General features: G+C 31.9%; 13 protein-coding genes and 1 long non-coding RNA gene across 19 annotated transcripts in view; 10 read left to right on the top strand and 4 right to left on the bottom strand.

The window, feature by feature from the left end:
- The window catches only part of LOC134253612 (glutaminase kidney isoform, mitochondrial-like), a 15,126-nt gene extending 7,185 nt beyond the window's left edge, over positions 1-7,941 (top strand). Inside the window, exons 4-15 of the mRNA XM_062736170.1 lie at positions 1,113-1,242; positions 1,709-1,788; positions 2,497-2,669; positions 2,967-3,058; positions 3,199-3,257; positions 3,764-3,830; positions 4,149-4,199; positions 4,322-4,498; positions 4,623-4,754; positions 5,473-5,627; positions 5,902-6,042; positions 6,785-7,941. Coding sequence (XP_062592154.1) covers positions 1,113-1,242; positions 1,709-1,788; positions 2,497-2,669; positions 2,967-3,058; positions 3,199-3,257; positions 3,764-3,830; positions 4,149-4,199; positions 4,322-4,498; positions 4,623-4,754; positions 5,473-5,627; positions 5,902-6,042; positions 6,785-6,890 — 1,363 coding nt within the window. The 3' untranslated portion in view covers positions 6,891-7,941. The remainder of the gene's footprint in view (positions 1-1,112; positions 1,243-1,708; positions 1,789-2,496; positions 2,670-2,966; positions 3,059-3,198; positions 3,258-3,763; positions 3,831-4,148; positions 4,200-4,321; positions 4,499-4,622; positions 4,755-5,472; positions 5,628-5,901; positions 6,043-6,784) is intronic.
- A 3,937-nt stretch (positions 7,942-11,878) lies between these two features.
- On the top strand, positions 11,879-20,572 carry LOC134253574 (uncharacterized). Of its 2 annotated transcripts, XM_062736103.1 has the most exons (4): positions 11,879-12,171; positions 13,505-14,960; positions 16,530-16,677; positions 19,316-20,572. In XM_062736103.1, exons 2-4 carry the CDS (start codon positions 13,986-13,988, stop codon positions 19,420-19,422), a joined length of 1,230 nt encoding a protein of 409 aa, XP_062592087.1. In that variant the 5' UTR covers positions 11,879-12,171; positions 13,505-13,985; the 3' UTR covers positions 19,423-20,572. The 2 variants fall into 2 exon arrangements, with proteins under 2 accessions (XP_062592087.1, XP_062592086.1); XM_062736102.1 differs by lacking the exon at positions 11,879-12,171 and having other exon boundaries at positions 13,233-14,960.
- Positions 16,689-16,966, top strand: LOC134253576 (uncharacterized). Its single transcript, XR_009989148.1, has 3 exons — positions 16,689-16,760; positions 16,808-16,892; positions 16,928-16,966. It is a non-coding gene; the product is annotated as an uncharacterized LOC134253576 (long non-coding RNA).
- LOC134253567 (proteasome inhibitor PI31 subunit-like) lies at positions 20,571-23,540 on the bottom strand (the record flags this gene model as incomplete). Its single annotated transcript, XM_062736094.1, has 6 exons — positions 20,571-21,182; positions 21,514-21,573; positions 21,907-22,062; positions 22,321-22,512; positions 22,949-23,028; positions 23,373-23,540. Coding segments are annotated over 6 exons (708 nt in total), but the record flags the coding sequence as incomplete, so codon positions are not given.
- A 2,725-nt stretch (positions 23,541-26,265) lies between these two features.
- Positions 26,266-35,456, top strand: LOC134253573 (tRNA (guanine(10)-N2)-methyltransferase homolog). Its single transcript, XM_062736101.1, has 14 exons — positions 26,266-26,359; positions 26,501-26,572; positions 27,201-27,274; positions 27,419-27,497; positions 27,601-27,693; positions 28,356-28,499; positions 31,084-31,144; positions 31,311-31,406; positions 31,606-31,686; positions 32,121-32,288; positions 33,386-33,458; positions 33,934-34,065; positions 34,564-34,684; positions 34,934-35,456. The coding sequence occupies exons 1-14, from the start codon at positions 26,270-26,272 to the stop codon at positions 35,072-35,074; spliced, it is 1,425 nt and encodes a 474-aa protein (XP_062592085.1). The 5' UTR covers positions 26,266-26,269; the 3' UTR covers positions 35,075-35,456.
- LOC134253575 (ER membrane protein complex subunit 2-like) lies at positions 35,443-41,223 on the bottom strand. Its single transcript, XM_062736104.1, has 10 exons — positions 41,132-41,223; positions 39,641-39,754; positions 39,034-39,098; positions 38,743-38,828; positions 38,384-38,441; positions 38,198-38,283; positions 37,712-37,853; positions 37,143-37,253; positions 36,763-36,861; positions 35,443-36,364 (listed from the first exon to the last, which is right to left on the bottom strand). Exons 1-10 carry the CDS (start codon positions 41,154-41,156, stop codon positions 36,272-36,274), a joined length of 879 nt encoding a protein of 292 aa, XP_062592088.1. The 5' UTR covers positions 41,157-41,223; the 3' UTR covers positions 35,443-36,271.
- A 531-nt stretch (positions 41,224-41,754) lies between these two features.
- On the top strand, positions 41,755-45,009 carry LOC134253609 (33 kDa inner dynein arm light chain, axonemal). The gene is made up of 6 exons (XM_062736166.1): positions 41,755-41,937; positions 42,277-42,419; positions 42,810-42,979; positions 43,210-43,388; positions 43,654-43,818; positions 44,926-45,009. The coding sequence occupies exons 1-6, from the start codon at positions 41,857-41,859 to the stop codon at positions 44,959-44,961; spliced, it is 774 nt and encodes a 257-aa protein (XP_062592150.1). The 5' UTR covers positions 41,755-41,856; the 3' UTR covers positions 44,962-45,009.
- A 4,140-nt stretch (positions 45,010-49,149) lies between these two features.
- Positions 49,150-57,696, top strand: LOC134253598 (calumenin-like). 4 transcript variants are annotated; one of them, XM_062736150.1, is made up of 8 exons: positions 49,150-49,246; positions 50,966-51,088; positions 51,898-52,028; positions 52,499-52,689; positions 53,099-53,268; positions 53,640-53,700; positions 54,128-54,363; positions 55,642-57,696. In XM_062736150.1, exons 2-8 carry the CDS (start codon positions 50,966-50,968, stop codon positions 55,744-55,746), a joined length of 1,017 nt encoding a protein of 338 aa, XP_062592134.1. In that variant the 5' UTR covers positions 49,150-49,246; the 3' UTR covers positions 55,747-57,696. The 4 variants fall into 4 exon arrangements, with proteins under 4 accessions (XP_062592134.1, XP_062592137.1, XP_062592136.1 ...); XM_062736153.1 differs by lacking the exon at positions 54,128-54,363 and adding an exon at positions 54,418-54,614 and having other exon boundaries at positions 49,151-49,246; XM_062736152.1 differs by having other exon boundaries at positions 49,237-49,312.
- Positions 57,697-64,480: 6,784 nt separating this feature from the next.
- On the top strand, positions 64,481-82,377 carry LOC134253557 (CD81 antigen-like). Its single transcript, XM_062736085.1, has 9 exons — positions 64,481-64,900; positions 75,568-75,645; positions 76,025-76,234; positions 78,600-78,674; positions 78,834-78,926; positions 79,217-79,291; positions 80,631-80,732; positions 81,074-81,157; positions 81,548-82,377. Exons 2-9 carry the CDS (start codon positions 75,580-75,582, stop codon positions 81,611-81,613), a joined length of 771 nt encoding a protein of 256 aa, XP_062592069.1. The 5' UTR covers positions 64,481-64,900; positions 75,568-75,579; the 3' UTR covers positions 81,614-82,377.
- Positions 82,378-93,632: 11,255 nt separating this feature from the next.
- Positions 93,633-103,957, top strand: LOC134253586 (mucin-2-like). Its single transcript, XM_062736122.1, has 8 exons — positions 93,633-93,666; positions 94,604-94,711; positions 95,069-95,116; positions 96,068-98,656; positions 100,647-100,970; positions 101,472-101,627; positions 101,688-102,263; positions 103,263-103,957. The coding sequence occupies exons 2-8, from the start codon at positions 94,627-94,629 to the stop codon at positions 103,325-103,327; spliced, it is 3,843 nt and encodes a 1,280-aa protein (XP_062592106.1). The 5' UTR covers positions 93,633-93,666; positions 94,604-94,626; the 3' UTR covers positions 103,328-103,957.
- Positions 103,958-111,918: 7,961 nt separating this feature from the next.
- Positions 111,919-127,002, top strand: LOC134253596 (soluble guanylate cyclase 88E-like). The gene is made up of 14 exons (XM_062736147.1): positions 111,919-112,279; positions 113,410-114,102; positions 114,566-114,721; positions 116,094-116,281; positions 117,278-117,407; positions 118,335-118,481; positions 119,015-119,161; positions 119,453-119,612; positions 119,949-120,058; positions 120,183-120,272; positions 123,332-123,447; positions 124,068-124,112; positions 125,390-125,496; positions 126,756-127,002. The coding sequence occupies exons 2-14, from the start codon at positions 113,458-113,460 to the stop codon at positions 126,860-126,862; spliced, it is 2,148 nt and encodes a 715-aa protein (XP_062592131.1). The 5' UTR covers positions 111,919-112,279; positions 113,410-113,457; the 3' UTR covers positions 126,863-127,002.
- On the bottom strand, positions 119,793-122,592 carry LOC134253594 (microfibril-associated glycoprotein 4-like). Its single transcript, XM_062736144.1, has 4 exons — positions 122,291-122,592; positions 121,736-121,980; positions 121,264-121,382; positions 119,793-121,139 (listed from the first exon to the last, which is right to left on the bottom strand). Exons 2-4 carry the CDS (start codon positions 121,978-121,980, stop codon positions 120,400-120,402), a joined length of 1,104 nt encoding a protein of 367 aa, XP_062592128.1. The 5' UTR covers positions 122,291-122,592; the 3' UTR covers positions 119,793-120,399.
- A 207-nt stretch (positions 127,003-127,209) lies between the features above and the next one.
- On the bottom strand, positions 127,210-133,806 carry LOC134253595 (DNA repair protein XRCC4-like). 2 transcript variants are annotated; one of them, XM_062736146.1, is made up of 11 exons: positions 133,738-133,806; positions 133,417-133,592; positions 132,921-133,099; positions 132,394-132,558; positions 132,026-132,082; positions 131,527-131,581; positions 130,524-130,632; positions 129,893-129,920; positions 129,519-129,634; positions 128,178-128,258; positions 127,210-127,638 (listed from the first exon to the last, which is right to left on the bottom strand). In XM_062736146.1, the coding sequence occupies exons 2-11, from the start codon at positions 133,547-133,549 to the stop codon at positions 127,542-127,544; spliced, it is 1,020 nt and encodes a 339-aa protein (XP_062592130.1). In that variant the 5' UTR covers positions 133,550-133,592; positions 133,738-133,806; the 3' UTR covers positions 127,210-127,541. The 2 variants fall into 2 exon arrangements, with proteins under 2 accessions (XP_062592130.1, XP_062592129.1); XM_062736145.1 differs by lacking the exon at positions 133,738-133,806 and having other exon boundaries at positions 133,417-133,629.
- A 5,428-nt stretch (positions 133,807-139,234) lies between these two features.
- LOC134253571 (uncharacterized) lies at positions 139,235-143,748 on the top strand. Its single transcript, XM_062736098.1, has 2 exons — positions 139,235-141,375; positions 141,709-143,748. Exons 1-2 carry the CDS (start codon positions 139,315-139,317, stop codon positions 143,392-143,394), a joined length of 3,747 nt encoding a protein of 1,248 aa, XP_062592082.1. The 5' UTR covers positions 139,235-139,314; the 3' UTR covers positions 143,395-143,748.
- The last annotated feature ends 431 nt before the right edge of the window (positions 143,749-144,179 follow it).

The following is a 144,179-nucleotide window of genomic DNA, read 5'->3' as shown; positions in this document are numbered from 1 at the left end:
ATTTTTCATGTGTTGATTCATTTAACCACACTGTCATTTGGCCAAAATTATGTCAAGATTCAGCTAGTTAACAAAACATGGAATAAATGTATACATGTATGGCCCTATAAATGGTAATTCAGTCAGTGTGAAAAGTAGTCTGAATAGAATTTAATTTTACTTTTTAGCTCACCTGGACGGAAAGCTCAAGTGAGCTTTTCTGATCACGACACCTATTGTCCGTCTTCCATCTGCCCGTCTGTCTGTCGTCCGTCTGTAAACTTTTCACATTTCCAACTTCTTCTCAAGAATCAAAGGGCCAATTTTGACCAAACTTGTAACAAAGCATCTTTGGGTGAAGGGAAGTTTAAATTGCTAAAATAAAGGGCCAAGTCCCCTTACAAGGGGAGATCATGAAGAAAAGTCAAAAATAGGGTGGGGTCATTAAAAAATCTTTCTCTGAAGAACCACTGGGTCAAAAAAGCTGAAACTTATGTGAAAGCATCCTGGGCTAGAGTACATTATAATTTTTATCAATTCAGGACCCAAAGGGGTAGGGCAGGGCCACAATAGAGAATCCAAGTTATATATTGAAATATATAGGAAAAAATCTTGGAGAATCTTTTTCTCAACCACTCATCCCGAAAAACTGAAACTTATGTGGAAGCATCCTGGGGTATTGTAGATTCTGAATTGTTCAAATCATTACCCCCAGGGGTAGGGTGGAGTCACAAGAGGTATTACAAAGTAAACGTAGAAAAAACATAAATGAAAATTTAGGCTGACTGGTAGATACTGTAAATCACGTTTTATTCGCGAGAACTTAATTACGCAAGACAAAGAGCTCGTGAAAATTTCATTCTCGCGTTTAAAAGTATTCCTTACGATTAAATAGAAAAAAAACAACAATTCGTGAAAATTATGTCTCGCTAATAAAGAGTCAATAACTATCTCGCGAAAATAAGGTGTCGCGAAAATTTAGTGATCTACAGTACTTTAAATTCTAACAAAATTATGAAATTGAGAACTGCATTTTTAAATTTGGTATATATTTTACAGAATTAATTATAAGAAACTAGTTTAAATTTATACATTCTTGGATTATGATTACATCTTCATATGATTCTTTCTAGATGCATCCAGGATAATATCATTCTCATCAGTAAGGCCATGAAGAATGACTTCATCATTCCAGAATGGCAGGGCTTCAAACAGGAGATAGACAAAATATACAGAAACTGTCGAAACAACACAAATGGAACGGTACAGTACAAACACTTTGTCTGCCTGTCTGTTAGTCTGTCAGCCATCAATGCATTACAGTGTACATGTACATGTAAATCTTATGTTTGTTATAGACTGTTCTGTATAGTGTATATAAAGGGTGCTCTTATTTGCATAGAAAAACAGTTGAAGAGGGCTACATTTTTGAAGCTAGAAGTCAATACTGAATAGATATACAGTGGACCCTCAGATATCCGGATGCTTCAGTATCCGGACGACTTTTCCTCGGAACAGAATTTTTTTATGTTATTTGTTCTTGTTTAACTGGTAATTCAGATATCCGGACGCTTCACATATCCGGACAAATTGACAAGGACCAAAGCGTCCGGATAAATGAGGCTCCACTGTATTTATAATGGAGGTAGTTGCATGTGAACAGGAAACTTGAAACACTTCTTTTTCACTTGCTTGGGGCTACCTGACAACCATATTTTATTATTTATAGGTGGCCTCTTATATTCCACAACTGGCGAGATACAGTCCAGATTTCTGGGGAGTGTCCATTTGTACTGTGGATGGCCAAAGGTAAAGATTTAAAGAAGTTCAAAATCCTCATAAAAAGTTTAATGTTGAATATTAGGCTTAATAATTACTCTTGTAGCCCTTGTTTGGCAGTGAATCTCATCCATTTTATGACCAATTTATAGGCATACATGATCTTGTCAAATTTTTCAGCAAAATTTATTCATATTTTTAATGCCCAGAAACTTTGTGTTTAGGATGAAGTGTCAAAGGATAGTTTTATTTGTTGAACAGGAAAATTTATGGGATGTATAACTGATGACTGGCTGACTTGGTACTATTTACATTGCTGATAAATACCTGTTTCCTTAAAATGGGAATTTACAGGGATTTGATTTATCACAAAAAATGATTTATTACATGTATATGAATTTTCATAAATGCAGTTGCTTGTAAATACTGAATTATACCCCCGGTACTTAAAATAGATTCATTGTCTTTAGGCATTTATCTCATAAAAAAGATTCAGAATCAACATCAGAAATACTTATTGCCTTCCAACTTTCAAATAGAGTGCATTGATAAGGAATCTCCTCAATTATTTTATAGCATGAATAGAACAGATCTTCTTTTCAAACTATTCCATGTGATTCAGAAATTATAACAATATTTTCAGCATTCTTAAAAAAGTTATTAACTAATCTCCTTTACATTTCTGTGGCCATGAAAATTATTATTTTATAATTTATAATTAATTAAAAATTTTTTTAGGTATTCCAATGGGGACACAAGTATCCCCTTTTCTATCCAGTCCTGCAGCAAGCCTCTAACTTACTGTATGGTACAGAGTACTGGTTCTGATGACAACATTGAACGGATTCACAATTACGTGGGTCACGAACCCAGTGGGAGGAGCTTCAATGAAATCTCACTTGATTATCAAAGTATGAACGTCTTAAGAACATGAATATACCAGTATTAAATACTGTACATGTACATAAAATTGATGTATTAAAAATTTACCGTAATAACTGGGCATTGAGTGGTTGGCATAATCACGAATTAACGTTGCACATCTCAGTGCAGTATATTCTTGTATAATTTATCCATTTGTAGTACAGTACACATATTGTCTTTATTTTCTTTGCAAATTAGACCTCAAATTCAAACAAAGTTTTATAGTTTATGTTATTGAGTCGAGCTTAATACACTTTAAAATGCTCTTCATTGCTTTATTTCAGATAAACCACATAATCCTATGATCAACTCTGGGGCCATCATTGTCAGTTCTCTTTTGAAGCCAGAGTTATCTCTCCCTGACAGATTTGATTGGGTATTGTATCTATAAATTTACATGTATTTCGCATAAATTGGAACACATGAACTTGCATATTTTCTTCTCTGCATTTGTAGATTCTCCAACACATTATACAATTTTAGACTGTGTATTCAGTATAGCTCATTTCCTTGTAGATATCAAAGATGATGTCCAGAATGACAGGGGGAGAATATCTATCTTTTAACAATGCAGTGTAAGTTTACCTATAAATATATAAGTTAACATAGTAAAGTGATTGTTAAATGCCAGGGTATTTTTAAAAAATTCTTTTGGAACAGTAGTGCGAAAAATGACTACCTTTTTATCTGACAAGCATAATTATTAAGTTTATAAAGTCAATTTTGTGTAAGGTGTGCAAGGGAGATTGAGGGTAAAAGGGGCAACAGGGTTCAAAGATTTGAATAAGTATACATGAGTATGAACTTTATTAGAGTATTAACACTACAAGAATCACGAGGGGAATTGTGTAAGGTGCAGGGTATACCGGTATGTAAAAAGTACATGTATATATAGTTCTATATAACCAGTATGCAATCATTGTAATATCAGTACTTTAAGGATGTGATTGATAATTAAATGAACAAATTTCCCACAGTTTGTTAATATTTTAAATCAGGAAATTTTTTTTATTGATCAGAAGTTTATGGGATAATATCAAAATATAGTAATATTATATTTATTTTATCTTTTCTTTTACAGATTTTTATCAGAACGAGAAACTGCTGACAGAAATTTTGCCCTTGCTTACTATATGAGAGAAAAAAAGGTACTTTTGATAATGAACAACAAAATATATGTATGCATACTTGTACCTATACAATCATGTAAAATACAAGTATAAATTTTTACTACAGAAACAATATAATCATTTGGTTGAGATAATTCAAGCCATTTTATCTTTAGACTTGATTTGGAAGACATTTTAATATCAAGGTTTTCAGTTATTTGCACACACACACCCCTTCTTGAGTAGAGAGTGTTCTGAGTTTTAAAATAAAGTTACCATTCAGGTTCTGTTTTTCCTTGTGCAGAGTCTGAGACTTTTTTACATACTGGTACAATATTTTGTTCTTGATTTTGGCAGTGCTTTCCAGAGGGGACAAAACTACATGAAGTGATGGATTTCTATTTCCAAGTAAGGATTTAAAGTAGGAGAGGCAAAGAATGTCATGAATTATTGTCATAACTGCATATCAACTTTCCTAAACATTTTTTTTGGTAAAAAGTAAAAACATTACTTAATTATTGTTTTTGAAGCTGTGTTCTATAGAAGTGACCTGTGAGTCCGCCTCTGTCATTGCGTCCACTCTGGCCAATGGTGGCATCTGTCCTATGACAGGGGAGAGAGTGTTCAGCTCGGCCGCGGTCAGGAACACTCTGTCACTCATGCACTCCTGTGGGATGTACGATTACTCTGGGGAGTTTGCCTTCAGGGTAGGTCAAGTCCAAGTGCTACTTTTCTCTTCCTTTCTTATGAGTACCCACCAGTAGAGCAACAGTCTTGACAGAGACTTCTTGACCAAGTTCTGGTTTAATAATCTGTTTATTTTCTCTACAGGTTGGTCTACCTGCCAAATCTGGTGTATCTGGGGCTGTTCTGCTAGTTGTGCCAAATGTAATGGGGATCTGTTTATGGTCACCACCTCTTGACATGTGGGGAAATAGCTGCAGGGGCATCCAGTTCTGTCAGGTATGGCATGGGGTGTGTCATAGGGAGGGGGGATTTGCTGTGAACCAACTACAGTAAAACTGGTTTAGAACGAACACAGATATTACAAATTCATGGATATAGCAAAGTTATCTTGGATCCCCAGCTATATGACTTTAACGAATTTCTTCTTATAATACGGCTGTAGCAAAGTAATTTCATAGGTCCTAGTGATTCATTATAACTGAGTTTTGCTGTATTATTCGCATGTGAGAAATATCCGAAAGTTCTTCAACCTGCTTTAACTCGGGAATATTAATTTACATGAACCAATCATTTTGCATAGTAATTATAGAGCAACTTTCCTCAGTCCTGTTAATTAATCGTCATGGATTGATTTCAAAATTACATTTCACAATAAAAGATGATGCAGTTAATAAATGGTTTACAGTATCTGGTATTCAACAGAGGTTGGAACATTGGAAAAGATACAATGTACTGTATAAATTACATTACAGCATTTTTCTTCCTTTTGGATGATTGTCTGAAATATATTGATATTTAACTGTATTTAAAGTTTTACATATTATTGATTTTATTTTTAACAATGTCGAGCTTTATAAAATGGTTTGGATATTCATTGTTCATAGCAATGAACAAGTGTATTTACCTGATTTGAAAGTCAAAGTGAATTATTGGAAAAACTTGTCAGATTTTGAATCAAAATATGTGTTTTTGTTACCATATGACTTTATTTCAGGAGCTTGTAAATGTGTACAACTTTCATAACTATGACAATCTGAAACACACAGAGAAGAAGATGGATCCGACCCGCCACAGAATGGATTCAATTTCACAGGATGTTGTAAATATCTTGTTCGGGGCTTTCAATGGGGATGTATCAGCATTAAGGAGGTACAAACTGATGTTTTAGCCAGGAAAATGTTTTTAAGTGCTTTAGAGAAAGCTTCTTTCTCTTAATATTGAAAGCTATTTTCAGAAAGTATCGGTTAGTTACAAAAATTAAAGCTTCAAAGTTCCCATTTTTTATGCATATAAAGCTCAGTTCTACAGGACCTATTGAGTCACATGTGTCAGAACCGTCACATTCATTTTCTGTGTAATATTCTTTGTATGTGTTCTGTGTTCTAAGATAATAACAATGAGATTTTTATAACTTTTCTCCTAGATACTACCTACTGGGGTTAGACATGAATACCTCTGATTACGACGGTAGGACGGCGATACACGTAGCAGCAGCTGAGGGGCAGGAAGCCGCCGTCCGCTTCCTGTTAGAGAAATGTGGAGTCATGGTGAATGTCAAAGACAGGTATGAACCAAAACAAACTAGAGGTTCTGTGAGCAATGAACTCACTAAATGATACCCCCTGCCTCCCATATGATTATAATGGAAAAGTCCATGTTTTGCTGTGGCCGGGAAACCAAAAATATGCGTCGGATCAAAATGTAAAATAAGAGGTGCGCAATGGTAATATGTAATCAAGATTCAGTTAAAGTTTCATTAAATTTCACTCAGTGGTATAAGAGGAGTTGCGTATATTGAGAGATGGGCACCCCAAAGTGTAACAGACGGACGGACATACCGATTACAGTATACCCTCCCACTTTTCAAGCAGGGGTATAAATATAGAGTGTGCTTATCTTGACTCAAGGTCATTCAAGGTCAAAGTCACTTGCAGAAAAAGTGTAATATTCTTGTCAGCAGTTCATGATTTACCCTATACTGATGGTGAAAATTGCATGTCCATATATTACTTAACAAGTACGTACTAATCCTAGTGGGTATATCATTTTTTACACAATGGTATAATGCAAGTTCAAGGTCACAGAAAACAGTATATGGGCAATTGAAACAATTGAAATTGGGAGAATAGTACATGTAATGTGATCCTGCTCAAAGTACCTCTAGTGAATATATACGGTAACAATAAATAATTTTGTTATTAATCATGAGGATTACATTTTCATTAAGAGACAATTCTGCAGAATGAAATTCTTGTAAATAATTTTTTTTAAATATCAAAATAAAAGTTATTATTTTTCTTTGACAGATGGGGTTTCACACCATTGGATGAGGCTGTTAGATTTGAACATCCCAACATTGCTAAGCTGCTCACTAGCTACATGGAAAGGGTTGCCCATCCGGAGTCAGATTAAGCTGGATCAGCTCTAATAAAATCAAAGAGATATCCAGCATTGTATGATCCATGTGTTATAGGAATCTACCTAGACTACTACTGACAAATGGAATTCCAGTTCATAAAATGAAAGTAGAACTCCAGATGGTGAAATGAAACTAGAATCCAAGATCTCTCACAGATTCAGAATTACATCAGGCGATTACTGTAGTCCACACTCTTGCCAAGAGAGGTGTGCTTGTGATTATACTGAAGGTGGAGAATACTCAACTGCAATTTATAGATATATACTGGTACCCCCAAAAGGTGAAGCAAATTAAACGGCTGATTAAACTTCTTTTGTTAATTATTATTAACCCTGATAATTAACCCTCTAACTCATCAGATAGACATTTAATATGATAAACTAAGTGGAGCCTCATTTATCTGGACGCTTTGGTTCCCAGTCAATTTGTATGGATATATGAAGCGTCCAGATAACTGAATTACCAGTTGAACAAGACAAAATTACGTTTAAAAATTCTGTTCCATTCCAGTTAATGCCCCTTCCTCAAAAAAATTATTCTGGCTATTGGTTATAAAGTTCATATTGTTACAGTATTATGTTCAAGGAAATGCAATAGATATGTACATGTACCTGTTGATTTATAGCAGCTATCTTAAATATATTTATAGGACTGCATGTATTAAAAATATTTTTTGTAAGGCCAAAAAAAATTAATCAATAGTTTCTCAGGCACCGCCGCATCAGTTCAAAAATGGCCGCATTGATCAATTTTATTGACATATTGGAAAGGGAAATAACTCAATTTTCTTTTTTTTCCAAGTTGAAAAAGAAAATTGAACTATTCCCCTTTTCATAAATGCTAAAATAGACGTTTTTATGAGAAAAACAATATATTTCTTCTAAATTTACAATATTTTTTTAATTAACTTTTAAATAAATGTTTGGAATAACATTATTTAAAGTTGAATACATATTATAACTAATTTCAAAGGAAAAAAAATTAAGAATTAGTAGATATTATCATTTCATTGAAAAAATGGCTTGAAAGAGTTGTAAAACCTGCTTCGGAGAAAAAAAAAAAGCCTGCCTGCCGCATTGAATTTTGAATTTTTTGGCCTGAGAAACAATTAATTTTTTTGGGCCTAATGAAGCTGTTTTTATACATTATCTATTACTGAATCTCACGTTTAGTTTTCGGTATGATATTTTTTGTGACAGAGGAGGATTAAAAACAGGAATACTCATTTTACTATGTACATGTGTTTGAAAAGTATTGCTTGGAAATTCATTATTTCTTCATTGATTAAGTGACATAATTTTATATTTTTTATCTACCAAAGTTTACCGGTATTCTCAAAGGATTTTTAATGTACTTACTGTAGGAAAGTCTCCGATGTTATGCAGAACATTTTTTGTGAATTTGTTTTATTACCTTTTATTTGTTGGGCTTAAATTATGATTGTTTGCCTTTTTTCACCTAATGTGTTTTTGTCTGCTTCGTTAGTAAATAAAAAATAACAAAATGAAAAATGTAAAAAAAAAAATAATAATAATAATAATGAAAATAAAAAGTGTAAGCAATTGACCATGAATATTTTTTTCAGAGAATAACATACCGTAAATTACATATTTTCGAGGGGTCAAATTTTTGTGGTTTGAGGAAAAAATATGGGTTCTAGGGGATTTAATTTCGTAGAGGAGATAAATTCATGGGTCTATTCCTTCCACAAAAATAAAACCACGGAGTGACCATGAAAATTTGTGATTTCACAGTAGTTGTGTAAATTGTGCTAATACCCACTTTTTTGTTTTCCTTTTTTTCACCCATATTTATTTTTACTAAAAGCATAATTACATATTATTCCGTCTGTACCATCCTTGTTGTTTTTTTTTTTTAAGTTTTTTAAATCTTCCCTGTTAAAATTTGACTTGTATTGCACAGTTCTTAAGCCTGTATGTTAAATACAATCAGTTTATGATGAAAAAAAAAACTCCAAATGAGAAAAAAAGATAACTTCTTATACATTCTAAATTTAACCGGTATTCATGTGATTAGAGAAAAATGTTTATATTTTCTTAATGTCATAATGCATTCTGTATTATTATTGAGTATTTCGATAAAGAATCAAAAATGCCCCACCCCCCCTTTTTTTCTCTTTAGAAAAAGGAGTAGTAGATAATTTATCAAAAGTGTTGCTCACTATGAGGATGTGGAAGTTGTTGTTGACCAGAGCTTTACATTTTACTGTAGAATTGCAAATTATGAATATTTTGAGATTTTTTTTACCCTTTTTTTCATTGTATTTTGAGTGCTTTTTGTTCTGACATGCACTTCAGTTATTTACTTACATGTAATATTGCATTATACATGGACTAGTATTTTGAATTTTAATAAAAAAGAGTAAACCTTTTTAAAATGACTTTCACATGTATTTGATTCATGGTTTCTGTCTTCTGAACTGAATTATAATTGCCAGAAACAGAAAAAGATCACTTTCTGTACCCTTGATAACGAAGGTTAGAGGCATATTGATTTAGTCCTGTGTGATATTTTTTCACAAATTTAATCTTCCTAATATTTTTATGAGAAGAAGTTCGAGACGTTATTCGGAGAAATCAAGAAATTTATGACATTGAATTTCTTTTTGAAGAAAAAAACGACTTTATTTTGATTTTTTTTTTTTTTTTTTTTTTATGCACAATATAAAAGCAGAGTAAATTCCACGAGGCTTACACTTATGGAAGCTATGGATTTTTATTGATACGTTTGGAAGGCATTTTTTTTATGAAAGAATGATGGTCATTTGGTAGAAAAGAACTTATCTATCAATATATTTCAAATAATCATTGTCAAAAAAATTTGGCAGTTTAAGGATATCCTATCATTAGCTAGGAAGTATAACTCTTCAAGTAATCATTTTATTAAAAAAGTCTCAAAATGAAACTTGAACTTGAAATTTTTTCATACTACAATTTTCATTTTATGCATCTTAATATGACTCTTAGGTTTTTTTTAAGTCTTTAGAAAGGGTATTGTAAAAAGTTCGATTTTGTACCCCGTATGTATGCGATGCTTTGCAATGAGAGCACAAGCTTTACACTACGCAGTATAATTGTGAAGACTTCGAATACCGAAATTATGACAATTTCTCTTAATGCCTAGATATATTTGTTCATCATGCAATTTTCAATTAGAAAATGCATAGCCGATATTTTCCTGAATATATTTGTATACTTGAGATTTTATAATTTTCTCTAAATAATATGGTTATATAATTAACCATGAAGAAATGACGACGGTACATAACCTTGATTTCAGATTTATTTTTGAAGTTCAAATAATAAGAACAAGGCCCCTGCTTATACAAAATAAAACTATATGTATTTATAACATTTGTTAAATAGCAGTTTTGGTATTATTATTAACATATTACTGACAATAAAATTTTACAAAATTTGGACTTTGCTATTTAATAAGTCATGAAATTTGATAACTCTCTTGGATTTCTTTCTTTATTCTTCATGATTGATGCAGTCTATCTACAGTTAGTCGAAATGTTTTCGCTTTCAATTCATTGAATGCTCCATCTGTTTTCCCCCTATGGTATTGAGTTTTTTTTTTTTTTGGCACAATACATGTACATATTTTTAACATAGCAATTTCTGAGCAAGTGTGTGTGTGTGTGTGTATGGGGGGGGGGGGGGGGGGGGGGGGGTTAAATCGATCGTTTCAGAAATAAGAGGAATACGTATACTTAGGTTTGTCCAATTCCCTATTTTTAGAAAATTATTCTGTACATTCATACTTATTCACTTTTCAAATTCTCTAATATCAGCTAGGAAACCGATGTGGTTGTTGGAAAAAAGTACTTTCATCTGTCCAATTATCATAATACCTAATACATTGAACTGTATATCGCTGCTATTGTATTTTAGAGTACTTGCAGGATATGTCTATTTATGTCTACTTGCCATGCACCAGATCATGTTTTAAACGACTTGATTAAAGTTGCATTAGTTTCTTTATGCACCAGATTACAAATGTATGTGATATTTAGCACATCTGATGTTCAGACACCAATTAACTGGTCTATTTACATCATTTCCTGACTCTGTCTACATCTGCTGCCGATACAGATGCTTTAAAACCAACACATTCCCGATTAGTATGATCATTATTGGTAATCCTACTGGAATTCTTCATCTCTGGTACATGTAGTGGGATGAGCAGATGTCTTAGAGAAAGTATAATTACCGCACCTTGCGCTAAATGAAAATGAGATATTTTAATTACTTGTTGAAAATGTCTTCACTTTTTTATAAGCAAGACAGTTATAAGAATTCAAAAAAAAAAAACTTTTTTCATTGAATACTGTGTAGAAGATTATTAGAGAGGAATATTTCGCCCACTTTTTGAAATAACACGAAGTGTTCGGATTTTTTACGTTCTTGGCATTTCGGCAACATATTTATGAATGGAAAGATGGGTACAAAAGAAATCCTCAATCAAAATATTTCAAGTAATCATTGTCAAAAAAATCGCCAGTTTGAATGGGATTAGCGGATGAAACCATTTAAAAAAGTATTGTCCGTCAAAGAAAAGAATTGCAATTGTTTTTATAACGCCTACGGACTGTTTGTATACAAATTAGATATATTTCTATGGCCTCCCCTGGCTGCGTGGGCAGTTATAGACACTGGGTATGATTAGAACAAATTTTAATTAAAATTGGCAGGTATACTCTGTAGAATATTTGCTAGATTGAATTGACCCAAGCCGTCAAGTCTCAGGGTGAATGTCAAAAACTTCAAGCCTTTTGTCCAACTTCAAAACTGAACTGACGCTTCATCGCAGATGGACTGATTAAAATTTTTGTTTGACACATATTTATCCACCCGCTAAACATCAGATATATTTTATCTATTACCTTTAAATAGGTAATGTTTATTTTGCAAAGGGCCACTCTAGAGCTGACACTTTTGGGATTTTCCGTTTACATGTAGTAGTTTTTAAAAACATGTCGAGCGAGGATTTCGTCTTATTACAATAAAGACTCGTCCGGTTTAATTGTTATTCTAAATCCCGTATCCGATTATCACGAGCGAAAAATATTTGTGTGAGATTTTGTTTTTCACCAGAAAATCTGGTGTGATCTTGAAAGGAATGTGTATATTGTTATGACAGTCCATCCGCAGATTCACCGTGACTGGAAATACGGCTTATATTGATCGGAAATCTGAGAAAAAAGAGAAAACAGGTTGTGTGGATTGTTGTAACCTTATCAGTAAAACGGTGAGTAGAAAATAACATATTTTTTCGTTTTTCGTTTTATCTGATTCTCTCTTATTCAGAACAAATAATGCGAATTATCAAAGATGTGTATCACCATAATAACGCTGAACAAATAATAATACCCAGGATTCTTCCTGATTGCTAACGTGTTCTGAGCAGAAGGGAACATGATCGAGATAAATCATATGTTGGTCCTGTAAATCAATACAATAACATTGTGTACTTAATTTAACTTAATTAACGAAAATAAATTTATGTAATTAATGTTAAGAATATGTTATATTCAAAGATTTGACATGTTATTATTTTTTATTTATTTTTAAATTTATTATTATTTTTTTTGGGGGGGGGGGGGGCTGTACATTGGACATTGTTAATACAGTAGAGAATATATATATACTGACCAATAAACAGAATGGTGTTTATATAAATAAACCTTTTGTTTACACCTGGTAGAAATAATCTAAACGCTCTGTGTGTTAAGAAGTTTTCCACCCAGAAGTAGGTCATTTATTTAAAGTTTTTCTTTCATTTTACAAATTGTCCTACCTATTTTAAAACCCAGTTCAATGCACATCGTAAGTTGTAATTAAGCTATGCACTGCAGGTAACTGGGTAAGTATAATGCGGTTCAATTAAATAAATTTTTAAAAATATTTTTTAAGAATTAAAGATTTTAATTTCATTTTCTCGTTTTCTCAATAATTAAGAATTAACCAGAATACGAGTAATGAAATTTTGAGATAAGTTTCACTTTCACACCAATTAAAGAATTCCAGAAATCGCATATAGTTTCTGACCCTTCAAAATAAAGCCCTACTGAGAAAAACTTAACCACAGAAAGACCATCACAGTGTGTGGTTATTTCTATTGCTAAAACAGATACTTCCCCGTGGTTACATGCCAGCTATTAACCTTTGTTCGTTTTATTACGTCCAGTATATAAGGGATGACCATGATCTTTTGTGAGCGATTATCTAAGGAATCGGAAAATTACGTAATATTCCGTAAGCCGTCGCCGGGTAGAGCCGATGTTGACATTTCGCTCGTATGCTCGGCTACCCATTGGAAATTAACAGATACTTAAACCAGAAAAAATGTAATAATGAAGCGTGGCGGGGCATGATTAATCTCCTGTCTTGGTGCTGCACATTCAAAGAAAATTTTTAACTCGACCAATTTCGGATTGTGTTTTTTCAAAACTGTTGCATCTCTGAGAGATAGCAGAAGAAATCAATATGGAAACTGATTAGATTTGCCAGCTATATAATCAAACATTAAAAACGGGGACGATTATATGTCAATAATCCATGCTGCAATTTCTGTGTTTCAGATATTTAGTTACTTCTGTGACATTCGGCAAGCACCAGAGGCGACCAGAACCAATTACGTTAATTGAGTTTTGTGTGGAAATAACAACATATGATGGCAACTGTTGGATGGCAGAGAACGGAAGAACCTTGACGGTTTTCCAGAAAAAAAGTAGGAGAGGGTTCGTTGTCAGATGAGGGAGTGATTAGCTGTATAGTGTGTGTGTTGCTTATCATTAACATAATGTAAAAGAGAAGAGAGATGCTCCGCTGTCTGCTCGCCTGCATTGTTGTGTTGTCAGAGAATGTAACCTTCCTCCTCTGAATATAGACCGATTTCTCTTGTGTAATATTTGGTGCAAAATTCGAGTACTTATTCACTTGGAGAATTATTTTTCGTGAGTGGAAATAAGCAGTTGCAAACCCGGATACAAGTTTGATATTTGATCTGAAGGGATAGTTACAGAAAGTACATGAAGTTTTGATATAAATACAATTCTCAGGATGAGTGATTTCGATGATTTTGATGATAAGGATATATTTTCGGACACGTTCGATTTACTGGAGGACATCAAAGCCGCAGGATATGATCTGAAGAAATCGAAATTCTTTAACACTCCGATCGAGAAGATATTCGAGTCTCCGTTTTTCACAAGAAACCGAAATCGAACTCGAGGAGATTCCTCAACACCAAGATATCCGACGTTTTCGTCGAAGTCGTCGAAAAAGTCATCGTCGACGACAGAGTCTTCTGAGACTGATTCTGGCGACGAAATTTTCCATACCAAGTCCTTTAAAAGGTCGGACTCGACTTATTCTACTTCTAGTCATGATACGACAAGTTCCGGGGAGACGATGTCTGATGCCTCGTCCACTCGGAGTAATCCCAGAAAAGTGTCTATCACACGACAAATTCCCGTGCAACATTTTGTCACGTCTAATAAAAACTTTCGACCTGGACAAACTAAGAAAGACTCTGAGAAAAATGTGAAACGTTCGATGTCTCAAGAAGTTCCAGTACAACACTTTGTTACGCCAAATAAAAACTTATCAAATGGGGTATCTAGAAAAATAGAAGAAGAATCTAAGAAAAGTGAGAGGCATTCCATGCCACCCGAACATCATTCCCGATTTGAAAACGAAACAAATGATAGAAGACACCAATCGATGTCTCCAAAACCAGTATCAGTTTCACAAACAAACGATAGTTCCCAGTGTTTTCGAAGTAAATCCATAGATTTATTGAACAAATCTGAAGTTAATTCTAGTCATAGAGACAGGAGCAAATCGAACACACCTGAATTATGTAATATTAGTAGATACGGACAGTCTAAAAGTCTTCCGGATGTATTAAAAAATGATAGAATGTCACTGCCCCCAAATGTTCCGAAGGTGGGTTGCGAGAAAGGGGAGCAACCTACTTGGGACGAAAGACAGGGGAGAATAGAAGGTGCCTTAAAATGGCTGAGGTCGGAATTGGTAGGTATCTACCCGGTAATTAATTATTTAAAAAAAAATCATTATGCACGTGAAAGAACAATGTATTTTACTTATGGTACTTCAGCAAAAAAAAATCTTATAATAAGTACGATGCAAAACCTTTGATTTTAATTTTTCTTCATAGAAAACAAATTATATACGATTTATGGACGAATTTATGAATATAATGTTGTTTTGAAATATTTGTTGAAAGGTGTCAATCCTTCTTAACCTATATATCGTATGTGTAATATAATTTGTCAAATTTACAGTGGTTTGGAATAAGCATAGCACAATCTGGTAGCAGGTACATATTCAATTTCGGTTGCGTTTTCGCCTGCAAAGTGTCGTAATACCATTCTAGTCTCTCCTGTCAATGACGTGACAATTTGATAAACATTCTTAAAAAATGCTATTTCATAATAAACAGATGAACATTTATGTATTGTTAAATGTAGTGAAAGGTGGAAGAAAAACGACCCGCTTACGGGGGTTTATTATAACAAGTCGTTAAGAATTTGAGAAAGTATTAAATCATTTAATATCGTTTAACGTGGGCAGGTGCGTCCTAGTTGAAGAACCCCATATCAAGCCATCACTCATAGATACTTTCGCCCTATTCATTCAAATTGTTGATAGTAAGCGAAAAATAGATAAACTATCATTCAATTTCTTCATTTTATTACATGACTTTTATCTATGTCAGAAGAATTTATATAAAACTAAAAATGGGTTTTTATGACTTGCGAGTCGGCGAAGTCGTCCTCAGTTCGCAGTACGTCGCCAGTTTAGGGGTGTGTATCTCTCTCAAAGAGATAGGAAGTTGAACTCTTGCCAATCTGATTGTGTCCAAGATTCACACACATTGTAAGGAAAGATGTTCCCCGCCACTCTTCTTCTGACATTCTGAAAAAAAAATTCCAACGTCTCTTGCTTTGCATTTAAATTAACTCTATTTCTCTCCCCCATTGTTCGAAAAAAAAGTTTAAAATGATGCAGGACAATAAACAAAGGGTAATAGAAAAATACTTGCGTGCTGTTATAGAGCGATATCGTTATTATAAGAGAATTTGGCACCAAGACCCATTTCACAGATGGATGGGCAAAGAGGTAGTTAACTTGCAAGATTGTATTTTCTAAAGAGGAGACATAAAAATCACCTCCTCAAATAATAAAAGTTTGGTAAAAACGATGTTATATAGGGCAGATGTTGCACATAGGCTGTGAGATAGCTCCGTTTTTGTTATCCAAAACTGTGTAATATGAATTTTTCATGACATAATTTTCAAATAATTTTCTTGTCGTTTAAAACGAATTGCACAAAAAATGTGTTCTGAAAACCTAAATTTTAAATCCGACTAAAATTAGACCGTACCCCTATTAGAATTGCGCTTAAGACTTCTATCATAAATTGCACTGCTACTTGAATGATATTTCCGACTCTTTTTTTTAAAGAATAATTTGTATTCTTTATGTATCAATCTCTTTCTTCTAAATCAAAGCTGACAAATACTTTGCCTATATACCTATGAACTTTACTCTCAATATAAATTTTCAATGTTCCTGTAGGGTTTGTTGAGGGCCCAGGACAAGGTGCTCCTGTCTCAGTTAAAGAGGTGCCAGGACACGATAGAGGTGATAAAGAAACAGAGATCCGAGGAGATGGAGGAGGGCGAGGAGGAGGAGGAGGGGCATTGGGAGGACTGGGAAATAGCAGGTAATTATATAGAATCAAAGTACTGGGAGGACTGGGAAATAGCAGGTAATTATAAAGGATCATAAAGTACTGGGAAATAGCAGGTAACTATATAGAATCAAAGTACTGGGAGGACTGGGAAATATAGCAGGTAATTATAAAGGATCATAAAGTACTGGGAAATAGCAGGTAACTATATAGAATCAAAGTACTGGGAGGACTGGGAAATATAGCAGGTAATTATAAAGGATCATAAAGTACTAAATAGCAGGTATATATAGAATCAAAGTACTGGGAGGACTGGGAAATATAGCAGGTAATTATAAAGGATCATGAAGTACTGGGAAATAGCAGGTAATTATATAGAATCAAAGTACTGGGAGGACTGGGAAATAGCAGGTAATTATAAAGGACTGGGTAGTTATATTGACTGGGAAATAGCAGGTAATTATATAGAATCAAAGTACTGGGAGGACTGGGAAATATAGCAGGTAATTATAAAGGATCATAAAGAACTGGGAACAGGTAATTATATAGAATCAAAGTACTGGGAGGACTGGGAAATAGCAGGTAATTATAAAGGATCATAAAGAACTGGGAAATAGCAGGTAATTATGTAGGATCAGAAAGTATGGGAGTACTGGGAAATAGCAGGTAATATTCTATAGGATCATAAAGTACTGGGGAATTCTATATATACCAATACGATCATAAAGTACTGGGAAGACTGAGAAATAGCAGGGAATCATAAAGTACTGGGTAATTACATAGGATCATAAAGTACTGAGGGACTGGAGAATAGCAGGTAATAACAGGTAATTATGTAGGACAATAAAGTACTATAGGTGATTAAATAGGAAAGTAAAGTACTAAAATAGCAGGTAATTATATCATAAAGTTCTGGGAATAAGATAGGACAAAAAGGACTGGGTAATTCTACAGGATCACAAAGTACTGGGAGGACTGGGAAATAACAAGTAATTATTCAAGACCACAAAGTACTGGGGAATTATATAGGACCATAAAGTACTGTGTAATTCTTTTGGGTAAAAAAAAGACTGAGTAATTATTTATAGGATCATGAACTACCCAAATAGCAGATAATTATGTAGGATCAAAAAGTATTGAGCAATTACATAGGACCAAAATCATACAGGGAAATTTTATAGGTTGATAAAGTACTGGACAATTAAATAGAATTGTAAACTATTAAAATAGCAAGTATTAATATAGGATATTGAAGTGTTGGGTAATTATATAAGTCAATGAAGTACTGGGTAATTTAAAAGAATCACAAAGTATTGGGTATTTATATGTAGGATCAGAAAATCCTGGGTAAATACATAAGATCATAAGTAGAGGGTAATTATATAGGATCATTGTTTTCAGTAATGTTATAAGATCACAAAGCACTGGATAATTTTAAAGAATCACAAAGTACTGAGTAATTACATAGGATAATATAAAATTTTAAGTAAAGATATACAATCCTTGTTAATAATATAGGATCATAAAGTATTTGGTAATAATATAGGGTACTCATAAAGTTTTAGATTACTGTAAAGAATCTTTAATTCCTGGATAACTATATAGAATCATAAAGTACTGGACAATTGTAGGACTACAAAAGACTGGGTAATGAAAGTATAATGTTTTTGAGTAATTAAAGGACTACAAAAAAACCCAATTGGTAAATGTAGGATAATTCAGTCCTAAGTAAAACTATTACAATAGGAATTTATACACATGCAAAGGAACAGGTGGTTATCATAGTTTACCAGCTGGCACAATTTATAACTTTCAGCAGCTTAATGCTGGATATAAGAGAGTAGGAGAATTCCTTGTCATTTTTTTAAAAATAAAAATCTTCTTTGAGGGAAATGAAGTTAATCAAAAACACTTGTATATGCATATCTAATCAATAAAATAAACAAGTCAAAGCCAGTTTCCTGTTATATTCTTTCCACTAAACATATTGCCATGGATATTGAAATCATTGCAATATACCATGAAGTTAACAGAATATTAATCCTTCGTTTGAAGTCATGACAGAGATTTCTCGTAAAGCATACAACCTTGATGTCTTAATATGATATCTGATACACTGCCAGAAAATACCTGTGATATAGAGAATAATGGTGTATGTTACCATTTTCCTGGCACAGTGTGTAATGAAGTATGGCAGTGCACTCCCATTATTCCGCTACTAAGTGGCTTACGAGCTCAGATACTCCAGCAGATAATAAGCCATATGTTATGTCATTTTGCGCACTTCATACAATGTAAATTTCCATAAACCCATAATTCAGAAGCTAATTTTGCACTGCCGGAATTGAAAATTGGAGTGCTTCTGACATGATGGAATGCCGTTTTAATTTTTTAAATTTCCTTTTTGCACTCAATCATTTTATTTAGGCCTACTCTACAACTGAGTGTGAATAAAATATTCCATAGCATTGAATATTTTTAAAGACACTTTAATGTAAAAACATTTGTATGTCCAATGTGCCCAAAATAGAAAATAGACTTTTCAATTTCGAATTGAGAATGAAATTTTAAAGAGATTTATAAGTAAATCTTTTAATTCTCTCTAACTTAAGCAAAATACACAATACTAATATGAATACACATTAGTATATCTTTTTTCTTTACATTCCAGAATTTGACAGAAGATGTAAAGAAGGGGAGATCATAGATGATATTTCTCCATCATTCACCAGAAAGGCAATGGACATTCCCCCTAAAGTGGCTGAGGTCACATCATGATGTCAGCTTGCTTTGTAATCCTTACAGACAGGGCTGATGTCAGTGTGTTTCGTACAGCAAGACAAGTCTCTGCTATGCTGCTACAGCAAAAATATTGTGTTCATCTAGATGTGGCAGAAAATTTCGATTAGCCTCATGTATCTGAAGAATTCAATTGATGCAGCAAAAGCTCTTCAAGTGCATAACAAACATTCATGTTTTAGCTTTTGGACGCAGAATCACTCTGCAATGAGTGAAGCAGCTAGAGGAGTCCTCATCCATCATATCACACTTCAAAGAAACGATGGTGAAAAAATGTGAGATTTGTTCAATGGTAATTCAATGAGAGAAGCATTTGATGCATGTCTTTCCAGTCAAAAAGCCTGGAAATCCATAATCTACTATCAATGTTTCATATGAAGTGATGTGTTCTTGGAATACAAGTGAAGATGGTGCAAAGTGTTTTTCCATTATCAGATGAGAGGAGACTTTCACACAAATTGAATAAGACACCATTCTGCTGGTGAGAGTAATACACTCCTTCACTGCAACATTTTAATATCATGAGCAAGTTGAAGAGACAATTTCAACATACAAAAGCTTCAAATATGGAGCTTGCAATTTTTCGTGGTATCACATGCCATTGTAACTTTCAGTGCCAAAATTGTAAAAAAAAGTTTGTTTTTTTTAAAAGGAAAAGAAACATGGCAATGCTCAAAAATATTTCTTTAACCTCAAATCTTACACGAGTCACTTCTGTAAAAGCATATCATAGGTTATTCAGCATTCTTCTCATGTAAAATCAAAAATATAACTTCATAGGTATGTATAGAAGTCATTTAAACAAAAAATCAAAAATCTAATTTTCAGAATATGCCAAAGAAATCTATATACTCAGGACTTCATCTGAAGTACACAATCTGATGATATTTGTCATATTTTTATACATTTTCAATCCACGATGAAATTAAAAAAATGTATGTTTTTAAAAATAGCTTTTGCATTGTTTTCATCAATTGCTATATCAAGTTGCAGCATTTACTCAGTTTATTTCTTCCTTGAAGAATGTTAATGTTAGTAACAGGTGTTTTGTTGTTGAAAATGGAATGTTTTCATCCTTTTTTTTGTAAAAACATTAAAATACTGAAAAAATAAAACAATTCTCACGATTTTTGCTTTCATGCGCTTTAATAATCAATATTCTGCCCATTTATTATGAGAATATTGAAATTTATTGCTTTTTATGTCAATACAGATTCACCCTAGGAAGAAATTGATTTTTTCCTGTTCATTTATATAAAGCCTTAATTTTTTTTAATTGGTAATTGTACATAGTGACAATAAAACAGTATTTCATAATTCATAGGGCAGACATAAATGTTCATTATAATTCAGCTCAGTATTGATTTTACTCCAGCAACAAAAAGCAAAGAAACAACATATAAAAAAAATATCAACTTGAGGCTATTAAGGTGTCAATGCATTTTTATGGACTCTAGATCTTCAATACACTAGTCTACTGCTCAGTGCTTAGTGATGAGTTTTCTATAAACAGAAATTTGTAAACATGCACTGCATTTATATTTTACATCCTCCTAAAAATTACTGCAGGTACTTCCTTCCAGTGGCAACCATTTAATTTTAAGGCAACACAAAATGTTTGCCATGCAGAAAAATTCCATTTAAGTTGATAAACATGTTAAAATTAGATCTAATTCTGTGCTGTCTCCTACATGAACATGTCGTCATATCCTGGGGGTGGCATGTGGTCAGGGTCTGGACTGAAAGACAAATAAAGAAATGCATGAATATATGGGGAAATCAATAACATATACATGTATTACATAGAAAAGAACTGCACTTTTACCTAGAATACATTTGTAACAGTAATATTGCAAAAAAATAATAAGTATGAATTGAAGTTTGAAAGGCACAGTGAAGGAGACCCCATAACATTACCTAGTATCAATATACAAGCTTCAAAATCAAAAACATTAACTCAAAATCTAGTATCAATGACCCTTGCTTTCTTTATTGGTCTGTCTTGGTGTCACATAATTGATAAATTTTTCTCAATTCTTTTTTATAAGAACAATAAATCAATATCCTTACCCTGGTCCGGTTCCTGGTGGTCCAAAGGGATCAAATCGTGCACCAGGTGGAACAGCACCTCTGATCAATAAAAGAAATGTCAACTCACTTCAGATTCACCTAAAACTGTTTTTTCACAAGAAAGTTATGATTCTCTTTTATCTAGCTAAATTTAAAAGTTGTTCATGAAGATAACATAACAATATCCATCCCATCAATCAATTTTGTTTAGGATTTTCAAGTTGAGTTTCATATGTGAAGGTAATAACTTCCCTTACAGATCTAAAGATGTCCTTCAAACTTTACATGTAACCAATATTATTCAAGAATAATAACAAAGACACTTTCTTTCAAAAGCATGTAGCTAATAGATATTTTGAGTGTTTTTAGGGGGTGAAATTTGTGACCACTCACGGAGGAAGTCTCCGGGGTAATCCAGCACTGGGGTCAGGTCGCATCCCTGGTATGGCCCCCGACCTCATGGGGTCAAAGACCATGCCTCCACCTCTTCCTGCAGCAAAGGGGTCAAGATCACCTCTTCCAATTGAGAAAGGGTCATCTGGTTCATTCCTTTTAAAACACCAAGAAAGTCACACCTTTATCTTTTTATGCAGCACAATTTCTTTTAATGGATACATTTATCAATATACATATTTATAATTTATCACAAAATAAACCACTAGCAAAACTTAGATGCATGAATGTATTTATTATTTATCTAAGCATTTAAAGCCAGTTGTGAAAACACCTAGAAAGGGTAAATTTCAACTTATTAGGAGATTTTACTTTCTCTTACAAAGAAAGACAACTCTGCATGAATTCACATACCAACCACCAGTTGCCCTCTGTGGGGGTCTTCTGGGAGGAACTCTGAGGGGGTCATCATCTTCTAACCTTGACCTTTGAGGCCTTGACCTTTCTTGACTTGTGGAGGGTTGACTTCTACTTGGAGGCTTTAGTACTGCTTCCACAACAGTAGATTTAAATAGGGAACAGAGTTCATCCAGCTGCTTGTATGCTCTGAAGAATGGAAAAAAAAGTATTTGATGAAATAAATTGTTTTATATGGGTAAATGTCTATGCTCTGTAAGTATTATTTGACATAAACTGTCATCTTTGAAAAATTCCTCCATTCGACATTTTATACTAATGCATATACCGGGGTAGCTACCAGCAAGAAAACATGCCAAACAAATTAAAAATTGTAATAAAAGATCAAGACATTTTATACTAATGCATATTTCTTTTACAGTTTTATCTACTTTTACTGGAAAATATCAAACATATCAAGAAACAATAATGACAAGGCTATGCCTGATGGATGTGACAATAATTGATATTTCTAAATCATGCCTAGTCAATCCATTAAAAACTAGTACCTCTCAAAAATTATTAACCCATCCTCCATTTTCTTTTTAATATAGAAATTTACTGATTTACATTATTCAATATTTACCCATCATAAGTTTCCACACTTCCTGTTGTGTACTCTGATGTCCTCACATTTAAACTTTCTACAACATCTGTCCCAGCTTTCTGCAAACATCAACCATACAAAAGACATCCAATAAATTTTTCTTTGTGAATTATAGATAAAATCGAAGAATTCCATTTTGGTGTATTTAGTTTGTTTACAAGAAAAATTGCAATACCATTTTCTGGGCCAATTATTAATAGTATTTCGTAGAAAAATCCCTAGACTTGCAATTTCTTAAATAAAATATAAAGGTACTAATTAATAACCACCAGAATTGGTTTTATATAATTTTTCAATCTTCATTTCTATTCCTAACAATGTTCTTTGGAAAACTTTCCAGGAATTTAAGGTTTTAAATCGTTATTTTCTACAGTAAAATACTTCTCTACATTGATTTATTTACCATGAAATGGACCAAAAAGTCTTCATCAATACGAATAACTTTCAGGATGAAAACTGCATCCTTCTCATTTTTTGATGTGTAACGCATGGCATAAAAGTCTGGGGTGGCATTCCATCCTGCAGGCAGACTCTCTGATGCTTTCTCTGTGGCATTACTTGGTTTCTGTAATCAAGATGTACAGATGATCAATATCTAAAACAATTCCAAAATGAAACCACATTGTACAGTATTTTACTGCTGTATTATAAACTTAGTTTGAACAGGGACCTATATACTATAATACACTGGTTTAAATTTGTTGCTACCTGTTATATTTTGTAAAGATAGGCAAACTAGCATTGGGTCTCTATAATTAAATGTAGTTCTGTAGAATTAAAAAAAAAGAATCAAGTAAAATAGACATTGATGACAGTTAGTTAATCTAAGTAATCTAAGTCAGGGGCGGCGCAACATGGTGAATACTTTTTTGTGGACGCACTGAACAACAAAATTTTGGGGGCCGAAAAATGATTACCCCCTAATCAGCAATTTTACATTAGTTTCTAGGCAAAATTGATAATATAGGTGAATTTTTTGACAATTTTGATGTGCATATTTGACCATTCTGATAGCATTTTTCTTACACTTTTTCAGTTTGTTACGCAGTCATATTTGATGTCTGTTCTTTCCTTGTACAAAATGTGGACAGTCACTCAATAAAGAGAAAGGATATGTCCAATAGCTTTGTTTGACGAAACCAACTAAAACAATTTTAGACTTTGACAGTTAATTTAAAATCCGCAAAGGTTAACATACGGCAGTTGGTATATACAGTGTGTTATACATGGTCAATGAAATACCTGATTTTATTCTAATAATGCGAAAGTGAAAGTAGACCATTACAACGATTTTAGTCATCTTACATTAATATTGAAAATACACCTCTAAAGATTAAAAATTTGATATAAAGAAATACAGCTATCAAATTCTTTGACTTCAGTTGACTTTTTTCTTGCACATTACCTATGTACATTGTATACATTTTAAAATGAATGTTCGTAAATATTCACAAATCTGCTATCTTTAACTTTTTGCAACAATAAAAAAAATTGTAAAATATATACTAATGGTTTTTGCTTTAAAAATGGCAGTTAAATGGCGTGAAATGGCAATATCATAAAAATAATGTGGCATTAAAAAAAATTTTTAAGGTTAATAGGAATTTTACCAATTTTTCGATTTTTGATGTTCATATATAAATCTGAATTATGATTTTTGACGTCTCGCACGAATCCGACATTACAAATGTAGGTTATTATTATTTTTTTTTTTTGGAACGGTTATCGTTACAGAAGTTTTAACTAAATTTTTCGGTTGAAAACATGAAAAGACAGTGTAATAAATATAAATTTTAAAATAAAAAAAAAATTAAGGGGTTGTATATTAGTGTGTGGCACTGTACCTGGGGTTTTATATTGTGAAATCTGCAGCTATTATACAAATTGTGCTACATGTTTGTAATTTTTTGTTATATAAACTTACATATGAACGGTTTCGCTTTAAGACTATTAATGAAGTCAAAATGTTTTGATTTCAGTGAGGTGTATACTTTCCTTTTAAAAAGTAAAAGAGTTATTTTTTCATTAATTTTTTAAATATTTTGTCAAATTGTTTCTAATTATTATTTTTTAAAATTTATTTTTTTTTGATAAATATAATATACAACGCTTTACAGTTTTAACCTTTCTTATATCGTAAAGTAAAAAAAAAATCCCCATATTTCAATGTTATTATTATGGCTGCAGCATTTTTTTTTCATTTATTAAGAGAAATGTTTAAAACGTCAATTGACTTAGATTAGAAACGTAATACACTTTTGTTTATCAGCAGAACTGAATTATTAGTGTTTATAAATGTTTTACTGGTTTGTCATATTTTGATATATACATTTGTGTTAAACATTCCCCCGGGTGATCAATGGCCCGCCCCAAGGTACAGAATCGGCCGAAGTTGGCCAGAGAGATCGGAGGATGCTGTCGCGGGAAAATGAGATAGCGCAAAAATGGAGGAAGGGATGGATGTAGGCGACACATTCGATACTTATGAAGATTTTGAAAAAGCTTTAGAAGCCTACTGCGAAAGAGAAAATGTTCAATACACCACACAGACAGCAAATCAACAAAAATTTGGCCAAAAAAGTGAAAACTTATGTATATTATCAATTTTGCAAGAATATAATGTGAAATTGCCGATTCAAGAAGAAAAAATTTTTTGAAAATTTTGTCGTATTCATCAGTAGTGTGACCGTATAAAAAATGTCATTGAATTAATGTTTAGGACATATGCAACTTTTGATGCAATAATGCAGAAATTATATATTTTACAAAACATTTGAAACAATTACATACTTTTATTTTAAAGAAAAAGGTAGCTATTAATCTCTACGTAGGTGAAATAGTCTTTGGTATATAACCTGGTCAATGAAATACCTGATTTTATTCTAATAATGCGAAAGTGAAAATTGTTGCTTTAATTACGAAGTTTTAATTTTTTGCCAAGTTTTGTTGATTTTATCATTTGTTTTAACACATTGCAAATACCATTTTAGATATTATCTCTCTTTTTATTGTGAAATACAGCTATCAAAGCATCCTGACTTGACTTCAGCTGACTTTTTATGCTATTGAACAGAAGTTCGAGGCCCGGAGAGGCCATTGTGAAAGTAGTCTCTAAACCAAAGTTATTTCATGTAAACTTTTAAAAGCCTTTTATGATCTACAATCAAATTATTTTAAAAACTTGAATTGATATTTCAAGAAAATCCCATTTAATTAAAATAAACAATTTAGATCGTTTGTATAATCAATTTTTTTTCAAGTTTGAATTTACCTTAGAGATTAAAGAGAACCAGAAAAATCATGGCGGCCCCCATGAAACACAACGCGAGTGCACTGTGTAGAACATATTTGCTCTATTTTGCCAATCATCATGTTGATTTTAGGATTTCTGTACGTAGAATTGATATGCTCTTCTACTCTTATTTTTTTCAAAAGAGATTTATATGGTACTTTGGTTCAAATTCAACTAAAAAGAAATGTTTTATACAGTTATATTTTTACATCTTATTTGTTTCTTCAACATTGATACAGGAGTTGGTGGCCCTGGCTGAGATGTTTGGAATTGACTTGCCAACGGAGAGTTTGAAAACACATGATAAGGAGGTATTTAATTTGTACTGTCTGAGTTAAGTTAATTCAACACACATTAACTTTAGCCACTTGAGGCCTTCGGCTTGTTATGAAATAGTTACACATGAAACTTGGTTCATCATCATTTAACTAAGGAGGGAGAAAATGTGATGAACCAGACTAGGATTTGAAACGGGGCCCCTGGAGTCTCTTTTCAGGCAATCTACTAAGTGTGCTTTCTTGCTACTAGTGATCAAAACTGCCTGACTACAACATCCCCCCCTCTTTTAAGGTTTCGGGCCCCAACCTGTGCTCTTAACATATTATTTCCAGAGCATGCTGTTGGCACCAGATATGACAGAAAATTTAACAGCCCAGCTCAGAGTGCTTCTTTGATTCCATGATGTGATTTTTTTTTATTATTCAGAGAACACTTTAAATTAAACATTTCCATGTCTCTTACAATTGATATAGATATTTCTTAGTTTTCTTGTGAAAGAAACTTCAGTTCAAACCACCATTATTCATATTAGAATGTTTATTGCCATCAGAAATTAGAGCTGCATTTCTTTCTCAGTCAAAGCATGTAGAACAACTCTTATTTTTCTAATGAAAACCTCCTATTCAATTTTCTTCCATGCTTTTTTTTTTTCATTTTCAGTGTCCTTTTCTCAACCTCACCTTGACATCAGAAGTCCAGGCAAAACAGCTAGCAAGTAGAAGTGTGCTTATCAAGTAAGGTCACCTTTTTTGAAACATTTAAAAAAAAAGTAAATCATGCTGAAGAAATAAATTTTATTTAAATTCATTGTGTTGACAACTGCTGTAAATTCAGGTACCTTTAGATGAAATTTTCAGAAACAGTAATGCTTGTTTCAGATCAGTTATAGAGTTATGGGGCCATGGAAACACACAAGAAGATTTGTTTCAAGATTTAAAGAAGTCCACAGATTTAATGGTAATTATTTTCAACAAAGCCTTATCAAAATTACTTGTTTTTGTTATCAAATCCAATTATTGATACTATACATTTTTAATAGTTGATTGATTTTATTTTTCAGGTGCCATATTTCTCTGAAAGTTCCTCGTTGAAAGTTATTGTTGATGGTTTCAATAGGTCTTTACCACAAAAATACAAAATACAGATCATAGAGGTAATAAGCTTTTAGGGATAAATATCTTTTTTACAAATACTGTAAAATCACATATTTTCACGGGGTCAAATTTTCGAGGTTTGAGGGAAAAATATTTGTTTGTGGGATTTGATTTCATGGTTTGGAAAATTTTTGTTAGTAATGCAATTGAAATTTTACATTTTGTGCCTAAATGTGGTGGTATCATAAATTTGTGGGTCTCTCCACAGCTCGAAAACAATAAAAATTACCCCACGAAAATTTGTGATTTCACAGTACACTCTGGTAAATACTGTTGACTATTCATACATGTACGCCAATGTGAAAGGTAGGCACATATGCTTGAGCACTGGATATTTGAATAAATATCATTGACGTTGCTACTTAATGTTACTAAATGATTGATTAAAAGTTGAAGAACTGCACATGTAAAACATACGAAATTCAACTTCATGTACTCCTTATGTTAATCATAAGTTGTCATATAGTTGCTACATGTTCACGTTCTGTTATGTAGTGGCTCTCACTTTGGAGGAAATAAAATATTACATAGATAAATGTGGATCTTTTGATATGCTTACTTACAATTCCCACACAAAGAATTATCGTTTATATAGTTATTATAAGTGAGAGGATCAAAATATTTCATTTTAAGTAAATTGATTTTATTTTTTTCTCCCCAGAAATTATTAACAGATGATGTTCTACCGTTTAAAGGGAGAATCGATCTTAAAAACCCGGAACAAATCTATTATTACTTAGAAGACTTTGGGAGGCAGTCGAAAAATGCCAAAGGAGACCCTCAGCATATCTACTTTGGTAGGTGGGTAAGTATTCTCTTCATAGCACATTGTAAGTACCTGTAAAACTGCAAAATTTAAATAGGGTGAATTCACCATGCATCGGATACCCTTGTACTTCAACAAGTTCTAGCGATATCGCTACCGACGGAAAATTATCAAAATGGAGTTTAACATTTAGTTTGTGATTGAAATATCAATTTGGGACACAATTATATGCCCTTTATTTAGAAAATATCCTCAAAAATCGAGTTTTTAGGAATAACTCAAAATTCACCATGGATCGGACATTGTTTACCATGCATCGGACAGACGGTATTTTGACTGGATAAATATCATTGCAAGTAGAAGTGTACCTTTATTAAAGTGCTTTAAAATCCTTGATATGGATATATTTTTATCTTTTATCTAAGAATTAACCCTCAATTATATCTAATTGACGATATCGTTGCACAAATGTAGAACGATTCAAGAGACCTCACTCTGCCTTAAAAATGCTTTAAAATGCTTATAATGCGGTAATTCGCGCCTTTTTTCATGGTTTATCACACATGGTTTGTAGAGATAAATTGAGTCAAATTCCAGACGTCATACATCAATAACCTGTATTTTGACTGAAAATATAGAGTTTTTATTTTCCTTTTTCGCAAAAAACAGCTATCAGCTGGGTTCTGTATGAAAATGGTAGTGCTTACCTTTGCATCGGAAAGTGTCCGATGCATGGTTAATTTGTGTCCGATGTACGGAGAAATGAACATACTAGTGAAAACCAGCTTTTAAAAGAATTATACGAACATTGAAGTGAAATTTCTTTAAAATTTATGTAAAATTATCAATCTTTGACTTTATTCACCAAAGTCTGCCTCGTTCCGTTGAAGTTAACCATATTTATCAGGTTAATAAAAATAATCAGGTCAATTGAAATTTATCAGGTCAACGTTTTCAGCGAATATTTCATAAAATTGCATCAAAAATTTATATGATTTGATATAAAACACTTATAGTAAAACTATGCAGTTAACTTATATATGGTCAATTATAACATAAATTTAACCATATCTATCAGGTTAATGAAATTATCAGGTCATTCAAAAATTATCAGGTCAATAAAAATTTATCAGGTCAACGTTTTCTGCGAATATTTCATAAAATTGTATCAAATATTTATATGATTTAATATAAAACACTTATATTAGAGTAAAACTATGCAGTTGGACTATATATATGGTTAATTATAACATAAATTTAACCATATTTATCAGGTTAATAAAAATAATCAGGTCCTTCAAAATATGTCAGGTCGACGTTTTCAGTGAATATTTCATAAAACTGCACCAAATATTTATATGATTTGAAATAAAACACTTATATCATAGTAAAACAATGTAATTAAAATATATATGGTCAATTATAACATAAATTCAAGCATATATGAAGTTAATACAAATTATCAGGTCATTCAAAAATTATCAGGTCAATTGAAAATTATCAGGTCAACGTTTCAGCGAATATTTCACAAAATTGCATCAATATTTTATATAATTTAAAATAAAACACTTATATTATAGTAAAACAATGTAATTAAAATAAATATGGTCAATTATAACATAAATTCAAGCATATTTATGAAGTTAATACAAATTATCAGGTCATTCAAAAATTATCAGGTCAATTGAAAATTATCAGGTCAACGTTTTCAGTGAATATTTCATAAAATTACATCAATATTTTATATAATTTGAAATAAAACACTTATATTAAAGTAAACCAATGTAATTAAAATATGTATAGCCAATTAAAACATAAATTCAAGCATATTTATGAAGTTAATACAAATTATCAGGTCATTCAAAAATTATCAGGTCAATTGAAAATTATCAGGTCAACGTTTCAGCGAATATTTCATAAAATTGCATCAATATTTTATATAATTTGAAATAAAACACTTATATTAAAGTAAAACAATGTAATTAAAATATGTATGGCCAACTAAAACATAAATTCAAGCATATTTATGAAGTTAATACAAATTATCAGGTCATTCAAAAATTATCAGGTCAATTGAAATTTATCAGGTCAACGTTTTCAGCGAATATTTCATAAAATTATGCATGTTTTATTAAATAAAGTATATTTTATCATTGAATTATGGTTAATAATCAATAATTAGTTTTGAAAAATCATAAACAACTCATAATTTTCTAATATTATTAAAAAAAAATTCCATCAGGTCAATATCAGGTCTTTAGTATATCAGGTCTTTAGTATGTCCCCGTTGAAGTCGAATTTTAAGAACGATAACTCTAAAAATCGCAAAATCTTAAATTTCTGGTTGTTCCCCTTTGATGATGTAAAATATGACGTAACTTCAAGGCCATTCTCGTGGTATTTTTATCACAACATGATAATAACAATCGGTATCATTAAAAAATTTAAGTCTTCAGCTTCAAGACAGAAACAAATAAATACACGGAACTTGAAAGAGAGTTTATTGTCTTAAGTTGTCCGATGCAAGGTATGTGTACGATGCATGGTGAATTCACCCTACAATAGTACATGTTTATATATACTGTATTTCACTCATCCTAAAAATTTGTTTTTCAACTTTTAGGTTGCAGATGGGAACCGAGATGAAATTCAGAATCAGCTTGTGACAAAAAGGTCCTTTATTGGTAACAATTCTATATTTTGTTGTTCTGTTCATAATTTGTGGGCTTCATAGAATAAAAAAAACAAACATCAAATGGTGTGTTTAAATCATTAACACAAAACACAGTATTTATTTCTTACTTTGTAAAATGGTTGTCAGGGAGTATATTAGATTGATTATTTTTGCAGGAAATACTAGCATGGAGGCAAGTCTTTCACTGCTCATGGCCAATTTGTCAAAAGTCCAGAAAAACATGCTTGTGATAGATCCATTTGTTGGAACAGGTTTGAAAACAATTATCAAGTAATAAAACTTGTTCAAATTCAAAATTAATCTCAATTTGGACAGGAAATTCAATTTTGCAAACATTTTATTCATGAAGATATAATTTCAAGACAGTAAAATTTTAACTCAGTTCACCGAAGACTTCAATCATTAAAAAATACAGGTACATGTATTAAAAAGTGTATTTACATTTTACAGGTAGCATTCTAGTGCCATGTGCATACCATAAAGCTTACGTCATGGGAACAGATATCAATTACTTACTTCTTCATGCTAAAGGTAGGTACTTAATCAAAATGATTTTAAAGAAAAATGTTAATTATTCTTTGATATTTAATAAAGCTTTTACAGTGAGTAACTTTGAAGAAAATTTAAGATTTGGTATTGTCAAAATATTTTCTTCGTATGTATTGAAAGAGGAACAAATATGAAATATGTGTTACATATATATATTTCATGCTCACCTGAGCTGACGTTAGCTATTTTGATCAAGAGTATCTAGCCTGTGTATATTGTGTGTTGTCTGTATACTTTTCACATTTTTTACCTTGCTCTGATAAAAAAACCACTGAGTTTTGCTTTTATCGAACCAGTGTTCAGCTGAGTGATGTGGCCCATGGGCCTGTTGATCTAATTATTGTTGAAATTATGTGTATAACAAAATATATACTTGAATTTGAAGCTCAATTTATACAATATTTGCCATACAACAGCTAAGCCGAGCAGATCTAACCAGAAGGAGAGATCGCCCAATGAGAGCATCAGGAATAACCTGGCAGAGTATGGCCTGGAATCTTATTACTGTGATATCTTAGTCGCTGATGCTTCCAAACACGCCATGTGGAGGCAGCCAGAGATATTCGATGCCATCATCACTGATCGTATGTCTGCAGTCACATTCTCGAATAATTCTAACAGAATGTTAAACATAGAATATCAGTATAAGTAGATGATTTCAACATGTATGATAATTAATCATTGTTTAAAAAGAAAAAAAAATGTTCGCCAGTTAAAGGAATAAATATTATGATATTGTAACGAAACCGAGGGTATCGTGTAATAAACTCGTGGGCCGCTATTGGTTTTTCTGGTCACTTGGTTGAGGTTTGATACTTCCGTTGGTCACAGTTTATATAATGGTTAATAACCAATTTTTGGTCACTTAATTGGTTAACAGAATGACCAACTTTTGGTCACTTATTAGGTTGACGTAATGACCAAATTTTGGTCACTTTAAACAATGTTTCTTAGGAATAACACTTGTTAAAAGTTGATAACATTTATTAAGACGATCAAATGGTTCACTTATAAACACACAAAATGGTACACTGTAACTTGGTTGGCACAACATTATTTGGTTAACAAAAAGGTGATCAACCGATGGTCAATCCAGGACGTTCCTAATAACTTGGTTCCCTTTAATGGTTTCGTATACATAGACTTGGTACCGTCTTATAACGAAGTATACAGAGTCGTTCCCCCAAGGTGACTTTGGTCACTTTTCCCTTACCAGGGAAGGCTGTGTGCTCCGAGTCGCTCCCCACAGCCAACTGAAGTCTAAACCCAAAACAGCTGGTTTATATAGACAAAAGTTGTTATGATGACGTAAGAGACAATCAGATACCTATTACGTCACAATCAATGCAATCAATAAGTTAGCGGGTTTTAACCATCAAAATTACCTACTTAATTAATATCGTTGTACCCATATAAAACATACAAAATACACCACTTTGTCATTAAATCACACATGTTAAATTAATAAAGTCATTAAATCAATTATAATTGGTCATTTCTTTCGTTAACTGTTCATTGACAATTATTTACGGAGTTTATAAACATCGGGTTCAAGTTCCATATATTACAAACTTGTAGACAAGAGTTAACCCGAATTTCACAGGTACACTTCGTGAAACGTAACAATATTTAGAATGATTAAATGGCATTCTCATGGAAGATGTTTTAATATGTGTTCTAGCTCCTTATGGGATCAGGGAAGGGGCAAAGAAAGTTGGGAGAGAAGACCCCCAAGGATCACTTACACCAGATCAGTAAGTATTATGTACATTTACTTGAGTCACATGTAAAGCATATTTACATGCAATCAAAGTTGAATTTTTTTGAGAAAGTACTAATATAAACCATTTGCCTATGACATATTTTGCCTTAATTGGAGTTATTCCCCTTAGCCGCCATCTTGAAGAGCAAAGTAGGGAATTTTCCTCTTTGAGCTACAAATTTTAAACATGAATGCAAGGAATATATGTGGAAAATATTTACAATATTAAAATCATGAATTAATAGAGGCTTTAACAAATATATATTCATAAGAAAAATTGTATTATCTTTACCTCAGTAACGAGAATAACAAATTGAACTTGGTTGAATAATGAAGAGATCTGGAATTTTTACCTACAATTTGACGGACATAGGAAATAACTGTTGCTTAAATCACCTCAATGGAAAACACTCTATACACTTGGATTTATTATCATATTTGTTTATCGATATTTTCTTGATTTTTAGAAAAGTGGATCACATTCCACAGAAAGTGGACTATGGTTTGTCCAACATCTTTAATGACCTTTTGAACTTTGGTTACAAATTCCTGCTGCTTGGTGGCCGACTGACGTACTGGTTCCCTGTCCACAGAGCCGAGTAAGTACCTGTAGTTTAAACCTAGCTATTCATTCGTTGAATGTTTGAATGACAGGATTTCACAAAGAAAGTATGTGTTCTTGTTCAGGATGCTGTGAAAGGAAGATGTTTATAAAGTTCTTGATTTTATGTTCATCTGTATTCTAATTATTTTTTTTTTAGTTCTGAAGATAACATTTCACAACATTTGTAAAAATTTGCCATAATAGCAAACATAATTTTTAGCAAAATTTTGGCATTATTAGCCTAACGAAAATTTAATATCACTAAATATTGAATGCATTTCATTTGTTACACCTTCTTTAGTGAACATTTCAAAATAGCTAAAATTACATCTCGCTAAAAATATAATACCACAAATGTTTTATTGATAATTGATAGAACTTTTGTTATTTTTTTAATTTAACTGAAGATTTTGCATTTTTGTAGAATTTGCTGCAGTTTTTCAGATGATGAAATTATATACAGTTATATATTATTTCTCTATTTCCTTTGTAGTTACAAAGAGGAAAACATTCCCCACCATCCCTGCATGAAGCTGATGTCAAATTGTGAACAGGTGTTGAACAAGAGGATATCAAGACGACTTATCACCATGGAAAAATGTCAGCCATATAGGGTCAGTACAACACTTACAGATTTTCACCTCTTGCGTAGAAAATTCAGTTAAGCAAGCTTACTTCCCCCTCTCCTACAAAAAAGTTCAGTTTCTTTTCATTTTAATAACAAGGGAAATAATTCAATTTCAAACTTCAAAATAGAAAATTGAGTTATTCCCCTTTCGATGTGCCACAAAACAGTTTTTGACATAATGAATCTAAACCCTTTAATTGTATTTTTCCTTATAGAATAAATGTTATATTTGCAGGAGGACCAGTATTTGGCTAGTCAGACCAATGTGGACCACTACCTCAATGCCTCTTTCAGAGACATGTATTTCAAAGTGGCAGAAAATGCACAGAAATCTTCCAAGTCTGAGGAGAATTTACAGACCAATAAACCACCATAAAATTTCTCCAAGACCATTAAACGATTTAAATTAATGAGACTATAGCTTTCTTCAAAAGCTTGCAGTACCATGGAATGGTGAATGATACCTGTGGATTGCATCAGGAAAATGCAGTCTTGCTCACACCTTAGAGATTCTCTGACAACTGAAAATTTAGGGTTTGATACTTTCTTTGAAAGAAAACCATTGTACCTTGACAGAAATATCAACTTCAGTAAATTGATGTGTGGACCGTTTCCTGTGAACATAAATGCTTTTATTTAATGAGATGCAGCAAGCTCACCATCATAAGAACTGGATTCTTTGCATGTAGGTTTCTGCTTTATCTGAAGAAAAACCAGTTTGACAAAAAAATATTCACACAATTCTTGTAAAATCATGTACTGTATGTCTTTCATAAAAGCAATAAATAAGAAACAGAACGTCTCCATTATTTCCATACATGATTATTTTGCAGATGCTGACATTATTATAAATTACCAAAAGAAAAATCTCCCATTATTCATGTACATGTATGTATCTTTTATAATACCAAAAATATAATAGAACAATAATCCAATTTTCAGTGATTATAGGAATAAACCAGCAATGGCAATAAACTTCTGAATAATGGTGGGAGAATAAAAATTACTTTAATATACATGTATGTATTTGCACAGCTACTTTCAGAATTTCTTTAGCATATACCAAGGTAAAAACATGTTATAGAAGAACACGCGAAATTAATAAGGTGAATTACTCATGGAATATTGTCCTTCTCATGGATTTGGAAACAACTGGTCTTGAATATCAGAGAGACATCAAACCCCAACCTACAGACACAAAAAACACATACAACTGTACATATTTATCCATGGATAAATATAATATATAATCAAAAAATACATCAACAAGTATTCCATAATACATGTACATGTATTAACATTCAACAATCTCTGCTCATTTCTTTCAGAATTGCACAACAAAATGTGTTACATGTACATATCAGAAAGTTTGTTCTTTGTTCCAGTTTTACTGAAACCCTGACTGCATGTAATACATGTCAACTGTTATCATAGTGTTTACTACATGCAGCTCACAAAATAATGATTTACTGTGCCATGATAGGTTAAAATTTCCAGATGAACACAGGTGTGTGTAAAAGTGTGTCGAGTGGTGCATCCAGATCACATTATGAGGAATTAGTGAAGTGTTTGTTCAGTTAGATGTTTTCTCTGTGAGGGATTCTAACACTCGCTCTATAGACTCTAACACCCTGGTCTGATTCGTGAGATCTTCTGGCTGGACAGTCTGTAATAATACAAATACCCATCAATTAATCACAGGTACAAATGGTACAAGATGGAAGTTTAGGTCTTGTAAAATTGCTTGAACCATGCCAAAAATACGTTTTGGTTCTGGGGACAAAGATGGGGGAGGCAAGGTTTTCAATTTAATGGATATCTTTTTTGGAAACAAATTTATAATGGGAAGGGAAATACAATGTAACTCATAATTCTCATTCACTTCAATCAAATGGAAAATTCCCTCTTTTCAATATCAACCAACATATCAATATGTTGGCATTCACCATATAGTACAACATTTTTTATAATTCAAAAGAACTTCATATCAATATATCCATTATTCTCTTTATCCCCTTTTAACTGTTCCTCAGAAGACCAGATAAGTTAAATAGCTCTACTTACAGTGTATTTTTCTTTCAGCTGTTGGGCTGCCCATGCTGCATACTTGATATTACTCTGTTTGTCTTTCCTTTGTGCACTGGCTGCTAAGTTACATGAGGCCTACAAAAGAGACAAGATTTACTCTCTCAGAAATGCTTACAGGTATAAATGTATCATTGGTTGTCTGTAAGGAACACCAATATTTAATAACTGCAGAACAGAAAGAGCAACTGCATATTCTAACAAAATTTAATATTTTGTGAATATTCTAAGGGGAAAAAATGCAAAATTTTCTCAAGAACAAAAAGGCACCTCCTGTTGAAATCTATACAAATATATGCATGAGGAGGAATTACATACCTGGTAACCTATACAATGTTTTAGTGACATCAGTAACTTACCAGGAAGCAGCCATACAGGGACCGTACACTGTTGGGGTTGAGTTTTATGGCCTGTGCAAAGTAGGTCCTGGCTACGGCCATACTGTCTGGGTCACCCATTGTGTATTTTATCTGTAAAATATATAAATTAAGAGGTCTAGAATTTAAGAAAAAAATTCTAAATAGAGTATTTAAGTATTTTTAGGCACATTTTTGGGCCCTACCATGCCCTATTGCCTTAAATGACACATATTCTTTTTGATGTTACCTGAATACAAGAAAATGTGTCTTTTTGTTGAAGAAAACAAATATGTCAGATGAACTTAAAAACAACAAGTTGAAAATGGACAGCATTTCATCAGAAGTTCTCAACTGAATCTAAGACTGAGAATAAATTGTCCCTATCTCTCCTTCTTAAACAACTCAAACTTAAATTTATAGGACTTTGAATGAATCTGCAGATCTACATGTACCGGTAGTTTGATTATTTCAATACATGTACTGATATATCAAACTTTGATTATTAACTAAAGAAACTGGGATGACAGCATGACATACTAAGATTTAATATAATCTGAGGAAATACAAACCTCTGCAAATTTTTGGTGATACAAATGATTATGGGGGTTAGACATGATCAGTTCCTCCATACAGAATGCCGCTTTGGTGTAGTCTTGAACAGCTAAATATAGATCACATAGCTCCATCCACGCCTCAAAGTCTGTCATAAATCTGAAATTATCAAAAATGGTTCCCATTATTTTGTGGGTATGTAAAACAGTCATTGTTCTTTTCTATACTAAAAAAATTGAATCTTTAATTTTCTCATAATTCTGAATTTATTTTTTAAACATGCAATAGGTATATGTATTTGTAATTATAACTAAGCCAGGAGAAAATTTACATCTAGTACATGTACTGTCATGTATATGTTCATCAGTAAAAACAAACTTGAGCAAATTTATGGTTTCTGAGTTTTCAAATTAAATTTGCATTAAGTATCTTTTATTCAAGAAAAGGCTTCTGTCCAGGAGACACATTCATATCTACACAGTTTATGTGTATGCTTCACTTACTGTTTGAGATATTTGTTTAATTCATCAATGGCCTCTGTCATTTTGTTTTGTGCTTTACATATAGCCACTTTCCTTTTCCTGGCAAACTGAATAAAAGAAATACACATTCTTTCAGGGTACTTCTTCAATACACATTTTGATTACTTCATACACAAGTCGTAATGTAACAAGAGACATGGTGTTTACCATATTTGTTGGGTCGTCTTTGATTATATCATCATACAACTCTCCGGCTTTAATGAACCTGAAATTTTCAAAGGAAAAAGTATCATCCATCTATTTACATTGTATATCTTTGAAATATTGAAATAAAAAAACAATAATCAAGCCCCGAGTCCAATGAAACAATACAAATTTAGAGCAGAACAAACATGGACCTTTATAATCATCATAAGTGGGATCAGGTGCCACATGAAAGTAAACATCCCCTGTCAATCAGTCACACCTGCTATGTCCTCCTTGTCATGACTGGGCAATGTGTTTTATCCTTAGATGAGATTCTGGACCCAAGAAAAAATTTTTACTTTAAAAAATTCATACTTTACCTTTCTTCAGCTTCATATTTCATTCCCAGCAATCTTTTCACCCTCATGGATTTGGGAAATTTAGCTTTAAGGAGTTCTATACAGGTCTGAAATTGAATAAAACATTAAACTATAAATGCAGCAATTGAGAAAGAAATTTCTATATCTATATGAGTAAATTCCAGAAAAAGTCTATCAGAAAATATTAAAATGAGGTTTGAAGTTTACCTACATTGTTAAATTTAATTAAAAGCATGTTAAATGCTATTCAGCATAGTTTTAAATATGCTTTATTCAAGATTTCATCTTTACCTCTGAGATGTCAATCCTTTGACAGTCCAGTGCAGCAATGCAGACTTGTTCATACACTGTCCACACTGAAAGCAGATAACAAAATGTAAATGTTTTAAATTCACTGACATTTTTCACCCAACTCATACATATAACATATTCTGTTTATTAATTCCTCAATTTTGTCGGCTTAAATTTTTTGGATTGGGGATGATTTAGAGTGATTGTTAAATATGTCATTTTGATCTTAATTTTGTATGGTATGGCACTGATAAATCATTTTTTATATACACCAAGGTTTATATTATTAAGCACTTGATTTAGATGATGATTTCCTTTTTACCAATACACTTTGTATATACATGTACATTATTTCTTTTAAAATGAATTTACAAATCAGGTCGACACTAATTTCAGTATCTGTAAATGTACAGCTGCAGTTCCTGATAACTGAACTATGCACTTTTGCAATTTAAATCACAAAAGTTCAGCACATGATGATTAACAGATTTGATTTGTTGCATGATGTTGCATATGATGATACACATTTCAAGTTTACACCTCTATATCTTGTTAAATACAAATGTATAAGTAATACAAGTGTTGTCAAATGGCTGGCTATACATACACTCATCTCCAAGTTTGTTCCTTTCTGCCATAAGGACATCTTCCCAAAGTGAAACAACTGTTTGTCCATCTCTAATCTGGTCCTCTCTCATCCTACGTAGATGATTTCTTGCCTCTGTAAAATTCATGTTTTCATGTATCAAAAAATTCAATTTTAATTCTACCAAATGAAATTCTAGAAAAACCTGTTAAATGATTGTTGTTGATAAATTAAACTTGAAGCTCTGTCTGTTTGATAAATTAGCTTATTTTGGCAAATTGTGGACAAGCTTTTTACACAGTTTTCGCAATGGCCTTAATACTATTAATAGAATAATAATAATAGAATTCCAATAGTTGTTATTAGCAATAATGAGCAGTAAAGCCTATTAGTATTAGCACAATGAACTAAGAACTCAGAATTTTAAGTAACACAGATTCATTTTCTTCTTCATAAAGGATGTCTAATGTCATAACAGTAAGCAGCATGAAGTACCAACCACCAAGAAATATGACAGCCAGAACTAATCTTCGCTAGCCAAGGGTTTCTGATACGCTACTCTCCTCATAATCCCTTGGCATACGGTGTTAATAGAAGTTGGGTTTTTTTCTCGAGTTCTGATTGGGGATTCGGTACATCCGGTCGACCAATCAGCAATTGTTTTTTTTGTCAATGACGATATCTGCGTTCGAGATATATCTTGACTCTTTAGTCTCGGGAATGAAAAAAGGAAGTAAATGATCCGTAAGATAACATGCAATTCTATGAATAGCTATGGTGTCATCCAATATCTTCTAAATATGTGATTAAGAATCCATACTGAAGCTTCAGATTTGTATAATAAATAAACATAACTTAATTATTGCTTCTTAATTATTTCTTTTAAAACTTTGATTTCATTTTGTTTAATGGGCGTCTTTATTTCTGTCGATGATGCAATCTGTGCGTATCTGGTGGATTCATGATCACATGATAAAAACAATCCCATCTTTTGACTACACCGTCACCGTATGCCAAGGGTTCATGAGGAGAGTAGCGTATCAGAAACCCATGGCTAGCAAAAATGGCCAAAACTCAGAACTCGACTTTCAGTATTTAAATTTTTAAGAATTTTTTTGAATTTTCATTACATAAAATACCTTCATCAAGGTATTGGTAATACCTTTATCAAGCTATATACCTTTATCAGGGCATTGTGCTGGACCTGCTATATAAGCAATCACATCACGATCAAAGCATTTGCAAATATCTTTATCTTAATTTTCAAAATTTTAATCTCCTTGTGTTACTGGGTCTGGTTGACTTTAACCGGAGCAAATCCATACACAATGTCAGTATGTGAAAAGATCGCATCTGTCTATCTGGATTGTTTAAGTAACACCAAGACATTAAGTGCTATTGCGGTTAAAATTGGTTGATGTTGTAGATAGTAGCATACATTAGCATGTTCTTGGGTTTGGACAAATATAATATCTGTAAACAACCAAAGAAAGAATAATTTAAGAGTTTCACCTTCCCAAGATACGTGACGCGCCATATTGGATTGCCTGGTTCCCTGCCTCTCATTCTATGAGAAGGCTAAATAGCGAAAACAACATCATAAAAAATGACATATTTCCTTATTCACATTTTTTTGAAAAGTTTATTTATTTCAAAATTACAAAATTAACATCACAATTATCAAACGATATTTATAAACATTTGAAACATTGAAATACGAAGAACTGAAGCACTAAAAAGTTTATTTAAACCGTAATTTATTTGTATTATTAATTAATTAATTAATTTATTTATTGAAAATTTTGTTCTCTCTCTCTCTCTACACACAAAGATGTTATGAGGAGAAATTTAAAAATATCTGATGACCTTTTTTCGAACCTGAATATTTTCAATAAAATATACCGTATTTGTGCTTAGGCCTAATCAAAAACATTTTAGGTTCCTCAATTTTTTTTTTCTAAATTCTCAGTTTTTTTAAAGAATAAATTCAGATGAGATAAATACACCGTTGGATTTTTAATTTAAAAAAATTATTAATTATTCTGTTAAATGCCCTTTATCACTTATGTCATGCGTAAATATATAAACCGGGGAATTTTTGTCTTAACAACTTTGGTTTTTCCATTTATAAACTTCCTGTTGTTCAGTCATGCGCATTGGTCTGTTGTCATAGAAGCAACGAAACTGAGCTCGTACCCAAAACACTGCTGTTGGAATATCGCACTAACCAGACAAAAATGATTCCTCCCAACGCATCATTGGTCAAATATGACAACCCAGTACTGGTCAGTCGAAATACAGATAAAAAGACACCAAGGGTAAGATTTTTTAATAATCGTATGACATTTAGAACAATGTCATTTATCGATAAGAAACTAACAAAAAGTTTTACAAGTGTTTTACCAAAGCAGTATGCACATTTGCTTGAACTGAACGCAGTTATTGAAAAATCATTGACATTTTAACAATATTTTGATATATTATAATGTTATTGATATTCACAATGTTAAATAGAAGGGGGTGGGGTAATATTATTGCTTTTTGTATAATCTAAATAAACAATCATGGTTTGAGTTAGTAATGTATTTAAGTTAAGTTATAGTTGAATGTGGGAAAGCTTGAACACAAAGCATAAACATTTACATCTACGATTGTAGGCAAGGGCTCTCAAAGTTAGCCCTGGACAGCCACAGGCAGGGGGCCCAGTGCCAAACCCCCCAGGGAAACAGAAGATGTCATCTGTGGACGCCAAAGCAGCCCAGCAGACAGATGAAATTCTAAACTCAATTCTTCCTCCCCGGTAAATACAAACATATATCTACACATTAATATTTATAGATAGCTATACTCTCTGTTGTTAAATTGATATATATGGTGGTGAGGACATACACATTAAAATTTGTCCTATATAATCCATACTCAAACAGTTCATAACACTAATATTGATATAATCACCGTCCCACAGACCCGGTTTAATGGTGATGAGGGCATATTACATGTTATTGAGCATTACAATATTGAATTATGTTTTATACAAAGCTACAAAGGTATATAATAAAACAATTATGGACTCTTTTGGTGTTGAATATGGTTTGTTATTCACCAGAAAAATAATTACCATATTATTGAGCATTACATACAAAGTTATTTTTAAAAAAAATTGTTTCATTTTAAAAAAATTTCTTGACAGGGAATGGCAAGAATCAGGCCAACTGTGGGTACAGCAAGTTTCCAGTACACCAGCTACTCGTTTAGATGTTGTCAATCTGCAGGAGGAACTTGACAGAAGGTTACAACAGAGACAAGCTAGAGAAACAGGAATCTGTCCTGTCAGGCGTGAACTCTATTCCCAGTGCTTTGGTAGGGAAAATTAAAAATATGAATACTTTTTAAATTGTGTGAAATACTTTATATGTTGAATAATTTTGTCAATAAATCAAAAATTTCCTGAGTATAGGACTTCAATAATAGCAATATATTTCTTTTGTTTAAGATAGGAAAAGAAAATTACCTATAAAAATTCATAACATTGACAGATATGTACAGATACATTATATCTACTGTAAGTTAGTATATCTACTCTTTTACAGATGAACTTATCCGTCAAGTCACCATCAACTGTGCAGAGAGGGGTCTATTGCTTCTCCGAGTCAGAGATGAAATCAGAATGACAATAGCAGCCTACCAAACCTTATATGAAAGCAGTGTGGCCTTTGGAATGAGGAAAGCCTTGTGGGCAGAACAGGGAAAAGCTGACATGGAGAAGAAGGTAATAATTGATCACAGTCAAATCTCATTATCTCAAACACAACGAGACTGAGAAAAAATTTTGTGATATCAGAGTATTGAGGTATTGCGGGTAAAATACCACTTAGATAAGTGGTTGGGGCATCCAATACACTTTGAGATATCCATATGTGTGGTATATGTGATATCAGTGTTCTAGATGCTCAGAAGTTTAGTTGTACTTATGAATTGCACTCATTCTCAGTCAAGGGTCAGTTTGTCATTTTAAAAAAAAATCCTTATTGCAGATTTCAGATCTCGAGCAGGAAAAGCGAGATTTAGAAAAGCAGGTCAATGAACTGAAGGGTAAATGTGAGCAAATCGAGAAACGTGCCCAGGAGCAGAGAATGGTGGAGGAAAAGAAACACACAGAAGAAATGCAGTTTTTGAAGCGAACAAACCAACAGCTCAAGGTATGAATGGGAACTTTGTTTTTCTTCTCCTCACCACCAAAAAGAAATGTGTTATTTTTTACCAACTATTTCTTAACTTCAAACTTTAAATTTAAAATGAAGGATTTTTTTAAAATTGTGTAAGAACTAAGATTGAATGAACATTTTGAATTTCAGAGTATATTTTACGCAATAGGAGTCCATGAATTACTTCTCTCTTTGTTGATTAAAATTATATAAATATTTTTTTTCATTGTGGCAATTAAATTCTAGACACAAATGAGTATGATAATGGGGGAGGAAAATGAGGAGGTATAGAGTTGTAAGTTAAAATTTGCACAAAACCATGTTGTGAATTGCATGGAAAATAAAAATAATGTCATAAGTTGATATGATATTGAAAAGCAGAGTAATATTTCCATCTGATGTACACAAAAAGGGGTAGACATTTTAAAATATCTTAAGCTAGACTTTGTGGTATTCACAAGATTGTTTATTAGGGACACCAGTAGAATTTTTCTGTAGCATCACAATATCTTTGTAAATTAAATCAATGCTTTTTATTTTTTGTACATAAATGAATGATATTTTTATTATACACCATTGCATGATCACACTTGCTGTTTTTCTAGATATTTAGTAATTAAGTTATTGGTGAATTATCACACTTTACTTTTTTATTGAGAGTACTCCAAGGTAGTATTGTAAAAAGTAAAAGAAGACTTTTGCAACACATTCCACCATCCAAAAAATAGACACATGTACTGAAAATACAATGAACTATGAATTTTAGGTAATTTTCTTTTCCTATCTTAAAGAAAAGAAATATATATTGCTTCAAAAACTGCATTTCCTCTGTGTGTTTCTAGACACCATTCAAATTATACAACTGTATGACAACCAGTTCAACTCTTTGTCAAAATCGATATAGAATTTTCAAAATATTTTAAAACCTTCTAAGTACATCTACCTTAAAGTAAATTTCTTACATAAAAATGTTTTTAAAAATCTTTTACTGCAGCTTTTGTCTTTTTGATAGGATTGCCATAACGGTTAATTTTGGACAACCTTATATTGAGTGTGCTTTGTATTCATTTTGAGTTAAAATCATAATATTTTCTTTTCCAGACTCAATTGGAAGGAATCATTGCTCCAAAGAAGTAATAGGATAAATAGAAAATTCAATGAAGTTTCTGTTCCACATAAAAATTGTATTTTTCTATCATTTCTCTTTTATTGACCAATGTTGATATAACACCTTAGTATGAAAGACATAATTGATTCCAACAATATTGAAAACTTTTGAAATCATATTGGATTATCATTGTTTACGATGTGAAAGCACATTAATAAAAACTTAAAGATTGTTTTGTGATAATGTATATGCTGTATATATTACTAAGACATTATTGTAAAATCATAAATCTTTGTGACATTCCATGATGTTACTGTTTACAAATATAAAATGTATTTAAGGTAAAAAGTTTCTTATTGTTTTTCCATCTTTAAATGAAAAGGAGAGAAAAAAAACTTATATGGAAGAAGCTGAAAAAAAAATTTTCAATATTTATATACTCTATAACATAAAATGTTGCCTTCCATGTTTTTTATCAATTTAAACATTTTATCATGAATTTATCCTGAATTTAAATTTAACACATTGGGTATAAAAATTGGAGATGATATGACAAGTATCAAATATATATGATTCTGTAACCACTCGTTTCAATCAATAAATTTCGGTCTTCATTCAGAATCAAAAAGGCCACATGTAACAATTTTTCATCTTCGTTAGCTAAATGATTCTTGCGAGGAGAGAAGCATATCAGAAACCATTGACAAGTTTTGACATTCAGTGTTCTCCAAATTTAACAAAAATTAAAAAAAAAAAACTTTTTTTGTTTCTTTTAATGTTCATGGCATGGTTTAATACTGAAAGATAATACTAGTAATAGGAGCTGGGTAACGAACGTAACTTACATACATGTTATATAAATTACACACAGACAGCTAGACAGATGGACGGACCAGGCAAAAACTATATACCCTCCGAATCTTTGATTATGGGGGACATGAAAAAAAACTTCAATATATAGCTTACTCTCTCTCTCTCTCAGTATGGTGATTTAGCCATCCTAGAAGAATTTAACATGGAGTAGTTATTTGCCTCATCATTACATTGTCTGAAAAAAAAATCACATTTCACCTGTTTTATTATATGATTAATGGATTGATAAAAATTATATGAAGCAAATTTACTTTTTTCTGAAATGTTTTCAATCCTTGAATTCCTTGCCAAAAATTTGTGGGTGGGGGTGGTTGGTTTGGTTCCCATGCGCGGATCTAGAAAGGGGATCGGGGGGAGGGGTCCCCCTGGAATTTGCAGTTAATAAATGTGTACACTAAATTAAGTAAAAGTTACCTTGGACCCCCTAGAAAACAGACTCCTCCCCCAAAACGCATAAAATCAACCGCCCCCCCCCCCCCCACCTTTTGCCTTCTCCAATTGTGAAAAAAAAATTCTCGGTTGGGATATTTTTTTTTTACTGAGATGACCTCCCTTAGATCGGCGCCTGGGTTCCAGCTTCTCTCAATACCAATTGTATTTATACACTACATGACCCTTATTTACCCTTGTACTTGAATATGCAGCAACAAAAATATGCATACCGGCCACAGGTGCTTGTGAACAGGACCCCTCCCCCCCCCCCTCTCAATATACAGTTTTTATCCAAAGAAGTTTTTCCTTTTAACATAAATTTATCTTCTAATGCACATTTACAATGTATACCATATGAAAAATCCCGGGACCCGGGGCTTATATTCGGGGGTGGGAGGGGGGGGGGAGCTGTCCACAAGCACCTGTGATACCGGCATTTCAATGAACATTTTCAATTGTAAACTTCTGTTCGAAAAAAAAAGTGGGGGTAGGGTTAGTCCATTTTATATACTGGTCAGAGACCAGAAGAGCTTATGCGATAGTAATGCGTCCGGCGTTCCGTCTGTCTGTCCGTCTGTGAAACAATTTTTCAAAATGCTACTCCTCCTACAGTTTTAGGTCTATTTGAATATAACTTGGCACACAAGTAGACTACACTAAGATACATAATTCTTTGCATCGGTTTTTGATTTCGATGAACGGTGTTGCCATGGTTACTAAAAATAGAAATTTCTTTGAAATTCTTTCAAAATGCTACTCCTCCTATAGATTTGGTCCAACTTCAATATAACTTGGCACACAAGTAGACTACACTAAGATACATAATTCTGTGCATCGGTTTTTGATTTCGATGAACGGTGTTGCCATGGTTACTAAAAATAGAAATTTCTTTGAAAATCTTACAAATTGCTACACCTCCTACAGATTTGGTCTGATTTCTGTGTAACTTGGCACACAAGTAGACTTCACTAAGATACATAATTCTGTGCATCGGTTTTTGATTTCGATGAACGGTGTTGCCATGTTTACTAAAAAAAGAAATTTCTGTGAAATTCTTTCAAAATGCTACTCCTTCTACAGTTTTGGTCTGATTTCAATATAACTTGGCACACAAGTAGACTACACTAAGATACATAATTCTGTGCATCGGTTTTTGCTTTGATGAGTGGCAAGAATCATATTTCTATTAATTGCTGTTTTTAAAGTTTCGAGTCGCAACTGCTACTTTTCTCTTCCTTTGTTTTAAGTATAAACCAGTAGAGCTACAGTCTCGACAGAGACTTCTGGTTTATAGTAATATTAGTAAATCGAATACATATTATTTTCACCTGGAAAACCTTTTGTAGGTGAATGGGAAATTCTAGTAAATGGGAATTTTTTAAAAATAAGTTGAAATATAAAAGGACTATCTCAATATTCTGCGTGTACATAAAAGCTTGGCTTGATTAACATTTATTACATTTATTACAAAGATATGGGGAAAAGTTTTTTCAGACAAAATGTTTCGGTTTGATGGTTTTCATAATCTATGATTATTGCAGAATGAAGTACAAATGATTTTGCCATTTTTGACCGGATGATTGAAAACAAGTGATTTAATTGTTTGCAAACAGTCTAAAAAGTTTTATGATCAATTTTCATTGAAGTAAATCTAGTCCTCAAGAAACATTGCCATAGTCACCAACAGTAGATGCAAAAGCATTGGTTGAAATAATTACGGAAACCAGAAAACATACTCGTATAAATCAATTGATTTGAATTTAACAAATTGGATGGGGTGCACAGGTTCTTGTAAAAAAAAAGTTTAAATGACAGAAAAAATCACAATAAATAATTTGATATGAGTTAATTAGTAAAAAAAAAACCCTCTCAATTTCACAAGTTTTGATGAATAAAAGATTCAATTGCAACGTGGAATTCGTTTTCAGTAGATACTACCTACTGTTAACTAATTTAACTAAATCAATTAAATGAATAAATCTCATTTATATTTTTTTTTTCAAATTAATACCCAAAAATATAATTATGGTCAAAATGCCACATTTTTCTTTATTAATTCATTATCATGATTTTTTAATTTATCTCGTCAATGTTTTTCATATTTCTTTGCATCCTCACTATAGTGTTCGCTTTGCTATCTTACACTTGTAACACTAGGACTTGTGCTAAATTGTTTTGTCATGCAATCTCTACAGTTACATGTAATATAGATCAAATATGGTGAGATTTGGAATGACCTAATCAGTAATCAAGATGATGAGATTTATTTAATTAATTTAGTTAATTAAAGATTAAAGATGCACATTACAAAACAATCTTGTGGGTTCTCTCTCTCTCTCTCTCTCTCTCTCTCTCTCTCTCTCTCTCTCTGACGATGAAAATTTCCCTTATACAGATTTCATTGAGAGTTGATTGTATGTTTTCATTTTATAATAATCATTATTTATTTAGATTTGAAGGATTTTTAAATTGCAATATATTCATGTTTTGTCCTGCCAGTCTCTCTGGATTAAAACTATGCTGCATATTTATGAAAATGTATAAGTATCTTGACTTCAATTTTAAAAACCAATGACTATGTAGCGACACAACGAATGTTTCAAACTTTGGAAAGGCCTCATACTTGTTTGCGACAAATAAGTATTTACTCCAGAAATTACATATATTTTTTTCTTTTATTCTTTTTTTTCAAATTAACAAATTTTCTTTTTTTTTGTATTGCAGTTCGTAACATTTTGTGATAGGCGCTAAAGAAGATAAATATTAAATTCTAAATTTATCTAAAGTGCTTCTCGTTCTTCCACGTTGCAGCATCCCAAGTGCGTATCAAGTTACTGCCACGCACATGGAATATTTACACCAATGATGAATAACATAAGAACGTCAGTAGGAAACCCACTAGCCACGTTGGAAGGAATTGATTGGATAATTTAGGTCATGTGACATTGCCTTACATTTTCATTGGATAATGTGTAAGTGCAACAGAGGTTATTCATTTTGACACGTTTAGTAAGTATTTATTCCCACTGAAACTGTTGTGTATTGATTTTTTTGCTAGTGTTGTTGAATTCACAGGTAATTGATAGGCGTCTTTTACCTCAGCTTGTTATAAGGTGCACTGTAAAGACATCAAGGTAATAACTTTTCTTTTATGATTTGGTGACAGCGATGCTTTGGGTAATATGAGATACCGCAGCTCAGCAGGTTTTTGTGCATGCTGAATATATTACCTTGATTTTACTTGGTTTATGTACATTTACAAATATAATCAGAGAGCTTTCCTTTATTATTCTATTATTTTTCATTTGATTACCGAGAAGCTCAAATGAGTTAACTAAGAAAATATTATGAATGCCGGTATGTGCATCCCGATCCCGATGCATATAGGGTGCATTTAATTTTGTCAATATGAGATAATCCTTTCATGGGACTCATTGATGTGGACTTTATTACTCGAATGATTTGAATTGTAAATTAAAAAGCTCTGAGAGATTATAGAGAATTAGAAATCCCCTATATTGAACAATAAAAGAAAATGGGTTGCGTATTTTATGGTACTGCAGGGGCATAGGTATTTCATTTGAATGAAAATTATATAAGCAAGTTTTTTAGATATTACTTAGAGTCAGATATAAATTGTACCCTAATGCAATTAAATTTAAAATGTTCTTGTTTTAAATTAGTCTTTTAAAATTTATTAAAATTTCTTCTCATGTTTTAATGTAAGTTGAAATATATTTATCCCTCAACTACAAAAAATAAATAATTTGATCCTTACATGGAACAAAACATGAAACACTTCTCTAAACTTTCTAAGAAGCAAAATAATAAGGATTTGAAACTATAGTATAACTTTAAGTAACTTAACCTAAATCTTAAGGAAGGATTACAGAAAAAAGGGGTGAATAAAAAATTTAAACAAATTAGGTAACATACATGTACTACATATGGAATTCCAGTCATCTCTTTAGCCCATGAGAAATATCTTTAGTAGGACTTTTTTTTTTTTTTTTTTTTTTTACATTTCCTAACTATGATTATACATGTATTGAATGTTGATTCACAATTTTCAAGGAAGTTGGCATACATTAATTTACTAGAAATTCTTGTGCAATATAGTACGTATGCTATCTAAACCAGTTCTTCTCCACATAAATTGTTACAACATGGGCTTTGTAATTAAATGTATAATATTTCCTATCATCCATTCATTCTGTTGTCATACACTTGGTTTGGATCATCATTACGGGAGTATAAACCATAGTATGATCTTTGGGATGTATGTTTTACACGTTGCAACCACCTGTGACTTATGTGGGTATAATTATACTGTGTGCCTTGCATTGTTATCTTGTTTGCCGGGGAGTTTTGTCAAATATCATGCTTCAGCAGCTGTCATTGTCTGTCACGAAATGTTACAATTGTCACAGATATTTGTAATGAGTATGGGTATGTTCAAAATTGAGGAAACCGTTTGATATTTTATTGATCGGATGTTATTTACTGTACTTTTGTGTACTTAGTAAAATCAGCAAAGGCCTAACAACAATATAAAATATTGATATCATTTCTATTTTGAGAAATATATTGATATTAATTACAAATTGAGGCAAATATTGCATGAATAGGATTTCATAGTAAATTTCTCGAACATTTAGCATCTGTTGCTTATTAGAAAATTACAAAGATTGAAAAAAAAAAATGAATTCATTTTTTTTTTCTTTGTAGATGAAAAAATCCATCAGTATGAAGTTAATCGAGATCTATTTGATCCTTGCACTTATTGTTATCACATATTCATCTGCCATTCCTAAACCCGGTGAAGACAAGAAGAATAGAGTTCATGAACAGGTAATACATTTATAGGCGTAGTCTTTGTAAAATTGATACTGAACTTAAAGATACTTTTGTAACAAAAAAATTGTATGCATTTCTTTTGGTGTCATGAGCAGTTTGTTTCATAAAATTGATATCAGATTTGAATATTCATCACAGTGTGAAATATGGCTGAAGGGTAAAATCTTTTGAAGGAGATTTAGATTTGAGTCGATGATAAATTACTAGTATGTAAAAGAATGCAAATTTTATTGATGTTAGATATTTTTCATTTATAAATGAAATCTTTTGATTATTCGGTATATACGAGGGTTGTCCCGTAAAATCGTGGACAAGTTGTCTAGTGTGAAAAATAAACATCACTGCGTTCTGAAATTTTCACTATTATTTAGTACATATTTTAGTAATATACACAGCAAATTTCAGTGTGAAATATCGCTTTAAGCAAAATCTTTTGACGGAGATTTAGATTTAAGATGATGATAAATTACTTGTATGTAAAAGAATGCAAATTTTATTGATGTTAGATATTTTTCATTTATAAATCTTTTGATTTTTCTGTTCTCCGGTGCGCCGTAGTATATGTGTGTTGTGTTTAAATCATTGAAAAATTAAGCATTTAAAATTTTTACAAAGTAAATATTGATAGATAACTTTTTATTGCTTTGATTTTAATACCATTTAATACCCATTTACATTGACAGTTTTAAGTTTTTGTTTAGTAATCTAGTGAACTGCACTATACAGTTTATTATTTTTTCTTGCATATTTAATAATTTTTCTGTGTTTGCCATGAATACAATTTTTTATAATTTTTTTTGTAGAAACTGAGTGAAGCTGAACATGAACACGAAGGTGAACACAATGCAGATTACGACCATGAAGCCTTCCTCGGTAAAGACGAGGCCAAAACATTTGATCAGCTGACACCTGAGGAGAGCAAGGAAAGATTAGGGTAAGGGGGAAAAAAATACACAATGTTACAGAATTTCATATAGATTTGTAGAGTGGTAGGCCATATGTTTTCCACCCAAAAATACTTGTTGAAATTGAATTAATAGAGAGAGAAAACATGGATTATCTGAGATGAATAGCAATCTCAATGATATTGATATTAAAAAAAAAAAAGGTATAAAAATTTGTTGGTTATACACACAGATTGCTACTTTGTGATTAATGCATGCATTAATTATATATATAAATGATATTGTTAAGCTTATGTACTTGTGGTAAATAAATTGTGTTCATGAAGTAAAGAACACTAATATATTAGATGAACTTTCTTAATAAATTCAGAATAATTTTCCATCTGATCAAAAATGGATTATATTCATATAATTACTTTATAGTGTTCCTGAGTAAAGCTTCTCCTGTGAAAATTTCCCTGTGAAAAAATATTCAAATCATTGTGCTTTATTGCTGTAGAATTATAGTTGGGAAGATAGACAAGGACGGAGATGGGAAGATCACAGAGCAGGAACTGAAGGACTGGATCCAGTACGTCCAGAAACGTTACATCATCACGGACACAGACAGGATGTGGAAAGACCATGATGTGGAGGCGGATAAACTCTCCTGGGCTTCCTATAAAAAGAGAACATATGGATCAGAGGACGGTAGGGAATTGTACCTTACCACATGATGTTTATTTTGTATAATGGGGGTAATCATTATGATTGAAAAGTTTTTTCTCTGATTTGACTTGAGAAATTTTAAGTAGCTTTCTGTAATTTTTTTTTCCCCTATGATGCAAGACAAAATGAAATGCGAACATGAAAATGTTTATTTTGAAATTCAAGTTGATAACAGGTAGTGTTATCACCATCAAAAAAGTGGTAATCTGTATGCAATTTTTTTGCATCCAACTAAAATCAGGCTTCCTGATATTGGTTCCATAAGTTTTTAGTATCATTCTGCACACCTTGGTGGATTTGTACCTCATCATTGGTACAGGCTACAGAATCATTCAAGATTGGCCAAATGTTTTGATATTTGAATTGACAAGAGATGACTTTTCTTTGACAGATCCCACTGATGAGGATTCCTCCACATTCAGTTACAAAGATATGATAGAGAGAGATGAGAGGAGGTGGAAGGCGGCGGATAAGGATGGAGACGGCTTCCTCAATAAAGAGGAGTTCGCTGACTTCCTCCACCCCGAAGAGGCGGAGCATATGAGAGACATTGTTGTCAAGGTAATCAATATTAAACGTAAAAGCAGAAATATACATTAGGGATTAAATTTCATTTATTTTGTTGTTGATAATTATCAACAAAAGTAAATTCTTAATAGGGTTACTTTCAAAACTAAAATTAAATGCCCAAGAAACCTTGAGGGATGAAAAACCAATAATCTAATTTCTACAAAAGTTTTCCTTCTACACTCTACAGTATCATTTTCTCTTGCTTAGATTTATGTAATATTCATATATAATTTACAGAAATTTGCAGATTAGTTTTTTTTTGGAGGGGGGGGGGGGAACGTTTAAACTTTTCTTGAGATATGTTTATAAATGATATTTTTATGAGAAACAATCTAGTAAAGGAAATTGTTTACTTTTTACAGGAAACAATGGAGGACATTGACAAAGATAAGGATGGATTTATCAGTCTAGAAGAATATATAGGTAACAGAAGTTTATTTTCAGTTTTACTTTGAATAAATAAGTTCAAATTACAAATCTTCAAATATTTTGATGCTCAAATTTGAAATTCTACTGACCCTAAATTGATCTTTATAAAAAAAAATAACTAAATGAATAGATACAATCGTTTGAAAAACCAGAAATTAAAGAAGTGGATGTATGAATACTCATCAAAAGCAATTGGTCAGACTCCTATGTAATTTTCTATATTAAGTAAATTGCAAAATTATTTTGCCGAGTTGAAGTTTTGACCACAGCTGTTTACTGTTATCTGTCATTGAAATTTGTTGATATCTAAGGTGAGGCAAATGGAATAAACTGGGTAAAGAATTTCTGTATAGAGTTTCTCTTGTGGTAAAAAAGTAGGAGAAAATTTACTAGTTGTTGACAATGTCCTGGCTTTTGTTAGCTGATATTTACGATGAGGAGGATGATGACCCAGATACCGTCCAAGACGAGGAAAACCTCCATGCGGGAACCCCCGACTGGGTCCAGAGTGAGAAGGACCAGTTTGTTAACCACCGGGACAAAAACATGGATGGCAAACTGGACGCGGAGGAGGTCAAGGCCTGGGTCATCCCCGAGGATTACGACCACAGCTCAGCGGAGGCCCTGCATCTGGTCAATGCCTGCGACGACGACAAGGTGGGACATCATTTCATATCTCATCCATTAATCGCAAGTTTTTGAAAATTTCAGGAGACATGTGGCCCGACAAAAATGAGGAAGAACCTGACTGGGTCAAAACTGAACGCGAAACGTTCGCGTCTCAGAGAGATAAAAACGGAGACGGCAAAATGGATCTCGAGGAAGTTAAAAATTGGATTATTCCCCCCGATTATGATCACTCTGAAGCTGAAGCTAAACACCTCATTAGCGAGTCAGATTCTAATAAGGTGTGTACTCACTTTCGACTCGGTTGGGGGATTATTGGAATTTATTGTTATTTTTTGTTTTTATTTTTTATTACCTCCCTTTGATGGAGTTTGGTACTTCTGTTTTATTTATATCAGTTAGCTGAATTTTTTTTCTTCATCGTTGTTAATAAGCAGTCTAGCCGATAAAAAAAATTAATTCATGAAAACAATGTTACCCTATTAATTATTCAATAATTACGGTAACTTTGAAATCTCTGAAGTCCGGATCTAAAATTTCTGTGCTTTTCATTTCATGTATAAAATATATATAAATTTCTTTGATTTAAAATGTCAGCGTAGGCTTCTCTGTGATCAGAACAACTGTTTTCATTTAATCGTAGTCAAAGACGTTTAGTCAATAAACATTATCAGTGAGCATTTGTAATGTAAATTGTAGTCCTGGTTCTTATAAGCATTTCCTTGCACCTTCATTTGCATGCTTCCATAAAATATTGAATATTGTCAAGATCACTGCATGCAAATAATTTTTGTTTCACTGTTACTCTTAGACTTCTTACATATATACACATGATAGATATTAGAAAAGTCTTAATTATGTGCATATATTTCATGTAACTATATGTTTCCCTTTTTCTGATTGGTTCACATGCTAAAAATTGCATTTGATTTTGAAAATTTTAATTTTTCAAACATCTTTTGTTAAAAATTTAGATTTAATGTTAAAATATGTAAAAAAAAAAAAAAAAAAAAAAAATATATCCATGCATGGGTCAAAGAGCAGAATCAGAAAGGGGAAACAAGGTTTTTGTTTATATCTTGTATACTTGTAAATATGGATATTTTTAGAAATGGTATCAAAGGCAATTTTTTGCAGCTATGCAATTTGTACAATGCTTAGCATGTTTAGCAGATCAAACATAATTGAAAGATAAAACAGCTAGATAAAAAATTCAAGCTGCACAAAAAAACCTTCTGAAAAGCATGAACTTAGCTTAATTATTATGATCTGAAAAAAAAATGATTTCTATATCTCTTTCTTTTACAGGATGGCAAATTATCAAAGGATGAAATCCTTGAACACTACGACCTGTTTGTGGGCAGTCAGGCGACAGACTTTGGGGAAGCTCTCACAAGACATGACGAGTTTTAAAAACGTGAAACTGTAGTTCATCTTGTGCAATTGCACTGACAATTTTAGCATTTTTTTCATCAGGTTATGTTTGTCCAGTTAAAAGTGTAAATTACCTGTCAAAAGATTGAAAGTGTGAATTTTCTTTCACAAATTAAGTGGATTTGTAAGGATTTTTAAAGTAAGAAATGTTTGACATGTATACTGAACCTGTACAATCAACTGTAAGAAAATTCGTTGTAATGCTTGTAGTTAACAATCAGGGTTTTGAATGTGCTTGATAAAGAAATACTGTCACTTGCTTTCCAATATGCCTTTGAGCTTTGATAAAGGAATACTCTCAAATCATTGAATAGTCCCTTAAAGATTTAGAATGTAAGCTTTCTCTCTTTTAATAGGTTCTATACAATAAAAGTGAAAACCAAATGTGGTCGTGTATATGTTTGTGCATGTTTATACTTGTGACAATTTAGTATTTGAGCAGATGCCTTATTGTGTAAATAGCTTCTAGTGTACAGGTGAAATGTCTTTTTTCCCCCCACATGGTTAATGGTAGTTTTTATATTTTGCTATAATACAAAAATGCTTCCCATGATTTTTCCAATGTTTGTTTTATTGTCATCCAGTATTAATTTTACTGGAGTTTTTGTTAGGATTACTATTTGTGTACCCATGTACATGTATTATCAATTTTTGATTAATAGACGTAAATCAAACCTTTTCCTCACAAAAGAGATAAGTCATTACTGAACATCATGTCGTATGAATTTTAAGGATTTTGATTGTAGATGGAAATGGAATAGGGAGTTGCTTAAAAATGCATTATGCTTCAAACCAAAAAAAAATTAATTAAACAATTTGATCTTTCATCATTTGGTCATAAGTAACTTATTAATGTTTGTTATTTTTGAAAGAAGTATTTAAATTAAAAATAAAACGTGTAATATACTTGAATTGATTTAGAGAAAAAACATAATTCAGTAGAATTGTAGCATATTTGCAACCGATTATCGACAAACTGCCGGATTAATTGGTCAAGAGATTACCAGTTTTCATCCCAAATGTACCAGTATGCTTCAATACATTCAATGCCATTAATATGTATCATGTATTTAAAAGATCTGAAAGGTTCACAAGAATGCATGCTCTAATTTTGAATGTTTTAAAGTCATATAAACAAGCTTTATTTACACTAGTGCAAATATTGAAAGTTTACTGTAGATGCCAAATATTGTACTGTTATGAATACTATGTATTTTATTTTATTTTTTAGCTCTGGAAAGGTATTTTGTGTAAACAAACATGTGTAAAAGCAGCTTTTCACTTTTGAATTGATGTGTGTAGGCATTTAATGAAGTACTGAAAATAATGTACATGTTACAAAAGTGTGATGCAGGATTATTTCAATGTGTTAACTTAGAATTAAGAATTTTCTTACAATGGGAAGTGCAAATATTTTGAAAAAAAAAAAATGATTCAATGGAGGTAATAATTTGGCAAAATATTTTATATTGAAATATTCAGAGAGCTTATTACTGCGTAATTTTTTTTTTTATTTCACAAAATTAAATTATTTTTTGTGCCAGATATGAATTACTTTTAAAACTCTGTATGTGGTGAGAATCTTTCATATTTTTTAAAGTCCCTTCTCCATCATTTATGTCTATTCATGTTAATTTATGAACAAAAGATTTTTTGCATAATTTAGTCAGGCAAATTTGACTCTTCATCTAAGTACATTGTTTTTTTATGTTAGAAAGGTTGTAGAAAGTGTCTCAAATTATTTTATTTTTTAAGTGCTTGCCAGTATATTAATGCCATTTCAGAAAGCAGTGAGCAAATAATGATTTTAACCCTCAAAAGGTTGGATTGAAATTTAGTCGAAATATAATGCATTCATTTTTTTTTCTCTTCGAGATGTTATTTGATGGAATATTCTGCAATAAAAGCTGGATATTTGTTTAAGTTTAATACATGCTTTAGTTTTTATTTGCTTGTTTGATATAATTGTCATGAGAGGACAAGTCCTTTACATGAACTTCACAATTTCTACATATAATGTTTTCCAACTCGGCTTCAGTTATACAGATTTGATGAACTGAATTCACAAGCATCACTAAATGCCAATAAGAGGTACTGAAAGCACAGAGCTCACAAACTGATACACCGACTATTACATATTAAGCACAGTGACTTGGTCCATTAATTGGCTATTATGAAGACCAGATGGCTATCTGATCAAAATATGAAGTAGGAGGTGCACAATGACACTGTTTAAATGTTAAAGTATCATTGAATTTTATCCAAAGACGTTAATGTAATATAACAACCAAGCTCTATGATAAACGTGATGACTTTAACTTTTCATTCATCAACTTCCCTTACTTATGCAGCAATATACCTACATAACTTGCATATGGAGTTTATATATCTCAGTTGATTCGATACGCAAGAGCATGCTCTATGTATGAACAAATTTTAATTAGTTTTCTTAGGTAAGACAAGTTTTGAAGAGAGTTGTAATTACCTCATTTAATAATTCAAACAAGATGCCGGCAAAGACATTTGTAGATTGGAAGTATTTGATCGCGAGATAAATCGGGGGCTGAAAGTATAACGAAAACAATTATAAATGTTGTGGAACATTGAAAATTCATTTGTCTTCTTCATTTGTTTTAATTATTATCTTCATTCTAAAATCAAAATTCTTTGAAGATTGTGCGTGTATGTGTTTTCAAGTTTATAAATAAAGTTTACATAGAGTATAATTATATGTTTTATTACTACCAACGTGTAAAGGATGAGATAAATAATAGATATGAAAACTATAAACGATAAATTATCCGAGTAACCGGGTACTCGATCGGAAGATTAAGCGAATAACCGATTACTAATATCGTCCGATTTGACAACACTAGCAAAAAGTCAATGATTTGTTCTGGGAGACCTAAAATAAGTGTCAAATAAAAAATAAAGTAGGAGGTGTACAATGACATGTAATAAAAAAAATCTTTGAAGGTATCATGAAATTTTCTTCAATGGTAAAGGAGGAGTTCCGGACAAGCAATGGGTATACTAGTACTCTTTAATATTAAAATATTATAGAAAGAATGTCAGTGTCCATGTTTTGCTATTGGAAGCCTAATATATATGTTTGATCAAAAAGTAAAATAGGAGGTCACAAGGTTAACAAATATTCAGGTGTATCATTTAATTTTATTCAGTGTAAATGTGAGTTGAATTGCGGATAACGCATGTGTATCCCAAAGTGTAACAGACAGACGGACATCCCGATCAATACATATACCCTTCAATTTTCAAGCTGGGGTATAATGAGAGAAAATCTCCTGGCAATGCAATATAGGCTCGGGATAGGGAAGTTGCACACTTTTTATATCCCCGCTCCCCGCTTGTAGAGTGAAAGTACATAGAAATGTCTGTCTCCGTCCGTCTGTTACGCTATGGTTCCCATCTCTTATCCGCAACTCCTCTTATACCACTGAATAAAATTTAATGAGATTTTCACAGAATCTTTGTTATACAGTGTCATTTATTGTACACTTCCTATTTAATAACCATTCTCTGTAACCACTTAAACTTCGTTGCCACGCATGGTCACCGATTTTGATGAAACTTCATCCTATGCTTTAGTAATTGACACCAGAAACAAATATATTAAAAAAATTTCGTTGCTACGTGTTCTCGGTTGCTATGGCAACAGCCGGAAAAGTTTGAAAAATCAAAGCATTTAAGCCACTTTAAATCTTGACTGTGGCTTATAAAAACTAGAAAAAGCAAACAAACCATTCTCACAAAAACATGACACCTTGATGTTACTTATATTGTAAAGAAACTGTTTAGAATATATCTCTGTAAGTGGTAACCAAGAGACATTTGGAATACATTTAAAATGCTGAAATATGCTGAAAAACACTCCATATTCACTAATGGTAGGTGTTACATGCTCAAACTCAATCAACGACTTAAGAAAAACAATGAAAATGTTTGACCTTAAGTATATAAGTATAAGCAATATTATTCTATAAATAACTTTTATAGTTGCCATGGTAACATAGTGTAACCATGCAAAACCAGTAACTAAGATTGGGTTAATGTTACTGTCTTGAGGAAAAACATGAAAATTTAAGACTGGCAAATATACATCCTTAGGACCTTGCAACACCAAAACCATAAGAAATATTGGGTATAATTGCTACTTTGCAGTGTTACCATGGAAACAAAGTACCAGTGCTTAAAAGTGAATTATCATTCGCTGCATTAAGAATCGAATTGCCATATAATCAAGAAACAAATTAAAGGACTCAGCTTGAATAGTACTTTATCTGTTAGAAAAGTTGAATATCATATATTGATAAAACTTGTTGAAAACAACACTGTTGCTATGGTTACCAAGCGGGAAAATGTTGATTTTGTGAACTTCATATCAATATTAAAAAGGTTTTACCCTGTGTGCCAGCTTCTTGCATCCAGTTAGAGATTGGATGATAGTCAAAATTAAAAGTCAGGTTAGCTGTTAATAAATATCAATCATAAAAGTTTTGGGAATCTACATTTGAGGGTACGTATCCAAGGTAACAAAATATTTTTCAGATTTTTAAGCATATTTTTCTGCTTATTTCCATTTTCATTTCCTATTTAAAGAATCCGATCTAAATTTTTTTAAATGGAAAATAAGGACCACACCAACATCTTTAAAAATTTTATTTATATATATTAAATTCTTTCCTAAATTAATAAATCTAGATTTAAACATAAAATCAAAAATCATGGATAATGAGATCTCTTGACATAAAAACCTAATGAACCATTGGAAAAACCAATGTATTTGAATGCTAATTTGCAATGGTATATGTTTCAAGGCTCTTTTCTGGTGCTATTATTTGATAACATTTCATCCTATAAGAGAAATTTTATTTTTATGTAATTACTTTATAAAATTCAATGAACATTTTTTTTACTTTTTAATAATTTGTTACCATAGTAAATTATGTAATAGTTGATTTGCAGACCTGTTATATGCATTTGAAGCGCAGGCCTACAATTTTACTGAAAAAAATATTTCAATAAAGAAAATTATTGCATGTATTTACTGCATAATGTTAATTACATGTGGCTTCATACAACATTGAAAAAATGTCATTTTTTAAACTTTAAAAACCAATGATACACATGGTAACTATAACACATAGCAAACCTAATTTGTGATACTTGTTAAGGGTATTAAATACTTTTATCATAGAGAGTTTATTGAAAATTTAACCGCCATTTCGTATTTCAGCTGTAATATATAAAATTTAAACGTCATTATCAGAGAACCGGCTCTTAACTTTTTATCTAGAAATACTTCATATATTTAGGGTTTCCCTAGCAAAAAGTCAATTTTGCTCTATAAAATAAGAGTCAGATAAAAAATAAAGTAGGAGGTGCACAATGACATGTAATAAAAAAAATCTTTGAAGGTATCATGAAATTTTCTTCATGGTAAATTTTGCATTTACCTCCCAAGCAATGGGTATACTAGTCTCTTTAATTTTAAAATATTATAGAAAGAATGTCAGTGTCTATGTTTCTCTTTGGAAGCACTGAAGAATATGTAATTGAAAAAAGTAAAATAGACTTATTATTACATAATGCATTGTGACCTCCTATAATTTACTTTTTGATCTGACAATTATAAGGCATGTGTACCCCAAAGTGTAAAACATGAACTTTGTAATTATATACCATATTTTCAGGCTGGGGTATCATTTAATGAGCAAAATATCTGGCAACGCAATATAGCTTTTTTTTTGAAATAAGAAATAAAAGCAGTAAGTCTTCACTTTATATTTATGTTTGAAATGGGACTTGATTAAATGGTACCACTATGTACAAGAGTCGTACAAAAATTTTATCCGCAACTCCTCTTGAAACAACTTTAAAAATTAATGAGATTTTCACCTTCTGTTGTTGCACTTGAAATTGTACACTTGCTATATAACTTTTTATCAACTACCTATATTTTGGGTTTCCCTTAAAAACATTAACAGGAATTTTCATAAAATGCACCTAGCACCTAGCTACTACTTTACATTCTCAAACCACTGAAGAAAATTTAATGAAACTTTCATAAACTCTTTATTACGTAATGTCATTGTGACCTCCTTTATGTTACTTTTTGATCTGACAATTATTTCGGGTTTACCAGAGCAAAACATGAACTTTGTCATTATAATCATATGGGAGGCTATCATTTAACATTTTTATTACTTTTTTTTAAATAGGAAATGAAAGCAGCAAGTCTTCACTTTATATTGATGTTTGAAATGGGACTTGATTAGATGGTACCACTATTTAATGGTAGCGTGAACCTATCGTACAAAAATTTCATTGTACCCCGCTTGCTAGCAGGATTTAAAGTGGTGGTGTGGCCTTCTGTCTGTTGTACTTGAAATTACTCATATATTATTAACAACTCCACCTATACCACTGAATAAAATTTAAGGACATTTTCATAAAATCTTTTTTTTACATTTTGATCAGACACCTTCCTCACCTAGCAAAACTTTACATTTTGGCATTATACTCCTTATACTAGTATTGTTGGAATGTACTTTTATGAACACTTTCGTTCTCGAGAGGGATAATGAAGTAAGAAATTGATGGATTATCTTTCCAGCTATCATCTCACCATAAACTACTAAAAGAATTGATTTAATTTAATTGGTTAAGCTTTGGGACTGTTGGCTTGAATCCGATGCTGAACGCTATTCCATCGTTTGTCTTCTAGCTATAATGTCTTGTCTTTTTGACAGTTTTGAAATCCTTTCTTTTACCTGATTAAACAAAATGTTTACCATGCAAGGCTAAAGGCTTATTATATATAATAATTTAAAATGGGATTGTCGAAATCCTTTAAACACCAACGTATTTGTCAGAAGCTTGCTTTAATTTCATTTAAATATCTTTAATATCGTAGCATATGCTCTTCAATGTCTTGAATCTATTAGAGATCATCTGCAGGTGATGATGGAATATTAATTTCTAAATAATGAAAGTACGTTGACGATTGAAAAGCTGAAGGACACATATATTAGTAGATAGGTCCTTGGTTCGCCATAACGTTATTAGATTGCCATTATCGTCTTTAGTCAGTAAAACACTCAAATATAAAACAGATGTGACAGGCCCTGAAGTGAATTTTATTTCGAACTCACAGCTAGGCAATTACCGAATTGAAATAAAAGTTAAATTAACGATTGTTAATTGATAAAATGTCGTCGATGTATCAAAGTGTTGAATTAAAGACCATAACAAGTTTGTTTCCTTCTCTTGTAGCAAATTTGAATCAATTATACTTATAGGAAAAGGATAATAGGTTGGCTAATAAAAGAGTACAGTTAAGTCCTTGAGAATTCCAACAAGTTGTAGGAAGACCTGGCCCCGAGGTTATAAAACTTTGGGGCCTGGTCGCCACCTTTACATAGATAGAAACTCAGAAAGGAGATGGGTGAACAAGACGAGAGATAAGCCCATAGCGCAACAAACATGAAGGTGAAAAATTAAATCTGAATTATATCAAAATTTTCCTTAATATTTCATCTACCATTAAAGTATACTTTATGTAAAATCTCTACAACTTGCACAAATCTCATGAAGGTTGAACTTATTTGTCTATGAAGTACTGTACACACGAAAGAGGACAAAACGAGGAATTTTTTCACACTATAACACTATTTTTCGATATGAGTGGGTCTTCTCTTCATTTTTTTTTTTGAAAGTTAATCCTCAAAGTTTGCATACAAACATATACATATTATGGTTTCCAAAAATATGGAGAAAAGACCCACTATACCTTAAAAATATAATTTTATGACATAACTTTCGTATCTTTTAGAGAAATACTTGAAGTCTCTTAAGTCAATGGTCATATCACAAGCATGATTTAAACGCCATATTTCATCAGGGCTTGTGTAGTGTAATGGTTTGCGTGCTAGTCTCAATAGAAAATGCAACTCAGGATTTTTATTGCCAGGGTTCGAACCCAAAGGATACCACATTATTTTTTTATATAAAAGAATAAATTTTAACGAAAAATTTCATCCAATCTTTTTTGTTATCATGATTTCATAAAAATCAATTATGAGAACTTTACTCTAAATACTAAATCCACAATTTGAATATGATTTTAATATATCTGAACCTAGTGGGCTTTCTGCACGCTAAGTTCACCCATCTCCTTTAATATCAACTTTAGATTACGTTATATGTAGAAGCAGTGTGCTTTTTTTGACAACCAATCACATGAAGCACAAAGTATGAAAATTTACGAATTCCATACTTAATGAGGAAGCAGTTGTCTCTGGAGTCATGTCTGTTCATTTATTCATCGTGAGGGTGTTATTATTATACTAGTAAATAAATAATATATAAACTTCAGAATAGCATTTTTATCTTGAGTACGTTTACCAAAAAAAAAAAAACAAAACAAAAACAACAACAACAACATATATACACACTGTACTTGGTGAAACCTTCGAGCAACAGAGAATCTGCGTATGATATGTGATCAATAATGAAAAAAAAAATGTTTTGAAGCACCGCCTCTATTTCTTATCGAAGTAATTATGAATAAGAGAGAGTGAATTGGTCATTAACCAGAAAGGCTAGACTTATTTATATATCATATTAATGTATTCAATATTTCTGACTAAATTGATTTCCTGCATTAAGTGGTATTTTAATGAGCGGAAGGATTTGTAAAAGAGCCCTGGCATTCAAATTAGTGGATTTGTTTTAGTGTTTACACCAATATATATGAAAATGAATTATATTCTAATTATTTTAAACATGAACTTTGCTTTATTTGATTGATTCCCTAACAATTTTTTTCGTGAGAACAATCTACAGCTCTGCTCGCATGATGTGATTATTATACAATTTCAAAGGGACAGAGGGTGCATTCTAAGCATAGTAGTGTGTTTGTTTATCAACCCACAGTGAATATCATAACAACGTACAAATATTTCAAGGATGCAACTTAATGTGATCTTGTTGTGATCCCTGTCTGGGGAATTTGGCGGATATTGTCACAGTTGTTCACATTTTACTTACAGATAAATGTTATATTTCGTTTTCGTTCTTGATATAACAAAGACATGCTGAAATTTGGTTGGTAAGTAGATTGTTCTTAATCTTAAAGAAATGTAATATTAAGCAAATTGAATTTAAAATGAATATTGTGTTTCAAGGAGCACTGAGGTTTTATATTGAATACAAAAAATGGCGGCTGTACTATATGTATATGATAACACGATTGCATATTTGAATGCAGAAATAGCATGTTGTAAACTGTATTTATAATCAATGTTAAGGCTTTTTTTGCTTTATGAATACATTATACTTTAACAAATCCAAAATAAATAATTTCTGACGTTTGAAATAAATTATGGGATGAGGGAATATTACAGAAAGTATAGAATTACCAGGGAAGGATAATTTCAACGAGGTAAATTATTGACAAACAAATTGATGAAACAAGAATATAAGCAGTCTGTTTAAACTCATCACTTCGTAAGTTCCATGGTCGATACAATGACCTTACCAGCAAATACAATACATCACTGAGTCAAATGCTGACTGACTTTTTCATACTAATTGTTAATCCATTATTTATACACTGATTTGACATGAGTTTAGTATTAAATGAAATGTTTACATACCGTGTATGTAAAATGACATACCGGTATTCTTTCATAGGAACTATAATTGAATGCCTTTTAATTGTTAGGAGCTAATAAAGTCATCACGAAATGTGGGGTTTATTTCAGATGCAGAAAACATTCTTGTACACTACTATTCTTAAGACCCAAAAATTTCCAAATTTCCTGTCAATTGCAAAAAAAGTTTTGTTTCCTTAAAGTGTTCTCCTTTTAATTTTATTTTCCCCTGATATATTTTACATGTACTAATACACAGGGGCATAATAGATTGGATGTGGTGATGATATAATGCGTCTCTCTCTTATACCAGGCGCTCGATAGTTGCTCTAAACCAATTATGATTTCAAGAACTTATCATAAGTTTTCTATAGCTTTATCTTTGTAACTTTAGGGCGAGGTTGTCGATTTTCTAAGTGGAAATAACAATATTAATGCTTAATTTTTTAATAACAGTAAATAAACACCACTATAGTTATATTTAGAACTTAACCAAAATTTATGTGGGGCTTTTGGCTGTGCAATTGTGATTGTTTTGTCAATTAGTTGAAGAATCTAAACATCTAAACATTTTTGTTTCCCGGTGTAAAGACGAATAATGACCCCCATCGAATAATGACCCGAGGTCATTTTTCTTATTTGACCCCCGGTCATTAAAAAAAATATATATATATATAGGTGTCACCACCCTAAAAATTTGCAGAACCCACGTGAAGAAAAATGATCCCCGTAAGAAAAGTTTCCCTGTGGATTAAAGCTGAAATTTTTAGGGGGGAAAAAATTAGATAAAGACGCATATTGGCCAAAATGCTCACCTGAACTTATTTGGAATAAATTAATGATATGTTGATCTCATAACATACGATTATAGCTATATTTCAAGGTCAATGCAATGATTCAGAATGTAAAGGAGTAAAGATTTATCGAGCCTAAAGGGTTAGGTAAACATTGTTTTTCGATAGTGGAAATCATCGAACTGACAGAAAAAATCAGCAGTATCATACATTATTATATCATCCGCTTGAAAAGCGGGAAGGTATTTAGTGATCGGATTTCCGTCCGTCTGTTACGCTTTTTACTGTTATCCGCAACTCCTCTTAGGTTTAATGTAACAAGGATTACATTTGTGAAGTATGAGAGTACTAGTATCTACCGTTTAAAAGTTATAGCCAAAGTAAATTAAAAATTTGGCATTTTCGTGTAAAATGGGACAAACTCCAAGGTAAAGGTCAAAAGGTCAAATTTGGTGCCCAAAGTAAGGTCTTGTCACAAGGAATATGCACATATTGAATATGAAAGGCATAGCTACAATAAATGAAAAGTTATGGTCAAGGTTTTTGCGGAAAAACAGACCGAAATATACAGACAGACATATAGACGGACACGAAAAAACTATTTACCTTTTACTCTTCGGTTACAGGGACATAAAAAAAATGGTCTTCATTTAACTTTTCATATTATGATACAGTTTTGTACAGTATAAAGAAGACGTTACAAAAATGAAAATGTTTGTTCTGATTTTCATATTAAATTCTCTGAAAAATATACTCAGAACTGGGTAAAAGGGTGGAGTAAAACAAGAATTAAGAAATGTAATGAATACTGTGTGCTAAATCAAAAGGTTATGTCTACATGTATAGTTTTTGCATTAGAATGTGTATTTTACACTAGCTCATAGCTTTACAGAGCATGTTTTTTTTATAACCCCACCCCCTTACTATTTCGGAGGAAGTCGATTATCAACAAAAGCAGCAAAAAAAAACTTCCTTTATTTTTCTATAAGGAGGGACTAAAATATATATATAATCTACTATTCTACTAATTTTCAACTGTTACTTTGCCACAATACTTTCAAGTATACCCCCACCAACATTTAAAGTATGCTTTAATCAAGGCGAGGTAAATTATGATATGATAGAACTTGTGTGAAGGCTTAACTTTATTTCAATATTTTATCTAGAGCCTCTTTCAGTATTATTGAAAAGTATAGAGTTTTATTTATATTTTTGCTTTTCATTTATTTATTTTTTTGTTTTGATTTAACGTACTTTTTTTGGGGGGGGGGGGTAAAAATTTACTCCTCTTTCATTGTCAAATAGGATTTGCCAAACTTATACAAGCTAAAAGTTGAAATGAAGGAAAAATTAATTTTTGTTAGTGTTATTGGAACCTGATTGTTGCATGGTTTGATTTCTAAAAACCAGAAGTCTCTGTCGAGACTGTAGCTCTACTGGTATGTACTTATCAAAAACCATTGCACTATTTTATGTATCTTTGTGTAGTTCTACTTGTGTGCCAACTTATTTTGAAATCAAACTAGAACTGTAGAAGGAGTAGCGTTTTTAAGGAATTTCACAGAAAATTCTATTTTTAGTAACCATGGTAACACCGTTCATCGAAATCAGAAACCGATGCACTATTCTATGTATCTTAGGGTAGTCTACTTGTGTGCCAAGTTATACTGAAATCAGACCAAAACTGTAGAAGGAGTAGCGTTTTTAAAGAATTTCACAGAAAATTCTATTTTTAGTAACCATGGCAACATCGTTCATCGAAATTAAAAACCGATGCACTATTCTATGTATCTTAGTGTAGTCTACTTGTGTGCCAAGTTATATTGAAATCAGACCAAAACTGTAGAAGAAGTAGCGTTTTTAAGGAATTTCACAGAAAATTCCATTTTTAGTAACCATGGCAACATTGTTCATCGAAATTAAAAACCGATGCACTATTCTATGTATCTTAGTGTAGTCTACTTGTGTGCCAAGTTATATTGAAATCAAACTAGAACTGTAGAAGGAGTAGCGTTTTTAAGGAATTTCACAGAAAATTCCATTTATAGTAACCATGGCAACACCGTTCATCTAAATTAAAAACCAATGCACTATTCTATGTATCTTAGTGTAGCCTACTTGTGTGCCAAGTTATATTGAAATCAGACCAAAACTGCAGAAGGAGTAGCGTTTTAAAGGAATTTCACAGAAAATTCTATTTTTAGTAACCATGGCAACACCGTTCATCGAAATCAAAAACCGATGCACTATTCTATGTATCTTAGTGTAGTCTACTTGTGTGCCAAGTTATATTGAAATCAGACCAAAACTGTGGAAGGAGTAGCGTTTTAAAGGAATTTCACAGAAAATTCTATTTTTAGTAACCATGGCAACACAGTTCATCGAAATCAAAAACCGATGCACTATTCTATGTATCTTAGTGTAGTCTACTTGTGTGCCAAAGTATATTGAAATCAGACCAAAACTGTGGAAGGAGTAGCGTTTTAAAGGAATTTCACAGAAAATTCTATTTTTAGTAACCATGGCAACACCGTTCATTGAAATTAAAAACCCATGCACTATTCTATGTATCTTAGTGTAGTACTTGTGTGCCAAGTTATATTGAAATCAGACTAAAATTGTAGGAGGAGTAGCGTTTTGAAAAATTGTTTACAGACAGACGGACAACAGACGGACAGACAGACAGACAGACAGACAGACGGACGGACGCCGGACGCATTACTATCGCATAAGCTCTTCTGGTCTCTGACCAGTAGAGCTAACAAGTGGAATATCTTTCTTTAAGCAAATATTATAAGGAGGAATATTTTAAAAAGAAATTTTATTACTTGACAATTAAAGAATCTCTTTTCACTTTAAAGGGGGTCATTTTTCAATGGGGGTCAATTTTTTATAGGACTAACATATAAAATAATGACCCCTATGACATTTTTTCTACAAAAAATGATTTTTTTCTACGGGTAGGGGGTCATTTTTTGTCGTTGAAAATTGACCCCCGGTCATTATTCGATGGGGGTCATTATTCGTCTTTACACCGGCTATACAAGTTTGATGCCTAGTTTAATTTCATATTTTATAAAAAAAAAAATATAGGGCGACACGATGTTATAATATTCTACCATAATATTTATATCAAATAAGAAAAGTTTCCTGGTTACACTGAGATTTGTGTAGATAAATACATTAAGCAATAGCTGTAGAAGTGTTGATACTCCAGCAGCGTTCATTAAGTAGGGTTGCCTTTTCAAGAGGAGTAAAAAAAAACCTATCATCAAATACTTCAAACATCCCCATGAAGTATTTAAAACTTTATTTGTGAATCCATATGTCTTAAACAACTGTTTTTGTTGGATTTTAGTCAAAATTTTTATTAAAATTCAAATAGTAACAAAATCAATGAAAAAGAGTGTTTAAGAAGCAATAATGTTATCTTCTTAAAAACTACGATCGAGTGATCGAATTGGAAAAATGCCATATTTTTGTCAACACAAACTCCTAGCATCCTAACATGGCATATTTCTTGCAGTTGCTCGACGTGTTTAGCAAGATAACACCATCCTGTCTTCCTCAAATTCATAGCTTTATAAAACGAGAAATATACACAAAGAAAAGAACAATCAAGTTTTTCCATTTTACTCTTTACAACATTGATACTAAGACTCCTTTCTTAATTAAATTTAGTCATCTTTGACGTATTTTGAAAAACAGTGCATGTATTTCGTTAGGTAACAAAGCATCATATCTTAACATAAGAAGGATGAATACGTCACGTTTCTTATGCTATTAAATTCCCATTTATACATTTCATAGTACCGGGTATATCCAATCTTTATTTCTTAAAAATAGGACAGAAAACACACATTTTTAAAATCAAATAAAGCAGAATTTATTTTTAAAACTTCTATATTAGAGGTAGGAAGAAAACACTTGTTGTGAACTTCAAATTAGATTTATCGACAACGCTTTGTCGAACAACAATATATATATAGTCATTTTCATTCATATGTCAACATGATATATCCCAGTGAATTTGAAAGAATCTGACACATAAACATACACAATCTCTCACACACAAACACACTAGCGTGTTACTGCCATATCTGTTTCATTTGTGGCTGTTTTACTGACTGAAAATAAAAAGGGCTATCTAACAACTAAATTATATGACAAACAAGATAACTTAAGCTTTTCTGTCGTCATTCTTTTTAATTCATGTTCATGTAGTAATATTCCGCTGTCACCCGTATATCCTGTTTAAATATTCCAACTTGTTATATACTCCAGAGCATGCTTTGAGTACAATGCCTTTTTTTAACTAAAGAGGGTTATTGACAGATAAGTTGAAAGCACAGGAATTTCAACATATATATTTTATTTCTTTAAGTTTTAAGAAAAATACTCTTGGTGCTTCCAAGGTTTGGTTTGGTTTGGGTATCGGTGTTCAATATGATGCGTGTTAGAGAGTTTGTTTGACAATACGTTTTTTTTTCACATGCCAGAAATGCTATTTTAGTTCGTCATATTTCAATGTTAAAATAAGCTGAAATGTTCATAAATATATTTTATTTTTATCAAATCTGGCTGGTTTTATTTTTAAAGTAAAAAAATCTGCTTGAAATGTATTTGTTGAAATTGCAAATCTTGCTGTTTCATCTGTATACGAGGGGCGTTCAATAAATAATGTCATCAGCTCCATGACATACAACATAGAAATCATATGACATTATGCTTGACTTTATCTAATTATTGAATCTTTAACGAATTGATAACAGTTTATGTGACCACTTTTCATCGCATAATTTCATTGTGGGAAGTTGGGAAAAAGCCATTAAATTTAGTTATAAATGAATGGTCAAGTAAATTAGAGTAAAATTGAACACGTCATTAAAGCTGCTGTAAAACTTGTTAATTTACCAAAAATATATTTACTGAAATATGTGAAATTTGCAGCAACTTATGTCTGTTTCATACACACATGAACAGGCGGATTTCAATTAACAAAAATTATATAATGGGCATCAAAAATGGGTACCCTCCTTGTCAACAAGGACATACAACAACTAATGTATATTTTTCAACAAATTATCAAATTATGTTTTATTGACTTTAAGTTTACCTAGCAAATTTGATAGACATCATATCGGGGATAGTTCACACTGTTTTAAAGAAACATTTGATTGTAAAAAAGTTTAATACTCAAATGTCACCCTACAGTTATAAATATGAATGAAAACGAGAGCGTGTAGAAAATCTAAACAATTATTTTTAAAAAATCAAAAATTGTTCATATCCACGTTTTTCTGAAATTCAAACATATCATGAAACTTGAATCCATTTGGCATTAAACCCTTATTAACAAATTTTTTGTACTTGACAAAACTGCAAAGGCCTAAGAAGAGCAAAAATTTGCAAGAACACAAAAACAGTTTTATACGCATTTTCTTAAATATTAGCCTTGTTGTTCAAATACATATATAGGGAGGCAGTATATATTTCTGGAGGAGTTAGTAAGCAAAATATTTGCCAAAAAATTGAAAGGTTTATGAGAGGAATATCCAGAGTGAGGATTTCACTACATTAAATTTCTTCCTGACAGCGTCCAAACCCACAGGCCATGAAGAGTAAAGGAATTTTGGGGTAAACAGATAGTTTTTTTGTCACATCAAATATTCGCCAGATCTTTAATCTTTGACTTGTTTCATTTCCAAAACTTAAAAACACCTTTCATGAAAAAAACAAGTACAAAATATAGGATCTGCCATTTTCCAGCATACGATTTATGTGTTCTAAAAACAGTTAGAAATTGAATAAAAATGTTACGGACATGCCTTTTAATTTTGAGAATATTTTATTTAAATCATTAAGACAAAATCATAGAAAAGCGATTTTTGTTTCTTGCAAAAGATGACATTATTTATTGAACGCCCCTCGTATATGTGTCTGAATATCCACATGACATAGGTAGGATGTCTTAACATTTAGATCAACGATCAGAAGGACAAACAATACCTGCACGGATGTAACAAGTTATCTACTGCTAATGTCTTATAATAAAAAGCCATTAAATTTAGTTGATACATGAGAAATTTTCTAATACGAGATTCATTAAATACAATACATATTTCAAAAAATAAAATAAATGGGGTTCATGATTTTCTGTTTTTAATATGTTTGCTGGATTTTGGAAAGTTATTGCTGTCAGTAATTTTAGACTTTACATGGACCTTTTTCATTTATTTTTTAAAATTCATTTAATTGACTTAAGTTGAAGCAACAAAAGCAAATTGCTTGATTACAGAAAATTAAAGTTTTTCAATTTTATTTACATGCTTGTATACAGTGGAATCATCAATGTTCATTTGAGGATCTCAGTTGATTCGATCCGCAAGAGCATGCTCTACGTATAAACACTTTCTAAAATGTGGTAGGTTATTTTCATACTAGCTGCTGAAAAAAGAATATCAGAATTCTCTTTAAAAGTCATCATTTCGTAAGTTCTATGGTTGATACAATGGCTTTGTCTGCAAATACAATTTATCATGAGGTCAAAGACATTTTTCATACTTATTTTTAAGCCATTATGTATTTAGTGAATTGTCAACAGATTTTACCGTTATTTCCCGATCATGATAAGGAGTACAGTACGGGTGTGACCGGTCGGCAGAAGATGCTCACTCCTCCATGGCACCTGATCCCACCTCTGATGTTATGGAGGCTGGAGTTTGCTCTGCTCTAATTTTGTATTGGCTAATGGACTTTTGAGCTTGAATACTTCTCGTTGTCTCCATATCTTTCATTTGTTCATTGAATTTTATGTACATTCGTGTAATACCCTCGAAATTACATCTCATGAACCAACAAAATTTTGCTTACCCAAGAACATTTACCCCAACGAATAAAAATAATGCCACGCTTAAACTTATTTGATTTAGTAACTGTTTTTGTCCATATATTCTATATAACATGACTAAGTGACCAGTTGATGTTCTTCCCCGTACTACCTGTCTCCAACAAGGTGTAATTAAGATGGGCGTTAAGACCTCTGTTCGGATTCCAGGAAGTTGGTCATTTATCAGGAATTCCTATTCACCTACATTTTATGCATTATGTAGTTGTCATATATCAGTGCTAACATGCAAGCTGAAGGATGGAGAGAAATATTGACATTTGACCTAAATGACACAGAGTAACCAACTTATAATAATGTACGTTTCATTTATTTACTTACGTGGGTATGTACAAAAAATTCTCAAGCATTGCCAACATTTTTGTCATTTAATTCTTTCATTCAAGAAATATGTCATTCAGTATACTTCAGCCAAAATATTTCTCGTTTACTACATTTTCTACTTTGATTCAGAAAACGCTCGACAAAGTGTTATAATGAATCACTGAGTCCATTGCACGTGGCAGGCAATCCATCTAAATCAGACATGCATCCCTATAAGGTCAAGACGAGGAAAAGAAAATAAAAATATTATTTAAAAAAACAAACTTTTTTTCTATATTTTCTGCTTTTCAGCTTTTTAAACTAAATTTGGAAAGTTATGAATTGCTTGGTAAATTATATTCTAGTATATCTATTTATGTTGGCATCTGCTATAGTTCTATTTTATGATAGGCCTCTTTTCTAGGGGAATTATTAATTATTATAAAATGATTTTTTCTTTTGCCGGAAAATCTCTTAGTTAATTGTGGAAGTAATAAAATGACCACAAAAGGTAAATCAAAAGTAGAGAAAATGTAAGACGGACATTTATATCATGGTCCCGCCCGGTCAAATAAATAGCCCCCGTAGCTATAATCACGAGCCAAAAAAAGTATAGAGTCACTAGGAAGGAGAAAAATATTTCGCTATCTTCAATTTAAATGATTTTTTAAAAAACAGATACAGCTCAAAATATATTTTTGAAAAAAAAGCTTTTAATATATTGAACTATACCTTCTTTTGACTGTAAATTTGAAAAGGAGTGTTTTATGTAAAATTCTTTGAAGTATTCCCCTTTCTGTACCCCAGTACAGGAAAAGTCCAATGTAGATGATCAAGGATCATTGCAAAGGTATTCGTAGACAACATACAGAAAAAAATGAGAAACGTACAAAATAATTAGGCCTTTATTAGGAATATTAAGGCGAATTTGGATTGAATCTTTAAGGTAAGATAAACTTTTATAATGTTTTGTTTTGATCACTGAAAAATTTGTCCAAAAGATTTGAAACAAAGAAAATAAAAGGATCATTGATCTTTTACTATAAAAGAATTAAACAGACATATATTTGAATATATTATTTATCTGGATATTTTTTCTATTGATTTTTATGATTATCATATATTTTTTTTAATTAGCTAATACAAAAAAAATTATTATTAAAATTATCTATCAATATTTTCATGGTATAAGCTTAGGTAGAAGGATACTCATCAATTCCGAAGTACATATCGCTTTTTGAAATTATTTTGATTTGAATTTAGTAAAACAGACTCAAAAATTATTTCTCAAAGACGATTATACTCTTCGATCATTCTTCCCAATTAATGAAATTTTTATATACACCTTAGTTAAAATAGTAATATTGAGAGCTCATCAGTTAAAATGGAAACCATTTCTTATTGTAAATTTCTTCTTTTAAAAAAAGCGGGTAAAAATAAATATTCTTGGACCCCACCCATTTTTATTATCTCTCTGTATTAATGATCTGTATTTTTATGTACAATACAGCGTTTGTTAACTGCTAATTAGGATTGATGTGTAGTAAGATGTTGTCAATAATAAATACCTGGGGATATAGCCGACCAGAAATGACCACCGTACATAAGAACATACTTAGTGTTTGTTAACTAGCTTGTACACTGTCCAATATCCTAAGGTCCACTAAAAGACAAGATACACACGTGTTTGAATGAAATGTTCCATCATTATAATTATTCTGCAGATTTTTGCATTAGTAATGTTAAAATTGACATGTAATGATATCATCGACACAGTGAATAAGAATATGTTGTAATGAATGTTTTTAGACGGTAGATCACTATTTCATTAAAGTTTCCATCTTTTAATAACCACCGTTACATTTGTTGAAAGTACAGGTGCTTAGGGCCTATAGTTCAAATATGGATTTTGAGGTATACCTTTAAATGAAGATTTAGTCAGGGAAAATATATTTTCTTATTTCAAAAGTTTTACTGATACTATTTTAAGAAATGATTTGAAATTTCAAGAAATTGAAACAGATATGTAGACTTATTAAGCAAGATATTGGGTAATACCTGAATATTTACGTATATTACCCAAAAGGAACTGTAAGTTACGAATGATTTTTCATTACAGAAACAAATAAATATGGCGGATGGATTGTGTGCTAAATGTTCCAGATACCTCTTGGTTGTCTTCAACTTTTTCTTTTGGGTAAGTTTTTCGTTTATTAATAAAAAATTATTCGAAATGAGGGAAAGACAAAGTGTTCCAGCATGTTTTCCTAAATTTTGTTTACGAAATTTTTATATTGTATCATAGAAAAAAAATGTACATTTTTTTATATTTCTTTAATATGAATATTATGGGTAATGTGATAAAAATTCTTCGTATGTTATCTTATATGGTAATAACCTGAGGTTACTTTACTTCAAGACGTTAAAAATGAACACAGAAACTCAAAATATGGCATTTTTATCAAGACATTCATCTTTGTTAGTCTTTGAAAGTTACTGAGCTTGCTTTTTTCTGTAAATTTTGGAATCTTTGATAGTTTAAACTTTCAATGTAATAAAACATATTAATTTTACAGGTATCCGGATGTGGATTACTGGGAATAGGAATATGGATTTGCGTGGATGACAGAATAGAGGACTTTTTGGGAAACGCAAATATTGGTTTCCCATTGGACTGGATTTACATTTTTGCGTACGTCATAATAGGTGTCGGTGGATTTATTTTCATAACAGGATTCTGTGGTTGTTGCGGAGCTGTGCGGGAAAGTGCGTGGATGCTAGCTGGTGTAAGCGGGTATTTTAACTATTTGTGAGAGGAATAAATCTTTACAGTGTCATAATTTTGATAATTAGTTGAAAAATTTGAAAATGTAGGTGAAGATAATGAATCACTGGTAGAAAAATGAAGTTGGTGTGTGTGTGTGCTTTCTGCAAAACTCTTCGTCTCAGGGGGCGACTTACTCATGATCATATCGTCTTGTTATAAATTGCAGAACCACATACTTGAACTATTTTCCTCAGCTTCCTCATTAATATTTATTTCAAGGCATATAACCCCCCCCCCCCCGAAATTGATAGTCTTTTATAAATGTACAAGGAAGCAACACAGATGGAACTCTTATCACCACCTCCTTAATTTCAACTTCACAGGAGGGGAAAGTTTATAAATTCATATAAAAATCCAAAGTCTCTTTTTGTCAATAAATTAAAAAACTTTCAAACACTTTTTGAAAAAAAAGTGTTTGAAAGGGTTCTTTATTTCATATAAAAATATATACATGCATAACATTCCTCTTAATTCTATGGAGTCTCCTTAACACACATATATCAAAAAGGTACAATTTGAGTACTTCCTTTTTCGCGCACTTGTTTTCAACGTTGAAATATCCGATGAAGACAAATAACTACTTATTAAAGTGATCACTTTTGCAAAATTTAGGTTCAATTACTACCTTGTGTCTCTCTCCAACCTCCTCTGACTGAAAGCGGAAATTGTCAAATTTAGATAACAAGTCAATTAAAATTCATGATTATTTCATAGATTTGTATAAATTATGTAACTGTAATTAATATTTCTTAATAAAATAGATTCACAAGTGAAAGTATATTTATGCACGAAAGAGATACTATTTTAATTTGATACATTAAAAATTGCAAAAGCATACATTAATTAAGAAATATACATACAAATACTGTGAAAAGACGAATTTTAGGGGTTGAGATGAGGTATTACATTTACATTCTATTTGTGCTATGAAGAGAGTTACGAATTCGTCAAAGTCCAAGTCCCAATCCCCTGGGTCATAAAACTAAGACTATATCACTTTTGAACTCAGTCTCACTTTTCCACTATTAATTACTTTTGTTAAAAAGATTTTAAAATGAAAAAATTAGCGCGTCTAAGTTGTATGGTCCCCGGAGTCTAACAAAGAACTATATGCGGTATATTGCATATATATGCCCCCACAAAAGTCAGATTTTGAAAACTTCCTGATATGTGCTGAATTCAATAAATTGTATGAGAAATATATATATATATATATACAGAACATATTATAGTTTCAAAGCAGTTTATTCACAATTTTTGTTTTTATGACGTCACAAACTAGTCTGATTTTATATCCTTTTTCAGAAAGAGTACAAAATGGACAAAATTTCAACAATTTTAGCTCTAAAATTTATAGAGCGCATGCTTGTTCAGGAACAATATTTACATATTTCATTGATATTATCATTCTACACATTATATCAAAATATTGATCCTGAACACACATGCGCTCGGTGACTTCTACTCAAAATATCGACGAAATATGTACATTTTTCTGTAGAATTCATAAAAAACTAAAATTTACGTCATGTTTGTGACGTCATTACGTACATATGACGTCATTACGTATGAAATTATTCAGTGCTTTGAAATCAGCATATACTCCCCTGTTTAAGAACTTAATTAAATATACCTCCATCAAAGTTTGATTTGGGGGGCGAATATTGGCTATTACCGAATAAAGTTCTTTCGGTTCTCCAGTCAGGAAATCCTATCCTCTCAAACCATTAATTTTTCTTACTCAAAAAACGAAAGAAGTAATATTTACAGGTCATATTATCCTTGTTGCTGTCTTAACTTGACATTAATTATAGGTTTTGTCGAAGGAAAAAAAAGTAAATCGTGCATTTGTAGAAGAATTTATTTCTGATATAAAATGTTTGTTACATTGAATATTCATTATAATTGTCCGAGGAAGTTTCGTAATGCCTCCACTAAGATAGAGTTATGTTCAATCCTGAGTCAGGCCTAGTTAATAGGACATTGATATACTAACCTTGTTAATTCAAGATCTTAATTTCCGTGAATTATTTCCTGATCCTAAGTTGAATAGTAATTACATGTATTAAAGCCTTAATTCGGTTTAATGAAGAGATTATTCCATATTTTAAAGTTTTGCCCAGTCATTTCTACACTTCACATGTTTTTTATGAATTTCATAACTTTTAAAAGAACTCATTTTAAACTTATTTACAAATATAAATGCCAAAGCTTTGCATACCCCACATAGGACAAAGTAATGTATATAATGTATATATCCATTGTTTCATACCTTTACCAAACTATTCATTTAAAAAAAAATTATATGGCATCCTTTTTTTCAGTATATAGGATGTGTCGTCCTTATTCTAGTAGCTGAGTTAGTGATAGGAGTGTACACCGCAGTGGAACGAAAAAATGTAAGTAAACAAGAAAATGTAAGTTCATACTGGAATATAATAGTTTTTGTCAAATATCTTCATTTTCCTTTCTTTATCTTTATTTTAAATCATTTATATACTGTGAACATTAAATACGTATTAGTATGTATTTTACGTGTATATTTTAAACTTTCTTAGTTGGAAGGAATGCTTCAAAATGAGCTGACTAAACTTGTGAATGACTACACATACCACGACAATAATAAAACGATGGATTTCCTTCAACAACATGTAATGTATATTTCCGCAAACTTAAAGACGTTTTCTTTAAAAATTTACAATAATTGCAGATATAACTTTTAATACAAAGAGTATTACACATCCGTTGTCGATATTTCATGTACATATGTCCCTTTGTCATTTCTTATTATAAAGAAATGTACATCATGCATTTATTTACACAAGTTTCAAACGTCTAATGTATAAGAATAAGAATAAACTAGTAATATATAAGAGAAATTAAAAATTGATAAGAATTCAGTAATTAATTATTTAAGTAAATATTTTAATTGTTATTTCAGTTTGATTGCTGTGGTGCTAGAAATTTTTCAGATTACAGAGATACTCAACTAAACAACGGGACAACTGCAATTACAGTAAGTACAAAACATAGACCAGCAGGTTCATCCATGTCGGGCGCCTAAAGGTCCACAAAAGGTTTTATCTTAAAAAAGAGTAAAGAACTTGCTTTACATGTATATGTCTACATTAATGTGAAAAATCTATGCACACATAATTAAGTGACATTTTTGTAGTATGTAGGGAATTTTTCTCCAGATCTAAATTTTTTACCCTCGTCTTATCATAATGTGATTTATGTAATCCTAGTGATCTGGCTAGTCTACCGCTGTAATTGAAATATAACAAAACAATGTATATTGAGTGAAAATTGTCATTTATTAAATGACAATAAGTATATAACACAAATAAAGTTAAGGGGAGATCACCAGGATATTTCCTGAGTACAAGGAACAATAACTTTGGCAACGGTATCTCCCCTGTTGCAAACAATCATTAATTTGGCAAAAATATTTTGACAAATAAAAAGTATATAAACTACAAAGTTGTCAAAACAAAAAGCTGCCAATATTTTTATACAAACAAAGTTTTTAAAAAATTTCATAACTTAAGCAAAGTCAGTAAGGTAATACATAATACAGTTTGTGATCAATTGCCTATATAATCATGAAAGATCCCCTTCGAAATATGTCAACTTCAGCATTTTCCTATGTGGACTAAGAATAATTTTTAACAACGTAATTTTATAGATTAATAGTACCCGGCACATGATTTTTAAAAAGTTGTGAAATTCAATTTATTTAAAAGAAAAACAATTATCTATGATGTCAAAAGTCTGTTCTTTAATTTATCGTATGGAATGGTTGTACATGTATAAGCTGTATAGAAAAGAAACATGTTTTGCTGTTGTTCATGAAAAGTTTTAATATTCTTTGGATTTTTTTTAGAATCAGCATCTGTTTTACACAATTTCGTGAAATACAATTGTACAGTACGTCTGTATACATTAGTTTGTATTTTAATGAGGAGCAGGGATAGGGACTTAATTGAACATACTGGACTTTATAACTGTAACATATATCTTTGTTCGTAAAAACTGAAGTGATGTTTTGGAATCTAGTGTAAGTTAGGTTAATCAATGTTAAACGTATTTGAAACTGAAGGATAATTTTGAAGGAATTGTTTGAAAGAGATTTCTGAGTAAAGGCTGGATTACCGGATGTCGAATTCAAATCGAGTCCCTCTAAAAAGCCATCGAAATAATGAGCCTCACAAAGACTATATTGCTACCATCTCTGGAAGAAAACATGTCATTGTGACACCAGATCCCCTTTCTTAATATATTTCTAAATATAAAAATCAAATACACATTGATATAGCATATCTTTTATATACAGTTTCATATATCATTTTCAGACTTGGATCGTACCAAAAAGTTGTTGTAAAACAGGAAACACACAGAAATGTTACGATGAAGCCAGAAATCTTGGACCACTATATACAGAACTAAGAAGTCAGGTATAAGATTTTCATAATAAGTTTGGAAATTAAGTATAATTTTTGTTTAATTCTAAAACATTTTTTGACTTCACCGGAGTTCAATTCCCGTTGCATATCACAGATCTGATTGTCGCCCGCGTTGGTTAGAGCGTCCCGGTCGCGAAGGAGTCAATCCTTATGCATATCACAGATCTGATTTTTAAAAAAAAGGAGTCTTGATATGTAAATTCCTTCTGACATTTTTTTAAGGAGTGTTGATATATTCCTTCAGACATTCTGAACATCGGGGAAATTGTAAGGTAATTTAAAAGAAAACACCATTCTCTCCTTTAATAGGTCATGTTGTTTTCTTTTTACAGAGTTGCTATGACAGTGTATTAGATTTTCTGTATGGAAATGTGGTCATTTTAATCTCTGTTGTGGTAGCCGTGGCTGTTACAGAGGTAGGTGTGGTCAAATCTAAAATAAACCAATATAAAGATTATGGATTAATTTTTTTTTACATACTGTTATGTTTATATTTGTTATTTACCGGTGTTTGTTAGATAAATTTACAGGTAAACTATCAGTGAAATTGTCTTTCTGATGCAGATTTCTGCTTGAACGTGAACTACATGTTCTTGATTATGAATCAACAAATGATTAAAATATAATTTTTAAAAAATTTAAAAGTTTTTACTCTGATTTTTCTTAAATACGGAGTGAAATGAGACAAGAAAAGAAAACATGTTTATTGTATATGTTGCAGAAACATACACCTATGCAACGTAACAATAATAATGAAATTTTTTTTATTAAATCTTAATTTTTATACTTTATTTTTCCTTTTTCAGATCCTGGGAGTGATATGTGCAGTGATATTGTGTCAAAACAGGACAGACTATTGGGATTGGGACTGATATTCTTCTACAGCTGTTCATTAAGAAACTCACAGAGGATCTGTTTAGTTCATTACTTTAATACCTATAGTGGACACTTGTCTCAGAAGATTTTGTATATAAAAGCAAATATGATGAGGGGAACCAAAAGCTCTGATGAAAGAAGGAGATGATCTAGTGCATAATGAAGTGTGAGAGAATTTATGGTCAAGGAATTGGCAGTAACATTTCTGTTGATGATTCAAGCTTTGTTGCTTTGACCAAATATGGGATAATGTAATGTTAAATTATTTTCTTGCTTTTACAATATCTTATAAAGAAAGAAATTTAAAATGAGTGATTTCAACTGAGAAAATGATGCATACAGATAATGTACTTAAGTTTAAATTGTACATAATTTTCATGTCATTGAACATATCATCTTTGAATGTATACTGGAAGTACTTGTCTTCATACTGTTATGATTGTACACAATTATATCTAAATGCTCATCAATTTTAATTAAAAACATCTTGTTTATGTAAAGCATCTGACAAAAAGGAGGATAACTCTGGATTTTTTCATAGTTCTTTGTTTGTTCAATTTCATTTATTTGGTCGAAGTAACACGAATGCTCCATGGAATAGTATGATTTTACAGACAATAATGAAAAAATACATCAGCCCTTATACATTTCATCCATACATTGATACAATCAATAATTTTGATGTAAATACATTGTATATGCAGTTGATTTTTCACATGTTGCTGTTATCAATGTAAAAATGATAAAAAAGGAATTAAAAAATACTTATATCATCAATTTTACCTTATTTATTTTCACCGTAATATTTTCACATAAGAGAATATCGCTTTTAAAGGTACTTGGACACAGATTTGAAGTTAATTTTTTCTCTATAATATTACGACTTATATATTTTAATAGCATTTCACACAAAAATTAATTAAAAATCTTATTTCATTTATAAGTAATTAAATTTTTTAATTTTTTTGGCGGGTTGATTGACACGCCCTTGCACTTTCACAAATTTTAACTTTATTCTTAATCCGTAGGAAAAATGGCAATCTTGTTGTGTATTAATGAAAAATATTAATACTATAATCCAGAATATTAAGAGTAGACATGTTCGAAAGCAAAACAAACACACAATGTATTGTCAGTCCGTTACAAAAACTGTGTACATAACACGAGTGTGTTCGATCCTGTGCTTTAAAGATTTATGTTTGGGCCTCAATTTATATTTTTATGCATCATATCAACATTACATTTGTATTTTGAATTGCAAATTAAAATATTTTCAATTCAAACACACTATTAAAGGTACTTGGACACAGATTTGAAGTTATCATTTTCTCTATAATATTACGACTTACATATTTTAATAGCATTTCACACAAAAATTAATTAAAAATCTTATTTCGTTTAAAAGATATTGAAATTGCAAATTTTTTGGTGGGTTTGATTGACATATCCTTGCACTCTCACAAATTTAATTTTATTCATCCTTAGGAAAAAAGGCAATTTTTTGTATAAATGAAAAATATTAATACTATAATCCAGAAAATTCAGAGTAGACACGTTCGAAAGCAAAACAAACACACAATATATTGTCAGTCCGTGCAGTTGTGGTAAGCAGACTGTGACGATTGAACGCACCCGGTGAATTCTAAATATAAACAATAACAGTACTCGAGCCCTGTTTACAAAAACTGTGTACATAACACGAGTGTGCTCGATTTGCTAAACTCTGTACGCATCTCTTAGTTCGGAATGACGATACTTGTGAAGGTGTTTTGTTTTCTAACATTTCTATTCTGAATAAAATTATTTTTCTTGATAAAAGTTTTAATATTTCTCATTAAAACACATCAAAATTGCCACTTTTCCTAAGGATTAAGAATAAAGTTAAAATTTGTGAAAGTGCAAGGATGTATCAATCAAACCCGCCAAAAAATTTAAAGTTTTAATAACTTTTAAATGAAATAAGATTTTTAATTAATTTTTGTGTGAAATGCTATTAAAATATATAATTCGTGATATTATACAAAAAAAATGAGAAAATATTAACTTCAAATCTGTGTCCAAGTACCTTTAAATTCTAAACAAAAGCATTATGCAAAAAACAAAATATTTTGCGGATTAAGTTTTTTTTTTAAAGAAAATAAGTATTTTTTTCTCTTTTTGAAGTACTTACACACTGTTTAATTTGGATTCCTATTTTTTCCTTCCGGTATACAAATACATTTTTTCCCGGTGATATGTTTTAAGATGATCCTGAAATATTTATTAAATTAGCTTCTAGGAATTTTATCATCTTATTATGAAAAAGAAAGTAAATATTTTATGAAAGCACAGGGAAAATAGAACCAATTTTAACTTAAATTCAACATTTCTTTGAAATATCTTTTTAAAAATGCATCATAGATCAAAGCTTTTTACTTTCTTTTCTAGCCTTGATCATTCTGCTTAGATTCATTATAAGTTATAAGAATTAAAATAATTTCCCTGCTTAATTTCTGCTTAATTTTTAATTTCATACATTTGTGAATGCAGAGAGGTTAAATAACAGAAAAAAATATGTAAAATATATTGAGTACTTAAAAATTCTAGAGACTTTTGAAATCAGGTTCCAACCATTTGAAACATCTACGTTTCTATTGTTATGTACGAGTTCCATATTCAACGCATTTTTACATTACATTTACAAATATGTACTATTATTGTATTAAAATTTATATGTTCAGAAATAATCAAAAGGCATTAGGCAGCTATTACTTTTTTACAGAGAATTACTAATTTACTATTTCTAGAATTATCTAATGGTGATATGCAATTTAATTTAAAAACACTCAATCGATATGCTGATAACCTAATTCATTTAACCAGTCAGAGAGCTGGGAATAAAAGAGAAACTAACAACTGTCGGAGAATTGCCAGAATTGGTTCCTTTCATGTATTCATACAGACAGAGATAATTCAGAAAAATTTTCTGTCGTGTTTTTTTTAATCATTTTGATTCTAAACAAGTACTCTAAAGTTAATATATAAAAATAATGGAGTTCCCAATTGAAATATCTGTAAATGTATTGCTTGCAAACCAGTTCTTCAAACAAAAAAAATCTGTTGGTACATTAGATCGACAATCATACTTATCTATAATTGCCTTTCTGATGTTTAGTCTTACGCATCAGAATATTTTCAAAAACATCTTCATAAGGAGTAAAAAAAAAATCTTTTCAAATATAACAACAAACCTTTATGATAAATATGATGATCTCAACTTTTCAATCGTCAACATCCCTTCCTTTTGTAGCAATGATATATCCTGATCACCTGCATAAGATTATGTGGCTTACGCAGATGATTCCATTAGTTTGATAAATTTTATATTCGATATAATGACCATGTCAGAAAATAATACATAGAAAAGTTAAATGCACTTTTCCTATTTATAATCACAACATTGATATTATTTTTTCCCGATTATGAATTAAAAATAATATGTGGCCTAAATAATATCTCATAGTAAGTGATCTAATGTTTTACGAAATTCGTGTTTGATTTACTCCCAAATTGCATTGTTTAAATGGACAAGGAGTTTGAACACTGTTCGTTATCTCCAAATTTCATTTAAAAAGTTTCATACCTACATGTACGCCTAATCAATAAATCCAGATGATCTGAGAAGAAATTGCACCACAATATTTGTCGAATCCCTTATATATTTAGATGCTATTCTGACCATTATTGCAATGTAAAAGCAAAATTATATAACAAGGGAAAGACTTCTGCTTTTCAATCGTCAAATCCTGTCTATATGCCTTTTAATAGTTTACAAACATTGCATGTGCTGTTAATGTATTCAAATGATATGAAACACAAGAAAATGTTCTCAAAATAATTGATTATTAATCTGAATCAGACAATTAATTGTTGATATTTCAGAATTTTTTAATATACTGTCAATGTATATTGGACACAAATACAGTCTAATTGGGTTGTATTTTAATTGTATTTGCTGATTTTATATTAATTTTGACTACCGATGATTCCGTTTATCTTATCTGTTTTAAAAAACTCTTCGTAGATGTACTAAATGTTACACCGCATCTCAAAAGATGTCGAATGTTAAAGAATGAACTATGATTTAACATGGTTTGTTATCTCTCTATAATCCTTTGTAAGGAAAATATGTTCTGATTTAAATTTCATCATTTTTTTTTTTTATTAAATTTCCAACATTCAGTTAACAACATACATGTAAGTATTAAATTCAATTGAAAAAAAAGTTATAAATAAAAAAAATTTATAGCATGTTTTGAAGAAATTTTAACACGATAAATAGAGAAATAGCACTAATTTATAATCACAAATTGATATTATTTATGTTAAAAAATAATAAAGCGATAAAGCGGTATTTTAGTAAAATATTACAAAGTGTGCATCAAAATAAAATAATTCAGTGAATCAAATTAGACAATGCATTAATGTATAAATAAACCATGGTTAAAGAAGGGTTATAAATGTATAATGATTACTTTTCTGTAAATTGTTGTTTTTTTTAAATCTAATTGCCGTCAAATAAAAATAAAAAACATACAAACATTATTTTTAAAAATTACAATGAACCACAAAGTTAGATGTGTTTTTGAATTCTGATTGTTGTGTTTAAAAAAAACACACACACACAAAGATACAAACATGTATGTATAGAATTAAAATAAAATTATAGAATGCTACTGAAATTAAAAATACAAATCGAAAATTATAGAATAAAAATGATTAAACCAAATTGTGGATATAAAGAATACAAATGAAAGATAATAAATAAATGTACAATATAAATGGACATAAATATAGTACAAACGAAAATCAAAGATCGCGAATTGCAATCTGAAATGACATGAAGATTCAATATGTATAAATTTATCAGATGAAGTTTTCCTTCTTGATGAACTGGTACATGGATAACGTGACGTCAATACACGACTGTGTAGAGTATAATTTACGTTAAAAGGGATGTAAAAATTCTGACACAGCCTTGAACTAACTTGAAGTAATAAAACTTTCCTTCTAAATGAAATAACTGGAAAACAATGAATTACGCAAAAGAGCTGTCGTCTTCGTGAAATGTCAGGTTAACCCCTCTCGATATTCAGTACAGACTCGTAGGACGTACGAAGGGTTTATGACACAATTGACAAGAGATTTTGAATAATGCTTGTTGGAGTTAGTGTTGAGAATTCGTAACATTGGGTATCAATTTCATAAAATATGTTCAAAAAACGTGTATGAATTAACGTAGAAAATTACACAAAAATTACACATTTAAACAATAAAGAAATCCAACGATTTCTATAAGTTTAAAAGAAAATAAATAGATTTTACAATAACTCTTTTCCTTCTTAATTATCTAAAATTGTATTCTCGTTGATGACTTTCTTCTCCATCAAATCTACACTCGCAAGAATCATTACACATACAAAGCTATTACTTAGCAACAAATGTTCAATTTAAGATGATGCATGCTATGATGTCATGTTAGCAAGGGTGATTTTCACGACAGAATAATAATTAATGAACGAATGACAAAGTGAGTCTTCTGTACATTAAATAATGTTTCACATGTGGTGATGTCATAGAAATGAATGAACAGATGCCGTTGTACCGACCGTATGGATGAAGAATTCCTTTAGAAAATGGTTGTGTCTCTTTACATTAAAAAGCAGACCTTTTTTGCAATTTTTCCAAAAACTTCTGTATGAAAAGAAATCGCTTGCTGTGGCCTTTAATTCAACATTTAGATATATCGACAGCATTTTATCAATTAACAATATTCATTTTCAATCGTAAGTTGATTAGCTTTATCCCTTTAAACTCGAAATAAAAGACACCATAGGATTTGAGACATTTATTAATACTTTACTGGAAAATGGTAAACTATAGGAACAAACCTTAATTATAAACGTGAGGGCTTCAACTTTCCTATCGTTTACTATCCTTATATTTGTAGCAATAAAACCATATATCAATCACTATATGCAGTGTACGCCTCCAAGTTGATTCGACACACAGGAACGTGTTCTACGTACGAACGATTTCTAAAACGTGACTAAATCTATGGTCAACAAAATGACCTTGTCAGCAAATACAATTTCAACAGTTTGACGAAATTTGACTGAATTTTTCATACAAATTGTTTGACATTTTTTTCACACTAAATTGTCTACATTTTTTCCTCGTTTGCCCGATCATGGCAAGAAAAAAAGAGGGTGTGAGCGATCGTCAGGGGATGCTTACACATCTCAACTGTGATGCATTAGAAGTCCGTGTTTGCTCTGTTCCCTTTCTGTATTGTTTCAATCGACTATTGGGCCTGACTACTGTCCGTTATCTTCATAACTTACTTTGAAATAATTCGAATTGATTTTTAGAAAGAAATATTAATGGAATATGAATTAACATATTCATTTAGTAAAGTAGAGCGAAAAATATTCAACTCTGGTGAAACAGTGATTAAACTATAAATAAGTAAACGTTTCCCTGGCAGATTTGGATGTCATAGTCGTAGCTCTTTTTCTTCTCAAGATTCTTATATGCATTTTGACCAACCAAATAAGAAGTTTTTTCCCTTCTCTAACGTCCGTTTCTTTCCAACACCAACAAACATAAATGTTTTATACAAAAAAAAAAAAAACGAATTTTACAAAAATCTTGTTGACAATTCCGATATACTCAGTAACATCTGTAATAAGAACGTTTGTGGATTTTTGCTTAAAACTTATTCTCCCTTTTATAAAAATTATATGAATTTGGCCAATATTCCTTTTTTTCCTGGATGTTATTTAAAGAGGATTCGAGATTTTTGAATTAAAGCACGAAACTAAAATTAAGCGAAGTTAAAAATCTTTGCATTAGATATAAATAACATTTCATTTCTTTTATGAGGTAAATGAAAAGATTTGTGTGTCCCGATCCCAAAATTATATATAAAAAAAAATCATAAATGCAAGACATACCTGGATTACCGATGTGGAAGTAATCTTTTTAAAATTTTTACTTCATTTCGTTACATCGAAGAAGTTAGGATTTCATTACCTTCCTCGAAACCAGAATCGATCAAATAAGGATCGATCCAAGGTCACTTCCATTTTATTACCAGTTCATCGTCAGATCTGCAAGGTTTCTATCCTATTTAAGAAAATCTTAACGGATATTATATCATATTCTGCAAATGGCTATGCTTTTGTATATAGCAAAACTCAAGCACTTATTCGCAAAAAGAAGTTTGTAAATTTTTTCTTCAATAAAAAAACTTTTGGTATTTCATTGAACTAATTTGAAGCATTGATAAATCTAAAAATTTCGTCTTAAAATTTTTTGAAAAGGTGAAGCGACATTTAGATTTCATATGGTATAGGTTTTTAAACATTGTTTTAGGTTCATGGGAAGGCTTAAATTCTAAATATATCGTTAGATGTTTACTATACAATTTATTTGTCAGAAAGTTGAAATACAATGATGAATTTACGATCGACATGAAGAATGATTATTCGGTCACTTTTTTTATAGAATGACTGATAATTTCGTAAATTAAGATTTCGTCGGTCATTGCACGAAATCCAAATCTCAATAAAAATATTCTGTTGGAAATTTAAGAGTTTATTAAGATGAATTAAAAATATACCTGTAAATAAATTGTAAATGTTGTCAATAGGTAAATCTTATTATTACAAATTGTATCCACGAACTCGTGACATTTGAACGACCGACCAAAAAAATATGTATACAATCGCCACTGATCGTTTTGCGTGAAGTCAGATTGGTCAATAAAAATTCAATTTATTTCCGGGTTTTCTTTTTTCCTATGCTACTTAATGGAAATAAAAATGAAGAGTTATTTTTGTGCTAAAAGAAATTGATCTTCTAAGTAAAACATTAAAGCATTTTCCAAGGTATTCGTACAATAGAAGGATACAACATAAACTTTGTGTTTGAACAGAAATTAAAAATTAAAATCAATATTGTGTTTATTTTAAAGAGTAAAATATTTTTTGTCAAATTTGCCAGGTGGCATATGTACTTTTATTTATCGAATTTATAAAACTTTTTTAATGAATTTCTCCAACAATTTTCCCTGAAAAATTAATTTAAATTTATTTCTAAAAATGATATCATTCCTGTTGGCTCCCGCATTACATTAATTAGATTAATAAAGAATTATGCATGTATTTTGAGATAATTTAAAAAATCTCCTGGGTAAAAAATTCCTTGATGTAATTCTTAGTAAAGGATGTAACTTTTTGCTATTTATGGATCGGATTGTTAAATAAGATTGATGAATTTGTAACTGAATAACACTTTTTGAAATGAATAAAAGTTATAACAAATTAAAGACATCATGTAAGTTTTGCTTCTGCATGGTTGCGAAACATCTTTAACTTATATAAAACTGCATTGTCCTTAAACAGCTTCTGTTTAAGGCATCACAATGCAGACATAACCATACATCAGTTAGCCGTCAAACAAACGATAATGTTTGTTCCTGGTCTAATTTAACAATGCAACAGACATGTTAACCTGTCGACACAGCAATCACACCCGAAAAACAAGACATAAAACTTACACACTAATTGTCATTATGTAAACAAGTGTGTTTCTGCACAGCAGCTTGCTAAAGATCTGACGACACGTCTTTAAGACAATAGGTGGCAATGTAGCGCCGCCCCAGGACACAATAAACGTCAGAAAAGCCGGCCAGGCCGTGCCGTCAGATCTCAAGGCTTGTAACTAACCAGAGTAGCAATATCACGCAAACACAGAGGAGTTGGTCACTCTATCAATGGAGCACATTGTTACCTAGTCTTACTAATGTTTAAGATAATGGTTATACTTATTATTTGACATGAAGGAACGTTTACGAGCGGTGTCTAACGTGTAGGCTTTGAGCCAAAAAGCAAAATTAGATTTCATAAAAATTGAAAAATTTGAAAATTTGAAATTTATGAACTTTTTTTAATCCAGTGCAAGGATGTCACAATTTGGGATTTATTTTCTAGGAATATTTCTTCTGTGTTTCGGTAAGTATATTTTTGCTTGTTAACTTTAGAGATAAAAAATACAAATGTCTTAATTTGAAATATATTATTGGTGATAATAAGCGAAATTTGATTTTGCCTTAAGAATAAGTTAAGTTTGCATTGCCGTGTTAGATGCTTGCACTTAAATTGCGGTAGATACTTTTCATAAATCTATATAGGGGATACCATCGACTTATTTTACTATACAGATGAACATTTTGATTTTCTTTTGATGCCTACAAAACACATCATTTGCGTTGAGTTGCAACGCAATTTAAGTTTAACTTTGTCTAAAGCATACAATGAATTTAAACTGGCAAAGAACAAATGTATTGTTAAATTATTTAAATGCTAGAATGCTTAACGACTTCTTTCTAGGAAGAAAAAAAATAATATGACTATGCGTTATTTGATTTCTTCTTATCGAAGGAAACAAAAATCATAGCATGTAATGAAGATATCAAGCACTGAAAACAATACTAGTATTCTGATACGCAAAAAGAAAGTCATGTTTTGATAAAGTATGCGGAAATCAGACCACAAACTCAGCCATATCAACGGTCAAATCACCCCATGATTGGGTTTCAATGCCGGTTTTTGGTTGACCATCATCTAAGACTCTCTCACGATGTACGAGTCATGTGTTTGTTCAATGACTTCGTGATTTGTGATTTTAAATTTAGACGCGTTAACAAGTTGCAAAGAAGGGGAGGCAATAATGATTTTTAAGCGGTTGTGTTTCCTAAATAAACATCCTTCCTATTGTAAATGACATACCCTACCATAAATAGAAGAATTTTTTGGAAAACATATGAGGGTAAAAAAGGCAAGGGCAAAATAAAATTAAAAGTTCAATTATTGAAATATTTTGTTGTGTATTACTTGCTATGTTGTAGGAATGTTAAAAGATTTTTATTCATAAAAAATACACAATATCAATAAAACGGCACTGGTATTTAGCCCCCAAAAGCCGTTGTTTTAGCCAATCTTCATCCCGTCTCAAGAATTTGTAGGTGGAATATATACACACGTTTTGTACCAAAAGGAGTTCAGCCTTGCCTCTCACCACCTGCAGAAACACTAATGGTGAAAGGTGGACAATGGCCCCTGAGAAGCAAGTTGTAGGAGTCTCGTGTCGTAAACATATCGCGTATTATTATTCTACTGTTCATTTGAACTCTCATCCATTGACCATAAACGTCCTGTTCATGTTCTTCTCGTTCCGAAACTGGAATGAAGCATAGAAAATACTCTATTTCTTGTAACAAAATATTTCTTACGTAAATATTTTTTGTATTGTTGTACTTTTTATGAAAGCTTCTTTTGTGTCTGTGTGTGTTGTGGACCTTAAAAACTTACCAATAACCCTTGATGAACACCCACATTTTGTGTATTCTTTTGATAACAGTGTCTTAACAGGTCTTAACTGTCGTCTTTTTCTTCTAAATACGTTTCAATTATCTTTTGCAGCTCTGTCACAAGCAAATCGTAAGTACACGTTTCAACTTTCGGTCATATTAGCACATATACCGTATTTCACCAAAATTTACTTTGAAAATGATAGTTTGTGTTATGAATTTGTAAAGTTTTGAATTTTTTATTCAAATAAAAGTTTGTAGAAAATAATCATGTTATACCAGATTCCTAAACACCTAATTAATGAATTTATATTTTGAATTTCCGTTTCAGATTTAACAAGAAACAGAACACTAAGTAAGAAGACATCTTTTTAAGAAGAGAAATGTTCTTGAATGAGATAAAAATTATTTTACTTTACATTTTTTTTTCAAATTTAATTATCTTTTTGTCCACTTTTGTCCTGCAAGCTATGTTGAAAATATTTGTATGGTACTTATGAAAATATTACATTTCGTTTGGAAAATCACCAGCATTAAAAACTCCGAAAAGAATTATGAGTAAACAGAGGGTATATGAACCTTAAAAGGTATTGAAAATACTATATCACAAAATGTTTTGAAAATTGCAGCTCGAGATCAGCTATTACGTAGAAGAACATTACTCACAGGGAGAACAAATGGTAACAATGGCGTCCAAAGAGGCCGAGGGAATCTGAATGGAAGAGCGGGAACTTTGAATGGAAGAACAGGAACTCTTACAGGAACCGTCGGAACTCCTCGTACAAGTCTCCCGGGAGCGACTACGGCCTCTCAGAGGGAAATCGACAGAGTGATTCTAACACCAGTACAAGATGGCGCAGTTCGATCCTTAAGGAATCTTTTAAGTACTAGAAGAGGTCGAGGAAATCCAAGACTTATTGGTAAACTCTTTAACATAACTGCACTTTGCAATTTTCTTGATTATCTTAATTGTACTTTTTTTAAAGTTGTTTTTATCTCAAAGGAAAAGCCATTCTAATGTACATTAAAAGATTTAATATATATTTTACTTCAGGGTTTCTCATCCCAAGAGCAGATGGCAGAACTCAGTTGAGATTGATGAGAGGCAAGTTTAATGGAGTTTGAAAATATTAGATTTATACATGAGTGAACAGTTGCGATAGTCTCCATTATTATGTAGAACTTGCTTTGTATAGTTTTAGAGTATCTGTGGTTGGCTTACTAGATTTGACAATGTCAAAAGCGCATGCCTCTGCACATACAAATATATGAATAAAATACAATTTACTTTCACGTTTTTTCTTATTTAAGGTTAGAATATGAATTATAGTAAAATGTGCCAATAAGTTATAGATGGTAACTGTTCTCTATATACTCAATCACAGATGCTTTGTTTTACAATAATATTACCGTAGAAATTTTTAGAGCTTAGTCATCAATATCTTATGTAGCTATAGCATAGTTACTTAGATGTAGCTGTTATTATCCAAAGCTATGGTAGGACTTATACAGTAGTTTAACAGATTATGCTAGCGAAAATTGGAGACACTCTGCAATATACTAAAATGAGCTTATTACATAACACAAAACTTTCCATTATAGGAGCAGAACGATTCTTAAGAAATGGCCGAGGAGGTAATTTTGTTGCACGGGAGTTGGCTTTTAGCATGAAAAAACGCTTCATGATCATTTAAAATTAGATAATTCCAAATAATCAATATCTATTGTCTTATTGCACCGAATTTAAGCAAAAAAAAAAAAAAATAAAAAAATAAAAAAAATAAACAGTATTTTCCGTGTCAAAATTTTAAAATGAATATCGGACATAGTTATCTGAATTCATTTTTTTACAAAGTAAATTGCTACCAGTCAGTAAATTCAATTTGGCTCATATGGGCCATAAAAACACCAGTCTCATAAAACACCAATGCGTCAAAGCAATATGAATAAAATTAATTTTGATGATTCTGATATGGTTGCTTTCCAAGAAAGAGACCAGTATTTTCGATATACTTTAGTATAAATGCATTTTGTATGGTCATCAAGCGCCTGTTTTAAGATGATTAATTTGCAGCTAATTACTCACCCAGACGTCGTTTTATGACTTGTCTATTCTCTGCATTGCTGGAAAAATAATTGCACATTGATTGTTAGAAAATTACGAGTATTCACAGCACCGCCCCTCAGTGGAGGACAGGAGAAATTCAGAAGAAAAAAATGATTTTAATATACTTACAAAGGCACAAACTTGATGCAGCATCTTTGTTTCAGATTTGTGATAAAATCTTCTTTATGAATATGCTTGTTTCTAGTTCTTTACTAAATTACTTTCAATCTAATACATAACCCTTTTCTATTACAATAGAGATAATACAAACGGCAATTTTATTTTCAAAAAAAAAACTGTGGTACGAAAGGAAATATAATTCAGTAAATATTGTTTACCTTAAAATCGAAGTAAAGGGTTTGGATTTTCATACTTAATATCAAAAAAGTGATTTTGAATACAGTTGAACAATGCTTCAAAGTATTGTTGTAGTACGTTATTAACATATACATTCCTCTTTTGCAGACAACCGAGGTAATCGCGTGAACATGAATGAACTGCCTTTTAACATCAGGACCATTGTTGCAGCAGCAAGGCGTGCCAATCTTCTTCCGTCCAGAAACGGAACTAGAGGTAAAAAACAGAAAGAACAAAAACCAACGGAGTTGGTTTTTCCGTTTTATGGTTTTTTAACGATAAGTATATATGAATTCAACTTCTTAGGAAATCATTTTTACAACTGCAAATCTACTGGGACTTTATATGTAGAAAAGCTTAAATTGGAAAAATATGTATCATGCTTTTATGGAAATTAAACTGTTCTTAAAAGTAGTACATACTATAGCGATAGTAATAAAAAAGTAAATGACAAATATTCATATTTGTTTCGCATCAATAATCAGGTTCCCTTAAACAGTGATGTTTCCAAACACAATACAATTTTTAGATAAAGAGTAAACGTTTTTGTAACGTTTCTGTTTATGTGTTTAGTTAGGAATAGAACACCTCCAATAGTTGTTCTTCGTTCGCCAAACAGAGGTAAGGCGCGGATCAAAAGGTTGTAATTTGGGATAATACTGAATATATAAATATAAGCATTTAGGTGACGTGAAATATATACCCATCTGTATAATGGCATTTTCTATATATATTTATGTTTTAATATGAATATCATAATTCATTACTTTAAAATTCTCAAGTTCTTGTAAAGCGTGCAACTTTTATTCGCGTGCGAATAGTTTCCGCGAGTTTCGCGACCTTGCTTTACATGCAAATATTTCTCAGCGCGAAATATTTATTACATTGCATAATCACAGAGTACTTGCATTTCCTCAGGCGCTGAAATTATTGCTGCAAACAAATTTCAATTCAAAAAATCGCGAATAAAAGTTGCTGACAATCAGAAGTCATTTTAATTACTTCGGTCGGGTTTAATAATCTATGGATGTTTGCTTTGTATTTTGTCTAAAATATAAGTGTGTAGCAAATTACTTTTTTCTATGTAGTCATGCTCATAAATATAACCGTATATTTAACAAGAATGAACTATATGACAATCTACTTATTACTAAAAACAGTGACTGGGTGTTCTATATTGATGCATGGAATGCACAGAATGTATATATTTATATATCATTTTGGATATATTTTTAGTATGATATACGCATTTTTCACGTGTTAAAATTTGAGCTGAGTACCAATATTATGAGCTCTCAATACGTATATATATTTTAGAATTATATATATGCATGCTTAAACAAATATTTTTAAGTTGCAATATGCTTCATATTCAAATATTTGCATGCAAGCATGTATTGGTTGGAATAATTGGTCTCTGAAATTGGTTTCATATTTTCCTAAGAACGAGTTCATTGATAAGCAAACTACAGGAAAAAAATATATATATTGGTAGACTACAGCACTTCATTCAGAACAAAAATAAATAAACAAAAATTAAAAATTGATATGTCTACTTTTTCACTTTTTTAGGATTTCAACAATCCAGAAGAATAGCTACAGTCGGAGGTTTGGGAAGGGGCCAGAACGGAAATCAAGACACACAAGCAAATTCTGATCCAGATTCTGGAGGAGAAACTATTAAGCAAAGGACTGTGAATATCGAAGTCAATGTACAAAGTCCAGACACACCTTCACCAAGTCCCACGCCTCAAAACCCGAACCCAACAGCCACAAACCCTGGAATGTTGAACCCGACGATGGCAAATCAACAACCTGGATTTATGAACAGTATGGGTCCAGTTGGTGGTATCAATCCTTTTCCAAATCAAAGACAGCAACCTGGAATGGATATAATGAATGGGTTTAATAGGTTTAACCCACCCAATTCCAGAAATAGTATTGAAAATAATAACAGACCATCAGATGACAGAAGTTCAAGTTCATCAAATTCAGGTGGTGGAAATATTAATATTGGACTTGGAATTGGAGTTGGCTCTTCAAATCCAGTTGTGCCTCCAAAACCTGCTTCCACAAATACACCTTCTTCACAGTTCGGTGGTGTACAAAACGTTGCTCAAAATGTACAACCAACTCCGCCTAATCCTTTCCCACAAGGTTTTAATGATCAGCAAGGAGGAACGAGTTCATTTGATCCGATGGGTTTTTCAGGGGTACCCCAAACTGGATTTCCCGGCAGTCCACAAACTGGATTTCCCGGAAGTCCACAAACAGCCTTCCCCGGTAGTCCACAAAATTCTTTTTCTACAAACGATCAATCTGCCTTTCCACCCAGTCAGATCAGTTTTCCTTCAAATCCACAAACTGGCTTCCCACCAAACAATAAATTTCAGACAAATACGAACAACCCCTCTGTCCCTACACTCCAAAGATTCGATCAACAGCCTCCCTCTCTCCCCGGAGCTGTATCTTCCAGCAACTCTATGCCTTGGAATCCTTTTCCGTCGAATGCTGGAAACTTTGGACAAGACACAGGTTCTTTAGCAAACACTAATACCTTAATAAACAATAACCAAAATAATTTATTTGCTAACAATATGCAGCGATCAAATGTTAATGGCATGCAAGGACAAAGAAATTCATTTCAGCAATCAATTGGCATGGTTCAACCAAATCAGTTTAATGCAATGCCACCTCAACAGTTTAATAATCTTACATCTAACCAGAATTTTGCTAGTTCTCAATTGCTTAATTCTCAAACTTCAACAGGATCTATTGGATCGGCTGTTGGTGGTTTTGGCGGAGTGCAAAATCCAAGTTTTCTTCAAAATGCTGGAAACTCTTTCCAACAAGGATCATTAATGGGAGGTGATCCTACAATTGGTGAACCGATGATAATTGATAATGGAGGACGGACAACTGTTGTTGTGGATAATATAACATTCACCGGCGTTCTTCCACCAGGACCACCTGTGATAAAGACACAAGTGATAAATGGAAAAGGCTCGGTGCATTTAAATCCATTAGTTTCTTCTGGGGCAGCTACAGATTCATTCGGAAGAAATTTCCCAACACAGTTGCAGTTCACAAATCCAAATGACTTGAATTCAATAAATCAGAACTTCCCATTGAGTGCAGAAAATAACCAAATATTTCCAAATCAACAATTATTAGGAATTCAAGCAACACAAGGTACTAAAAGTCCAGTTGAACCCCAAATGAACCAAGATACCTCTTTCGCGACTCCTACTTCAATATTTGTTAATACCTCCGGTCTTCTCAATCTCACCAAACCTCAAGGAAATATCGACATGTCATTATTATCAAATAACTCTACTCTTGTAGCACTTAATGCAACTAACCAACAGCAAATGATAGATATTTCGATACCCCTTAATACTAATCCCATAGTAGCAACTAGCAATAATATAGGAACAGCATTTTCGGGGAGTAATGTAGCCGTAGCTTTGGGTAAAGGTACATCCTCAGGCAACGTGTTGCCGTCTGGAACCAACGTAACTGGAACAGAGGGAACAGGACCAATTGATGCACATAGACACATAGGTGAACATCTATTAGTTGCCACAAGTTCCATTTCTATGCAACCACAGGCCTTTATGACATCAACCCTCCCGAGTGTAGACTTGCAAGGTTTATCCACCACAAAGCCAACCAATATCATTGTGAATGATCCACAACTCCAAGTTGTGAATAATATCCCCCAAGACATTGGAATGTCTTCTATAGTTGGAGGAATTCCTAAAGAAATTTCCTCTACCGTTACTGGTGGTATTTCTGAAGGAGTATCATTAACAAAAACTGGAAACATCCCAACAGGATTGTCTTCTACGATAACTGAAAACGTACCAATAAAATCTTCACCAGTCAGTGAAAATATCCTTACTGGAATCTCGTCTTCACTAACTGGAAATGTCACTGATCGAGTAGGTCAAATCCAAGGTGATATTTTACAGGCAAAGGTTCCACAAGTAACTGATAATGTTCCAACTTCTGCAGAGCTCAATCCAATAAAAAGTAATCCGTTGTTAGAATTGCAACGCCAACAACAAATTCTACAGATGCATAGATTGGCACTTTTAAGAAGAAGAGAGGAACAACTCAATACATTAAGAAAACAATTGCTTCAAATTGAATTAACAGGTAGGGATTTTATCATAATTTATTTAATTAAAATATTCTATCTATAAAAGATTTTATGGGATCTTAACAAATATAAGAACAAACTTGTGATACACATATTTTTCTTCAGATATGGAACAAATAAAGAAAAATATACATTTTTAAAGACAATTATAACAATATCAATAAACAAATAAGGCGTTTGCATATGTCAGTATGAATATCTAATGTCATTGATATAAATCACAGAAAGGTGTCTAAGAATAGAGGGGCATGAAAACTACACGGAAGATGTAAAATGTCACGATTCGTGAATATGAATTGGTTAGTGACCCATATAACGATTGTCAAATGACTTTCGTACAATAAAAATGATATACACTACATTATACGCAGAAAAAAGAAGACATCCCCCAATTCGTAGGCAATAGTTTTGTGTTTTCTGTCAGAAAAGGGATAATCAGAAATTATTCATAAAACTGGCCCGTCAATCTGATCATTAATGTAATGACATGCAAATATCCAATCTTTTGTGTTGTTTTTAAATAATAAACAACTAGACATTTCTTTGCTTTTGATGGTTTTTTGCTCTTTATATGTACTTTTGTTCAGCTGCAATGCATGAAAAGTAACAAATCATTGTTGTAACTGCTTTTTAATTGAACCTTCACAACAATAGCATAAATATTTGTTTTGTAATTCACTTACAGTAATCAAGAAGGCATGTAATTCAGATAATAATACTAGTATTTTATACAATGAACTATGGAGATAACGATCGGTAAACAAGCTAAAAATCCACATAGAAACAATGTAGGGTGAGTTCACCATGCATCGGACACATACCTTGCTTCGGACAACTTTAGGCAATAAACTCTCTTTCAACTTAAGATTTCTGTGTATTTATTTGTTTCTGTCATAAAGACAAAGATTTAAATTTTTTAATGATATCGATTGTGTTTATCATGTTGTGATAAAAATACCCCGCAAATGGCCTTGAAGTTACGTCATATTTTACATCATCAAAGGGGAATAACCCGAAATTTATGATTTTGCAATTTTTAGAGTTATCGTTCTTTTAAATTCGACTTCCACGGAATGAGTCGGACTTTGGTGAATTTTGTCAGGGATAGGTAATTTTACATAAATTATAATTAAATTTCACTTCGATGTTTGTTTAATTCTTATTAGAGCTGGTTTTTACTAGTACGCTATTTTCACCGTACATCGGACAAAAATTAACCATGCATCGGATACTTTTCGATGCAAAGATAAGCACTATCATTTTCATACAGAACCCAGCTGACAGCTGTTTTTTGCGGAAAATAAAAACTTATTTTCAGTCAAAATACAAGTTATCGATATATGACGTCTGGAATTTTACTCAATTTATTTCTACAAACCAGGTGATAAACCATGAGAAAAAAGGCGCGAATTACGGCATTATAAGCATTCAAAAGCATTTCTAAGGCAGAGTGAGGTCTCGAGAATCGTTCTACATTTGTGCAATAATATCGTCGATTAAATTAAAGTTGAGGGTTATTTCTTAGATAAAAGATGAAAAGATATCCATATCAAGGATTTTAAAGCACTGTGATAAAGGTATGATATTTTTCCGATCTCCATACCGTCTGTCCGATGCATGGTGAACAATGTCCGATCCATGGTAAATTTTCAGTTTTTTCTAAAAACTCGATTTTTGGGATATTTTCTCAAGAAACGGCATATAATTGTGTCCTAAATTGTTATTTTAATCACAAACTAAATGTTAAACTCCATTTTGATAATTTTCCGTCGGTAGCGATATCGCTAGAACTTGTTGAAGTACAAGGGTATCCGATGCATGGTGAATTCACCCTAACTGATGAGCTGAAAAAAACATGGACCTCTAAAACATCAGAGATGGGATCAGATGCCATGGATAATAATGTTGAATACTGGTTTTGTCATTTCTTGCTTATGTCATCAAATAGAAACATCACTTAATATCAAATATATTTAACGATTATAGGCAACAAGAGACAACCAGTGCAACGGACCCCTTTGACTCCAGTGAAAACAAAAGACATGAGGATTTTAGAAAACCTCAAACCAGCAGCTACGGCCCCAAAGACCACTGCATCATCAACAGTCGCCTTTATGAATGTGGATTCATTGAGATCTCTCATAGAAGAAATTCTTCATGGTTTCTTCAAGAAGCAGAATATTCTTACGGGATTGGCTGTTCCCTCGAGTGGAAGTGCAGCTGTTGTAGACACATCCAAAAGCATTTCGCCAAACCTTAACACGGTGTCCAGAATGGACCTTAAATCATTACAACAAAATGTTGTTCCAGGTAAAAGTTTGAGACTTTAATCCGTCTTTGTGTCCATTTTATGGCTTTTGACCTAGGCCATGTTTAAATGAACACTTTTTGCAAATATCGAAATTTACTCCTTTTGGATACATATACATGTGGTTATTTAGCAATCCTGGATGTGGCAGAAATCAAAATTCTTTTTTTTTGATTACATTCAAGTTTTGATAAATTGTAATAAAAGTGATATTTTATTGTATAGTTTTACATGAGAACCACCAGGTAGGTTGCGATGTAACGCTATTTACGAAATATATCTACCCTATATATATAAATGGATATAACACGTTGAGTATTTACATATTTCTTGCATGTTCAGGTTAATGCGTATTCTACCAGACTACAAGTGCATCTTTCATATTTTGTTTATTTCCTTTATTCAATCGTTTGTTATTGAAATTAACATCATATATATTTGAGTAGTAAATCTAGAACTCCTCTCATCAAATTATAATATTCAAGTTATTTCGCGTATTACAGTTCAACAAAGAAGTACTTCTCTGCCAGCACTTCTACCAACAACTCCAAGCAATGTTATAAAAACTGATCCAGCAGTTAGTGTAGTGGATCCAAACGCAATACCTCCAACAGAGCCCACCGCGATAGACCCGAATGCTGTGCTTCCGACTGAACCCAGCGTGGTGGATCCAAATGTAACACCTCCCATTGAACCTATTGCGATGGATCCAAATATAGCACCTCCACAAGAACCTATTGTGGTGGATCCAAATGTAGCGCCTCCTACAGAACCCACGGCTCCTTCAGTAACTGACCCAAATATAATTCTTGTGAGGGACCCTAGTGTTCATGCGCATAGTGATGTCGTTACAGTGTCTGACACTCCTGTAATAAATATGCAGGCTACTGAATCTTTTTCAACAATTTTACCTTCTACAACTACGGTTATGCCTCCTGTGACATCCCCTCCTATAATAGATAGTGTTGGTAGCAGCGTGGGACAACCAAGTCTTTCCGGACAAAAACGGAATTTATTTCCAGGAGGAATCGCTGTCCATCCGGAAATTTCTTCATTCCGAACTTCAAATCTGGCAAATTTTCAACAACCAACACCTCCTCAACCTCAATGGAACTTTAATATTCCTCGTCGTGGAGTAAGTCTGCAGGGGATTAGACGAGGAGGTGTTTCCAGTATTCCTGAAATGATCGGAGGGGATCTTTCTAGTACCAACGCCAGAGTAATTGCTCAACAAAATAGGCCTTTACATAATTCAAATTTTAATTTGCAATTTAATCGCCGTCTTCAGGATGTAGGTAAATAGTATTTTTACTTATCAATTTTTATCAAGTAGAATGTTTTAAGACAAATGTTCTTTATTTTTGAAAGTCTCTTGAAAACAATTCCAAAAACACAACATATGCCAATAGTTTATTCGGATCAATGCTAATTGGCGATAATATTTGACATATTTATGATTGTTGACAGTAAACAGTTAGAATGGAATACAAGAGCAGTGGTATGTAAATACCTTGAGAGAGATCAAGGATGAGTGTTAACACTGTTTGGATATTGCTATTATTAATAACGCTTCACTCACAAAACTTGTAACGGCAATGCAGTTTCATTTTGTTCTGTTTTCGTTAATTTAGGATAGGAGAAAAACTCTACATTAGAGCACAAGAGTGCACGTTCCAATGGCAATATTTACAAAAATCAAGATTTTTTTAAAAAGACAAATATAACATATTAAAGTTGCAGAGAAGACGTAAGGTTCTCTAGTTTACTAGCACCATATAAGATTTCAGTTTTCTTTTCGGATAATGCTTTTAAATTTATTATTCTATTCTTCCAGTATTTGACTAAGGGAAACAGGTAAATTCCCTCCTGGGACCACCTTAAAGGACTTTAAACGCAAAATTAGATTTCGTTCACATTATGTTTTCCCCTTCTATTTATGTTTTTGACCCGAAACCCTGTAGAAAGCTTCTCGAATCCCATGTTCGTGTACTTTGTGTTTTTTATGGTTCACTGTTTTGTACATTAAAAAACAATGATGTATTTGTAGTTGCCAGTAGCTCTTAGTATACTAACATAATAATCAAGAGATCATTGTTTTTCAAAAGAATGAAAATAATTTTCTAATATTCATTTGATTAAAGAGCATTATATTTTAGTATTTGGTATAAATTGGAACATCTGAAACGTTAAATGTGATCAATTCTAAAACTTTTGTCACCTTTTATTGTTTTTGGAATAAAAGAAATGATGTGTCAAAAAATATATATTTAATAGATTTATTTTCTGATTTACAGCGATGAGATCTAATGTTAACATACCACTTGGACGACCAGGAGGAGTTCCGGTCCCAATGCTCTAGTGACGACACAGACTCTACATTCGTGTTTGAAATAATACAAAGAAAAAGAAATGACGCCTGGCAAACCACAAATAAAACGTCTCTAAATAATTGCCAGTTACCCTAAAGCTACTCACCTGGGTGCACGCAAGCAGCACCTGTTCAAGTATTCCAAAATCCTTAACCAATCTACCTGCCCAGGAGTGAATATATAATGGAATATGCGAACTCCTTCCTGTAATGTGGGACCTTAAAATTATGATACATTTTACAACTTTCACTTTTCCATGTGTTTCCAAGCATTACAATAAGGCTTCATCAAGGCATCCTTACTTGCGCCTTCAATCATCCATTAAAGTTCTCTTTTCCGGTCCCACCATGAACTACTCATTTATCCTGTCATGTCTCGATGGATCGAGGCGCGGAAGATTAAGAGTTGCAGAAGACATTGTTATAAATGTATATGCAATGTATATAGAAACTTCGATATCTTATGTCTATGATATCTCATTTCTAAAAAATGAAAGAAAGAGAGTACAAATGAGAAATACGCTGTGTGAGTATGCAAATATTTCACTGTGTGAATATAGCAGTCAATTAAAATGGTTCAAGATACTTATACTCGTGTAAATGTCCTTTCATGAAAATAAAATTAAATAAAAAAAAATCAGTCTTTCGAATGCTTGTGGTATATTGCCTGGAATGTGATATGTACGTGTATTTACATGTTCATAACAGTGTGAATTATTAGTCTCAACAATTGTAAGTTGGTAATACTAGTACTAGAATGATCTGTCATCAATCCGTCTGCTTCTCTGATTTGTACTTTCAAAATGATTTATAAATCAGCAAATTTTAAGGATCGTCTTTCTGAAAAGGGGGCTTTTCTCATTAATGTACATCTGATATAAAATAGAATTTTAAAGATGCGCGTGTGTCTGTAAATTTTGAAAATTACGAGAAATACAGTAAAATAAATGACCATTTTAACAAAATTAAAGCTTAAAAAAATGTTTCTGCCACAAAATCTTGGATTGTCTGATTGTGTCTCCAATAACAGAAAAAAGTATCCAACGTCATCAGCATTCAAACGACTTTATTAAGATAATAAAGCAATAAACAAATTTCTTAATAATATTTCACAACAGATTGTTCACATTATTGAACATCAGATTTACAGAAAAACAGAATTCTTAGGCGCCGTTTGGAATATTTTTTGCTGTTGTTTCTAACTTTAAAGAATAATATCAATTTAAGATAAAAACAATTCTACGAAGGAGGCTTTGATAAGGGAGGCTTTAGGTCAAATTTCCAGTTGTGAAGTTATAGCTTTTACAAGGTAAGAACTTTTTCTTAATTGATGAAAAATGCCATGATCAATGTTATTCTTTGAGATTAACACGATGAAACAGTATCTCACAATTAAATGCCAATTAAATGCCATAGTACTGACATGAAATATATGTATCTTTTTAGCGAGGTGAATATTATGTTATAATTTTCTGCCTCTTACATTAAAGGTAAAAATATGTTAACATGCATGAAAAGAACGTTTTCATGTAAGATAGTTAAGTTATCATGAAAGGTATCAATTTTTGTAAAGAATCTGATTTTAAATTAAGTTAAAGTAACTGACATTTTATATGCAAGATGCAAAATAATTAAGTTGATATGCGACATGCGTGTGTCACGTGTTGACATATAATCTCGCTTGCTGACATGAATAAGTTGCAAATCAACTTGATGTCAGATACTGGCGTTAGAACATGTAGGTGAATCTATTCATATTAATATTAGATGCTAAAAGATTTGTTACTCGTACACCCACGTCTGTATAGAGCTTTTGATCGAAACAATTAGTAAAACATACACATCCTTATACATAAAATCCATGCATAACGCAAAAAATATAAAACCTGCAAAAAAAGCAAATATATCGTCTTAAAAGGATATGCTATAATCTAGTTTGATTGTTTGAAAATAATAGTTAAAATTAATTTAAATTTACGTTCATACTACAGGTAAATATTACATGTAGACATAATTATTTAGCTTGTTTAAATACGTTGTCATAATTTAATTTGCATGAAGAAGGCAAAAATATGCCACAAAAAACTAAATATATACATATAAATATATAAAAATCTTTTAATAAGCCAACGTTAAAATTCTCAACAAATCTTTTATTAACTAAGTGCGAAAATCTCTTGAACTCTTCAATGCATTCCATCTGTTTATCAAAAATGACTGGCTATCAAGATAACAGTAAAGTCGGCTAATAACTGCCAGGCGCCTTTTGACCATGGAATGTTATATTTCTAGAACTTAATAGATAAACCACTGCTAATTAGGGGCATTCTTTTAAAAAAAAAATTTTAAAATGTCTCTTTTTTCAAAAATTAATTAAACTAGTATGGTGAAGCCCGGGATCTTCCAAAATGACCTGCTACAAAAAATGCAGTTCTGGTGGTTTGCACTTATAAACCAGAAGTCTCTGTCGAGACTGAAGCTCTACTGGTTTGAACTAATAGCAAAGGAAGAGAAAAATACTTAAGCAGTTGGGAATTGAAACTTTACAACAGCAATAAATAGAATAATGATCCTTGATTAAGTCTCTTTATGTTCTTAGTGTAGTCTACTTGCATGCCACATTATATTAAAATCAGTATGAGACTAAAATTGTATTTGGAGTGGTATTTTGAGAGTATTTAACAGAAATTTCTATTTTTAGTAACAAAGGCAATTATGTTCATCGAAGTCAAAAATTGATATACAGAATTGTGTAACTATCTTAGTGTAATCTACTTGTGTACCAAGTTATACTGAAATCAGTTCAAAACTGTAGGAAAAGTAGCATTTTGAAAGAATTTCACAGAAATTTCTATTTTAGTAACCACTGCAACACCGTTCATCGAAATCAAAAACGAATATACAGAATTGTGTATCTTAGTGTAGTCTACTTGTGTGCCAAGTTATATTGAAATAGGTCTAAAACTGTAGGAAAAGTAGCATTTTGAAAGAATTTACAGAAATTTCTATTTTTATTAACCACGGCAACACCGTTCATCGAAATTAAAAACCAATAAACAGAGTTATGTATCTTAGTGTAATCTACTTGTGTGTCAAGTTATACTGAAATCAGTTGAAAACTGTAGGAAAAGTAGCATTTTGAAAGAATTTCACAGAAATTTCTATTTTTAGTAACCACAAAAACAACATTCATCGAAATCAAAAAGCGATATACAGAATTATATATCTTAGTGTAGTCTACTTGTGTGCCAAGTTATATTGAAATCAGAACAAAACTGTAGGAAAAGTTGCATTCTGGAAGAATTTCACAGAAATTTCTATTTTTAGTAACCACGGCAAGACCGTTCATCGAAATCAAAAACCGATAAATAGAATTATATACCTCAGTGTAGTCTACTTGTGTGCCAAGTTATATTGAAATCATTTTGTTTCACAGAAATTTCTATTTTTATTAACCACAACAACAACGGTCATCGAAATCAAAAACGGATATACAGAATTAAAACTGTAGAAAGCAAAGAGACGTAGCATTTTGAAAGAATTTCACAGAAATTTCTATTTTTAGTAACCACAGCAACAACGTTCATCGAATTCAAAAACCGATAAACAGAATTATGTATCTCAGTGTAGTCTACTTGTGTGCCAAGGTATATTAAAATCAGAACAGAACTGTAGGAGGAGTAGCATTTTGAAAGAATGTCACAGAAATTTCTATTTTTAGTAACCGCGGCAACACCATTCATCGAAATCAAAAACAGATACACAGAATTATGTATCTTAGTGTGGTCTACTTGTGTGCCAAGTTATATTGAAATCAGACCAAAACTGTAAGAGGAGTAGCATTTTGAAAGAATTTCACATAAATTTCTATTTTTAGTAACCACGGAACACCATTCATCGAAATCAAAAACCGATGCAAAGAATTATGTATCTTAATGTAGTCTACTTGTGTGCCAAGTTATACTGAAATCGGATCAAAACTATAGGAGGAGTAGCATTTTGAAAAATTGTTTACAGACGGACGAACGGACGCCGGACGCATTACTTTAGCATAAGCTCTTCTGGTCTCTCACCAGTAGAGCTAAAAAATACGCAGCACCTGAATCGAACTAATAAGAACACCAATGAACAGCCTTTTTCGAAAAAAGGCATTTTTCGATAATTTCTTTTTTCTGGTCTCTGATAAATAAAGCTAAATATCAGCACTCAGTGCTCAAATTGTGGAAGAATAACAAGCTTCTAAAGAGCTTACACGATTTTAAATAATTTTAAAATCAGTATATTTTTTCTTCAATACTGATGACTCTAAAATTTGCAGCCAAACGGTGGCGTCTCAATTTAAGTAATTTAAAATTTAAGTATGGGTGAAAAAAGAAATTCTTGAAAGAAACATTTAACAAACAAATCAATTCTGATGATATATTTATTATCCTAATCATATTCTCTTAGTATAATTTGCCCTACCTAGTTCCTGAAGTGTACAAAGATCAAATATCTGACACTTTTGTCTGTTACTAAATTAAAAGCATACTTAATAATAGGTGGGTATTTACCCTGATATGTGATGATGTTTTTTCATGAGTTGTATATAACCCTCTCCCTGTCGCGGTCTGCGATGGATTGTTAAGATAACCTTGGCAAGTGTATTGTTGATGGATGTTAACGATAACCCTCCATAGGTTACAGTACACAGCCTGCTTTACAAAGATAAACAGAGGGACTTCAAATATCCCTTTTTATTCAATGCACAAGATGTCCATCTCTTGGATGTCAGCATATTTTGTTTTTTAACGGCAGGCTATAGATAAAAAGTGCATTTTCAAAACATGCATACCACCTTTTCTAAATAAATTGTGGATGTGCCTAAATATGTTTATTTAAAAAAAATACATTACATTTTAAAATTCAAGTAATGTCCTAAACATGATAAAATAATGTAAAAATATAAGGCTATTGGTTAAGAGTGAGAACAGATTTAAACAATATTTTGGGATTGAATTCTCTCCGTTAATTTCATATGCATGACTCGCAATAAAATCACGTCTAAATATTAAGTCTTAGTAAGAAAAACGTGAGTCAGCATTCGACTTAAGGATAGATGATACAAACTATTGTCAAAGAAATTGAAAATAACAAATTGAATCATGTTTAAATGAGTAAAATGAACAGATTAGTGTAGTTTTTAATTTTCGTTAAAAAATCCACATTAATGGGATTTGAAGAGAAACAAAAATATATGTATAGATTAATAAGGATGGTTGCAGAAAGGTAGAATTTTGAACTTCATAGACGATTTACAATTTCTGAATATTTTAGGAATTTATTGTTTGCATTTAATATTTGCAAGATAAAAAAGCCTAGAATATATACCAATCTAGGCACCCATTCGTATCATCTGTCATTAATGACTGATTGTATACGTTAACAAGGTCATTGTATCGGTAATATAAATTTTGAAATGATTACTTTAAAGAAGACTGTAAATATTCTTGTTTCATGAAATTGTAGATCAATAACATGCCTCGTTTTCAGAAACTGTACGCACTTAGCGCATGCTCAACGGGAAGACATGAACCTCTTTTGCAAGTGATAAGAGTATATTACTATCTAAGCAAAGGAAGTGGATGATAGAAAAGTTAGGGCCATCACGTTTTCCACGAATCTTTCTTAAGGCTACAATTATTGTCCTTTTTAGAAATTTTATCCAGATATGAAACAGATGTGTCATTCTTTATGCTATCATTTATTTCAAGCTCACTATGATACACCGAGTCGATATGTGAATAGAAGTAACTATTGTTTAATGATAATACGTCGTCGTTATATCTAAATGTCGAGTTGAAGGCAGCAGTAAGCGTTTCCTTCTCATGTTTAAGGTTTTGAACGAATTGTTCTTTATCTGATCAAAAATAGGGTCTACTATATAGAAAAAGAGGTTATCTAAATCTTATTTCAAAATAATAATAGAGAGAATCTGTTTAAAAAAAAATTCCCCAGGGACAACAGGGCGATTGCAATTCAATATAGTATGTAGGCATCCTAAAAAAATAATTTTGAAGTTTTTGTTAAAAAATACGTCCTGTTATTAGCTATTATCTTCTATTCCATATTTGTATATTTAGCTAGAAAAAAAAAGGAAATCTTGTGGTCACTTAAAACAAAACAATAAGAAAAACGTGATGACTTCAATTTTTCTATCATTAACTTATCTTACTTACTGTAAATAGTATATACTGTACCCTTATGACCTGCATATGGGTTTTATATTCCTCAGTTGATTCGATACGCTGAGTATACTTTGCGTACGAACAATTTTGATGAAACAAGACTATCAATATTCTCGTTTAAAGCCATCATTACACAGGTAGTATGGTCGTTACAATGGCAGTGTCAGCAAATACAATCTATCACTAAGTCGAACTTTAATCGACTCTTTCATGCTACATGTAATTGTTAGGCCATTGTTTATACACTGGGTTGTTTACGGATTTTTACATTTCCTCGATCATTATAGGGAGCACGTGGCGGGTGTGACCACTCGACAGGGGATGCTTAACCTTCTCTGGCACCTAATCCCACCTCTGATGATGCTTAACCTTCTCTGGCACCTAATCCCACCTCTGATGATGCTTAACCTTCTCTCACTTTGTATTTTTTCCCACCTCTGATATGCTTACCCTTCTCTGGCACCTAGCTTGATTGCTGTAATCCCATTATGATGCTTAACCTTCTCTCAATTTGTATTTTTTCATTTCTTGATTGCAAAAATTTCATTTCTTCAAAAATCTTTTTTCCTAGGGTAAGGTTGAGATGCATAATGTAGTCAAGATTTTACATTTTTGAACGTATAAAGGAAGCATTTTAAAAACGTGTTTGAAAAATTAACGTTTTTTTCTATTATGAAGTGCATGTTCTAAATCTTTCAATTACATAATTCCGTTAATTCGGTCCAATTTCTATATTGTGTTTCTATCGTAATCAACCGAATTATAGGAACAACAAACGGAAGTAGTTCTAGATAAGCATGGCTTGCAATATTATGGTTAGGAATACAATATGTTTATATTGTGGGATGTGTTTTAAGAGAGAATTCCTATGTAAACATCATTACTAGATGCAAATATTACCACTCTCTAACAGAATGAGAACACAGTCATTCAAATCTGTTCAGACATTCAACCAGTTACGCAAGTGCATGGTGTTTTATATAGAATAAGTGTCTCTATGTTGTCTAGGATTTGTTAATTTCATCCACTGAATATTGTCTCTGCGTATTCTTACTCCGGAAAATCCATTGCAATAAACATAATTCTTCAGATTAATAAATCAAGTTAATTAAATAACGTTTTATTGCAGCATAGTGAACCTCGATGAAACCATATCATATAAAACCACTAAGATAAAATGAAGAAATAAATGAATGAACAATTAAGTAAAAATTAATCAATCACATTCAAATGAATATAAAGAAAAACCTGAGAACAATAACTTAAAGACAAAAACAATTCATACCCCCTCATTTGCATATATTTTTCCACTCGGGGGGTATGTGAAACCTATTATATGTGACGAATCGCCTCTCACCTGTGAAAGTAAACAATGTAAAAACAAAACTGTCTTCTGCTTCGATGAACTTGATCACGCTACGACGTCTGTGGCAACGCACTAAAAAATTAACTAAAAAATTTTTCACATTTTTTCAAAGTGCGTTAAATTTTGGATAAAAATTTTTTCAAAGTGCGTTAAGAAACATAAACATTTTTTACCATGAGGAATTTAACGCACTTTGAAAAAAAGATATGTATGAAAATAAAAATTCTAGACTTAGATTTTAGTAATAGAGGAAATCAAATTGTAATAATCATATCTTTCGAAAAACTTTTTAAAATTTACATGAACTCATTTAACCTCATTGAGAACAAGAAGAAAACGAGTAGAAGGTTTCTCATCCCAACTCTTTTTTTCAAACATTGTACATAGCCGTCATTAGCAAATTGAAAGTTGACCCCACAGGTAAGCCCAATTTTTAATGCATACATGTACATATTATGTATATCTTTGCAAAATATTTATATGCCTACATGTAACCCCCCTTTCCGGTACTGATGCCTATGCTACACCCAAAGATATGTGTTTAAATAACTGGAATGACGTTGAAAACTTTCAATAAATTTAAGTTTACATAAAATGCATGCAAACTTGAAAAAAAATAAGTACAGTAAAGCATTTAAGCGAGAAAGAATTTTCAAAGTATGGAAAAATCAAAATCGCTCACTTTCACATCCTGAAGTGACATCTTCACAGACGAATTATCAAACAGGTTCAATTATTTATCATATCTAAGATTTGCAGGAATATTGACAAATCCATACACAGTTTTTCAAAGTGCGTTAATATGGTCCATATTAACGCACTTTGAAAAGAAATTTTATTTTTTCAAAGTGCGTTGACTTGGTCCCAAAATTTAACGCACTTTGAAAAAATTTTTCAAAGTGCGTAATTTTTCAAAGTGCGTTGTAACAGACGTCTTTAACCTATCTCAGATCTCAAAAGCTTAAGAAACAAAGCACGAGTTAATGTTCGCTGAATATATATCTTTTATCAGTCAAAATCGTTTTTTTTTGCTACAAAGTTCTGATGGAATGGGGTGACAGTTTGAGAGTCGTTACGGTTATATTGAATTAATATAAAGTTTATAAATGACGCGACGGACAGCACGTGCGAGATGTAATTACACCATTAAGAAAAATAATCGATGTATCTTGATTACCGATGTTATTTAGAAACCTATTTATTCCGTACACAAGATGTCGACCCCTTGACCACTTTAGTTTTTGATCAACCAATGGATAGTGTTTATTTACTTTTTATTAGCTCTGCACCTGCTAAAAGAACTTGTGGGGACCCATTTCTTCGTAAACAGTGGAGAACTTCAACAATTAGGTATGTCTGATTTTTTTCATGTCTAACAATGCTTAAAAAATTCATTTTTAATCCGGAAGCCATCAATCAAAAAATGATACGCATGTAAACAGATCTAATTTTTCTGAAATTACTTTTCAAAACTGTTTTTAGGATATTGTATTGTTTTTTTCTTTGAGATTTATGTATCTGCTACTCTGTGATATGGAAATTAGCGCAAAAATTATCATTTCTCTCTGAGGTACAATTGCTCCTTTGAAATTAACTCGAGGAAAAGTTCCGCCTCGTGTTATCACTGCAGCACTGTTCTGAATGGATTTCGGTAAAAAGGTGATGTTTGTTTTCATCAACCAAAATCCAGCCTAGTGTTGAAAACTCCCATTAATGAAACAAACTTTTTATACAACTTTTTTCCTCTTAAAATAAGCCCCCTGGAATTTTGTGAGAAATTTAAACATAAAAACACACTTCAATCACAGTTCAATCACTCCTATTTTGCTTTTTCTCACTTTATTTTTGTTTGTACAGGTGCTTAACTAATTTTTGTCAAGTCGAAGAAATCAATTAGATGTTAATTTTGCAGTACCAAGCATTTTTTTCCGATCGATTTTAAGTGCAAAATAAAACATAAATCATGGACATGCACGCGATTTTCTAAGAAATCTTCAGAAGGACTTTATTTTTCCTGTTCATACCTCTTTTTTCATATTTCCATTCAAATATATAAATTGATTACATTGAAGTGTTGAGAACAGGATGCTAATACAATGTTTTGAATCATTAAATATTAAAATGAGAAATTCTTCAGCTTGTGGAGAGATGTTCGAAAAACCTTTATCCAGTGTTGTAAAAAGAATCTTTTCAGAATGCTTAACAAGAAAATGAGTACCAGATACATGGTATACTCATACTGACCCAGTCAAGGTTCCTGAAATAGCAGCGATTTGATTAAAATTGTTCTATATGTGCGTACTATACGGCCTTATTGTAAACAAAAACATCATCCTTCAATGCTTACTGTTTGATGTTAATGCTAAGGAAGTGTCGGGTTAACCTGTAGATAAGTAGCTGTCTGAATGAACTAAAATACGTTTCGATCTTATATAGTCAAATCCAAACACCAAGTGAGATGAGCTTCTTTTTGATTTCAGGAGTTTCAGGGTACATTACCACCATTGATAATCCTGGAAGTCCTCACGATGTACGGATTGCTACTGGAGAGTATCCAGCATTACATCATAGAGAAGTATGGAACAGATCAGTGGAATCAAATTTTGGAGTATGTACAACAGAAGAATATTGTCTTCACCACTCACAAGATTTACACAGACGGTCTCATTAAAAAGATCGCCAAAGGATGTTGTCATGTGTTTAACGAGCAAAAGAGTGAGGAAGATTACTTGCTCTTTTTCGGCAAGTGTTTTGTGAAATTCTTTAATCACTGTGGATATGACAAAATTGTTCGTCTGCAAGGACGTCATTTCCGAGATTTTCTTTACGGAATTGACAACCTTCACGAAATGATGCGGTACAGTTACCCACGGATGCAAAGTCCCTCATTCCTTGTTCAATCCGAGGACAGGTACGGATGTGTACTTAGCTATCGTTCCAAACGGACCGGATATAAAAATTATGTGGCAGGCCAGTTGACACAGTGTGCCAAAATGTTTTATGACATTGATATAGAATTAGAAATACTGCTAGAGGAGATATTGGATATCGGATGCAATGTTACATTTCGGATTAATTTCGACAACTCTGCTTATTTTGCTCCCTTGCAAGCATCAGTCCAAAGCAACTTTTATGACGACATCGAATTTATATCAAACGAATTGTTCTTCAAGGTAGAAATTTATTAAGTACTATGGATTCGTAATTATCAATGAACGATTTCTCATTAGAAACTAGACAAAAATTGATATTGCTTCAAGCAGAGCAATAATCCCACACAATGTACATTTATACTCTTATATTGATTTAACAATGCAAATTTCTACTTCAACATTGCCTCTTGAACTTCCTCTTTGTGTTATTGCTTGAGCTGTGACCTATCAGTTATAGAAAGTGTCGCTCTAATAGCAATCGAGACCTTCACAAAGACATTCCAAAATAATGACTTATTTATCTCATCCATTATCATTATACATTATTTTGTATTTAGTGACTTTAATCATTGTCTAATGAAAGTCTTTAATCATTGCAATTTTCTTAACTGCTGTTTCACTTGGTCCTCTTGTATTACCTTCAATTTTCTTTAAAAAATTAACTGCTTGTTTTCTATAATTGTTTCATTGTTTGTTTTTATAGGTTTTTCCGTTTAGCATTGTCTTTAATGAAGACATGATTGTGACCAAAACAGGAGATAGAATGTCCAAATGGTTAGACACCAACGATCTGATCGGTTCTTACATTAATGTCCGCTTCAAACTAAGAAGACCAATATTAGAATTCACCTGGGACAGTGTAAGTAATAGACACCATATCTTAATGCAGCCTTTTCCATTAGAATTGTTGTCTATTCTATTGATTCTTTCATCATTCACTTTGCATTAAGCTTCGTACTTAGGAACTTCAGCAGCCTGAATAAAATGACTTCGGGATTGGGAATATTAAGAGATGAAATCTGCTTGCATTCGATACCAAATCTCCCTCAAAGCAAATATTATATAGTTAAAGTATATCATTGAGGGAGTCAGCAAAATTCCAGTTCCCCAAGAGCAAGTCTATTTCCCGAGGCGCTTGCGTTGCTCGAGGGGAACTGGCATCCCTCAATGATATACTTTAACTGTTTTATTATACCGATACAAAAATTAGACATTTTCAAAGTCAGTAACTGCAATTCTTATTCAAACAGTGCAATTATAAACTTAAGGAAATGGAAATAAAGGAAATATTAATTACTTAGAATGTAAATAAAATAAATAAATTCAATAAAACGTCTTTGCGTTTGAATCAATTAGATACAAAATACATTGTACTTGTATCTACAAGAAACTTCTTTTGTTTTATAAATAATTTCAACTGTTACAAAGTTATGTGATCTGTGGAAGCTCTCAGTGCACATTAGTTTACAAGGATGACGTCACAATAACAAGTTACATTTTCCCGTATAAATTAGGCCCTGCCTCCTTATACAGCTGCATTATGAATATTCATGATTTTTTGAAACACATCGGTACTTTTCATATGATTAAAAGAAATTGCTAGGTGTTCCGAATAGGTGTGTATCAGTTCATCAAACTGACACACCTTTCTGCAGGGAATCAGACTTTTGGGGTGATTTTCAGGAAATCAGCAATACATATTGATTTACTCTTATATAGTGAAAAATCAGTAGAGGTATAATAAAAGCGACTGAAATAGTGTTCCATTAACTTATTTTATATCTTACGACACGTACTATAAATATTTTTTTTTTCAAATTGAAAAAAAATTACAAAGCTGTGACTCAGATCACACAAGAAGAAATATATATGAGATAACGTATGTTTGAGCTTGTAGATTTTAATTTCAAAGATAACACAGTCGTATTTTATCGTTATCATACTACAAGAAATTTTAAGAATTTTTTCGGTCGCGTTCGTAAAGTATATTATATCTCTAGTGACATATAAAACAATTTGACGTTAAAGACTGAACGGCACCAAAAATACAAGGACTGGGTTAAAAAAAATCCATCTAGTGTCATACAGAGATTATTCTTATATTTTCCATCGTTCTTATTTCATACATTTTTTCATCAGTCTTCATGTAGCTTTTCCAACTTGCAAATCTAGAACATACTAGTATTTAATCATTTTGTGTAGCTTTTTGACATCTCAAGATCTTATTTCAGATTTTAACTCATCAATCCGTTGTGTTTGAACTCCAATGTGCCAATCTCACCCCTCGAAGACATTCCATAACTACTGACATGACGTCACCATATGAGAAAAAGCTCTATAATAAACACAAGCTCATTTTCCGTGGACAGATGAAGTACATCCCTTGCTGGGACGCCATTGCCTTTCTATGTAATCCATTGTAAGCCCCTATATACACCTGTTGCATCTTAGAGCTTGAATAGAGATTCACATGTACTACTATATCTACACTTGAATCTCCAAACTGAAACGTGATTATTCGTTCATAATCTGTTATTCTCAAACTATATTAAAAAGGTTCCGAGAACAAGAAATGGTAGTCAATCTTAAAACATGAATTGAATTTTTTTTATTTAAAAAAATGTTTACAATTTACTTTTAGCTCATTTAAACCATTAAAAACATTTTTGTTCGAGCGCTAGTATATGAACCTCGGCATCCTAAAGCTCAATATCCTTTCGGTTTCATCAGGAAGAGCTAAATTAAATAATTTTCATTAAATTCATTATTTAAGTAGTTTATTCCTGATTTCAATACTAAATTGTTCATTGTGCGACGAAAATCAACCACGGTTGCATGCTAAGTGAAAAAATATGCAGGTATAATGTTCCAAGACAACTTCTATAACTTTTAAAAAAAAAAACATTAATTTACTATTAATATTATCTAAACGGATCCTCGAGCTATTTCTCAACTGCCTGACAACTATTTCCGATACCTAATCAATATGAAGCGTCCAGCATATGCTCATAAGCACGTACTGGTCATTGTTTTCAATTTTCGCTTGTTGACGGGAAGGTCGACTGGCTAGAGAGGAAACTTTTTTACTTTGAAAAGTACTTAAAGTAAACTTTAATGTACAGGATCTTTTATCAAGAGTCATTAGGTAAAATTCTCTATAGACTCTTGTCATGTCTACAGATAATGGACACGTTCACCCCACGAGGATGATGACTTTTCTATTTCGAAAATAATGATATTCCATACCTCATCTAATTGCCATGAATTCGAAATTAAACGATTTCTTGGTTTCTGGTTTCAGTTTATGACACACTTATCAAGACTCAAAGACTATTTTACATGTCATATGCCTTGAGTAAACGTTTCATTTGTCTAAATCCTCATTCCTCTTTCCCTGCAATTGTATTTTTTACAGAGTTGGCTCCCTTGAGGATATGACTCGGGTCGGTCTGTTCATCAATGACCTTAACCTCTTTGACTGCAGTAGAGATATCGTTCTCAATGGCTGGCAGTATGCATCGCAGTTGGAATTCTCTCTTGAACAGGTCAGGATGGCACTTAACAATAAGTGGCATCATCGATAACAATTGAATGTTTGGCAATGGATTTCTTTAATTCGCAGGAAATGATTGAAAGATAGCATAAATTAAACGAAAATTGATAGAATAAATTCTAACAGGAAAAATGACATATCTGAGTTCGCTTCCTTTTGTGTTTTCTCTGTCCTGTGTTTATTTTCTGTGTTATTTAAAGGGGCATTGACACAGTTTCAACTGAATTTTTTAAAATGATTTTTACAATTCCTAGGTATGGCATCATCTACTGATCAGCCAAAATTTGAACATCATTTGTTTATTAACAAACGAGATAAACAACTTAAAGTTTATGTAAACATAAACAAGGCACGAGCCTTGTTTATGTTTACATACAGAAAGTATTATATTTATAACAAAATGAAATTCAGCAAATCACTAGAAACTGAATAAATGAATTTAGAATTAACGTTTTATTGAAATTACCAGCTTTGTACGAACATATATTAGTATATTAACATTATGTAAACAAAACATGACACGGACTATGTTTACTATAACAAAGGTTTGGAGCTCTAAATCTGTATTGCTATTACAACCAAAGTTCTTTTTGATGATCATTAGAATAGTTAATAATTTGATAGAAAATGAAAAATGAATTTGAAAATTTTTAGCTTAAACTGTGTCCATATTATGTTAGGTTTATTATTCTCTCTTAACCAAATTAACTAAGTTTTTTTTTTTTTTTTTTTTTTTTTTTTTTTTATACACATGTATATCATTTTGCTTAAATGCCAGTCAATTTGGCCCATTGCTTTACTAATCCTTTTAAGAATGTCTTATAAACAATGCACTGAACAACAATGGCTATTTCCAAAGTCTTCTGCCTAGAACAGTTTCATTGACTTTCTTGCGTTATATTCTATATATACATTTTAGCAACAAGAAAATAGCAAGCTGATTGCAGAAAACATGAAAAAACAAGATGAATGGCGACTGAAGAGCGAGACACTACTGTACTCCATGATTCCAAGAACAATTGCCGAACGCTTAAAGCGCGGAGACGACCCGATCAAAACATGCGAGGTATAGCAATTTAACACATTGCTTGTGAAATCATAGGTTACATTAAGCTAATTGAATCCAATTTTCTTTCCAATTATCATTGTTTTTACAGAGACTAAAAAAGGTACTTGTTAAAGCAAGATAAATACTTCAGAGGCAAACTTTATCTTTTGTTTCCGTCTTTTATCTATAAACAAAATTTCTGTGTTACATTCTTCAAAACATTAGACAGTTTTTTAAAGACATTTCTATTATCTACCCGCAAAACATGAACAAACATAACCTCATATAATTCATTTTACAGGCAGATTTAATATATGAAACTGTGACTTATACAAGAAATGCAATGTATAAACATTCTCAAAGAAATTAGAATGCTGACGTGAATAAGAAATGAATCTATTTCCTAACATTCATTTTTTTTTAAATAATCACGAAAAAGTCTCAGAAAGTCAAAAAATCCTGGCTGCATGCTTTCATTTTCGACAAAAAGACTTGCAAATGACTATGTACATGTTAATCATGATTTGCTTAATATCAGTGAAATCTTTTAGATGTTCGAGCAAGTGACGATTTTGTTCAGTTACATCGTAGATTTCACAGATATCTGCGCAGAAGCGTCAGCAATGCAGATCGTCAAATGTATTAACGCAGTGTTCACTTGCTTTGATGCTGTTGTTGATAAGTATGATGTTTTCAAGGTATGAAAGCAGAATCAAACCAAACGCGAAAGTAAATAGAAATTAAAACATTAAATAAATATCTTTGAATTAAAAAATTTAAAAAAGATTTTTTTTCCTATCTTAAACCTAAAAGTAATTGAAAAATTAATTATGTAAATCAAAACAGACTAATCCATTCTAATGACTACGTAAAAGAATTAAATTCTTAACTTTATGCAACATTAATTTACTGAAACTCTAATCATCACACTATTTAAAGTTTTTGAAGGTGAGGTTTGGTTTTACTTGGTATGTTTTGTGAATACCTAGGTGGAGACATTGGGAGACGCCGTGTATATGGTGGCCGGGGGTGTCCCAGACAGAAATGAAAACCACGCGGTCAATGTAGCAGGGCTGGCTATAGAACTAGTGGAAAAAGCAGCCAGTTTGACCGACCCCGTCACGGGAGAAAATCTCCAGCTTAGGGCTGGTAAATAATTCTAAAACGTCTTTAACATTTTTCATTTAAGTCACTTGAGCAAGTGTTTACTTTGATATAGACATAAGTATATTAATTATTTAGTTTATGATGAATGTGTAAAAGGTCTATTAAATTAAAGTTTCAACCAGCTTCTTCAAGATTACTTTGATAACAAAAACAAAAACAATCTTTTCATTGTCACACATCAAAATATTTATTTGACACATTTATTTCTGTTAAACATGAAATAGTGTAATGAATAGATAAGAGCAATAGTATTCCTAGACAACACCGTATCATACTCATTTGTCCGTGTTCATGAACAGTGTTACTTTCTTAAATTAGGCATGCACACAGGAAGTGTGGTTGGGGGAATTGTGGGAAAGAGGATGCCCCAGTACTGTCTGTTTGGTGACACTGTAAATACAGCATCACGAATGCAATCATACAGTGAGGTAAGCGATATTTTCAATTTTGCTTTATACTGCAATAAACAGAAGATTAGAAATTATCATGCAATTAATAAATAAATATTTTGTATCCTGTATTTACTGTTCATTAATTCTTCTTTCTGCACAGCCAGGGAGGATTCACTTAAGTGAACCGTGTCATGAGTGTTTGAGGGGAAAAGGATTTACCACAGTCTATCGCGGAACGCTGAATGTCAAGGTACTTAATTTTATTGGGAAAACATGATGAAATTAGAAAAAACTCTTTCTTGTAGATAATTTGGGTAGGTGTTCTAAACTTTGAACACTTTTTTATTCAATTCTTTTCCAGCAAAGTCTTTAAAGTTTTAGTTAATAGTACTGGATGTAGTTGTGGAAGAAAGAAAGGGTGGATTGGCTTCAAGTGCTGCAAGTTCTTCGAGTTCCACCTTTATTGCCAGAGATGGCTTTATCTTCATTTCCACTTTTTTCAATGAATAACTGTATCTCCTCTTCCAGTGATACCAAATGATCCCCTTAATGAGTCCGTCAGCAGAGATGGGAATAGTACCCCCATCTACATACAACCCATTCAGTGTACTGTATCCACAGTCTCTATACCACCATCCTGACTTGTCTTTTCTCGCACAGGAAGAGTACCACAGATCGTAGTCCTTATCATATGTACTAAACCTCATGTTCTGGTGGTAGCTTAAAAACGAATCTCCAGAGGTGCCAGAATAATTCGACACAAGTAATCTATACCCGTCTGCCTCGTTAGTAACGGCAAAATATTCATATCTGGCATATGCCTCATCTCCTTCCCAATCCCAAAGGTCAATTCGCAGGGTATAGTTGTTGGCCCGTGTGATCAAATGAATATATTCGTTTCCTAACCAATATTCCGTATTTGGATTTCCAAATCCAAAAGCATAAGTGTTCCAGTTTTGTGTGAAATTGACACTTCCGTCCATTCTCCTTTGAATAACCGTCCATCCACCTCTTTCAGTGTCCATGTCACACCAGACATTCATTATTTTTCCGTTTGAGAAACGTATTGGATATACCCCAGAAACATGGAATCCATTCATCTTCAATTCATTACAATCTGTAAAACGAATTTTACAATTCTGTTATACACAACACTCTCTTTCATAAAAGGCCAATAGAATTTATTAGACACTTCACATTTTTTGAAAATTGATTTCTATTAGCATAATCTGCACATGTACCTCGGACTAAGGGTATATTTGGGAAACTTGGTGCCATCTTTTTATACTTCTCAACCTCTATTGTATCTATCTGTCTCCGGATCTGTTGATCAACCTTATTGTTCAGGACATCAAGTTTCCTTTGGAAAAGAAATAAACCCATACGAAACGTAATACCCTTTTTCTCTAAAGGAAAACATCGTCAATGAAACAAAAACATACATTGAATACCTAAATTAAGCCAAAGACATTAAGGTTTGATCAATATTTTAGCTAAATACCGTGGTTATTATTGTAAAAATCAGTTTTTCTTTGTGTAAATTCGTGTTCTCATGTACACAAAAGCTTACTTTTGTACTAATTTGACATACACAAGATGTAGATGTATTCCAGGACTATTTCTTCTTCCGCTTATTTTAACAGATATCTCAATTTCGTTACCTAGTGAACGAATAGGTTTTTTTCTTTTAAGGCAACTATAACTTAAACTTACATAATAACATCATTGATGAGATTCTCCTGGTTGGTTTTAGACGTTTCAAAGTCTCCGTTCAACCTCTCTAGTAGGTTACACTGATGTTCGTTCTGAAGTGAAGGAGACAGTGATCTGTGCTGTTCTGAGGAACATACACTGGGTGCCCCCGAGGCAGTTTGGCGGGAAGCCGCGGGTACCGATTCCTGACTAAGCGACACGTACAGCATTCCCAACAGCTGTATCACAATGCACATGCAGTGCATCTGTAAAGTGAAGAAAAGAAATGTTCAAAAGAAATATCCACAAATTGTAAATAAATAATTTATCTGTCAGGTAACACTCTATGAAAACTCTTCACAAGTATTTTGTTTAATAGATTACAAAACAAAGTTTGTTGAACAAAAGTGCTTACAAATATCATCAATTAGTGCTTTAACTAGTTTTGTTTTCAAAATCGAAATACGGTTATTTGAAAGAGTTTGCTTACTAGTTAATGTATTTCACCCTCTCTTAAAGTTTAAGAAGATAAAAACGTATTTGAAATTTAAAATAAAAGACTTGTAAAAGACTAACCTTTTAATTTTTGTTAATCCACTCTCACCAAAAAGACAAAGACCTCATTCTTTGAATTTGCTTTAATGAAGTGGAAAAACCATGTGGTATTATATACACCCTAAACTCCATCATTTATCTCAAAAACTTGAAACAATTCGCCTAAGTCAACACACAACAGATTTTATTGAACCTTGTCTAACCTTAATAGTTTTTTCCTCTTGAGAGAAATTCAGACAGAAAGTACAAAAAATTATAATAACAGACAGGAAAAATTATAAGCACATGTTTATACGTCATGCTCTCCGAAAGAAATATTTTACAATGAATCATTCGCTGTTGCTTGCTTCAAGAAAATGCAGGTTTTGATATTAAAGCATTTATTAACAGAAGATCTTCTAATCACCAACATGGAAAAGAGTATGACATTTGATATCTATAGTATTACTTAATCTTGAATAAAAGGATATGAGCCATGTTTTGGCAAAGGAAGAAGGAACATGTAAATAACTGTCAGAAAGTGATGGAGTGATTTGTCCGTAAATAATTACAGCAAGTGTGTTTCCGATGGGCATATAAATTTTTTACATCGGATATGCTGTAGAATAGAGCGGATATAATAAATATAATTCCAATTCTTTTAAAATATGTTACATGAAGGGAATGCTCCCAATAGAGCTTTTGAAATTTATAATCTATTTTCTAATATAATGATATATATCTATTTCCCTAAATCTTTTAAAAATTCATCATTACCATGTTACATGAAGGGAATGCTCCCAGTAGAGCTTTTGAAATTTATAATCTATTTTCTATTCATTCTCTACAATAGTGACCAATTCTATATCTATTTCCCTATCCATCTCAATCGATACCGAAATTCATCATTACCATGTCCAAAAGAAAACATCCAAATCATAGAGCAAGATTCAATTTATTCTCTTCTCGAATCTTCTTGAGTGTTCTCAATACACTACGCCTGCTACTTGCAAAATTAATTTAAAGGTGATACTATTCCGGATATAAAGCAATCAGTTTGAATATATGTAATTTATCTTGCAGGGCAAAGGTGAGATGAATACATACTGGCTTGCAGGGAGAGAAGGAGAGACACGAACAAAAGTTATATGTGAATTACTCAAAGCTGAGAAATCTAAAAAGATGAAAACACAGTATCGGTTAGTATAATCCTGCCTTTGTTTTATGATTTTCTACATCAAGGGCATTGGAGAACTAGTAAATATTACTTTTAGAGGTCGAACGCATGTAATTTACAGCATTTTCGGTTTCTGTTCATGATTACTGAATTGTTGTTGGATTATTTTTTTCACTATCACTACTTTACTAATACAGTTGATATAAGCAAATGATATAATATATTTGTCCTTGCTATAAGAAAGAAAATCATCGATCAACATAAATGGTGAAACTTTGAAACATATTCTAAGGCCAAAAAAGTTTTTTTTTCCACGGAACTGAATAATAAAAATGGATTTAAAACTTTTAGATTTCTGAGTTTCAAGATACCTCGATTCAAATTTTGTAAAAGAAAGGTGAGAGATGTGAATCGCTTTTATTGGGCATGTGCATTGCTTACGTACCCCAAGGTTTTCTAAATATCTAATTATGAATAATAGCAAAACAAAATATTGTTTGTTAGCTTACAATGAGAATAATGCAAAACAATTCAAGGTACGTTCTACAATTTTAAAATAAACTTCAAACTGCAAAAAAATGTTCAGAATGTAAGTAATATGAGTGACAAGATTTATTTTGTGTACATAATTGCAATACACAGGTACAACGATGTAAAACCCTATTCATTCTTCCATGCAAAGTTAAGGTGAGACGATACACTTAGATCATATAGAGTAACCCATTAGCAAAATATCCAAGGGTATTAGAAAAAAAAATCTGAAAAATGAATTCCTTATCGATAGAAATCTAATTTGGTGATGGTGGAACATTTCTTTCTTTTTTTTTAACATTTTAAAAATTAAGAATATTTTGTATCAAGCGTGCTTGGTAAGTTTTCAAAAACACAATTCAGTGCATGTCTTTTGAATCATCGGAAGCTGTTATACTTAACAATATGCAAAACTTGTATGTTTTCGAAATATGTGTTTGGCAAATTATAACACTCTTAAAAAGTTCCTAAATGCAAGGTAACGCAATAAATAACTCAGTATGTCGAATGATACTCCACTTAAAAACACACATGGCACATTTGGTGCAATCGTCACATTAATCTAAGAAAACGCCTTTAGTATTAATGAGGAATGTGGAATGCAACCTCGGTTATAAGAAGTGCATGAAAAACCCGGATGATGAAGATTGAAATGAAGTGAATGCAACTTAAAACTCTTATTCTACGCATCTTGCATTTAGGATAAAGCATGTCTGACGGACTAGTGCTAATGTGAATTTTATGGCATCGTTTAGCTTTCAATACACATTTGCATCCATCTGCTCCATTTAAGTATTGCCATGGGAGACACATATAAACATTTTTTTGAATCTAAGATGACATGAAATGCTCTCTATATACAATGTATGTATAGAATTATAATTCTAATCCGCATGTGAATTGCAAAATAACAGCATGGAGGAATTTGGTTGATTGGTCACAGTTATTACTTTGAATGATTTATTTGGTTTCAGATATATTATTGTTAAAATATTCGTTCACTATGCTCGTCTCGATGGTACTGAATATATGAATATAAAAATACAACAACAAAAAATTCACTGCTTTCCACTGTACCGCTTTGCAATACTTTTATATCATGGTCAGCGCTTATTCATGTATTTGATATTCAACATGAAAATCATAGTCAGCTTGTTTCTTTAAAATTTTCTATATATTAGGAAAAGAAATGTTGGAATATCTAACAGTTTAAACAAAAAAAACTATCTTTTATCAAAGCAAATTTATCTAATGTACGAATCTTCTTTTTCAAATCTTTCACATCTGAAGTATTACACAACAACAAATTCAGTTGATAAAATACTATCAAAACTTGTGAATTGCACTTAAGAAATTATTATGCATATGTATTAGAATTTACCTGCATATATGATCATTAAATTATGTTCTATTATTCTAACATCACTTTGCAGTTCGTTCGACAATGGCTTTGATCTACATGGTATGCACAATATCACTAGCTCTGCTAACTTTTCACTGCTACAGGCAAGTGCCAGCAAAGAGGATTCTGAGACCAAGGGTAAGGAAAAATCTTATTGCTCACTTCTCAACCAAATACATGTATGCTCATATATGCCTAAAATTTCAATGATTGTTAATGTATTTTTCAATTTATTCACATTATTTCAAGTTACTTGTCAAGTTGATTAAGAAAATTTCATTTAATAAGATCTTATGATTTTCATATGAATTAGGTTCTTATGAAAATCATGTGATCTTGAAATGGAATGTCATTTTCAGTTTTTTGTGAAATCACATCTCTTTTTCATCTGAATATATATTAGATGACTTTATATGTTTTATTTGGCAAATCCAATAGCCTTCCATATGATACAGTACTGATCCCATGAAATTAGGAAATGATGATAAACAAAAAATATTGAAGAAAATAATTTTTCGTTAAAATTTATTCTTTTATGAAAAAAATAATATTGTGATATTCCTTGGTTTCTGACAATATTTGAAGCCCATTTTAAATATGAAAATATTTTTTAATTTGATATATATATTATTTATCGAAAATTTGTTATAAACCTAACATTTTAAATATCATTCTAACAATTTCATTTTAATGAATTCGTTATAATGAATTTGCAATCTGTTATTTTAACAAATATATAAGTATTTTTTAATTAAATCTCTTATAACGAATTCAAAAAAATATGTTAATACAAATTAAAACCAAAAAATGAAAATAATTTGAGCTAGAAATTAATGAATGCATATTTCCAATCATTTTCAAAAATAGTGTTAAAGTGTGAAAAAAAATGACTTATTTTTCCCTCTTTCATGTGTGTATAATATTTCATAGGCAAATAACTTCAATCTTTCTGAGGTCTGTGCAAGTTGTAGAGATTTAACATAGAGTATATTTTAATGTTAGATGAAATATTAAGGAAAATTTTGATATAATTGAGATATAATTTTTCACCTTCATGTTTGTTGCGTTATAGGCTTATCGCTCATAATGTTCACCCATCTCCTTTTTACAAGGATATATACACAAGCTTTTTTTAAAAATAAATTACGAAATTGCTGAAAAATAAGTTATAAGAAAAATGATTTTTCCATTTTTTTCCCCCATTTTCTGATTAAAGGGCAAAAAAATGCATGAGTTTGAAAATAACTTGTATACGTATGCACTAAACTAGAAAATAATGAACGCATAGTTGCATCATGTTAGCATTTTCATTTCTACTTTTTAAGAATGTGATATTCAGAGAATAGCAATGCTTGATAATGGCACTGTGATTTTTGTATATTATCCTTCTGTTACAGAATCCAAGCCCAAAAGTGTGCCCAAGAAAAAAGCTTCCTGTCCACTAGACATTGTTGCCGAAAGTGCCTCAGATGATCAAACAGGCCCAAAACCAGTTTTTGTGTAAAAAAAAAACCATTCAAACCCAAATCTGAAACATATCAAAATACAGACAATGGCCTTCTAGCTTGATTTGATTCATGAAAGGCATGTGATTTGATTATATTGTTTTGATTTTACATTAATAGCAAATAAATTGTTTTTCATTTTCTTAGTTATACATTGCATGAAACAAAAGGGATTCTTAAAAGAAACCCAGAGAACCTGTTTAACATCTGAATATTGACAAGGGATAATAATTTTACATGAACTTCAATTCTTGGATTCACAATTTCCTTCTTGTGTTTTGGTAGCAGTCTAGATTTGTGATAAAGATCTCAAGATGTGAATTTGTATAACAACAAAAATGGTACATGAAAGTTAAATATTATTTAATAATATAATTATACAAACAAATTCATATTTTTTAAAAGCTTCTTGATCAAAAGTCTTAATTGTTGGAATAAATCTACAAATTTTCATTAATGGCTCTAATATTACTACTAAACAGTTTCCATTCCTGGCACTAACTAATATAAATACTGGTCTAAAACACACTCTGGTAATTAACACTATCAATAGAACTGTCCTGATACTTTCCTTATGAACATCCTAAGTTTTACATCTTGTCCTTGCACATTTTGATGTAGTTAGTAAAAACATCAAACACTTTTTAATGACATCTTCACAAATTGCCAATGACACCATCATAAATTGTCAATGAGGTCATCAGCATCGATGTTGTCAGAAGATCGGTTTGATGTAGAGGAGGTGGCTTTTTTCATTCTGACAGGTCTCTCTGGCCTGGGGATTAAAGAATTACATTATAAACTAAAACTAAACTTTTTGTGACAATTTCTTTGTCACATATACTCTACTTGATTCCAATTTGAAAATTAATATAGAGTAACTTCAATGGCATTCAATGTAGTTTAACTGTATATATGTTTTAGTTACATACATATTGATAGGTACATGTAAATCACAGTTACATGTTATTATATATACTATACACAACAGAGATCCAAAAATAGAAATAGGCAATGAAGTGTTTTTATTCGATGAAAAATTAGGTTTTGTAGTATACTGTACATTCGTTATTTACATAAGTACTTCATATTGCCAAATGGTAGTAGAGGTCAAAACAAGATAATAACATTGGCAGTGGTACTGGTGGATCATTTGATTTACATGAATTACAGCATCATAAAAATAAAAACAAGTTATCTTATTTCATGAGTGGTCATTCTCATGAAATTATGCAATATTATATTCCCAGAATAGATTTAGAAATCTTTAGTAAGTACAATGCTATACTAATATATTTTAAAAAGCCCACATACTTTATTTCTGATGATGAAACTTTTGGTAGGACAGGTTTGGATGGAGTTTTACGTTTGTTTGACTCAGCATTTCTCCGTGGTCTGAAATTTATTTTTGAAAATTTTAAATTCAAATGAAAGTTGCTCATTCATTAATTTACAGGGCTCTCACACCACTTTTTGGGACTGGGGCCGGGGCCATTCAAATTGGGAAAATTATCATCATTTTGGGAAAAGTTGGATAACCAAAATTCTAAAAAATTTAAAAAATCCTCAAATTTTGCTTTTGTAGTATTTTGTCATCAATTTAACTCGATCTGGTTTTGAATAAACACTTAAACAGAACAAACATGGGTACGTAGGCTATTTATGAATTTCATAAGTACATTAGCTTTGTCATTGCTATCTTTGAGTGTTCAATTGCGGTTATATGTCTTTCTGAGTGACAGTCGCTAGTCAAGTAGTCCCATTGGCGTCGGAAGCAAATTGAAAGTGGGGGGGCTATTTTTTTGTACCTTCAAAAAATCCTGACAAGCAAAAAAAAAAGAAAAAAAAGAAAAAAAGGAAAATGTCCATTTCCAAAACACGAAAAATCCTATTTCGTGTTTTTATTTGATGAAAAAAATTTTTTTCCAAACACCACCACTTTCCCCATTTTTAACCTATACCAAGACGTACCTGTAGAAAGTGGGGGGCTAAACCTACGAAGATATGTTCAATGTCTCTACTAAGTATATATTTGACATTGGCAGTGGTACTGGTGGATCATTTGATTTCCTCGATCACATGGACAACTTTGCTTACCAATACAGCGCAAGACTGAACATGCCGAAGCATGGGTATCTTTCCAGGTGCAGCTTACTAATGTTTAAATGAAATGTCTATTTTTGAAACCAATATGATGTTTTTTTTATGAAACTACATGACAAGATACTCTGCTCTCATAGTTAGTACATATTTTTGTAAAAACAATAACCTGGTTCCCCGAACCAGTTTACGAATGCATTTGGCGCGAACTATTAAAATAGTAGTACAGGTTTACTTTCAATTGCAAGTGTGTTTCGTTTGGGTTTTTTTGCGATTAAGTTTCATGGACTTTTATGTTTTAATTAATATTTTGCTACGGAAATTGGGAAATTTACACCTTTCTTTTGGGAAAAAAGGTACCTTTTTTGCATTCAAATGAAAGTTGGCCCATTAGAGAATATTTAAAGCGAATTAAACAAACACAATTTTATTCTTGTCATCAAAAAGTCAAATTACTTACGGGAAAATGATTTACCAGATTTAGATACATGTATATAATAAGTAATATGTATGTATTATTTCAATGTCAAACTAGGAAGTATTAAATTCCAATACCTAGACACCATTGATGTCCCGAGACTCTCCTCCCCAGTATCTAACACAATAGAGTCATCCTTCTGGGGACTTTTCTTCACCTCCTTTTTAGACTTTTTACCTTTTTGTGATGAATTCTGAAGTTTAAAAAATAACAGTAAAATGTTATGGCTGTTCTTCATAATATTTCATTTTTTTTTTTCAAAAATAAATTCTAAGTTTTGCTTTAGTATAAAACTTATACAATATATTCCTTAAATATTTTTTGCCAAATATTTAGGGCATATTGTTTCCTGGCCTCTAGGCAAATGCTGTGTTTTTCTTCACAAAATTCAAAATTTTCTAGTTGTTGTCTACTTTGCATACATGAAGATGCCTACGGAAAGCAAACTTACCTTTTCTTCATCTGTTGTTTCTGCATCACTGACAACAAAAACAACATTGATTATTATATGACTTTAATTTTCAACATTTCTCGATGCACAATAACTTTTTATTATTTCTTTAAAGGGGCATGGACACAGTTTAAGCTAAAAATTTTCAAGTTTATTTTTCAACTTTTATCAAATTGTTAACTAGTCTTACTAATGATCATCAAAAATTTGAACTTCAGTTGTAGAGATACAAGACAGATTTAGAGCTCCAAACCTTTGTTATGTAAACATGGTCCATGTCATGTTTTGTTTACATAATGTTAATATACTAATATATGTTCGTACAAAGCAGATAATTTCAATAAAAAGTTAATTCTTAATTCAATTAGTCACTTTCTAGGGATTTGCTGATTTTCATTTTGTTATAAATTTGATATTTTCTATATGTAAACATAAACAAGGCTCGTGCCTTGTTTATGTTTACATAAACTTTAAGTTCTCTATCTCGTTTGTTAATAGACAAATGATGTTCAAATTCTGGCTGATCAGTAGATGATGCCACACCTAGGAACTGTAAAAATTAAAATTCATTTTTTAAAAAATCAGTTGAAACTGTGTCCATGCCCCTTTAAATTATGTCACAGATATTTACCTCATTTCTTCATCATTTGGTGCTGACCTTTTCTTTAACCTTTTCTCCTGTGTTTTGATTGGTTCATCTGCATTTGATGGTCCTGGAAGTGAATCTGTGCCATTTGTGTCTAAAATAAATCATAGGCACATTACTTGTGAGCTTCAATATACTGCATCTTTTTGGATACTGTTAATCCCTTTTTATTCATGAGAATTTTAATTTTGATTTGTGCATAATTTTGCGAGACAGTATGCTAGTCTAGCTAGACAAAAATATATCATTCATACATACATTGCATTCCTAGAGATTTATATAGAGCATTAATCAAAATTGTGAAATTTTTGCCTCTCCTATAAAGAGTAAATGTCTACCTTGCAAAAATAAAGTGTCACGAAAATAAAGTGATCAAGTATACACACATCTGTAATTATCATTAGTATTTTTTTGTAATTAATTAAGGACTTTAATATATAGAAATCAGTGGTTATAAGAAATGGTTATTTCAAGGATACCATTTGAAATTAGTTTGATTCAAATTGTATCGTCATAGCAATCTAGGACTATTTCAAGCTTAGTTTGGACTTTCATTTAGGTGTGGCATTCTCGATGTTACATAATTAGCATCTGAAATTTACACAGCTTTCCTTCACTGTTGAAATATACATGGGATAGAAGTTCGGGCAAATGTCAATTAGTGTATCGAATAACCAATGACATTGTTTTGTCCTGCAAAGAGATGGAGCTTAAGTCGTCTCATTGTTGTAAACAAAAATTTAGTTCCTGATGTTATTAATTTCTTAACCAATGAGAATCTATTCACCATTTGACAGGCAATAAAAATGTAGCGCCAAGAATGCCACTCCTTCCTGAAAGTCCAAACTAAGCTGAAAATGGTTCTAATTACATGCTTTTACTTCTAGTTTTTATAAGTAAAATATAAGGTACCAGGTAGATGTAAATATTACTGATATATGGGTGAATATATTAAAACCTGTAGATTACAACATAAATGAATACTCACAGTGATTTTTAAGCTGCCTTATTTTTTCCTTCTTGCTGTTTAAAACATCAACAAACTGAAAGGAAAAAACTATTTTAAAAAGTTTAAAGATTCTATCAAAAAAGTCCAGGGGCACTCAAAGCACATTTTATAAATATTAGATATGTAAAAACTGTATTAACATTAATATATTGCAAATTTATAGCAAAGTAATCTTGTGTGAGCTATATAAATTTAACAAATTCCTTAGAAGGATATAAGAAATTACAGATATTTATGGTTGTGAACCAATTATTCACACAATTTTTCATCGGAACGGAATTTTTAAACGATACTTTATCTTGTTTTACTGGTAATTCAAATATCCGGACGCTTCACATATCCGGACAAATTGACTAGGAACCAAAGCGTCCGGATAAATGAGGCTCCACTGTATACCAAAGAAATTCACAGGTCCCAGTGACTTTGTTATAACCAAGTTTTACTAAGATACATTTTTCAAATCTTAAAGTTTCATTACCTTTGAGTATAATTCTTTTTCTAATTCCTCCTTTGCAACAACACATTTTTCCAACCTCTGAAAATTAAGAACATTATAAATCAAAAAAAACCCACAAAAACAAAGCCTTTCCATTTTTAATACATGTACAGGGGAAAAATCGAGTCTTCTAGCACATTTATAATCAATTAATGATATAAATCAAGGAAGTAAATCTTTGGGGAAATAAAATGTGAAAGAAAAATAAAAAAGAAAAAATGTTTTGGCATTAGCCACAGTATAATCCATACAAGTATATTATTCTGGTAGCAATATATACAGACTATATAGAATAATTTAAATCTTTGCAGGTCACCATACTTATCTTGCTCTATGTATTATGCACATACCTTGAGGGCATTAGCCCTTTCCTGTGTTATTCTGTCATAATCTGTTTGTAGTACTGAGACTTTTTCTTTTAGTTCCTTCTGTCTTTCTATACAGTGGTTGAGGATTTCAGACATGGATTTTGAGGGATCTTTTGCTGGTTTTAGGGAACAACTCCCCAACATGTACTAAAGTTAAAGAAAATATGAATGTATAAAGATCACAGATCGGAATTTAAAAAAAAATCACCTAACAAAGAATTCGAAGGAGTAAAATACAAAGTTAAACAACAGATACAATACTTCTAGGAAGGCAAATGCATAAAATAAAAAAAATCATATCTGAAGAGTGCAACAAAAAGTGGTGCTATGAACTGAACATTATAACAATGCTTGGATCTGTAGCTCTCTGGGGTCTTTTTGAACAGAATTTTCTCGACCAGAGACTCACAGTTCTGACACTTCAAAAAAGCCACTACATTTGATGCACCTTTGAGCAAAAAATGGTCAATTCATCTAACTGAATTGACATTTGTTGTGCCAACACTTACAGTTAAATCTTCATCTGGAGCATAATACCACTGGAACTCTGTTCTTTTGGGGTTGAGTTTGTATTCAAATGACCAACCAGAGGAAGTTTCACAACTCAAAGCATCTTTTGTTTTCTTTAATAGGGATTCATAATCCATTTTCAGCGTTTTCCTCATTTCCTCAATGTCGTCTTCATCAACTTGAAAAAAAGTGATATTAAAAGAAGAATCAGTCTGATTTAATGGAGTTATATACTATAATAATATCTTAACATTTTAAATTTTCTTCGTCTGAGAACAACAAATTTAAAAATAAAGACATTGATTTCTTCATAAAATTCCTAGTTTATTGCTATACATATGGAAAAATAAAATCATTTGTGGAGTGGGAGCGAGACAAAGAGAGATGTGCAGGGTTAGGATCAAGCACATGGATTTACGGATTCATGTACATATACAAGTGTTTATATAGGGATAACTGTCATTTTTTATTGATGATCAAACAATTGGTTCTTACATTTTCCTTTAGATACTTGGCTTCCATCTGAGATGGACAGCAAAAATTCGTCAGCATCTTCATTTTTATAATTTACAAGGAGGTATACGGTGTCTCCTGTAGATAATTCTATCCTGTTGAAAAAAGTTGCCATCCCCTAATAAATACTCTTTGGGCTAGCACAGACAGGAAGTTTTCTGAAATATTCAAAATAATTTCCATTTTGTTGTTAATGAAATTCACCTGAGCTTTCTACCCATATTTAATATGCAATGAATTAACTTGTAAGAGTAAATCTAAAATGTTATCTTATTCATTAAAAGAGAAATTAAATGTTTTTACCTTAGTTTTCGTTTATGATCTATCGTCGTTTCTTGATCGCGCACGAAAATGAAAGTGAAAGTAGATAGATGTATCAGACGAGGGTAAAACTAGGACCTAGCAGTTTGTTCAATTCTATTTTGTTGATTATTGTAATGTAAAACATGTTTATGCAAAACACAAAGGAAAAGTCAATTTAACTAGATGATTACTGTATTTTAAGCTTTAGTGCTAGGACGGGACTATATAGATTATATAGTCAAAATGCATTATTTCTTTGAAAATCCTCTTCCTGCTCTTGGGTACATGTAATAAATAAACTTAACCAAATATATACATAGTAATGTTCAGTAAGGCTTGCTCTACCAAAATTTTTAATTTTATGGCCCCTTGGACGGGGTTTCTGGTGTTAGTGCGGGGCTCTATTGATTATATATTGAAAATGCATAAATTCTTTAAAAAATAAATAATCTGTCCCTGAAAATGTTGAAAATAAATAATCTGTCCTCCTCTGGAAAAGAAATAATCTATGACCAATATTTAAATATTGTGAAAATACCTTTTTATTTACGTAATTTAACCTCATCTTCACACATGTAGCTATTTTAGAACCAAGTAGTATTTAAAATCAGAAGCTGGATACTTGTAGTCAGTTGATCAGCATGGCAATGTTTTAGATGTGATGAATCACTTTAAATACAAGCCAATTCTTAAACACCACAAAAGATAAATTTTCTTGTCAAAAAAGTATACTAAATTAATACAAAGTATACAGTGTTAGGAAGGCGTACATGTGTATGCTCCCCTAAAATTTCAAAGTATGATATGAATAATATTAATATTGCCATAGTTTAGAAAATATTTTTGTGCAGTTTTACTCTTAAAATACAAAAAAAACCGTCATTGGAATCTCCATCAAAGTATGATATGACTAGTATTAATTATGTCATACTTTGGATATTACATAATTGTGCCTGGTTTTACTCTTAAAATACACAAAAACCCACGATATACTGGACCCCCTTCATTCAAAGTATGACATGACCAATATTAATAATGTCATACTTTGGTACATAATAACCAATACCACGTACATGTATAATTGTCCTGGTTTTATTCTTAAAATACCCGAAAACCCAAGAGATTCTAGGGAATTTCCCTCCCTTGGCCTCCACCAGTGCTTCACCCAGGACCCACTGGGGGCCTTAAGGGGGTTAACACGCCCCCCCCCCCCCCCCCCCCCCCCCCCCCCCCCTCCTGAATCCACCTATGGTATATAAATGATTAGTCTTTTAAAATCATGAATTAATCTGTCTCGATAATCTTGAAAATAAATAATCTGTCCCTGACAGGCATGAAAATAAATAATCCGTCTCAAAAAAATTTGGTATCCCCTAAATTCTTTTTAAAAAAAATCTCCTCTTTACTCCTGGGTATGAAACCAATGAACTATGTACATACACATGTAGTTATAACGAAAAAGGAAGCCTCTTCCGAATTTTTGAATTTCAGGGTCCCTGGATCCGAAGTTCTGGTGTTAGGGCGGGGCTCTAATGATTTTATAGTGAAAAATGCATGAAGTCATTGGAAATCTTTTTTCCTTTGCTCCTGGATATTATGCCAATGATCTAAGCCACGGTACATACTTAAGGTGGCTCATTACATCCACAGTTTATTTTAGATTTCAATACAGCACCACTTATAATGTAGATGTCAAATATCCAGATGGGGTATTGATATTATAAATATTTTTTATAGAATTTTTTAGTTTTTGTCTAATTTTAGTGAAATATTTCATTTCAAGTTTATTATCAACAGAATTTCTTTCAGTGTCAAATGATGGGCATCTTCTGATACACACAGTGAAAATACCTCATAATACCTAATAATAATTTTATTAGAAAAAATAATTTTCTCATAAAAAACAATTAATGTCATTATCTTTTTAATCTATGCATAAAACATTAATAAAATGAGTTCTGAAGAGACAAGGAATGTATTTCAATGAATTACATGTGTCAAATAGAATGAAGAATGTTTAAACGAAATGAAAAATCCAATTTAAAAAATATTTGGTATAAAAAGTTTTCAAGAGTTATCTTTCCTAATTACCCAAGACTCAAAACACTAAGGAACGTTTGACATTACATCTAAAATTCAGAGCAAAGCTTTAAATTGCCAGATTATACATTTAAATCAATAAAGCAAATATATAAATTAACACCAACACAGTAAATAGTGCAAGTAAATAACTTTTTAATTTCAACAAGATTGTAGATTTTAACTCGAATTTCCTCCATACAAACATGTCATTGATTGATAGAGCTCACTGCGTGCATTGCTATGAAATTGACATTACTTGTTTGGCGAAGATTTGACTGTTGTTTTTCTTTTGTTTCTGCTTAAAAGCAATTCTTCTTGGTTTATGCATAATGAATCCGTTACTTTGTTTTCACTGTTTATAACACCTCATGTTTCATCTATTTTTAAAGCGTTTTAAAGGTCAGGGTCATATTAGAGGTACAAAAAATTAACGCAATGGAGGTTTATTTTTTTGTGTAAACATTGTAATGAGCCTCCTTAGTATGGCAGTTTATTATTTTTCAAATTAGGTCTTGGTATTAATCAACCGTTGATGATGAAATAAAATTTATGATAAAATTTCCAAAATTTTGAAATATGTGGCCCTGGATCAGTGGTACACAACTGGTCATAAAGTACAATATTAATGCATTTTCTCTTTGTTACTCTGATCTACCTCTTGGTATTGTGAATTTCATTGCCTCCGGTTTAAAACACGAACCTAGTTCAATTGTTGGAAAGTTGTTCCATGGTGTCAGGTGACCTTCAAGGCCTGTGGGCCTCTGTTAATATTAGTTGTAATGTCACTTTTGCATTAAGAGCAAAAAAATTAAAATAAACATTTCCAGTATGGCAGTTTATTATTTTTCAAATTAGGTATTTGTATAGTAATTAAACATGGTTAAATCATAGACCTAAAGCACAGGCACTTTATAATAATAATTTTTTAACCCATAGTATTACTGAATCAAGCGTCTGTGACCAGGTCTACGGTTAACCGTAAAATTCATTATGCATGTTTCATTAAGAAGGCTGGGGGTTGTCTCCATAAAAAATATACAAAAAAATGATCAAATTTAAAAAATAAAATACATAAATTTTTCTATGACGGTCGACAGCTTCAGATATAATATCTAACAAAAATTAAGTTACATCTTATGGTTTATTTGTTTACCCCAACCTCCTTAAAGCATAATCGTGCAACCCACATAAGGAGAAAACATGATAGGTCAGTAGGCCTGTTATAATGAGGACACATCTGAAATAAACTTACACTTAATAAAAAAAATACAGAGGCATATCAGCTGGAATAGTATCATCCAAGGTCATTTCGCCGTGATCTAGGTCTTTGAGATCGGGTGTAATATTTCATGATGATTGTAGTAAAATGGACACAGTTTGTCAGTCGTAAGCACCCAAAATAGGATACTTCAAAAGAAGTTAACTGCCTTAAAACGACACTATATTTATTAATAAGCACTTTTAGGAATATATGAGACACACAATGGACAAGCATTATAGTATATATAGAGTTTACATGTAGAAAGAAGTACGTATACGGTATGTAGTTTCTGATGATGTATTAAGTTTTCATAGCATACTACTATACTCATTAGAGTGATTCAGTCTTGAAACAGTGTCTAGAATATTTTCTTACAAGTTGGATGGGACCATACTAATGACAAGTAATGTAATGTATACATTTGTTTATGTACAAAGGCATTACTCATGATCACGTGAAACTTGTTGGAAGACTATTCTATATTTTTTGCTCACCTGAGCTGAAAGCTCAAGTGAGCTTTTCTGATCACATTTTGTCCGTCGTAAGTCCGTCCGTCTAGGTGTCTGTCCGTCTGTAAACTTTTCACATTTTCGACTTCTTCTCAAGAACCGCTGGGCCAATTTCACCCAAACTTGCCACAAAGCATCCTTGGGTGAAGGGGATTCAAGTTTGTTCAAATGAAGGGCCACACCTTCATTCAAGGGGAGATAATTGGGAATTAATGAAAATTTGGTGGTATGTTTTAAAAATCTTCTTCTCAAGAACCACTGTGCCAGGAAAGATGAAACTTATGTGGAAACATTCTCAGGTAGTGTAGATTCAAGTTTGTTCAAATCATGACCCCCGGGGGTAGGGCGGGGCCAAAATGGCCGACCAAAGTTTTACATAGAAATATATAGGAAAATTCTTTAAAAATCTTCTTCTCAAGAATAGCAAAGCCATAATTGATCATATTTATATGGAAGCATCCTCAGGTAGTGTAGATTCAAGTTTGTTCATGACCCTCAAAAATCATTTTACATAGAAATATATAGGAAAATTCTTTAAAAATCTTCTTCTCTAGCAAAGCCATAATTGATCATATTTATATGGAAGCATCCTCAGGGACCAAAATGGCCGACCAAAGTTTTACATAGAAATGTATAGGAAAATTCTTTAAAAATCTTCTTCTCAAGAATAACAAAGCCATAATTGTTCATATTTATATGGAAGCATCCTCAGGTAGTGTAGATTCAAGTTTGTTCAAATCATGACCCCCAGGGGTAGGGCCGAGCCAAAATGGCCGACCAAAGTTTTACATAGAAATATATAGGAAAATTCTTTAAAAATCTTCTTCTCAAGAATAACAAAGCCATAAATGATCATATATATATGGAAGCATCCTCAGGTAGTGTAGATTCAAGTTTGTTCAAATCATGACCCACGGGGGTAGGGCGGGGCCAAAATGGCCGACCAAAGTTTTACATAGAAATATATGAGAAAATTCTTTAAAAATCATCTTCTCAAGAATACCAAAGCCATGATTGGTCATGGGACTACTTTTGGATTTAAACTTTTCATTAATAAACCAATTTCTACTTTTTCCCAGCCACAGTGCTCAGGTGAGCGATGTGGCCCATGGGCCTCTTGTTAAACTTATAGTTTCAATAAAATCTGATCAACATAAGCTTCGACTTTTTCCAGTACGATTATTCTTCATGTAATTTCTTTAAAACGAAACAGGCGTGTGGTTGCTTGTGGCATAAAGATTTCTCAAACTCTTATTCGTTTTTATTATTATAATCATTATAAAATTATTATTGTATAATTTTAGAAACATCAAAAATTTCCCCACTTTAATCTAGTATTTCGAAGACGTAATTGCAGAACGTATCAAATTTGTCATCTGAGTCTGTTTTTTAACCTGTGTAAAATGAACAATGTAACTGCATGCAAACACAACTATGAACAAAAGAATGCTACGATTTAAAGTTTAAATCCATTCAATTACATATTGTTGTTATCTTTTGAACCACAATCTGCGAGCAGCAATACAATTGATTTAGCGCCACACAGTACTATCAGATGTAAAGAATTCAAAAGAAACCAACCCGGATGTTATGATGTATTTCAAAACACATTCTTCTTTGTCATTTGACTAATTTAGCTACAAATGATTACAGACGACAATTTCCATTTCTTCACCTTCCCCAAAATTACAAGTTAGAGCGGATTACTATCTGTGATTAAAAAATATGAAAATTGTTTGGGAATTTCTAATGATTTTGTCGGCAACTCTATCGCCTTCTGTTGGTGAACAAATTCCAGATTTGACGGTCGCTTTTCAGCAGTATGTATCTGCCTGTACTTCTAGTCGACTTTGTTCTACAAGGTGGAACGTTTACCCTCCTCTGAAATCAAACGTTACACTTCCCGCGGCTTGTCCCCAATGTGACTGTGACAAGTCCTGTGTTTTTCGAGGGACTTGCTGCCCAGACCTTCTCTTCTCCAAAAAGGCCATTCCGAAGTGTGTGGATGTTAATGTCATTGGAAATGGATCAGTTGGGTACTATATGGTTCCTTCATGTAACAAACAAGACTCATGCTCAGAACAACCGTTTGATGTCAAAATAAAAAATACCCCCGTGAGTTCCATCGAGACATTTTATTCCTATCAAACAAAGGAAATTGCAGAAAAATACGAAAATCCCGACTCTCTGAGACAGTGGGGAGTAGAATTCATTTGTAACAGTTCAGTAGATATTAACTTTATTTCTGATTATTCCGAACTGTTAGAGACTGTCAAAGAAGAAGATTGCAGGGTTATGTATACTCCAAGCTCTTTGGTTCAAGTCCAGAAATGCAGCCCCACAGTTAACACAGTGAGTCATTGTAATAAGACAGGACTATGGAAAATGTATGATTCTGGCGTTGACTGGGCTTGCACAAATCTCGTTCATCAATCAGGAATTTTCAAGAACATTTTCTGCCGCCTTTGTAATCCACCAAGGGTCCCAAAAAGTGAAGTTTCTTTGATATCGGTTTGTAACAAAACTGGATTATGGCGGAATTTTGATAAAGAAATTGAAGTGGCATGTACGTTAGGACAAAAATCACATGTCACATACCCTTTTAAGAACATATTCTGTCGAACATGCAATACTGACAGTGAAAAACCAGTACTATACAAGGAAGTGAAAGGAATTATCTCGGAATTCAATGGAGAACTTGGATATATTTACCATGTTAACATGACCGGCTTCGCAGATGAAGAAGTAACTAAACTCAAACAAATGTTCGAAGCAGACACACTTTCACAGAGTTATTCAAACATGATTTGGAGAGATGGGCAGTGGATAAATAAATCGAAACTCGTAACACAGTACCAAGCAATAACTGGAGGTAGCAAATGCGATCAATCCATTGTATATAGTTGTGTTTGCGATCCATCATGTTTCGAGGACTTATCGAAGAATTGTTGTGTGGATTTTCTTCTTCAATATACTTTGGATTCTCCACATTTCAAATATGCAACAAATTTCTTATTACAAGACCTTGTAGCTATATCATCATGCAATGTTACGAACGTTTTTACGTCCAAATGCCTCAATCCATCTGAAGACTTTTTGGAATCTTTTCCAGTGACAGATATATCAGAAAATCTTCATTTCCGCAGTGTCTACTGTTTTCTGTGCAACCAGAAGAATCTCTCTGACTTTGCTGCAAGCATGAAAAACGTCGTACCATGGAATATTACCATCAACAGCTCAGAAATACTGGACATCCAGTTCTATACCTCAGTTATGGATATCACAAAAACAGCCTCTCTATCCAAACATGACGTCATATTGACTCCTCCAATACCTCACTGGCCAAAGAGACCAGAGAGTGGGTTGGAAAAGAATACTTGTAATAGTACTGGAAGATGGAGAACACTTGATACCAACATATCATGGGCCTGTTCATCATTCTATCTTCCGTTTGAAACATATTACAACGCCTTCTGCAAAATTTGTAATCCAAGTGTAGTTAGTCCAAGCAGAGTTCAAATATGTAATGTCACAGGAAAATGGGATCGTTTGGATGACAAAATTAAGAGTGTATGCGCATCATTTCCAGAGATGAGTGCGTCATTTCCTTTTAAAAATATGTTCTGTAGATTCTGCAATTCTCCTTACACGACCTATGAAGAAATTAAAGTGCAACCTACTAAAGCGGCACCACCCGCTACCCTTCGCGACATCTTCAGCGTCTTCAGTGTATTCCAGAGGGAAGAGACGAGGAAATGCAGTCCATATCACTTTAAAAATGCAGGGGTAATGTTTCATATTTATCTTTACATATTTTATTATTTTCTTTAGATAATATTAAAGTAAGAATGCATTAGAGACATATTTTTTTAGTCTAATAAAATTAGCACACAGGTGTTTGATCTTTTTAACTTTCTTTTCATTAATAAAAAAACCCCACACTATAATGATAACTAAATAGTATAAATTTTTTATTTGTGAAAAGAAAGGTTAAAAACGTTAAGTGCCTGTGGATAAAATGCACTTAACACCGTTTAAAGAAGTTCCTAAGTTGGAAAGCATTATAAAATTTAATAGAAGACTGTGAATAAATTGATTTGAATATTGTTTATTATGTAGGACACCTGTAGAAAAATTAGATGTTATCCAGGAAAAATTCTCACAGAAGAAGGATGTGTTCCTCTGCTTCCAATCACAAGAAATCTCAATTACACCGTCTACTTCAGTGCTTCGATATTCAATTTTACAGGAAAGGGTGTCGCTGAAAATCTGATGCTAGAATTTTTCAGTGTCATCAAGTCAATTATTAAAGTAAATGCTTCAAACATTTTATATCATTCAAAGGCCAAAGAGCTGACGATTAATGGTGAAACAACTGTAGACATTGAAATTAATTTCTTTGTGAAAGATATGATCCAAAGGCTGGAGTCAGAAAAGTCGCTCTTAGAGTTATGGAAAAAGCCCATAAAATATTTAGAAAAACAAAATCCGTATTATTCTGAAATTTTACATTTTTTAACACCAAATAAAACCAATTTCGACAATCAGCCAGACCTTTTGGCAGAAAAAATTCACCCACAAAACGTTTCTCAAGGAGAGAGATCCTATCGTAACGTTATTATTGCCCCTATTATCCTTTGCAAACAAGTTGAACTGAATGAATTTGAAATTGAATTTGATGACAACAACCGGAAGTTGATCAGGATTATCAAATCAGACGTCACGTTAGAGGAAAATAATTACTATGTCACCGAAAATAAGGGCTACGCTGTATGCTTAGACGTGATCTGTGTTGATTCCAATTGTTCGCCGTTGGTTTCGGAGTTAAAAGAATCGGCGCTCCAGGAAGCATTGCGAATATTCACAATTGTTTGTACAGTCCCCTCTCTTTTGTGCCTCATCTTAACATTTACTCACTATTGTCTTTTCAAGAAACTTCGCACATTACCAGGGATTCATGTCATGTCGCTGACAGTTTCGTTATTTTTCTCTCAGTTTTTCTTTCAGTTTTTCCTTAGAAAAGATTTCCAAGGTGACACAGGTTGCCAGATTGTAGGAATGATTATTCACTATTGGTGGCTGGTGATGTTTTGTTGTTATGGTCTCAATGGATTTCTTATGTTTATGGCTTTTAGAGGCAAGATAACCTTTCGGTCTGACGATCGTCGAATAAGCAAGAAACACTTTGCCTTTTCCTATGGACTTCCATTGGCTATTGTCATGCTTACCGTCATTATCAATTTAGCTGCCTCTGGAGATTCGGGTTATGGTTTAGATTCCATATGCTTTCTCAACAACAAAGTTTCTTTGATAGTTACATTTGTGTTGTTGATAGGTATTATCTGCCTGTGGAATATTGTGGTGTTCTGCGTCGTTGTATACAAACTTCGGATGTACCAAAGGACACAGGAGACGCTGGGAATAGATCAAGCGGGCAAAGACATGTTTTCCTTATTTGTCAAATTATTCTCCATTTCAGGTATTTCTTGGATATTGTTCTTGGTTGATGCTTTTATTCCAACGATCACAGTCTTTTCTTTCATTGTAACATTTGTAAACTGTCTGCAAGGTGTTCTGTTGTTCTGCCTGGAAGTCTGCCAAAAAAAATCCAGAAATTTATATAAGAATTTCAGAGAATCGAGGCAGATAACGAGACCGCGTCAATCATTTTCGCAAAGCAGACGGAGTGTTTTGGAGAATGCCAGAAGAACTTTACGAGATCGGTCTAACAGTTCTGAATACGACAACTCGGCTTTTTCCAGCATTGGTGATGACAGTGGCAACACAATTATCTCCACAACATAGTTTGTTCTATTGCTACTAATACTCAATGTCTAAATTATGAAAACTCTGGCTTACTTTATCTGTTTCTTCTCCGTATACCTCTTGATACATGTAATATCGATGTCATGTAGCACTTGTTTGATCTTCTGCCAAATTTTATGAATATCCTTTGTCTAATTTAGAATTTACATTATTGTTACAGTGTAAGTTTTGAATTTACTTGATATTTTATCATGTTAATTTCATACTATCTTTTATGATGTGACGTTCACCTTATTCAACATTTACAACACGCAAGTACAATCAGCATAGGTTTTTGATATTATATATTCATTATTATTTTGCCATTGAAATTTAAGATTATCTTTCATTCCATAATCAACATTTTACATTTTTAAAAAATTATTTTTAAAGACTATTTTTTAAAATTATTTGATTTGTACATGTATTCCAATTTCAACAATTTTTTGTTTATTATAACTCGGATTTCGACAATATAGACGTTTGTAAAACATAATTAATATGTAATGAAATCATTGATAAGTGATATTTTTGACTACTATATTGTTCTTTTTGTAGTCTCATTAGTCACACCTCTTTTAGTTAAAAGGGAAGCCTGCGTGTGTGTCAATATCTACTATAAATGTTATAAATGATTTGGTTTTTTCCCAAAGATAACATTAAAAACTATATAATTATTGTATATCACGTTGTTCTACTCTTTTAATTGTCAAATTTATTAAATTTGAATTTTAAAATCATAGTAAACAAAATTTTGTAAAATTTTGCGAAGGATCATGAATATA

Source organism: Saccostrea cucullata, unplaced genomic scaffold, assembly GCF_032062105.1.
Source record: "Saccostrea cucullata isolate Sc308-1 unplaced genomic scaffold, CSIRO_AGI_Scuc_v1 ctg110, whole genome shotgun sequence".
NCBI classification, from domain to species: Eukaryota; Metazoa; Mollusca; class Bivalvia; order Ostreida; family Ostreidae; genus Saccostrea; species Saccostrea cuccullata.
This window is presented reverse-complemented; position numbering and strand designations above follow the sequence as displayed.

What these genes read in the sequence shown, in the direction of transcription:
- LOC134253574 (XM_062736103.1), top strand. Translation starts at nt 13,986, where the DNA reads ATGAGTGATTTCGATGATTTTGATGATAAGGATATATTTTCGGACACG. An exon ending in AATGGCTGAGGTCGGAATTG is followed by an intron (nt 14,961 to 16,529) that starts GTAGGTATCTAC and finishes ATGTTCCTGTAG; the next exon opens with GGTTTGTTGAGGGCCCAGGA. An exon ending in GGAGGACTGGGAAATAGCAG is followed by an intron (nt 16,678 to 19,315) that starts GTAATTATATAG and finishes TTTACATTCCAG; the next exon opens with AATTTGACAGAAGATGTAAA.
- LOC134253598 (XM_062736150.1), top strand. Translation starts at nt 50,966, where the DNA reads ATGAAAAAATCCATCAGTATGAAGTTAATCGAGATCTATTTGATCCTT. An exon ending in CAGTCTAGAAGAATATATAG is followed by an intron (nt 53,701 to 54,127) that starts GTAACAGAAGTT and finishes GGCTTTTGTTAG; the next exon opens with CTGATATTTACGATGAGGAG. An exon ending in ATGCCTGCGACGACGACAAG is followed by an intron (nt 54,364 to 55,641) that starts GTGGGACATCAT and finishes TTTCTTTTACAG; the next exon opens with GATGGCAAATTATCAAAGGA.
- LOC134253586 (XM_062736122.1), top strand. Translation starts at nt 94,627, where the DNA reads ATGAATGAACTGCCTTTTAACATCAGGACCATTGTTGCAGCAGCAAGG. An exon ending in TCTTCGTTCGCCAAACAGAG is followed by an intron (nt 95,117 to 96,067) that starts GTAAGGCGCGGA and finishes TCACTTTTTTAG; the next exon opens with GATTTCAACAATCCAGAAGA. An exon ending in ACAACAAAATGTTGTTCCAG is followed by an intron (nt 100,971 to 101,471) that starts GTAAAAGTTTGA and finishes CGCGTATTACAG; the next exon opens with TTCAACAAAGAAGTACTTCT.
- LOC134253595 (XM_062736146.1), bottom strand. Translation starts at nt 133,549, where the DNA reads ATGGCAACTTTTTTCAACAGGATAGAATTATCTACAGGAGACACCGTA. An exon ending in AAAAAGAATTATACTCAAAG is followed by an intron (nt 131,582 to 132,025) that starts GTAATGAAACTT and finishes TTTTCCTTTCAG; the next exon opens with TTTGTTGATGTTTTAAACAG. An exon ending in AAACAACAGATGAAGAAAAG is followed by an intron (nt 129,635 to 129,892) that starts GTAAGTTTGCTT and finishes TTTAAACTTCAG; the next exon opens with AATTCATCACAAAAAGGTAA.
- LOC134253557 (XM_062736085.1), top strand. Translation starts at nt 75,580, where the DNA reads ATGGCGGATGGATTGTGTGCTAAATGTTCCAGATACCTCTTGGTTGTC. An exon ending in CCGCAGTGGAACGAAAAAAT is followed by an intron (nt 78,675 to 78,833) that starts GTAAGTAAACAA and finishes AAACTTTCTTAG; the next exon opens with TTGGAAGGAATGCTTCAAAA. An exon ending in TGGATTTCCTTCAACAACAT is followed by an intron (nt 78,927 to 79,216) that starts GTAATGTATATT and finishes TTGTTATTTCAG; the next exon opens with TTTGATTGCTGTGGTGCTAG.
- LOC134253575 (XM_062736104.1), bottom strand. Translation starts at nt 41,156, where the DNA reads ATGGCGCGTCACGTATCTTGGGAAG. An exon ending in GAACAAACTTGGAGATGAGT is followed by an intron (nt 39,099 to 39,640) that starts GTATGTATAGCC and finishes ATCTGCTTTCAG; the next exon opens with TGTGGACAGTGTATGAACAA. An exon ending in AGCTGAAAGAAAAATACACT is followed by an intron (nt 36,365 to 36,762) that starts GTAAGTAGAGCT and finishes GTATTATTACAG; the next exon opens with ACTGTCCAGCCAGAAGATCT.
- LOC134253596 (XM_062736147.1), top strand. Translation starts at nt 113,458, where the DNA reads ATGTACGGATTGCTACTGGAGAGTATCCAGCATTACATCATAGAGAAG. An exon ending in CAAACGAATTGTTCTTCAAG is followed by an intron (nt 114,103 to 114,565) that starts GTAGAAATTTAT and finishes TTGTTTTTATAG; the next exon opens with GTTTTTCCGTTTAGCATTGT. An exon ending in TGGAATTCTCTCTTGAACAG is followed by an intron (nt 117,408 to 118,334) that starts GTCAGGATGGCA and finishes TATACATTTTAG; the next exon opens with CAACAAGAAAATAGCAAGCT.
- LOC134253573 (XM_062736101.1), top strand. Translation starts at nt 26,270, where the DNA reads ATGGCGGCCCCCATGAAACACAACGCGAGTGCACTGTGTAGAACATAT. An exon ending in ATATCTACTTTGGTAGGTGG is followed by an intron (nt 28,500 to 31,083) that starts GTAAGTATTCTC and finishes TTCAACTTTTAG; the next exon opens with GTTGCAGATGGGAACCGAGA. An exon ending in AAAAATGTCAGCCATATAGG is followed by an intron (nt 34,685 to 34,933) that starts GTCAGTACAACA and finishes TTATATTTGCAG; the next exon opens with GAGGACCAGTATTTGGCTAG.
- LOC134253594 (XM_062736144.1), bottom strand. Translation starts at nt 121,980, where the DNA reads ATGCACTGCATGTGCATTGTGATACAGCTGTTGGGAATGCTGTACGTG. An exon ending in CTCATCAATGATGTTATTAT is followed by an intron (nt 121,383 to 121,735) that starts GTAAGTTTAAGT and finishes TCTTTTCCAAAG; the next exon opens with GAAACTTGATGTCCTGAACA. An exon ending in AAATATACCCTTAGTCCGAG is followed by an intron (nt 121,140 to 121,263) that starts GTACATGTGCAG and finishes TTCGTTTTACAG; the next exon opens with ATTGTAATGAATTGAAGATG.
- LOC134253609 (XM_062736166.1), top strand. Translation starts at nt 41,857, where the DNA reads ATGATTCCTCCCAACGCATCATTGGTCAAATATGACAACCCAGTACTG. An exon ending in ACTCTATTCCCAGTGCTTTG is followed by an intron (nt 42,980 to 43,209) that starts GTAGGGAAAATT and finishes ACTCTTTTACAG; the next exon opens with ATGAACTTATCCGTCAAGTC. An exon ending in GAACAAACCAACAGCTCAAG is followed by an intron (nt 43,819 to 44,925) that starts GTATGAATGGGA and finishes TTTCTTTTCCAG; the next exon opens with ACTCAATTGGAAGGAATCAT.
- LOC134253571 (XM_062736098.1), top strand. Translation starts at nt 139,315, where the DNA reads ATGAAAATTGTTTGGGAATTTCTAATGATTTTGTCGGCAACTCTATCG. An exon ending in ATCACTTTAAAAATGCAGGG is followed by an intron (nt 141,376 to 141,708) that starts GTAATGTTTCAT and finishes TTTATTATGTAG; the next exon opens with GACACCTGTAGAAAAATTAG.